The sequence below is a fragment of the Rattus rattus genome, chromosome 6, assembly GCF_011064425.1.
Source record: "Rattus rattus isolate New Zealand chromosome 6, Rrattus_CSIRO_v1, whole genome shotgun sequence".
NCBI classification, from domain to species: domain Eukaryota; kingdom Metazoa; phylum Chordata; class Mammalia; order Rodentia; family Muridae; genus Rattus; species Rattus rattus.
Genome location: NC_046159.1, coordinates 92,424,537 through 92,548,747, shown reverse-complemented (window position 1 = coordinate 92,548,747; position 124,211 = coordinate 92,424,537). Strand labels below are relative to the sequence as shown.

At 51.0% G+C, this 124,211-nt stretch overlaps 4 protein-coding genes across 6 annotated transcripts; 3 read left to right on the top strand and 1 right to left on the bottom strand.

Moving 5' to 3' along the window:
- Positions 1 to 17,008: 17,008 nt before the first annotated feature.
- On the bottom strand, positions 17,009 to 25,606 carry Znf467 (zinc finger protein 467). Of its 3 annotated transcripts, none has more exons than XM_032906604.1 (5): positions 25,184 to 25,606; positions 23,250 to 23,325; positions 22,516 to 22,629; positions 21,670 to 21,783; positions 17,009 to 19,503 (listed from the first exon to the last, which is right to left on the bottom strand). In XM_032906604.1, the coding sequence occupies exons 2-5, from the start codon at positions 23,281 to 23,283 to the stop codon at positions 17,981 to 17,983; spliced, it is 1,785 nt and encodes a 594-aa protein (XP_032762495.1). In that variant the 5' UTR covers positions 23,284 to 23,325; positions 25,184 to 25,606; the 3' UTR covers positions 17,009 to 17,980. The 3 variants fall into 3 exon arrangements, with proteins under 3 accessions (XP_032762495.1, XP_032762496.1, XP_032762497.1); XM_032906605.1 differs by lacking the exon at positions 25,184 to 25,606 and adding an exon at positions 24,800 to 25,003; XM_032906606.1 differs by lacking the exon at positions 23,250 to 23,325.
- A 2,540-nt stretch (positions 25,607 to 28,146) lies between these two features.
- LOC116903860 (SCO-spondin-like) lies at positions 28,147 to 81,150 on the top strand. The gene is given in 106 exon segments (XM_032906603.1): positions 28,147 to 28,196; positions 28,423 to 28,605; positions 29,026 to 29,108; positions 29,285 to 29,464; positions 29,672 to 29,916; positions 30,030 to 30,129; positions 30,805 to 30,963; positions 31,107 to 31,186; positions 31,502 to 31,654; positions 31,939 to 32,110; positions 32,232 to 32,472; positions 32,705 to 32,849; positions 34,015 to 34,102; positions 34,105 to 34,131; positions 34,794 to 34,969; positions 35,048 to 35,275; positions 35,421 to 35,586; positions 35,793 to 36,030; positions 37,124 to 37,170; positions 37,173 to 37,312; positions 37,418 to 37,512; positions 37,712 to 37,968; positions 38,269 to 38,403; positions 39,151 to 39,347; positions 39,468 to 39,595; positions 39,683 to 39,792; positions 40,101 to 40,250; positions 40,352 to 40,445; positions 40,529 to 40,698; positions 40,920 to 41,153; positions 41,566 to 41,787; positions 42,133 to 42,369; positions 43,334 to 43,425; positions 43,503 to 43,734; positions 43,957 to 44,109; positions 44,359 to 44,499; positions 44,570 to 44,752; positions 44,832 to 44,982; positions 45,485 to 45,638; positions 45,758 to 45,812; positions 46,267 to 46,371; positions 46,633 to 46,827; positions 46,918 to 47,045; positions 47,574 to 47,724; positions 47,813 to 47,966; positions 48,388 to 48,460; positions 49,125 to 49,186; positions 50,489 to 50,562; positions 50,565 to 50,654; positions 50,922 to 51,065; positions 52,447 to 52,617; positions 52,702 to 52,866; positions 53,643 to 53,822; positions 53,922 to 54,044; positions 54,127 to 54,256; positions 54,390 to 54,515; positions 54,672 to 54,763; positions 55,670 to 55,843; positions 56,102 to 56,266; positions 56,784 to 57,033; positions 57,978 to 58,024; positions 58,176 to 58,346; positions 58,699 to 58,830; positions 59,043 to 59,188; positions 59,914 to 60,008; positions 60,978 to 61,030; positions 61,184 to 61,390; positions 61,514 to 61,684; positions 61,790 to 61,869; positions 63,296 to 63,465; positions 63,970 to 64,016; positions 64,117 to 64,308; positions 64,429 to 64,599; positions 64,815 to 65,015; positions 65,318 to 65,414; positions 65,504 to 65,703; positions 65,999 to 66,159; positions 66,923 to 67,083; positions 67,242 to 67,465; positions 67,707 to 67,748; positions 67,895 to 68,050; positions 68,487 to 68,696; positions 68,926 to 69,093; positions 70,291 to 70,422; positions 70,509 to 70,755; positions 71,008 to 71,160; positions 71,235 to 71,281; positions 71,483 to 71,827; positions 72,093 to 72,260; positions 72,801 to 72,931; positions 73,165 to 73,289; positions 73,499 to 73,545; positions 73,755 to 74,015; positions 74,328 to 74,486; positions 74,655 to 74,771; positions 75,390 to 75,528; positions 75,671 to 75,873; positions 76,517 to 76,644; positions 76,751 to 76,893; positions 76,987 to 77,033; positions 77,771 to 77,979; positions 78,478 to 78,573; positions 78,706 to 78,775; positions 79,029 to 79,159; positions 80,320 to 80,470; positions 80,989 to 81,150. Coding segments are annotated over 106 exon segments (15,417 nt in total). The 3' UTR covers positions 81,012 to 81,150.
- A 2,467-nt stretch (positions 81,151 to 83,617) lies between these two features.
- Znf862 (zinc finger protein 862) lies at positions 83,618 to 104,813 on the top strand. The gene is made up of 6 exons (XM_032906602.1): positions 83,618 to 83,836; positions 86,241 to 86,352; positions 89,552 to 90,231; positions 91,912 to 92,086; positions 103,080 to 103,187; positions 103,971 to 104,813. Exons 1-6 carry the CDS (start codon positions 83,813 to 83,815, stop codon positions 104,708 to 104,710), a joined length of 1,839 nt encoding a protein of 612 aa, XP_032762493.1. The 5' UTR covers positions 83,618 to 83,812; the 3' UTR covers positions 104,711 to 104,813.
- A 6,848-nt stretch (positions 104,814 to 111,661) lies between these two features.
- Atp6v0e2 (ATPase H+ transporting V0 subunit e2) lies at positions 111,662 to 116,181 on the top strand. Its single transcript, XM_032906601.1, has 4 exons — positions 111,662 to 112,568; positions 113,793 to 113,840; positions 114,383 to 114,510; positions 114,900 to 116,181. Exons 1-3 carry the CDS (start codon positions 112,465 to 112,467, stop codon positions 114,474 to 114,476), a joined length of 246 nt encoding a protein of 81 aa, XP_032762492.1. The 5' UTR covers positions 111,662 to 112,464; the 3' UTR covers positions 114,477 to 114,510; positions 114,900 to 116,181.
- The last annotated feature ends 8,030 nt before the right edge of the window (positions 116,182 to 124,211 follow it).

Here is a 124,211-nt window from a genome sequence, read left to right as displayed (position 1 = left end):
TCTTTAGTCATAAGGGAAATGCAAATGAAAACAACCCTGAGATTTCACCTCACACCAGTGAGAATGGCTAAGATCAAAAACTCAGGTGACAGCAGATGCTGGCGAGGATGTGGAGAAAGAGGAACACTCCTCCATAGTTGGTGGGATTGCAGACTGGTACAACCATTCTGGAAATCAGTCTGGAGGTTCCTCAGAAAATTGGACATTGAACTACCTGAGGACCCAGCTATAGCTCTCTTGGGCATATACCCAAAAGATGTCCCAACATATAACAAAGACATGTGCTCCACTATGTTCATAGCAGCCTTATTTATAATAGCCAGAAGTTGGAAAGAACCCAGAGGCCCTTCAACAGAGGAATGGATACAGAAAATGTGGTACATCTACACAATGGAATATTACTCAGCTATCAAAACAATGACTTTATAAAATTCATAGGCAAATGGATGGAACTGGAAAATATCATCCTGAGTGAGGTAACCCAATCACAGAAAAACACACAGGTATGCACTCATTGATAAGTGGATATTAGCCCAAATGCTCAAATTACCCTAGATGCACAGAACACATGAAACTCAAGAAGGATGACCAAAATGTGAATGCTTCACTCCTTCTTTAAAAGGGGAACAAGAATACACTTGGAGGGAATAGGGAGACAAAGTTTAGAACAGAGGCAGAAGGAACACCCATTTAGAACCTGCCCCACATGTGGCCCATACATATACAGCCACCCAATTAGATAAGAAGGATAAAGCAAAGAAGTGCAGGCCGACAGGAACCGGATGTAGATCTCTCCTGAGAGATACAGCCAGAATACAGCAAATACAGAGGCGAATGCCAGCAGCAAACCACTGAACTGAGAATGGGACCCCCGTTGAAGGAATCAGAGAAGGGAATGGAAGAGCTTGAAGGGGCTTGAGACCCCATATGTACAACAATGCCAACCAACCAGAGCTTCCAGGGACTAAGCCACTACCCAAAGACTATACATGGACTGACCCTGGGCTCCAACCTCATAGGTAGTAATGAATAGCCTAATAAGAGCACCAGTGGAAGGGGAAGCCCTTGGTCCTGCCAAGACTGAACCCTCAGTGAACATGATTGTTGGGGGGAGGGCGGTAATGGGGGGAGGATGGGGAGGGGAACACCCATAGAGAAGGGGAGGGGAAGGGGCTAGGGGAATGTTGGCCTGGAAACCGGGAAAGGGAATAACAATTGAAATGTAAATAAGAAATACCCAAGTTAATAAAGATGGAGGGGGAAAAAAAAGGAAAAAAACCTAAATGTCTGTCTTCAGACAGGGTTCTCACTTTATAGCTTCAATTGGCCTCAAACTTACTATTCTCCTGCCTCAGATTCTTGAAAGTTAGGATTACAGACATGCAGTGTTACACTTGGTTGTAACTTAAGATGTTTAATGTTCTACAGCATCTTAGGAATCCTTTAGCTCAGCACAATGTGGGTAGCTCTCTGGGAAAATGGAGTGTCCTACACCATGCCCTGGGCTAGGTCCCTTGAGTCTATAGGCTCCCAAGGCGGGGCCTTTCCATGGTCTCTTCATCCGTGTCCTCATCTTCTATGTTGGCTGCCCTCCCAGTAAGTCTGCTTTCGGTCTCCGGTTGAAGTCCTCTCTCTGAGAGCTTCTCAGGCTTGATTACATCTGACATATAAAAGTGGATCTCCTCTGGGAGTCAGACTTCATGCTCTTGCTGCTTCCTGTGAACAGAGACAGGCCTAATCAACGTTCTATTCTATTCCTGATGCCTAAGCTGCTCCAAGACTCGAGAACTGCCTATCAGGCTGCTCTCGATTAGCCCCACCCAAAAGTGAAGTCACCGAAACACAGGCACGCCTCCCACAAAACACGGGCTTGCATCTAATGGCAGTTTTCCTCCTGCCTCTTGATTCTCTCAGCACAGTGCTTCATTAATTGGGTCTATCCATCTTTACTGTGTTTTTTGTTTTGTTTTGTTTTGTTTTGTTTTGTTTTTGGATAGAATAGAATAGGATATTACTCTGTAGACTTGCCCTGGAACTGGAACTCCCCATGCAAACCAGATGGCCTCAAACCACAGAGATAATTTGCCAAGTGCTGGAATTAGAAGCCTGCCCCACCATGCCCATCTGCAGTGATCTTTTTCTATTCAGAAGTTCCAGTAAGTACAAGAGCATGGTCGTAGGGAAAGCATTTCCTCTGCTCTGCTCAACAACATTGAAGGAGATGCCTGCGAACTAGTATTTAAGACAAACAGGCAGACTGATGCTAAAGTCCACACACATGACAAGTTAGTTTTGTATCCATCTGATCTTTGGTTAGTCGTGTGGACATGTCCTTAACATACGAACACATGCGTGCATGCACACACACACACACACACACACGCACACACGCACGCACGCACGCACGCACGCACGCACGCATGCACGCATACATACACATCCTGTTACACTCATTCATCTCCCCAGGTGCATTAGTTACTTTCCCGTTGGTGTGATAAAATACCACCAAGACCAATACCAGTAAAATTGACTGCCCAGGCTAAGTAAATGACTTACCCATCCCATCTTCAATTTACAATGACCAAGGTTATCTATAAAACAGAATTTACTGAGCTTACAATTTCAGAAAAGCAAGAATTCTTGTCATAACAGGGAGGCCGGGCACCAAGCAACAGCAGGGAGCTGAGAGCTCACGTCTTCAATGGTAAGCATGAAACAGAGAGGGCAAACTGGAAGTGGCAAGAGGCTTTGAACTCTCAAAGTCAGCCTTCCGTGACTTACTCCAATAAGACCGCACCTCCAAAACCTCCCCAAACAGTGCCACCAGCTGGAGACCACATGTTCAAACATCAGAGCGATGAGAAACATTCTCATCCAAACCACTACACAATGCATACATACACTAACATGTGCACGCTTGTAGTGATTAGAAGGATCAGCTAGTGTTGTTTTACGAATGGGTTGTGGACTCTTACTGAGTCAGGTAAGAGATCAGTCACTACAAAGCAGAGGTGCAACTGATATTCGAAAAGTTATGTGAGGGTCGAGGAGATGCTGCTGAAAATACAAGACTTTTAGAATGTAGTGTTATCTGAAAGCCGTTCTTTTTATGTTGTGACACAAAAAGGAAAGGACATCAAATAAACAGCTGGTAGCAGCTTCCTGGGTGTGCTGAGACATATTTCAAGTGTAATTGTAATTATGCTTAGCTTCTCCAGACTCACATAACATTATTTCAAACCATAAAACCTCTTGCAGTACACTGACAAAGTCTGCCTGGAAGGATACCTCGAACTCAAAGAAGATGAGGCCTTGTGACCTAGGGCATGTGAGTCCTGACAAGCCCTGAGCATTTAAAGCCTTGGTCACTTTACTAGCCTGCGGGGATAGGTAAGCGTGCAAAAGTGCACTGTACGGAGAAAGCACGTGACAAACACTTAATTGTGAGAGGCATACTAAGACGTTTTAATTTTCTTCTTTATCCTTTTCTTTCCCACATTTTTTCCAAGTAGTATGTGTGTGTGTGTGTGTGTGTGTGTGTGTCTGTCTGTCTGTCTGTCTGTCTGTCAATGCATGTGCCCTTGGAGGACAGAAGAGGGCATCAGATCTCCTGGAGTAAGAGTTACAGGCATTTAATGCAAAATGGTGAAAATATAGCCAAGACCATAAAACATTCTGGGTGTGTGTTGGCAGATTTCAGTTCTTTGGGGCTGCAGGACTGAGGGGAGAGGTCCCAGCTTTTTAATAGCTCAGCTTAAAAGCCATTCTCAGACCCTAGCTAGGAGGGTACCCAAGATTCTCTGCCATGGGCTTCCAAGTACAGCATTTGCTTATCAGGCCTACAGAGAGAAGCTTTGCTGACAAATTATCCCTGTATTACACAGTGTGCAGTGATCTTCATCCTCACTGTCATAACTGTCTTAGAGGCCAAGTCGCAGACATGCTCACACTCAAAAGGGGCGTGTGCTTTGTATATGTGTGCGCAAGGGTGCACTTGCCTGTGTATACACATGTGGAAGGCCAGAGGCCAACAACAAGAGGCCTGTTTTTTACTGTTTTCTACTTTATTTTTTGAGGCATGGTCTCTCCCTAAATCCAGAGCTCAGCATTTTGGATAGTCTGGCTGGCCAGCAAGTTCCTGGGATCAGTGTACTTCTGACTCACCCCAGCCCTGGAGTCACAAATGCACACTGCTGCAACCTGGCTTTTACATGAGCACTGCAGATCTGAACTCTGGTCTGCATGCTTCCACAGCAAGCATTTACCCACAAGTCATCTCACCAGTCCTACTGAGGCTTACCATGTGCCAGTCTCAGCGGGTGTTTAATGAGGACTTGCACTGAAGACCTGGGACTAGCTCTTATCAGTGTGATGAAATAAGATATTTAGTGGTTTTATTGTCCATTTTTTAAATTTAATATTTACATCCAGAACACGTCCAGAATGTTCTAAGCCCTCCGTTATATTATCTCATCATTTTGCTTTTTTATTTTTGCATTCTAATGCCAACCCAATAAAGTGTTGTTTTATCCTTATTTTTCAGAGAAGGAAATGGAAGCTGCTTAGCCTGAGGTCAGTCAGATTTACTAATCATGAAACCATAGGTTGTTACTTCAGAGGTTGCTTCCATAGGAGAGCAAGAGCAGGGGCTTAGACTGTAAGTGGTTTAGTGGCAAACGGAAATAAGGAAGTGGAGACAAGATGCGTTGACTATTTAGAATAGATATGTAATTTTTTATTTCTGCTTTTATTTCTGTATCACTGTGTGTCCCTGGCTGGCCTGGAACTCACTCTAGAGACCAGGCTGGTTTCAAACTCACAAAGATTTACCTGCCGTTGCTTCTGAAGTGCAGGGATTAGAGGTGTGTACCACCATGCCTCAACTAGATAGGGATTTTTTTTTAAAGATTTATATATTTTATGTATATGAGTACTCTGTCACTGTCTACACTGGAAGAGGGCATCAGATCCCATTACAGATGGCTGTGAGCCACCATGTGGTTGCTGGGAAATGAACTCAGGACCTCTGGAAGAGCAGTCAGTGCTCTTAACTGCTGAGCCATCTCTCCAGCCCTAGATATGGAATTTTTATTTGCCCAGTGGCACCCTTCTTCAGGAAAACGAAGCTCTTTATTCTTCCTGCTTTGTCAGCATGGCCAATAGCTATCATGTTCCTATGTGACTCTGTCCCTGGCGTCTGCTGACTGGTCCAAAAGGGAATATGGGAGCCAGAGGTTGGTAGAACACACCTTTAACTGCAGCCCTCAGGAGACAGAAGTAGGTGGATGTTTGTGAATTTGAGGCCACTGAGGTCTACAGAGTGAGTTCCAGTACAGCCAGGGCTACAGACAGAGACCCGAGAAAAAGAGAGAGAGAGAGAGAGAGAGAGAGAGAGAGAGAGAGAGAGAGAGAGAGAGAGAGAGAGAGTGTCTTGCCAAGCTGAACCATCTGAAACACCTTCTTCAAGGTCAGTAACTTTAAATCATGGAGCTTGTGCATTATTTTCTTAGTTAGCAAAAGCCATAAACAGCAAATCCTGAGAATTCTTGGTATTCCCAAGGCTGAGTCAGAGCCCTACTCTCCTGTAGGAATTGGAGATGCCACTCTTGAATGTCTCATCTAAACCCAGTCCTGCTCTGTTCAAGAAAGCAATGGCTGATTGTCTGCAGGCACTGGTCTTCATTCAGGATTCACCTCAGCTCATCAGCCTAGGCCATGCTTTTCCTAGGAAGTACCAGCCCTATCTGAGCATGACAGAGTACCAGGTTTTGCAGGACGCCTGCAATAGTGCAGGAGACTCATCTGACAAGTCATCTTTGCCTCAGAATTCCCTGCTGAGACTTTATGCATAGTGGTGTGAGGCCCCACCTACATGAGTCTACTCCTCTGATTCCTGGCTTACTTTTCAGAGTCACTGTAGGGCTCAAATGCCTTTTCTCACTTAGCTTCTTGCTTGCTTATTCTCCCATGGGAACTACCCCATAAACCTCGCATTCTGCCCAGCTTTGCCAAACAAGCCTTCCCATGGATTTATTGAATCAACATTTGCCTTTTTGTCTTCACTAGTTAAGTTGAGCTGCTTTGACAATCAACATTTTATGTAAATTTAACTGGGCTAAGGGATATTCAGTCTACAGAACCATGAGCCAAATGCGTTTGCATTTATTATAAATTACTCAGACCCAGGCATGATTTTATAGCAATTCAAAACGAAGAAAGCAATCCTTTGTAGTATCTCAGCTAGGCAGAAAGTGAAGGGCAGGCATCAGAAGACATGTTTCCTCATCAGAGAACAGTGGAACTTCGTGTGGTCTCATGCCAGGACAGAGACAGAGCTCATCAGAGCCTCTGAACATAAAAGTTTAGTATTCCAACAGCATCCAGACACACCAAGGTCCCTTACCAGATGGAAAATGAATGAATCATTTCTTTCTCCTTTCATAACCCCTGTCCTTTTATAAGGGAGTCCATGTGTATTGGTAGAGAAGAAGCAGAAAACAAGAGCGAGACCATGGAGATATGGCCCTCTTCTCCTGTCATTGAGCAGCCTCGGGGATATCAGGCAGAAAGTCAGTAAGCTGGTGAGAGAGTGAAGTTTTAGGTTAGATAAGACTGAAGCTTGCAATAGCTGAAAGAGGAGCTACCCAAGCACACACGCTTTATTAGGACCCATCTAACATATGTTCCAGTAGTGGGTACAGGAGACTGCCAACCAAGATGGCTGACAACTTGATGTGAACAAGAGAATATGGCAGAAGTGACATTGCATGAGATCTGGGGTTGAGGCTGCTTTTGCTCTCTCTGTTTCAGAGTTGTCATGTTGGGGAACACAGACTTGATTCCTGGAGGCTAACAGTGGGGACATCTTGGATCACCCAGCTCTGGAGTTCCAGGAGCTTTGATATATGTGATTATAGCTATATGTGGCCTTCAGGCATATTCAGGGTAGTGTGGCTATGAGGCCTCCAATAAGACTAGCCAAAGCCACTCAGCAGAGCCCACCCCTAACTGCTGCCCATGTGTGGTAATTATTCATTAACTGGGTTTAAAATAACATTGGAGCCACATCTTTGGGTACCACTGTGTATTTGCAGTGATGTTTAACTGAGGAGGGAAAGTCTACCTTAAATATGGGCATTCCGTGAGCTGGGGTCCTAGACTGAATAAAAAGGGGAAAGGAAAATCGTTTGAACATCAGCATTCAACTCTCTGCTTCCTGACTGACAATACAATGTCACTAGCCTCAGGCTCCCACTCCCATGACTTAGTAGACTGTATCTTGAGCCAAAACTATCATAAAACGTGGTTTTTTGTTCTAATCCCAGATGTGAGATATAGGGCTGCTTCAGACTGTCCTCAGCAGCTGACTATGATTTGCCTCATGCTCTAGCAGAGGCAAGGTTTTGCCAGTTGCAGATAGTTTTTGCAATTGTATGAGGTTTGGAATTCTGGGAACTTTTCAGAAGGTGTATAAATGCTAAGGCCCTGAGAGGTGTGGTAGGCTGTTAGTGAGTTGTTGTTTCTTGTTTCTTGTTTTTGGTTGCAGTTTATTAAGTAGCTGTGTACAAAGAAGAAACAAGAAGAAGAAATTAGATATCCTGATGATGAAGATCAAACTTGCCCCAAGGAGCTTGACACCCCTAATCAACAGGCAGTAGTCTAACAATAATGTTGCCTCCTTTCTCACCCCTGACTTTATTCAGGGATTTCTCTATCCTTTTTTTCTATCTTATAGAGACAGAGGGTTGAAAGGGCAGAAGAAAAGGGATGGAGAAGGGTGGAACAAAGAACCCACAAAGGAGCAAAAAACTGGCTACAGGTTCTTGTTTTCCCACTTAATTTGGGATTGGTGTGTTGTCCAGCTACAGAAAACTGATAAGGTTGAAAAGAGAGATACAACAGTGAAAGTAGTAATGACAGAAATGTTTACCTCCTGTTTGCTACCTACCAAGTCTATTTATTTAACTAGTTACATGACCAAAAGGCAGCTAGTGCAGAGATGCTGTATAGAGTCTAGACTCACCCTTCCCAGTATTCTCTGGTGCTTAAATATTACCTGATTGTTGTAGTGACTATTCTTCACCAAGTCAGCACTGCTTCCTTCGGGAGATTACCCACAAAACCTGTACAGCTCCCACCTGTGACCTTGGCTAGGAAATAGGTGTGGAGTTGAGGATGAGACTTAAAAAGCTCAGGAACAGAACAAAACTCAAAAACTCCTGAAACTTACAAGATTTACAAGCTTCCCTTCTCAAGGTTATATAAATAGTCCCAATTTCTGGGCGGAGGAGACAGAATGATCTGCTGATAGTTTAAAGAGCTCATGGGATGTACCTTTCCTCAGTTGGCACTCTATCTGGGTCGGTTTCTCAGTGACACAGCTGCCTTTGAGTCACGTGTGCTCCTTGTAAGTAACCCCTCACATATTCTCATGCCATGGCATCACTGTGGGGATCAATGGACCACTCACAGGAGACATCCCTCTCCTTCCAAAATCTAACTTCCAACGATCTAAGTCTGGTCATCAGGCTTGGCAGCAAGCCCCAAGAACCCATGAGGGCCCACAAACACGATAAAGAGTGGATCATGGGCTCTGAATTTATATGCAATCTTATTTCAACACATGTTATTTTGATGGAAGAATACATGTTTATCATGAATAAGGAACATGTAGTCTGTGTACACAGGGAATATTATTCAGCCCTAAGGAGAAGTGAAGTGCTGCCATTTGCAACTGGAAGGCGTTGAGTCAAACAGAAGGGCAATGCTGCACGTTTCCTCTCATGTGAGGAAGCTAAGCTCCATGGAACTGAATGCAGAGCAGCGAACCACAAAGCTGGGAGGAGCATGGGTGTGTGTAGATAAAAGTGTACAGTGTACTCATGTGTGAAAGTCTCACACCTACACCAACAGTATATATAAATAATATGCATTAATTGTAATTAATGCATAATTAATAAATATTTTAAAATTTTAGCCTTTAGGGACTCATGTTCTAGAACATTCCCAGGCCTCTATAACACAAGCCTGACTGAGGTGACAGCATTGAAAGTACAAGTGTGGGGGTTGGGAGGGGGAGGGAGGCATCTGAGTGGGCCTGGGGGTGTTCTGCAGAGGAAAGATCCCAGGGATCCTCAGGATGGAGTTAGCCTCATCTGTCTAAAATCCACATCTTGTGGGAAGACCCTGAAGAACAATGGAAGTGAGTCCTGGATAGAAAGCCTAGTAGAGGAAGAGAGCTCAGACCCCCCCAGGGCCTGTCTTGCAGCGTTGGAAGGGATCCCTGGTCCGGCTTCTGCAGAGCGTCAAGTAGAATACAATCTGCGATGCCTCTAATGACATTACATAACAGTATTACATAAACCGGTTACATAAACCAGTGTCCTGTAGCTGACCAGGAAGGTCCCCTGCCCCGAGGCTGACCTAATCCCAAGCCTGTAGGCTCTGTCTTCAGTTGGGTGGTTGGTTTAATCTGTTCCCCCTGTCTCCTGTGCAGCCTGTACAGATCTAGCAACTCAAATCTTCAGCATCTTAGGACCTCCACCTCCTAGATCTGGCCACTATTCCATCCCTCTAGCTCTTGTCATGTACTCCTACCTCTCCCCAGGGAGGGTCCCACATCCCTTCCCTAGAGACACTCTTCCAGCCCCTCCCACAATGGCTGCTCCAGAAAGCACAGATGCTGTTCATTCATAGAAATGCGTGAATGGTTTCCAACCCTGCTTTGTCTCCAGCTAAGTCCCAAGGGTCAATAGGTAAGTAAAACAGTGAGTTCCTCTAAAGAACAGAGGAAGTGTCTGTCTGAGGCCCCTGGGGTTCATAAAATTATCAGCAAGGGCTAGATATAGTGTCACACACCTTTGGTTCCACCCAGCAATTGGTGGAATGAATTGGTTTGATTACCTTTGAAAAGACAAAATCTCCAGATACAATGACCTCAGAGCTATAGGAAAGCCTGCAATGAAGGCTCTCATAGATGAGGGCAGAGGCAGGTGGATCTTTCTGAGATGGAAGACAGCCTGGACTACATAGTGAGTTCTGGGCTACATAGGGAAACCCTGTCTCGAAAACAACGCAAGTGAAATCACTTGTGTAGGCAAAAATGATGTTCTGTCCTGCAGCAGTGGTTTCGAGTGATATCATTCCAGAGTCAGCTCCCAGCCTCCGGGCACCTGGAGCCTTCATTTCAGGCCCTCCTGCAGCTCTGAGGCCATGTATCTGGAAACTGTGCCTCTGCAAAGGTAATCGAATTAAGATGAAGTCATTAGATTGGGTCTAATCCAATAGGATCTGTGTTCTTAAGAAGAGAAGACACAGATACCCACAGAATGATGGCTTGGGAAGTCATATGAGGTCAGAAGGGGAGATGGAGAAGCGTTCGCCAGGGAAGGGGCAGATAGGATAGAGGCGGAGACCAGTATCTCCATCCTTCACTCCAAGCAGTGGGCTCGAGGTCCTGCTAACACTCAGGCCTTAGTCTCACAACCTCTATCCAACCACAAGACAGAAGCTGCTTGTCATTTGGAGCCTCCCAGACCCTGTCCTCTAGTAAGAAGATTCCAGAAAAGGAATATGGTGCTGTTGGTGAAAGGTCCTGGGCACAGACTATCCCCCACTTCGTGTGTGAAGGTGGGTGTGGATGGTAGGAGTGGAAGCAAGCAACATTAAAAGATAGGGAAATTCCCAAGCAGCTCAGATACCCAGGCTAGGTGTGAGGCCCGGCCTGGATGATGTCACCTGTCTGTGATGCAAAGCATCCTGGGGGGCTTCCCCATCCTCCCGCATTCTTGCCTGTCACACAGCTGGCCTCCCTTGGGTCATCTGCTGAGACACTTGTTTCCTCTCCAAAGTGCCTTTATTCAGCATGTCCTACAATCTCTTCCCATGAAAACTGGGTTTGACCCAGCCTGTTCATTTCTAGATGTTGTAAATTGTGTCTCCCACACCTCGCTGTAGACTGCAATAGCGTTGTCTCTGAAAAGGACAGTGGTTCCTGGGATGTTTGTAACTGAGACCCAGATGCAGTCTACATTCCTTGCCATGGCAGTGTTCACAGTCTTGGGCATGGGGGAAGATGCTTTCCTCTTCTTTCCCAGGAGACAGACAGTGAATGCCCTGGGTGTGTAGAACCATGCTGCCTGGATGGCCGGAGGCCCAGATCACAACACTGATATTCCTGTCAATTCGATTCATCTTCTCAGAGATGCCTCCTGACCGTGCAGGCAGAATCCATCCCTTTTTATTCTTTCCCCCAGACACCTCGCACATAGTTGTCTTACGTATTCAGCTGCTGGGTCCACCTATGAATCCAAGTTTACAGAGCTCAGGAATGAGAGGATGCTCTCTGCAGCGGAGTACAGCATCACTCACATGAAACAACCTGTATCACTGAGATGACTAGAGAAACAAAAAACTGTAGACACACAGTGGAATATTATTCAGCCTTTAAAAGGAAGAAAACTGTGTTCCAACTCAAAAGACTAAAATAAAAATAAAGCAATGTTGTGCCCAAGATGGCCCAGTGGGTGAAGGTATTTGCTATGTGATACCCAAGACCCACAGGGTGGAAGGAGAGAACAGACTCCCTCAGGTGTCCTCTGATCTCCACGTGTGTCTTTCTCTGTCTCACCACTGGGATGCCAGAGTGCCACCAGCATGTCATTCAGGGAAAGCAAACAGCAGTCCAAGATAGAGGCTTCCAACCTGTGTTTCCCTGGGTGAGAAACTGCAGGGGTTGGGATGGATGCTGTGGTTCCCAGCCTCCTAAGAATGCAGACACCTCTGGGAGTGAGGGTCTGGGGGTCTGTGCTTCCCTGATGCACCAGACAGGAAAGGGATGGCTGAGCCCAGGATGGGGCAGAAACCAGTCTGGCTTCAAGTGACTGCTGAGAAAGTAGGAAGGGGCTAGAAGAGAGGCCTTCTCCAGGAGATTTACGTGTGACTCTTTACAAGGAAGACCCCCCATTGGAGATCCCTGATGAAGAAGAGGGTCCTTGCTTGTCCAAACTGCTTTATTGTTATGGAGGCCGTGAATGCATAGTCTTCCTCAGGATGAACCGGGGATTAAATACCTTTTCCAAGAAGGGATGCCCAGGAAGGGAAGAAGCTCATTGGCTAAACACTCGAGACCTATCTAGATATCTCATTAGCGTGGAGAACTCTAGGTTCTTATGTGACATGACCGAGACTGGTTGTCATGCCCTCTCAATGGGGTGTGTGGTCATATATTCCAGGTCAGATAGACCCTGGTCCGGAGCTGATTCTAATGCCTGTCATTTTCAATTGTGAGACTTCCCATGGTTTTGAACCTGTTTCAACCTTGCCAGGTCTTCTGTCTGGTGGCATGGTCCACTTACCCCACACTGATACACATACAATGCATTTAACTTTTAAGAAAAGGAATTTATGGGGTTGGGGATTTAGCTCAGTGGTAGAGTGGTTGCCAAGCAAGCGCAAGGCCCTGGGTTCGGGCCCCAGCTCTGAAAAAAAAAAAAAAAAAAAAAAAAAAAGAAAGGAAAAAAAGAAAAGGAATTTATAAAGGAAATTCTAGTATATACTACCATATATATGATGAACCTTGAAGATTTTTTACTAAGTGAAAAAAGTCAGACAAATATTATACAATCCAACTTATGGAAGAGTTCTAATAGTCAAATTAATAGAGAAAGTAGAATGTTAGTTGTCAGAGGCTGCCAGATGGGGAGACTATGAAGTCATTGTTCTATAGCAGAGTGTCAGTTTTCTCAGTTGACACTAGTGATCACATGTATGTGGGTATGGTATGACGTTTATATAATGATGAATAGTTAGTAATTACGAACTGTACTATCTAGTTTTATGTCAACTTGACACAGAGAGAAGGGAGCTCCAGTTGAGAAAAGCCCTCTATAAGATCCAGCAGTGAGACATTTTCTTAATTAGTGATCAATGGGGGAGGACCCAGCCCATTGTGGGTGCCAGGCCTGCACAGGTGGTCCTGGGTTCTATAAGAAAGCAGGTTGAACAAGCCATGGAGAGCAAGCCAGTAAGCAGCATCCCTCCATGGCCTCTGCATCAGCCCCTACCTCTGGGTTCCTGCCCTGTCCTGGCTTCCTCTGATGATAAACAGTGATATGAAAGCATACACCAAATAAACCCTTTCCTTCCCGAACTCGCTGTGGTCACGGTGTTCCACCACAGCCAGGGAAACCTAAGGCCATATCCATCAGCTAGAACATCAATCATTTCAGCAGAGGGATTTCCCTGAACCTACCCTTAGAAGAACAGGTTCTCATCACTGCCTTCCTTACACAGAACTGGTTCCCTGTGACCCAACCCCCACACCTTCAGGTTATCCTAAATCTTCTCTCTGCCTCCTGCTTACCATCCTAGCCCCCTTCTTGAGCCAGGACACACTCCTCTCCAGCTCACACCCGGCCCTTTCTCTGCCCGTTGGTCACGAATAGGTCGCAATACCTGTGCCTGCCCAGCCGCGAGTGATGGGAATGTTGTGAAGTTCCAGCTTTGCTTTGGCTCAGGTTCACGTTTGTGAGTCTAGGACTGTGATTCTTATTTCTTTACCATCTCCCAGAACACTCAGCATTAAGGGCCATCCACAGGAAAGAGCTCGCCTTACATCGGAGGAATCAAATTCCCGAGATCAAGGGCTTGTGCTCTGTTTCCTACAATGTTTGCACAGGGCTGGGTGGATTTGCAAGCTCAGAGGATTAAAATGCCAGTCTCTACCTGCTTGTCTGAGCTGGTCAGAGACACACCTAGACTCTCTGACTTGAGACTTGCAGCGTGTTTGACAGGTCCCTCTGGCCAGCAGCTCTGAATGTCCGTCCACCCCTACAGACAGAGGGAGAAGACACCAGAGGCTCCGCCACAAGCAGATTCCTGTGTCATGGGCTCACATGATTGGCAGATTTCACTAGAGCCTGGATCAGCTGCTGCTAAAGTCCACTCGCTTTGCTCTGCCCTTGCCAAGTAGTCTCTTGATCATTGATTGTTCCCCAAGCAAGGCAACGTGTAGAAGAAAATGAGAAAAGAGAGGGTGGGGAGCAGCGTTCTGGGCATCTGAACAGCTGTCAAGGGTAAGCAACACAGGGGCTGCACGTTCTGTTGGAAACTCACCAGATCCCCCCGACTCCTCCCCCTCCAGATGAGAGGCAGCAGCAGAGCACAGCAAGCCTTTCTCCTCTGTCTGTGGACACTCATGCTTCATCTCTAGCCAGACTATAGGTTCCTCACAGGCAGGCAGCATGAGCTATACATGTCTGTACTATGTACTGGGGCTGCAGACTGCCTGCTTCATACCTGTTTACTACAGTCTTCCTGTTCCCAAGATTTGGAGGAAAACTGAAGACATTTTGGCCAATTGATGAAACAAACATCCATACGTAAATACATACATATAATTTGCGTTTTACTTCTCAGAGTATTTTTTTGGCATACCAGTACTGGGCTGGCTCACAACTCAGGTCCCACCTGAAGAAACACAGGAATGTGTATGAATTTTAATAAGAACACCTCTGACTGAATCTAGAGCTCCTCCTTGTAGCAGTCTTCAAAAGCCCCCGCCTTTCACTCAGATCACGAGCAGAGGAGGGATAGGAGGTGAACACAAAGCCTCGCATATGCCAGACAAGTGCCTGCCTCCAAGCTACGAACTACAAACCCAGAACTTTCCCTTTCAAACGTCTTTGTATTTATTCAGTGTGTGTACACACATACACATACCACAACAAATGTGTGGAGGTCAGGGGACAACTCGTAGGAGTCAGTTCACTCCTTCCACCGCATGGGTCCCTGGGATGGAATGTAGCCTCAGAGCAGGCGTGCTGAGTCATCCTGCCAGTACACACCCCCCACCCCCACCTCGCCCCCACCCCCCCCCCCCCCCCCCCCATATACACACACCTGCCCTCAATGTCTCACTAGGTTCTCCAGGCTAGCCTTGAACTCACTCTGTAGTCCAGATTAGTATTGCCCTTCAGATTCTCTGGTCTCAGTCTCCAAAGTGGCTGGGAGACAGCCCTGCCCCACTTGGTTTTGAGCACTTGTCATTTGTTTTGACCACCAGGCTTGACACTAAGTGACTTTCAACTATTTGCAAACAAGCTCAAAGGACAAAGAGTTTCGGGCTAGTGAATCTTCAAGAGAATGTGAAATCCCAGAAATGCTGGCACATGGTCATGTGCCAGGATCCAAAAGCTGTCGTTATGCAAGAATTCCAGAATGTTTGGAGAAGGGAAGCAGTGGGAGAATGTCATGTGTGTGAGCCAAACAGTCCATGCAATAGCCTTTCAGCAGATCCTTCAAGCTCAGTGCCCCAGAGGCCAGGTGGGCAGCTCCCCAGAGAAGCAGGGTTTTAGAGCAGCAGAGTGGGGATCCCAATAGCCAGGCAGTAGTCAACAGTCAGCGACTAGTTCTTAGCCAGAAAACAAAACCTCAAACACATTCCTGCCCTTGGCCTTACAGTGATAGTGGCTTCCCACAGTCTCTCACCTGTGTCCAGGTCTCACTCTCTGAGTCCTGCTCCAGGACTTTGTTTTTCTGATTCACCTTTGCCATTGGAACTCACCCAACCACTCAAATGCTTGGCACAAGACCCTGGGTTCATGTACTCTCCTCCCCCCACCCCCCCAGCCTTCAGCTGCTTCTTCCTTCCTGAAGTGTTTTCCAGGCATCCCTATCTCTCCTCTCAGGGTCTTCCTCTATTCTCTGGTGCTCTTAGTCTTTGCAGCTTCCTCTCAGGGCCCTTTCCTCATTGCTTGCACTCCACGCCAGTGTTTTAGTCCAAGGCCTCTTGTTTTCACTCCATGCTCGCTTCTTTGGAGAGTGGGCACCTAATATCTAATAGCTCCCAGAATGCAGAGAGTTTCAGACCACCCATCTCCAGCTTGCCTTATCCTGAGCTCTGAACCAATATGGGCTACTTTCTCCCAGTCAACCTCAGCAGGTACAAAAAACTACTCTCCCAGCATAAATATGTTCCCCACCCTGTGGACCGTTCTCAGGGGGAGGCTGCTGTTAGCTAGCCAACTAAGCAGAAGTCAAGCCCCAGTGGTCCCACCATGCTTCTTAGCAGGTCCTGCACAATCTGACTAGTGTTTTCTGAATTCAACACTTCTCCATCTCCCCTGACATCTCCACAGGCCAAGGTCCCCACCACGTGACTGATGCACAAGTCTCCAGTCAGTCTGTCTAAAGTGTTGGGATATAAACACTGCATGTTTCCACGCTGCCTAAACCCTTCTGCCCCGACTCTTTAGATGCAACGGGAACTACTGTACAGTGGAATGCCAACAGCCTTTCTTGTGTTGAGGCCTGCAGCTCTCTGGATCTTGGATTGGACCTAATCTGGGTCTTCTACTTCCATCCATCCTCCCGCCATGCTTCCCATGCACTCTTCAGGCATGGCTTCAGAAGTGTAGCCTGTCATCCTCCCTTGACTATTCTTGGACTTTTGGGTCCCTATTCTGCCCTCATGGAGGCACTGTGTTGGCTACAATTTGGTTTTATTTGTTTTGTTGCCAACTTGACACAGTTAAGAGACATCTGGGAAGAAGGAACCTCAATTGACAGAATCCATCAGACTGGCCTGTGCAGCCCTTTTTTTTTTTTTTTTTTTTTTTTTTTAGTGGTTGATGTGGGAGGGGACTCCTCTGAGAGCAGTGCCACCCCCAGGCATGTGGTCTCAGTTTTTTACGGAAGCAGACTGAATGAGTCATAAGATAGGCAGTATCCCTCCCTCCTTGGTCTCTGCTTCAGTTCCTGCCCTGACTTCCATGATTGACAGATTGTTTTAGACTTGAAAGAATTAAACAAATAACCCTCTGCTGCTCAAGGTCAGTATTTAATCACAGCAACAGTAAGCACAAACCAGGAAACCCACTTAAGCTGTGATGGAAGGATCCTTGCTAGCTGGCTCCTGACCTTTCCCAGTGCTTAGCACCCAGGAGACGGTTGCCTTGGGTATTTTTGTAGTTAGTAATCTAGTAATAAGATAGAAAGGAGTCTCCGCTTTCATCAACACCAGCTCTCGTTTTAATGAGAAATTGAAGTTCCAGGAGAGTAAAGGCTTCCCTCCAAGTTCTCTAAGAGGTCGAATCCAAAATAGTTCTCTCTAAACTCAGACCCCATCCCCCCACTGCTCCCTCCGGTCAGGCAGCCCCTCTGCTGCTGTCAGCCCAGGTGGGTGTACAGTTGTAGTGCCTTCAGGCTCCAGCACTCCTCACAAGGAGACAACTGGTCGAAAAGGCAACATAGAAACAACTTTTAATGGCCTGTTCAAGCGCTGCCTCCTCATTACCTCCTAGGCAGGTGCAGGTAAGGATGCTTCTGGGAAGTCTCTCGAAGGGCTGCAAACAGGTGGTATGGAGCTGCAGCACCTACAGTAACAATGCTGGGCCCCTGGAAGCAGCCTTTGGTCCTTTGGTCCTCACCTCCCCCTCCAAGCCAAACTTGTGTGACACAGACACACGAGCGCGCAAGGAACCATGGTAGTTGTTTGGCATCTGTGAATAATACACTTTGGTTAGGAAGAACCAGCTAGCTAAGTTTACTTCCCTGAACTGACAGGAAAGGTCTTTTCCTGTGGTCGGAGGTGGCAGTGAGTACAAGAGTCAGGCTTTCCTCCCCTGGCTCAGTGAACAGCCCCAGGACTTCAGATCTGAACGTTAATGACCTTCAAGTACATAAATAACTATTCTTTCCTTCTATTTAGAGGTTTCCTGCTCAGTCAGTCTCCCCTTGACCTGGTTGATCCCCAGAAATGTCTGGTTCTCAGTGTGGTATCTGCAAGGGTAGTCTCTCTGTGTTCTTTGTCGTAACTGTCAAGAGCTAAGTATGTTTTTCGGACTTCTTAACTAACATTCAAGAAAGGACAAAGACTCAAGTGTCCTGGTGCTTTGGCAGCAACCTAGGTGTGAATATTGAAAACCCACTTAGTCTCCCAAATCTGTCGGGAAAGGCAGGGTGCGGGTCAGAATTCGGCTTAGAAGAAGATTGGAGGCGGTACCACCTCGGAGGGATTGGACCAGGCTGGAGCAGAGAGGTTTGAGGCTGAGGCTGGGAGGGCCGCTTCCCCATGGATGCGTTGGTGCCGCACCAGGTGGGTCTTGCGGCTGAAGCTCTTGGCGCACTGAGGGCAGGAAAAGGGACGGGAGCCCGTATGGATCGCCTGGTGGCGGACCAGGTTGGTTTTGGAGCTGAAGCAGCGGGCGCAGACGGCGCAAGCGTGGGGGCGGCTGCCAGTGTGCACTGCCTGGTGGCGGCCCAGGTGAGATTTGCGACTGAAGCGGCGGCCACACTGTGCACAGGCAAAAGGTCTGGCGCCGCTGTGAGCCCGGGAGTGGGCGACTAGATTGGGTCGTGAGCCGAAGCGGCGGCCACACTGAGCACAGGCAAATGGCCTTTCACCCGTGTGCACGCGCCGGTGCCGGGCCAGGTGCTGCCCGTGGGCGAAGCCGCGCCCGCAGTCGGGGCAGAAGAAGGAGCGCTCGCTAGAGGTCGTGCGCTGGGGTGCCACGGGCCCCGAACCCGGGCCACAGTCAGGCGCGTGGGGAGTGCAGGCGGAGGGCTCGGCAGCGGGGTCCACGTTGGTGCCGAGTGCACATTCATCGCACCCAAAAGGACGACCCTCGGTGAGGTGCAGGCTCTGGTGCGTAGCGAGGTTCTTTTTCCAGCCAAAGCTCTGCCCGCAATGGGAGCAGGCGAAAGGCTTGGGCCCAGTAGGGGACGGAGCAAGAGACGCGGTCGGGGAGTGGGGAGTAGCAGGAATGTCGGGAGAGGACCGGGTGCGGCTAGCAGCATCGTGCACCCTCTGGTGTCTCACCAGATGTTGCTTGTGGGTGAAGCTGCGTGTACACTGGGTGCACTGGTAGGGCCTCTCACCCGTGTGGATACGCTGGTGGCGGATCAGGTGCGTCTTCTTCCGGAAACGCTTCTCGCATTCCGTGCAGGGGAAGGGCCGCTCGCCAGTGTGGGTCTTCTGGTGCGAGCCTAGGTGAATCTTCTGGCTGAAGCGTTTGCCGCATTCGGCGCACGGGTAGGGACGCTCGCCAGTGTGAGTGCGCAGGTGGCGGGTCAGGTGGGCTTTCTTGCTGAAACGCTTATCGCACTCTGAGCACGGGAAGGGACGCTCTCCGCGGTGGCTGCGTTGGTGCAGAAGCATATGAGCACGCTGCGTGAAGCTGCGGCCACAGTCCGGGCAGGCACAAGGACCCTCACCTCGGTGCAACCTCTGATGCAGCCGCAGAGTTAGCTGGTCCCGGAATCGCCGCTCGCATTCCTCGCAGCCATAAGGCTTCTCAGGGATCGGCGCCCACCCGGACAGCGCGATTCCACCTAGTGTCCCCGGAGTCCCTGGCTCCAGTTTGTATGCAACAGCCAACTGACCCAAGTCAGGAGTAGGAAAAGGACTGGGAAGGAAGGAGAGATGCTGGGGCCATTCCACCTCCTCCTCTGCCTCCTGGTCCTCATCCTCTACCTTCACTTTCCGAATCATCCATTCCTCCCCTGAGCAGTCAAAAGGAAAAAAAAAAAAAAAAAAGGAATTGTGTGAAAGCCCATCCTCAAATGGGCACATCCATTTGCCAGTAGGCTACTCACTGGCAGTCTGGCAGGTAAGCACGTCCCTCCTAGGGCTTTTCTCCCAGCCTGGCCAGCCCCTCCTCCCAGGAACCCTCCCTTGAATCCTTAGTAGGCACCCTTCCCCTGTTCCCTGGAGAACAGAACTGCAGCCTACTTCTGAGCTTCCATCCTTATGGAGGATGCCCACTACCATCTTGGCCCTTTTTGGGTGTCCTTCAAACTGGCTATAGTGTCAACAAACGCCTGGCCTTCATAGGAGGCAGGATAGCCTTGGAACTCTGGTGCCTCTCCCCTTGCTTCCTTCCTAAGCACCAGGGCACCCCCTGTGCTCCATCCTGCCTTCCTCTACTGCTCCTTCCCCTTTGGAACCACTATTCAGCTCCCTTCTTCCCGCTCTACAGGACCCGGAAGTCCCATTAAGAAGCTGCACCTGGAAGGCAGAGGCGGGTGGATCTGTGAGTTTGAGGCCAGCCTTGTCTACAGAACAAGTTCCAGGACAGCTAAGGCTATACAGAGACACCTCCCCCCACCGCCATCCCCCAAAAGAAAGAAGCTGGAGTTGACAGGATTTACAAAGAAAGAGTTAAGGGACAGAGAGCAAGACTGGAGTTTACAGGCTGGGGGCAGGGAGACTGCTGAGTGTTCAGCCACTGGAAGAAGTAAGGTGAAGCTTTAACCCAGGGGCAGATTCAATCCCCCAGGGAATCCCCACAAAATGCATCCATGCATGCAGAAGGATCTGTTCTCTTCCTTTAAAGCTGTCCGTCGTCCCCCCCACCCCCCATCCCCAGTGAATCGTGTCTGAGTGCTGCCTGGCCCTGAAAGCCAGTCATAGCCCGGGCATTGATCATATTACACAGATTACATTCACTCCCAGTTTCTAACTCACTGGTTCCATATCACTGTCTGCTCAGCTTCTGATGTCACTTCCCCCTTCTGCACGCCACGCCTCTGCTCAAGAATCAGCAATAGCTTCTGGTTTCTCACAGCCCCCCACATTCCTGGTCCAGCCTCCTTTTCATCCAGGTGTGAAGCTTTGTCCTTCACTCTGCTGCTCTTCAATCTGTCACATATCACCTTTCCTGCTTCCTGCCTGGAAGTCCCTTCTCCGCCAAGAACACCTTCCCCTCCTCCACCCCACTTACAACAGCTGAAATCTATGTTTCTCTCACAAGGCAGTACACCAAACAACATTTTGACATGTCTAGCACATAAAGATCTTTTACCATAAACTCCTATAGCAATCACCATTGATATTCTGTGAACTTGTGACTATATATTACTGGTTTAATTATTTGTCCTGCCTCATAGTAACAGCAGCCTAGCTCTGATTTAGCTTCTGGATGGGAGACATCTTGAATTCTAAAATCAGTTCTATGACCATTTATTTGAGGCCAACTAGGGATTAGACAGTGTGCATGTAGCATCACGAAGCTTCACACTAACCATGATGTTACTATCACCCTGATGACAGGTAAACAAACCACCCCTGGAGTGAACACAGCATCCCACCCCAAGAACATTCAGTAGGTCAGTGCAGAACAAGGGTTCAACCCAGGTCTGTGTTTTTCCCTGCCACACTCAGCACCTCTGTGCAGTATACACTAAACCCTTGTTGAATTAGTGATGCCATTCAAGCAAGTGGTGATGAATGAAAGAAGTATGTGTTTGTGTTTGCACACACATATGTGTGCAGGTGCATGTGTGTGCACTACAGACTGGGGGCCCTTGGTATCCCGAAGATCAGCAGAGATTTGGGAAAAGGAGCATGCAGGGTAGAGGCAGTGAACGCACTGATGAACACCCTGTATCGTTGTGGCAATTATAATCCAAGAGAACAACAGCATGTATGAATGGGGTGAGAGGGGATGATGGGGGAAGCTGGGACTTCCAAAAGTGAGCCGCACTTCTCTGGTACCTTCCTCTCCCATGCCACTGCCCACAGATGTGAAACTCCTTTGGAGCTCTGAAGTACTACAGAGGAAAAGGGAGAGGGCCTGCAGCACAGCTCTCTCCTCAGAGAGAAGCCCTGGAATTTGCTTGGTCCCTGTTCCCTTTGCCTGATCCTCCTGGAGCATCAAGAAGACTCACCTGGGACAGAGCTTGCAGGCTCGGCCTTCTGTGGGATACAGGCCTGGCTGCCCATACAAGGAGCTTCAGCTTGTTCTGTGTGGATACCTTCTTTCTGGCCAGGGGTCTCAGGCCCTAAAAGAGAAGAGGATGCCCCAAGGACTCCAAAAACATCACAGATGGAAGGCAAACCCCATTGGTACTAGGAAGCAAGTCTGAACTCCCCAAAGATCTCTGTCCTACATCATACCTGAAAAGGCACTTCCCAGTGGCAGAAGCAGGTGCTAAGGGGGGACAGGAGCCACAACTATGAGGAATTTCTGGGCTATGTGTTTTTTAAGGAGGTGGAAGGAAGGAAGGGAAGAACTTTGGCTTTCTTTCTTTTTTTTTTTTTGGAGCTGGGGACCGAACCCAGGGCCTTGCGCTTGCTAGGCAAGCGCTCTACCACTGAGCTAAATCCTCAACCCCCAAGGGAAGAACTTTGACCTGAGCAGTTAGACTTCTCAGTTCCAAGGAAGGCAAAACATGTGAGGAAAAGAATGGGAAGAAGCCAGGCTAGATCTTGCCTTAGGCATTCCTGCATCGTCCCACCAGCAGCCACGCAGGCCCCTCTCTCTACGATATATCACCCCTATAGCACTTTCATTCTTCTAAGGTGGCTTACAGCTTTTATCATGCTTACACTTCTTGTTGGCTGACAGCTGCCCATTCTAAAATTAAGTTCCAGGAAGGGAGGGACCTAGGTCTATTCAGTGCCTAAGGTATTCTAATTGTCCAGACTAGCATCCAGCAGAGTAGATGCTTAATCAACGGCTTGTGGAAGGAGGAATATCCTTTCTGGAGCCACCCTCCAAGCTACCCACTTACCTGAGCACGAGTGCAGTGTGCTCTCATCTCTAGATGACATCTTCTCCTGGGCATTACTGAACCCATCCCTGGGCTCACTTTGGGGTGCCATCTCTGGCTGTCCCACTGAGAATCCTGTTAGAGGCAGAGGGATGAGTTCAAATGAAGATTCTAGTATTGGACTGGTATCAGAGATGGGGCATTTTCCCAGCTGGTTTGGGAAGAAAGGTATCTCTTGTTTGCATGGATAAGAGACAGAGCTTCCCAGCAGTCTGGCCAGGCGTTAAGCTCAGCCCTTTTAATTGAGGGAAGAAAAAAGAAAGAAAAGAAATTGAATAATTTGAAATAGAAAAAAAAAATGAATTCCAGGGGAGATGGCTCAGTGGTAAAGGTACTTGCCTTCACACCTGGTGATCTGCATTTGGTTTCCAAAACCCACATGGTAGGAGATAACTCAGAAAATTGTTCTCTCACCTCCACATATGAGGCACACATAATAAACACAGTAAATATGTAAGTGCAATAAGTTTGCTTGTTTTTAGCTTCCATTTCTCTGTGACTCCCATACACACATACAATCTAGTATTATCATCTTGGTCTGGTCACTGAGACATAAAATGGTGACCTAAAAAGATGTCTGCCATGTCTCCGGCTGCCATGGTTTGGGGTCAAGGTTGTAAACTCCTGTGGACAATACTACTACACTTCGGATGCCTAGGAACTCCCACCCTCCTGGTTCCTTTGTCCCCACTCACCCAAAGAGTTCAGGGCCTCCAGGGTCTCTCTCATGGCCACCAGGAGTGGCTCTCCTAGGTGATCAGGCCACAGACCCTAAAAAGATAGCCCTGTTCAGATTCTTCCTCTCAGCTATCCCCAAGAACACCAAAGTGATGTCCTAGGCACAGGTGAGGGAAACTGGATTTGGAACAGAGGCCTCTGAAGATAGGTACCCAATCACATGGAATCTTCTGCAAACTCTGGTTGGCTATGAATATCAGCGCCAGTCGCCACCTGTCAAGTCTTTAAAACCATCCCCAGGCCAGCAGCAGTCACTCACCACCCACTGTGTCTTTGCCAGGGGAAGTACAAGGACCACTTAATTCTCTGGACCAAGATGGGGAGTGGAAAAACTACGTGTGGACCCTTCAGCGCCCCCCCACCCCCCGCAGGAGCTAGTGAAATAAGAACCAGCCTTGGAGGAGCAGTAACTCTTTAGGGATATGGGGGTGGGGGAGGTGAACATGGGCTCTTCCAGAGGTAGTAAATGACTCTGACTTCCTTCCCCTAAACCCCTACCTCAAAGACTCACAACCCCCATAGGACTAAGCCGGCGAGGACAACCCCCAAGCCAGGCCAGGACACTCCCCTATTTTTGCACTTCCCTGCTCCTCTTCCAACCGGTTCTCTGCCCCTCCTTTAGCAGACTCCCCTCCCCCCTCCCTGGCAGCCTTCCCTCTGCCCCTCCCCTCTCTCGCAGTCTTCCGCCCTCTCTCCCCACCAAATCTGGCTGCCTTTTGGGGCTCCTCCTCTTGCCCCGCCCCTTTGGCTCCTCCCTTACGCGCACCCGTCGGGTCAACCCCCAGGGGCCCCCTTGGAGTCGGCCCTCAGCAGCCACGGCCTCTCCCGACCCTCCTCTCCCAGCAGTCTTGGGCAGCGCTCCCCTCCCCCTTCCTCCGGTGCCCGCCCGCCTAGTTCTCCGCACGCCACCCCCTCCCGGGGCTGCTCCTCCTCCCTTCCTTCCCCTCCTCTTTCCTTCCTCCCCCAACTCCCGCCCTCCCTTCTCAGCTGCTCTCCCCATCCGCTTGCCCCTCCCCTCCTCCCCCCCACTCGGGTTTCTTTCCTTCTTTCCTCTCCTCGGTTCCCTCCCCCTCCCCCACACCATCCTCCCCTCTGCTTCTCTCCCTCCCGCAGCTCTCCTTCCCCCCTCAGCGGCCCCCGCCTCCCTTCCCCCTCTGCCTACCCTGCAAGCTCGGGCTCCGCTTCTCTCCCCTCCCGGTCCCCAGCCTTGTTCTTCCCCTCCCCCTCCTAGTCCGCTCCCTAGCTTCCAGGTCTCACGCCCCCCACCTCGGGGGAATCCAGGCTAACCCCGCAGTCTCAGGACCTACTCCCAGGTTCTGCCCCTCCCCATCCCCCTTTCTTCCCAGCACACCTCCCTCTCAGCAGCCCCCTTACCCATTTCTGCTCCCCACTGACTTCACGCCCTCTCCGGAGTTTTCCTTCCGACTAGATTCCCCCCAATCCCCGCCCCTGTTAGCGCTCCAGAGTCACTCCGGGGTCCCGGCCCCTTGCCCTGCTCTAGACTCACCTGTCAGCGTCCTTCGCTCCCGACCAGTCCCATCCCTGAGCCCGTTTCCTGCCCCTTCGCACTGGACCCTTCCCCTATCCCGAGGAACCCTACTCCCGCTCCTTGGGATCCTCCCCGCAGGCCCCTCCCGCCCTCTTCCCACCTGCTCCCACCGGGCCTCTTCTAGTCCTTGCCATCCCCTCCAGTTTCCTAGTCTCCCCCTCTGCGCCTAGACCCTCCCTCCTGACTCCCTTCCCTCCCTCTTCTGACCCCCGCCCCTCCCCCACACTCGCGTCTGCGCGCCCCTTCCCTCGGGGTTGTCACCTGCCGTGAGCCGGCAGGGCTTGTAAAGCTCCGTTTGGGTGGCGGGCGGAGATGCCTGCTCCGGAGCCTCGGTGTCCTTACCTGGCGGGCTCCTGCGGCTACGTGCCGCGGCCCGCTTTGGGGACCCAGGCGCTCGGGCCTCCGGTCCCGGGCGGCCGTTTGCACAATGGCGCCGGCTGCCTGCAGCTTGGGTGCGGGCTGCCCGAAAGACTCCCGGACTGACAGCCCTGAAACTTCGCGGGGAGGGGAAGGAAAGATGTGGAGGGAGAGGGTGCGGGGTAGCGTTGCGGGTGATGGGGGAGGAACCCGGAAAGCGGGAACAGTGCTTCGGGGCACCAGGAGGCGGAGGGTCTTCGAGAGACCCGTCGCGGGAGGGTGCACTAATGGGTTTCAGTGCAGGTGACGGTCTGCAGGCAAGATGCCCGGAGTGTGGAGATGGAAAGTGGGAGCTTAGGACCGAGGAAGGGCAGAGGGGAGAGGAAGGAGAAGAGGCTAGGGAGGAAGGGCACTCGGGCTAGAAGGGAGGGTGCTCACAGCCTAGGAGGGAGGAGCTGGGGAAAGGTGGAGCGCGGAACGGGGTGGTGGTGGTAGTAGTGAAGAGTTGGGGGGAGCAGGGAAAGGAGGGGGCGTGTTTGGGGAGGAGAGCAGTGTGTATGTACATGGCTGTCTTTAAAATCGCCAGTGGCAGCCGAGTATGTGGTAGCGCCGCGGTCCCGTGGGAGACTGTCTGACCAGCAGAGATTGGGAGAATCGGTTAAAAAAAAAAAAAAAAAAAAACCTCCACCAGGATCCACCCAGACCGGAGGAAGCGATCCAAGTCCCACTGTGGGGGCTGAGGATTAAGAACCAAGCTGAGAGGGCAAGGAGAGGGCTCTCAAAGTAGAAAATGGGAGAAATAGAACCAAGTGCCTGGCTGAGACGGCTGGACAGGCTTGGACGCTGCAGGGGGTGGGGCGGAGCGGGGCGGGGCTGGGGGGCGTTGCGGGGGAGTGTTGTCCATGGGTAAGAAAACCTCCTGGCGTGAGGTTTGGACCTCTCTCCAGACTTCCACTGTTTCTGCTTATGGGTGCAGGTACTCCTGCGCCTTACCTCTGCTCCTCAGACACCCTATCCCAGACCTGGAACTAAAATCTAGGCTGGATATTCCATGCCCTGTGATCTTTCTTCAAACTCCCATGGGCTCCCATTTCCGCCTGCCTGCCCCCTGTAGGGGAAAGGGCAGATCCAAGTTACATTTCTCCCCAATCCAAGCGTCCCTTCTCAGTCAAGTTGCAGAACAGAACAGGGATAGTCTGGGAAGAGGAGGCCAGTAAATGACCCTCCTGGATAAGAAAAGGCCCCTGGCTATGGCACAAGGATAGTGACACCTGTAGAGTCAGTGCAGTGACCCAAGGCTGGCCTTTTAAGATGGAGCAGGGTAGCCCTCAACATTTGCAGAGAGTTAGAGTGAGGTCTGGAGCAATGGAGACCTGAAGGACTAGGAGGTCCTGTGACTCAAGATGCTCTTCTAATACCTGGATGCTTCACTGACTGAAGGTGGCCTAGAAGCAAAGTGCGTGTCCCTCTGTGTACAGGAATGGGCTTTGGGAACTGCAGTCCACATGTGTAGAATATACAGGAACACTGGCCACGTGAGAGTGTGAGAGACAGTAGAAAGACATTGTGCTCACAACAGATGCTGACCCTTTCCCAGGATTCTGCTCAACTCCCAGGCGCCAACCCTAGCTATCTGGAAGCAACTGGGGAGACTCATACTGGCCCTATTTTGTTTTCAGGCCCAATAGTAGGCCCAGAAGAAGGAACTCCCAGGCCAACTGTGGTGTGCCAGGTGAGGTGACCATACAGGATGCCCAATGGGACTTCATTTCATTATGAAATGAAAGGGTTCAGAGTTTCAGGTACAGCTGCATTCCAGCCCAGTGGCCTTGGAGGTCAACTGTTGACCAGGATGTAACCAGGATTTGCCTGTGGAGCCTGCAGCTGCCTCCTCTAAACCGGACACTGGGATTATTCTATCCGGCTCAGTTCAGCCCCATCCAGGATGGGGCAGGGGGAACAAATTTCCTCCCAGTCTTATTCCACCCCTCTCTCCTTCCCATCTTCCTGGGTCCTTTCAGTGTTTGGATGGATCCTTTGGGACCCTCAGAAACACCACAGGTGACCAAACGGCCACAACCAAATACAAATATCCTCAAAAGACTGACCTCAACTGGGGAAAAGATTTACTTTTTCAAGTTGTCTCCACATACCTGGGTGCTCTCTCTTCCTGTGCTCCTGGCCTGAGGGAACAGGGAGAGGAAAGAACACAGAGAGAACATCATAATAAAGTCAATGCTTTTTTTTATGTACTTTTTGCTTGTATATATGTATGTTTGCTATATGTGTGCCTGGTGTGCTGAGATCAGAAGGCCTTGGATCCCCTGAAACTGGAGTTATGGGTGGTTGTGAGCTAAAGTGTGGGTGCCGAGAACCAAATCTGGGAGTACTGAGTGTTCTAAACCACTAAGCCACCTTCTCTCCAGCCATGCAGGTTTTGGAGGGTGGGGAGACCCTCCCACACCTGAAATTTCAAAAAGCATATTGAGTCCCATCTGTGCAGCCTTGGGAAGTCCCTGGAGTTTTTACTGGTAAGGAAACAGACACCCAGAAAGGCAAGGTGTCCTGACCACACTCATATATGAGCTTGTGGTAGTGCTTGAAAGTATAGAAAAGCCAGGGGCTCAAAGTGTTCAGCTGTAGTCCCATCACACACACACACACACACACACACACACACACACACACACTCTGGGAGGGGTGTGATGGAGCCTGTTTCCAGGGAGAATTGGCCTCTGAAAGGATGCTGGAGGTAGGTCCAATCTGGTTCTGAGCAGCTGGTACTCGGGGGCTGGGATAAAATCTACCATCGTGAAGAGCCTCGGACAGACTGACCTCCAGGTTAATTCAGACCACAGTGTGGGACCGTGCTATCCTCTCTGGTCTCCAGTAGCATTGCCCAAGTCCAAGCCTCAGTTCCTCCTGAAGGCGACCTGCAGCGAGGCACTATGCTGCTTCCCGCCCTTCTCTTTGGGATGCTGTGGGCTCCAGCTAATGGGTAAGCAGCTCCTGGGGATTTTCCAATAAGATCCTCCTGCCTGTGTATACCTAGGCTCCCTCAGAGATGGCAGGATTTTCTTTTAGCACTTTTCTATTGACCTGTAACCTCTCCCTTCTTTCAAGTACTTCTCCCAGCAGTCTTTGGGGGCTTGGATTCATAGTACAGAGCTTCTTGGTGACAGAGAGAACAATACTGGTATCTGTGATCTCCTATCCCTGGACAGGCATTGGTGTGAGCAGACAGAGACTGTCCATGTGGAAGAGGAAGTAACTCCTCGTCGGGAGGACATGGTACCCTGTACCAGTTTGTATCATTATAGCCGGCTAGGCTGGCAGCTGGACCTGTCCTGGGGCGGCCATGTGGGGCTCACCAGGCCCCCAGCACTTGGGCTTTGTGCCATCTACAAGTGAGTGAGGGTCAGAACCTGTGTTGTCTGCCAGACAGGAAAGGAAAGAGTGACCGCAGGATATCCTGAGAGTGGGGGAGGACTGGGGAGGAACTAGTGCAGCAGACATTTGGGAAACACGTTTTTGTCTGGATTCAAGGAAGGGTGGAGAGAGATGATGTAGGTGGATGAGAGGGCACCATGGTGGGAACAGTATGGCAGGGGAAGAAAGGTGTGACACTTCTCCCTTCTGCCCCAGGCTACTTCCTATCATCCATTCTTGCTTTGAATTTGAAAGGAAGGCCAAGAGGTGACCCTTACTTGATAAGACCAGAACTAATCCACCAAGTAATAGATCAGACCAAGACCCACCTTGCCTTATGATGGGACTTGGCTAAATATTAACATCTCTCCCTGCTTCTTCCTGTGTGGTGGGTGCAGACCCCCGGAAACCAGGCCTGCTACTTGGAACCGAACAGTGAGGGCTTGTTGTCCAGGATGGGGGGGTACTCACTGTACTGAAGGTAAGTACCCAAGAGGGATGGGTAGGTAGTACCTTTTGGGGTAGTGACTGTGAAAGGGAGCCCATCTGTGATGTAGCAGAAGTGACAGACTGCCTGAGGACACAATAGGTCTGCTTGGCTCTCCAAGCCTTCCAAACAATGACAAGCTGGGTGTGCCCCATTCTTTTCTACCACAGCCCTTGCCGAAGCCAGCCCTAAAGGTCATTGCTTTGTCACATGGCATTGCCAACCTCTAGCAGGTTCAGCTAATTCTTCAGCAGGAAGCCTGGAGGAATGCTGTGCCCAGCCCTGGGGACATAGCTGGTGGAACAGCAGCTCCCAAATGTGTCTCAGCTGTTCTGGTCAGCACCGCCCAGGTGGGTCTGTTGTCTCCAATTCTGGAGACAGGGTTATCTAGATCCCTATCCTCACCCTAAGAGTTCTAGGTCTTTCTACCAGGCCCTGCCTACTCTTACGGTCTCTCTGAGGGACCATGCCCTGCCCTCACACCTCCTGCTGTGCCAGGAACTGTGTTCTCACCTCTGTTCCCACGTTTAGAGGCTCACGCATGATGTCTTGCTCAGGCAATGCTTCCTCTGAAGGCCTCCTGCAGCCTCTGGCAGGGGCTGTAGGCCAGCTCTGGAGCCAGCGCCAGCGTCCCTCTGCCACCTGTGCCACCTGGTCTGGCTTCCACTACCAAACCTTTGATGGACATCACTACCACTTCCTGGGCCAGTGTACCTACTTACTAGCTGGTGCTATGGATTCCACCTGGGCTGTCCACCTCAGGCCTAGTGTCCACTGTCCCCAGCCTAGGCACTGCTGGCTGGTAAGAGAGAGAGGGGAGAGAGAGAGAGAGAGAGAGATATCGATTCCCAGGAAAAGTCTGGACATGGGGGGTGGGGAGGAGAGTTGCACATCTGGTCCACTGCTCTCTCTCAGGTTCAAGTGATAATGGGGCCTGAGGAGGTTTTGATCCAAGATGGAGAGGTCTCTGTGAAGGGCCAGCCAGTGCCTGTTGGGGAGTCTCAGCTGCTCCATGGTGAGGGCCTCTTCACTCCTCTGGGATGGTCTGCCTACTCCTGAGGGCAGGGTGGCAGGCTAGGGCAGAGCTGCTGCACCCCTCTGAGTGCTGTTGGGAAGCCTTTGAAAGTTAGGGGTCAGGAAGACATAAGCCTGGCTTACCCACTCCCTACTGTCTCCAACTTTGACTTGGGCGAGCTATCTACCTGTCATGAGCCTCATGAAAATATCATCGTGGCTCAGACAGGAGGTTGGGGCGAAGTGTGTGTGTCTCTATATGGTATGGGTGGGTGGGTGGAGTGTGTCTGTACTGTGTATGTATTGCCTGTGTAGAATGCTGTGTAGAGTGTGATTGATATCACATTCCATGATGTATCAATGCTGTGACATATGCGATTTATGTTGTGTGTTGTGGTACATGGAATGTATATATAGTCTGTGTGTTATATGTGTATATGTAGTGAGTGGAATATGTATATAATGTATGTGTGGTGTGTATAGAGTGTATGTGTGGTGTGTGTAGGGTGTATGTATGGTATGGATATAGTGTATGTGTGTCATACTTTACTCTCTCAAGAGAGCAGCCACAGCAGGAAAGCCACAGTGCAGAGCTTGGAAACATGTGTGAATTCTTTCCCTGATGATGAGATGGGAGTGTGGCCCTTGAGACTGAATGACCCTATCCTCTTTCCAGGGATGAGCCTGCAGTGGCAGGGAGATTGGCTGGTGCTCTCTGGGGGCCTGGGGGTTGTTGTGAGACTGGACAGGTCCAGTTCAATCATCATCTCCGTGGACCATGAGTTCTGGGGACGGACACAGGGCCTCTGTGGGCTTTATAATGGCAGGCCAGAGGGTATGTGAAGTGTAGCTTGGTGTGTCTGGAGGGAGAGAGGGAGGAAGGGAAGGAGGGAGGGAGGGAAGGAGGGAAGGAGGGAGAGAGGGAGGAAGGGAAGGAGGGAAGAAGGAAAGAGACTCCAGGTCTTCAACTTTCCTCAGATGACTTTGTGGAGCCAGGAGGGGGATTGGCTATGCTGGCTGCTACCTTTGGGAATTCATGGAGGCTCCCTGGTTATGAGGTGAGACTGCCTCCTACTATTTTCCTGGGGTCTTCATAGACACACAGGTTCTAGGTCCCATGGTAGCCTGGCAACTGCTGTGTAATGACAATCCTGGGTCCTCCCCGTTATGGCCCCTGAGCAGCTCTGTATGGGCTGACTGTGGCCCTGGCTCTTCTTTCTCTGAGCTGGGCTCATCACATTGCTACCATCTACAGCCCTGGTCTAGTGGGCACGACAGTTGAGGCTGGAGGCAACTGTGAGGACGATAACCACTTTCCTGTTTTCCTGGCAAATGTCCCTCATCACTGCTTCCTGGTTTGTCTCTGTCCTCAGCCTGGGTGTCTGGATGCAGTGGAGGTAGCCCGGGGCTGTGAGGGCCTCCTAGAAGGTACATTAACTGGCTTGGAAGCTGGCAAGCTTCAAGCTCAAGCCCAGGACTTGTGCCACCAACTGCTGGAGGATCCATTCTGGCAATGTCATGGACAGGTATGGGTGGAATGGAGGTGGTGACCAGCTCTAGAGGGGAGAGGTTTCGTAGAAACTAGTGGATGCTTAGGGGATGCCAGCTGGGTGGTCTGGTCCTGCCACTGGGTGCCATTTCCCTGTCTTTGTTTTTACCTTTGAGAACAAGATGGCTGTGTTCTTGTGACTCTTGGGGACCCTTCTAGCACTTGCCATGTTTGGTTTCAAGCTGAGATGTTAAGGCAGAGGGGACAGGAGATCTTGGTGAGGGAAGGCATTTGCTGACTGAGGATGTCCCTTCCCTACAGGTTCCCCCGGATGAGTACCATGAGACCTGCCTCTTTGCTTACTGTGTTGGAGCCACAGCAGGCAGTGGCCCGGAGGAGCAAGTGGAGGCTGTGTGTGCCACCTTTGCCAACTATGCCCAGGCCTGTGCCAGGCAGCACATCTATGTGCACTGGAGGAAGCCTGGCTTCTGTGGTACACTGGGTCTGCCTATCCCAAACCAGATCCTTGTGGCCTAAGGGCTCCCTGGCTGTCTCCCATAGCCTATTGGATTTGCAAAACCAACCCCTCATGGGCCAATTTTTTGCTCCCACAGAACGTTTGTGCCCAGGGGGGCAGCTCTACTCTGACTGCATCTCATCCTGTCCACCCAGCTGTTCCGCAGTAGCCCAGGGCGAGGAGGGGTCTTGTGGGAAAGAGTGTGTGAGTGGCTGTGAGTGCCCGACCGGCCTCTTCTGGGATGGTGCTCTCTGTGTGCCTGCTGCCCATTGCCCTTGCTACTACCGGCGCCGGCGCTACGCTCCTGGTGACACTGTGAAACAGCAGTGCAACCCTTGGTGGGTCTTTGGGCCAAGCCCTGATACTTTTCTTTGTGCTGTCTCTGAGATCTGCCCCTCCTGATAACCAGCCCATTCTGGGGTCTCCCACCCAGCGACCTGTGACATTTTCTGGAATTGACTGATGACTATCCACTTCTACTGGTGGTGGGCGTGCCAGGGGAGAGAAAGGATCAATGCCCTGGGATGGAGTTGATGCCACAGTGCACTGTCTTACCCTCCATGCCTTTAGTGTGTGCCAGGATGGCCGCTGGCACTGTGCCCAGGCCCCGTGCCCTGCTGAGTGTGCAGTGGGTGGCGACGGGCATTACTGCACCTTTGATGGGCGGAGCTTCTCCTTCAGGGGCAATCCCGGCTGCCAGTATAGCCTGGTGCAGGTGAGCAGACAGCCTATTTCAGGAGTGGGGGTTTTGTTAGAGTGGGGGCCTCACAAGGGAGTCCTGCGGGGAGATGACTGTAAACAAGTAAGTCATTTAAGTAATAGGTGTAACATATAGCTCCTTCCAAGAAGAGCTGAATAGTCATGCTGGCGGGAGAATGGCTGCCAGTACCCAACACACACACACACACACACACACACACACACACACAACACAACACACACACCCACACATGCACACAACACACACACACACACACACACACACACACACACACACACACACACACACACAAACACACACACCCCACCCCCACACCCCCCCCACCAACACCACACACACACACCCACACACACACACACACACACACACACACACACACACACACACACACACACACACACACACACACACACACACACACACAATCCTTTCTAGTCTCTACCTCTCCTAACTGGCCATCCTAGTCTAGAGCCACAGATCTAAACCCATCTTCATAGACCTTTTTACAGATGTAACACACTGGACTTGTCACAGGCAGGAGAAAGAAGGGACCCTCCTCAATAACGCTGAAGCACACATCATTTTTTCCCATCCTTCTGAAGACTGATCTGTGATTTCTCAACTTTAGTGTTGGACCATTGTAGTTTCTTTACTTGTCCTTCCTTTCCTGGGTGACAGTGGGGTGAGGAAATCAGGGGAGAATAGGGTCAACAAGCTGGTGTGGTATGTAGGACAACTGTCTCCCCAGTCACTTGGCCAAAGATACATGAGATATACACACATAGGTGGAGGCTACATGCCAGCACACATGTGGGTGTGAGCACATACACAAAAACACACCACACGCCACATACAGTCACGTGTATGTAAACTCAACAAAAGTGTACACACACATATATATAAGAACACTCATGGAGTGCAAGAGGAGTATGGGCACACACACACACACACACACACACACACACACACCCACACACCCCACACACAAATCTGCTCCCCATATACACTCACGTCCATTCACCTATGGCAGTCCCTGGTGAGGTAAGCACATCTCGCCTCTCAGAATCTGTCTGGCTAGCACATGTGTAGGGTAGAAGCTGAAGTTACCTGAGCGTCTCCATGGATCCTTCACACACCCCTACCATCCTGTCTACACCAGGACTCTGTGAAAGGCCAGCTGCTGGTTGTGTTGGAACATGGGGCCTGTGAGACTGGGAGCTGCCTCCATGCCCTCTCTGCCTTCCTGGGGAAACCCACATTCAGCTCAGATACTCAGGTAGCTTCCGCTCTTGTCTGGTGTGGGACCTTTATTCTCTGGAGAGTAGACAACCCTGCAGTCTACTTCTTTGGGGTACCAACTGGGCCTCTTGTCCATTGTCCTTGCTCTGCACACTCAGGCCTACCCAGTGCCTGCCCTCCACACCCCTCTTTGGATTCCAACAACTGTCCCTTCTAGATTCCCGCACCTGAACTTACTACCCAGATGGCCTCATGCTCCCATCCCAGAGGGAGACACACTATCCTAAGGATATTTTCTAAGACATCTTCTGCTGGTCTTCAAAGATAAATAATAGTCACACAATTATAAGAGTTGGAAAGGCCTTGGGCATGAGCAGAAGGCTAACCCTTCTGAAGGCTAACCACTCTCAGCAACTATCTCTCCAACTCTGCCAGGCCCAGGCCTGCTGCTGTCTCTCTTTAACCAACTCCTCACACATATTATCCACACAAGCAAAGGGATATAAAAAAATGCATGATGATACGATTCTTGAGCTATGGAAGGGTGGTCTCTGGTAGGACAGGTGCCCTCCAGGGATCACACTAGTTGCTCCCTCATCCCACACTGACACACATCCCCCCCCCCATTTTCTGCCAAGTCCTTCTTGCAGCCCCTTCCTTCCACAGACTTCCTATTACATGGTCAGGCTTCTCTTCCAGGAGCTGTGCTGGTAGACGGACAAGAGGTAGACTTGCCCTGGATTGGTGCTGAGGGCTTCAATGTTTCCCATGCCTCTTCAACATTCTTGCTATTGCGCTGGCCTGGGGCCTGGGTTCTCTGGGGAGTGGCTGACCCTGCAGTGTACATCACCTTGGACCCCCGTCATGCCTACCAGGTATGCTAAGAGGCCAGTGAGTGTCTGGGCTAGGCTCGGTAAGATTGTATTTCACTTTTGTGTGTCTTCATGGCTCAGGTGCAGGGTCTGTGTGGCACTTTTACCTGGAAGCAACAGGATGACTTTCTGACACCGGCCGGAGACATAGAGACTAGTGTCACTGCCTTTGCTAGCAAGTTCCAAGTGTCAGGTGATGGGAGGTGCCCCTTGGTGGACAACACCCCACTGTCCTCCTGCAGTACTTACTCTCAGCGCCTCGCTTTCGCAGAGGCAGCCTGCGCTGCCCTGCATGGCCACGCCTTTCAGGTACTAAGGTGTCTTTCTCTTCTGCCTATAAGATCAAGTTTCCAAAATGCACGAAAGAGTTCAAGGGCACAGGGAGGCAGCCGTGGGATCCCAAGGGAATGAGATCCATGAAGAGAGAACTGTTCCCTTTTCTTTTTGTCCCAAGGAGTGTCATGGGCTAGTAGAAAGGGAACCATTTCGATTGCGATGCTTGGAGGCCGTGTGTAGCTGTGCCCCTGGCAGGGACTGCCTGTGCTCTGTGCTCTCTGCCTATGCACGCCACTGTGCCCAGGAGGGTGTCCTGCTGCAATGGAGGAATGAAACCCTGTGCTGTGAGTTTCTCCACACTGTCAACCCTCACCTAGGCCCCTCACCTCTCCCTTCCCAGTGACCCACGACCATCATTACAGGAGCTGGAGGGGACAGGAACTCTTTCCTTACCAGACCCTTGCTAGACTCTTTCTCCTGTAGAGGTACAGGGACTTGAGGTTCAGACAAGATGGCTGGGCTTCTGATTTGCACATATTCCTGTGTCCAGCTGTCCCATGTCCTGGTGGCCAGGTGTACCAGGAATGTGCCCCAGCATGTGGTCACCATTGTGGGGAGCTGGAAGATTGTAAAGAGCTTGGCAGCTGTGTGGCTGGTTGTAATTGTCCCCCGGGACTACTGTGGGACCTTGAGGGACAGTGTGTGCCTCCCAGCATGTGCCCCTGTCAACTTGGAGGTCATCGTTACGCTTTTAACACCACCACTACTCTGAAAGACTGCAGCCACTGGTAGGACCTGCCACCCTTGGGCAAAGAGTAGGGGCACGGCGGGAGGCGGGGGGAGACAAAGACACAAGACACAGAGACAGAGAGACAGAGAGACAGAGAGAATGAGAATGAATGGCTGCTGCATGGTCACAGTGGTTGCCAGGGATGGCAGGATGCTGATACTGTCTCCCTGCTACAGCACTCAGCTTCAGGAAGCTCTTTCATGCCCACTACATATTGTGTTGGTTTTATGCCCTAACTATAGCCTAATAAAGTGTGGGAGGTGAAAAACCATTCCTACTTTTGGTAGATGAGGAAAGAGAGGCTCAGCTGGGCAGACCATTTGTTACTGAGAAGACAAGATGAGGTCTGTACCTCGGGAGGCAGGGGCAGGCTCTAGGGCACTTCAGTGGGTCCCCTCTCCTGCTTTGGAGACGTGGTAAGTGTACTAGTCACTTTTCTTGTTTCTGTAATCAAATCCCTGATAAGAAGCAGCTCCAGAGAGGAAGTGATTATTTTAGCTCATTGCGCAAGGCAATATATCCCATCGGGGTGGGGAGGTCATGGTGGCAGGAGGTAGCTGGTCATACCACATCCTTAGGAAGCAGGGAGGGATGAGTGCTGGGATTCGGCTCACTTTCCTTTCATCCCAGGACCTCAGCCAGTGGAATGGTGCTGCCCACATCAGGGTGGATCTTCCCACCCTAACTAACCCAATTTAGAAAATCCTTCATGAACAGGCCCAGAGATTAGTCTCCTAGGTGACTCTAGATCCCATCCAGTTGACATTCAAGATTAGTCATCAGTTAAGGGGATCCGCTCCACTGTAGAGTTCCAAGAGTAGCCTCATTGGAGCCAGACAGAAGAAGGACTGTGGATCCCAGGCATGTGGGCTTCCCGAACAGCTTGCCCTCCTACACTGGGGGCTGGGAAGTTGGAAGTAGAGCTGTTTGGGTCTCTAGCATTGGGGCTGGGTTCCTACTAGGCCTTAGTGGTGTGGATGTCTGCAGGAGTCCTCAGTATCTTGGTTCCCGAGATTCACTGTGGCAGACTAGGGGATAGGTTAGCCAGATGAACCCACGCTGGGCCTGGCCTGTTCATCTCCCCTCTACAGCATCTGCCAAGAGAGGGGCCTCTGGAACTGCACAGCCCACCACTGCCCCGGCAGTGGGCACTCTGTCCCCAGGAGCTCATCTACGCCCCTGGTGCCTGCCTTCTCACCTGTGACAGCCTCAGTGCCAACCATTCCTGTCTGGCTGGAAGTAGTGATGGCTGTGTCTGTCCCCCTGGCACTGTATTGCTGGTGAGGGTGGAAAGGAGACCCATGGAGAAACAAAGTGCCTCTCCCTACACAAGGATCCCGCTCTGCTCCCTAGATATCCAAAACAGCTTTTTACCCTTCACGCAGGACAAGCACTGTGTGTCTCCTGATCTCTGTCCCTGTCGTCACAATGGGCAATGGTACCCGCCCAATGCCACCATCCAGGAAGACTGCAACATTTGGTATGCTCAGTCCCCGTCACCTGTTACCGTATGTGACCCCTGACTCCCAGGCATCGTGACTCTTTTCACAAAGAGGGTGAAAATGGTAGAAGGGGCAGCATATCCAGAGTGGCCTGGACCCTGGGAACCCTCCAGAATCCTTCACACGCAGGCAGGGCATCCCTATTGTTGATGGCTCTGTCCTGTGTTTTGCCCACAGTGTGTGTCAGAACCAGCGCTGGCACTGCACAGGTCAGCGGTGCAGTGGATGGTGCCAGGCATCTGGTGCCCCCCACTATGTGACATTCGATGGGCTGGTCTTTACCTTTCCCGGGGCCTGCGAGTACCTGCTGGTGAGAGAGGCTGGTGGCCGCTTCAGTGTCTCCATCCAGAACTTGCCTTGTGGGGCCAGTGGCCTCACGTGTACCAAGGCATTGGCCGTGCGTCTGGACAGCACTGTTGTGCACATGCTTAGAGGTGGCTGGGACCTATCAGTAATGGCTGGATACTGCGGGGGGGGGGGGCAAAGCAATGTAGCATAACAGCTCCTCAGCATGGCCAGGGCCCAGGTTCCCTCCCAGCTCCTTTCTGGGTTTGGTTGTCCTGTGGTGGGGTTGGTTGGAGCCAGAACTCTGGAAAGCTGTGAAATCAAGGCCCAGAGAAGACTAAAGACCCACCCAAGGTCACCTAGGAGATTAAGCAACAGAAAGTTTGGAAGAGTGGTGGGGGGATCTCTCGGGGGCCAGGCTAAGTTTAACACCTTCCCTTCTTCTTCAGGCCAGGCAGTAACAGTGAACGGCGTGAGCATAAAGCTCCCCAAAGTCTATACAGGCCCCGGCCTGAGCCTGCACCATGCTGGCCTCTTCCTGCTGTTGACCACACGCCTGGGTCTCACTCTGCTCTGGGATGGAGGTCAGGCTCTGTCCTTATGCCCTTAGCCCACACCAGGCCTTCACGCTGACAGCTGCATCCCCCCACCCCTAAAACTTCTTCCTAGTGCCTGCCAAGCTCTGAGATAGAGGCAGACCCCTGACAGCCCACTCAGGACCGATTTCCAGCATGACAGCCAGGGCTAGATATCTGCTGTTTTCCACCTTCCCACCCTCTGCCCAGTGCCCCTCGGCCAGTGGCTACTCATGTCTTACAGCCCTTGAAAGTGGTTGGAGCTTCCATATTGTATTCTCCTAACCACGTTTTTCTTCATTTTACAACCATGACCGCCCCCACTAAGAAACATTTAGAACATACCAAGTTTTAGGAAGAAACGAAAGTAGACCAGATGATCTCTCACTACCCAAACATAAGCAGTTGGTGTTTTAGAAATACAACTGTTAGTGAGCAATTGGGAGGAACCAAAATAACCCTGTGTGAATTTGGTCCTCTCAGCTGGGCTAGCCTAGAGTTTCTTGTCACAGAAGAGTCTCTCAGTCCATCCTGAAGCCTGCTCCCACCTGAATCTGGCCTGGTGGGGAGATTTTGCTGTCTTTCAACCTAAAATTAGTTAGGAAACTAGCTTCTCAGTTGGCTTCTAGATGTTGCTCTTCAGTTACCTCCTGTTGAGTGGGGTCACCTGTGCAGGAGGCTGCTGTATCCATGTGTCTTTCTGCCCCAACCTGCTGAGCGCCTTGAAATTCACTTTTATTATTTTAATGCCACCAGGCACTCGGGTCCTGGTACAACTGTCCCCTCACTTCCATGGTCGTGTGACTGGGCTGTGTGGAAACTTCGATGATGATGTCAGTAATGACCTGCGGAGCCGGCAAGGAGTCCTGGAGCCCACGGCAGAGCTGACTGCCCACTCCTGGCGTCTCAATCCCCTGTGCCCTGAGCCAGGGGACCTGCCACATCCCTGTACAGTGAGCAGAGCAGGGTAGCCAGAAGGGAGGATGGGTGTACTAGTTCTGTGGGGCGGGGGAGGGAGAGATAGATAGATTGAGGGGAGGTGGGAGGGTCCACAAAAGTACCCTGTGTTGCAGGTGAATGCCCATCGGGTGAACTGGGCCCGGGCACGCTGTGAGGTGATATTGCAGCCAATCTTTGCTCCATGCCACACAGAGGTGCCCCCGCAGCAGTACTATGAGTGGTGTGTGTATGATGCTTGTGGGTAAGAAGGCTGTGTGGTAGATGCAGTGGGCATGCTGAGGTGGGGGTGGGGTGGGGTATATGACAGGCTAATGGCTCTACCTCACAGCTGTGACACAGGGGGTGACTGTGAGTGCCTCTGCTCAGCCATTGCCACATATGCTGATGAGTGTGCCCGGCACAGACACCACGTGCGTTGGCGCAGCCAGGAACTCTGCCGTGAGTGTGTCCTACTCAATCCTGCCTACGTTCAGCCCCTTGAAAAGTGCTTCTCCTATCCCATCAGCTGGCTATTTAGTCACTCAAGTTCAAATGTGACCTGGGTGCTCACTCTGTTCTGGACACTTTTCTTAATGGGCCAAACATGAGAATGGCATCTTGATAGATGTCTCTAGCATGCATCTTGTGTGTCCCTTGGGTGTCAACTGAAGCTGTGATTCAGTTTACCTGTGTCACAGTATTACCTGTGACATTGCTTCCTCGTGCTCTTGGGCCTCGTGAGCAGAGCCTGTCCTCTCCCCATTCAGCCCTCCAGTGTGAAGGAGGTCAGGTGTATGAACCCTGTGGCTCTACATGTCCACCCACCTGCCATGACCATCACCCTGAGCTCAGATGGCACTGCCAGGCCATCACTTGTGTGGAGGGCTGCTTCTGCCCTGAGGGAACACTACTGCATGGTATGTCGTTGGGGAGAAGACACTAAGACTGGGTAAAGGCCGCAAGTGTTAGCCGGGTCTCCTTTGTTCTGAATCCTGTGCTCTGTGTTCTGCGCTCTCAGGAGGAACCTGTGTGGAACTGACTGACTGTCCTTGTGAGTGGCAGGGCAGTTTCTTCCCACCAGGGGCTGTGCTGCAAAAGGACTGTGGAAACTGGTGAGTGGGAGAGCCAGGAAAAGCCTGTGCTCCTGGGCTGAACAGGCTGATCTGTGTCTAATGCCAGACCTCCATGTGCTCAGCACGTGTCAGGAGAGCCAGTGGCATTGTGACCCCAGTGGTGCCCCATGTGAGGAGATGGAGCCTGGCTGTGCAGAAGGAGAGGCTCTGTGCAGAGAGAGTGGGCACTGCGTGCCACTTGAATGGCTTTGTGACAACCAGGATGACTGTGGTGATGGCTCAGATGAGGAGGGTGAGTGTAACCCGTGTGGTGGTTACGGGGACAGATGACTGAGTTTACTGAAGCTTCAGCATCTGGCCCCAGGGTGGCATCCTAAACCATTGCTTCCCCTGCCAGGAGCTGTGACTTGAGTGATGGGCAGGAACTGAGGGACAGGAGGCTATTCTGGTCCTTTTTGGGCCAGGATCTTCAGCAGCACAACATCCTGAACCTGTTTGCTTGTCTCATGCCAGGCTGTGACACCTCAGTCTGTGGGGAGGGACAGATGTCTTGCCAGTCTGGCCGCTGCCTGCCCCTGTCCCTGATCTGTGATGGGCAGGATGACTGTGGAGATGGCACGGATGAGCAAGGGTGCCTGTGTCCCCAAGGCTTTTTGGCCTGTGCTGATGGTCGCTGCCTGCCACCCGCCCTGCTGTGTGATGGCCATCCTGACTGTCTGGACGCTGCGGATGAAGAGTCCTGCCTGGGTGAGGAGCCTCTGCCCTGCCTCCAGCCTCCTAGGAAGTTCCTCTCAAGATCCAGCTCCTGAAGTCCCCTGAGATCCACCCTGTTCTATGTCAGGCCTCCACTCGTGAAGGTGGTACCTGTGAATGGTTAAGTGGAGTTACCCCAAAAGAGATAGAATAGGGGACAATCCTAGGGGCTGGATTGCTCAATGGTTAAGAATACATGTTGCTCTTCAAGAAAACCTGAAATTAGCTCCCAGCACCCACACTGAACCTCACAACAACCTCTAACTCCAGGTCTAGGGGTTCTGACATATCCTTCTGGCCTCCGCAGGCCCCTGCACACATGTGGCAATACATTCACAGACACATACATCTTTTAAGTCTTAAAAGGGGGTAAATCTCAGGATCACCTCCTCCCCTCTGACTGCAGGGCAGGTGAGCTGCACCTCTGGAGAGGTATCTTGTGTTGATGGCCCTTGCATTAGGACCATCCAGCTGTGCGATGGAGTTTGGGACTGCCCAGATGGAGCCGATGAGGGGCCTAGCCACTGTTCCTCGCCTTCTCTGCCTACACCCGCTGCGGGCATTGGGCAGAACCCTTCTACCAGCTCCCCTGATACATCACCGAGTCCTGTGGGTAGTGCCAGCCCTGGTGAGTCTTTGGGAATAAATAGGGTGAGAAAGTTAGAAGCCAGATGAGCTGCCCAGGAAGGGGATGGGTGAGTACCTTAGAAGGACTGGGAGCTCTGGCATGAAGTGGCTAGTGTTTGAAAAAGATGGGACATCCGGGCCTCCTCTGAACAAGTGAAGGAGAAGCTAATGGATGCGAGGGACCAGGGAAAAGCTTGTGGAAAGCGAAACAGCAGCTGAATGCAAGAGAAGGTGGGACTAGGTTAGGACCGGGCACATTCAGGGAAGAGTCAGGGAGATGTGAGGTGAGCTGGGCCTGCAGAGTCATGAGTCCATTCTTGCTGTCTAAGCAACACATCCTCTGCAGCGTCCCCCTGCAGCCTCTCTGAGTTCCAGTGCAACAGTGGAGAATGCACCCCTCGGGGCTGGCGCTGTGACGGGGAGGAAGACTGCACAGACGGCAGTGACGAGCTTGATTGTGGTGGGCCCTGCAAGCTGTACCAGATGCCCTGTGCCCACGGCCCACACTGCCTGTCCCCAGGACAGCTATGTGATGGAGTGGCACAGTGCCCAGACGGTTCAGATGAGGACCCCGATGTTTGCGGTAAGAGTCACATCCCTGACTCTGGACAGGCCCCTTCTGCTGGTGGCCTAGCAGGCTGGGGCCTGGCTCTTCCCAAGTGCATGCCACCATTGGCCCATGCTGTAGCACATTGGCGACAACTGGGAAATATCAGAGGCTGGGTGATTGGGTGATTGCTTTTGTTTTGTTTCTTTGATTTTTTTTTTTAAATTTTTTCTGTAGACTCATGGAAGAGTAGAAAGGTACCTCTTATATGCTCACATTGGGGCAAGAAGAAACGAGAGAGTGGGTGGTGGCAAAGGCCATGGGGGAGGGTCTGTTGGGAGACTCCCCCATCTACAGCTTTTCCCCACCTCACCTGAGTGGAATTCTTTGTGCCTGTACAAATCAACACTTCATGCCCTGGGTACCTCACCAGAGAGACTGTTAAGCTGTCCACAGCCCCTTTCTTTTCTCCAGGACCACTCTTCAACCCCTTATTCTAAAGGTCCCTTTGATCCAGGACAGGACAATGCTTCCCACCCATGTCCTCCTCTAATAGCCTGGCTTTCTCTGTTCGTACTGCTGTGAGGATAGGGGTGGAGCATGTAGGATACTTCTTTTTGTTTGTTTGTTTGTTTGTTTGTTTTTTGAGGCAGGCTTTCTCTGTGTAGCCTTGGCTATCCTGGGACTCACTCTGCAGACCAGGCTGGCCTCAAACTTAGAGATCTGCTTGGCTCTTCCTTCCAAGTGCTGGGATTAGAGGTTCCAGCCACCACTGTTCCTCTCATAGGACACTTCTCATCCATAGGTTCCACCCAGTTGCCCTCATGCCAAGGCCTCTTCTCCTGTGGTTTGGCTCCCTGGCTGTGCCTGAGTAACAAGCTGCTCTGTGATGGGATCCTTGACTGTCCCCAGGGCGAGGATGAGCTGGGCTGTGGTATGGATACTGTTTTCTTGTTTTCTAGAAAATGGCTTTCATTCCTAACTGTTCTTTCTTCCCCAGAGGAGCGATCAGCCTCAGGAGGCCCCAATGGGACAGCAGTTCCCTGTCCAGAGTTCTCCTGCCCAAATGGAACTTGCATCGATTTCTTGCTGGTAAGAGTCTCAAGCAGGGATGGGTAGGCTCGGATTTTATACACTTAACTAGAAGCCTGAGCTTGTTGCTTTTCCAGGTTTGTGACGGGAGCCCAGACTGTGAATTGGCAGATGAAACAGAGCCCTCCTTGGATGAGCAGGGTTGTGGGGCCTGGGGCTCCTGGGGTCCATGGGAGCCATGCAGTCAGACCTGTGGGCCTGGCATACAGAGTCGGAACCGAAACTGCTCCATATCCAGTCTCCATGTGCTACAGAACTGCCCAGGCCTGCAGCACCAGTCACAGGCCTGCTTCACAGAAGCCTGCCCAGGTGAGGGAAGGGACATCTGACAGAGGGAGTGGGGCAGTAGGCACTAGAGACAGAGGTGACAGTAGAGGCTCTTAAGCCCTAAGCCTGCCTCAAAGCCTGCACCCCAACACACACACATGCTCGCGCGCGCGCACGCACGCACGCACGCACACACTCACACACACACACACACACACACACACACACACACACACACACACGTGCCCTGGCTCTCCCTTGCAGTGGATGGTGAATGGAGCTCCTGGTCTCTGTGGTCTCCATGTTCTGAACCCTGTGGGGGCACCATGACACGGCATCGGCAATGCCGGCCACCCCAGAATGGGGGCCAGGACTGTGCCCTGTTGCCTGGAAGCACTCATAGCACCCACCAGACCAGTGAGTAAAGGGGGAGAGGGCACACACATTAGGGCATTGGATGCTGATGATTGGATGTTGAGTGAGCAGGTGGACACTGGGGGAGGGCACCTCTGGGTAGATACTAGGGGAGGGAGAAGGTGGCAGGGGCAGAGGGTTGCTGGACGGTTGCATGAGGGGACTTGTGGTGGATGCAGAATATAATGGACACTGGGACTTTGCTGCAGATGCCTCTCTCTAAGCTCTGACTTTGTCCTTGTCCTCTTTCAGGTCCCTGCCCTCAGGAGGGCTGCCTCAATGTCACTTGCTTTGGGGAGTTGGTATTCCGGCCTTGTGCCCCCTGCCCTCTGACTTGTGATGACATTTCTGGTGAGGCCGTATGCTCTCCTGACAGGCCCTGCATCAGCCCAGGTGAGGAGGTACTGGACTGGGTCTATTGAAGCCTTGCTTTGTACGATGCCTAACGCTGGGCTTTACCTAGGTTGCTGGTGCCCAGAAGGGAAGGTGCTGGGCACTGAGGGGCGGTGCGTGAGGCCCAGGCAGTGTCCCTGCTTAGTGGATGGTATCCGTTACTGGCCTGGACAACGCATCAAAATGGACTGCCAGCTTTGCTTCTGCCAGAATGGGCAGCCACATCGCTGTCGGCCCAATCCAGAATGTGCTGGTAAGCCTCTTCAGGCCCATCCCTGGGGGGTCCTCCTTCCACTCTGGACCACCAAGCCTTGACTTATGTCATCTCTCAGTGGATTGTGGCTGGTCTTCCTGGTCCCCTTGGGCAGAGTGCCTGGGCCCCTGCAGCAGCCAGAGCCTCCAGTGGTCTTTCCGGAGCCCTAATAACCCACGCCTCTCTGGCCGCGGTCGCCAATGCCGTGGCATCCACCGCAAAGCCCGCAGGTACAGGGGCCTCTGCTTAAGCAGTAGACTCCAACTCCCTCTTTGAAATAAGTATTTCACATCTGCCAGAGACCCCAGACCAGCAACCCGTTCTCTGACCCCCAGTTGACCTCTCAGCTGTCTTTTCCTACTTCAGTTTTGTACCTGCTCCATCCAGGAGCCAGTAGACAGAACCTACAAACAGGGCTTGAGCAACTTAATGGCAAGCATGGGTCTGTGTCTCAGTGGGTGGGGAGTGCAGCTGGTAGGCTTGTAGGGGCATAGTTATTTCAGCTCTTCTGGGACAGACTGTGTTTACCGACAGCGTTGGCTCAAAGTGCTTCCCTCCCCTATGGAACGGGGTAGAGTGGGATTATAGCACGATCAAACATTTACCCAGGACTTTCTTGGCTTTATTACTGACAGTCCCAAGCCTAGGAATGCCCTTTGTCCAGCAAGTAGGGTGGGGGTAGCTTTGAATGAGGTCCCTCCTCCAGGAGCCGTCACCATGTCTCCATCCCAGGTGTCAGACAGAGCCTTGTGAGGGCTGTGAACAGTGGGGCCTCACGTACCATGTCGGGGAACGCTGGCGTGGGGGCCCCTGCACGGTGTGTGAGTGTCTGCACAGGAGTATCACACGCTGTTCTCCTTATTGCCCGATAGGCAGCTGTCCCCAGGTGAGGACCCTGGGAGTGTGCAGAGGGCGGAGCCTGGAGAGGTGAAATGGACTGGCCAGGCTTGGGGAAACTGTGTGGGTCTGTGATAGACAAGTGACTTGACTTCTGTGTTCCCACAGGGCTGGGTCCTGGTGGAAGGAATGGGAGAATTGTGTTGCCACTGTGCGTTGCCTGGTGAGTGGGACTCGAGGGCGGCAGAAAAGCCTCAGGAAGAGCCAAATCCACTGAAGGCTGTGGCAGGGAGCTGTGTGGGTTTCCATACCCTAAAGGTGTATTTACAAAGTGTTGACACTAGCGCTCACCTAGGGTGTACAGTTACGTAGCTTGTTCCCTGCGCGATGAGTCTCTGCCCAACGCCTACATAGGTTAGAAACTGTACCTGTTCTGCACTCCTCATCCAGAAGATGTTTTAGCCTGGGGGTTTTATTCTTTCCTCTAAATAGTGAGTGGAGGCCAAAAGCCCCCATTCACACACAGAGAAGGAGGGGCCCTTCCTAGCTGGAGTTTGTCCCTGAGAAGCCACGAGAGGGAACGTGGTTCCAGGAAGCGTGAGGGGGCCTGAGCTCTGGGTTGGTGGCTGTTGGCAGCCTCTCCTACTTTTTCTCCTGATCCCTGGGTCTCTGCACAGGAAAGAACCAGACAATGATCCCAGTGACCACTCCTGCCCCTGCCCCCACCCCCAGCCCTCAGATTGGAGCCTCTCTGGTCACCTACGTTCTGCCTCCCCTGTCGGGTAAGTCATGGGCTATTTTGGATGCTGAGAGGGAGTGCCCTAGTGATTGCCAGACCTTTAGAGAAACAGGATCTCTGGCACAGTCCCCTGCCTTGCACACATTGCAGGTGGTGAAGTCACCCATCCCAAGTTGCATACCCTAGCTCCTTGTTCCATTTTTCTGTCCTTTGTTCCCCAGGTCTCCTTGTGGCTCCCTGATTGTCCCTGCCACTCTCTTTTTTGCCTTACTAGAGCCTACCTCTCTTTCTCTCCTGTATCCAGATGCCTGCTATTCTCCCCTTGGCCTGGCTGGACTGCCCACGTGGGCACCATCCCAGCCTCTGGAGCATAGCACCAGGGCTGCCCCAATGGAAGCTCCCACGGCAGGGCCTGGCCCCAGAGAGGATGCTTATGCTGAGTGGCACACCCAGCCACTCTATCTGCAGCTGGACCTGCTTTGGCCTCGGAACCTAACTGGTCAGTGAGGAGAAGGGGACAGGATAGGGGATGGAGAGAGGTGGCTGTCTCATTGCTGACCTTTGCCCTGCTCCCCCCAACCCCCACCAGGCATCATGGTGCAGAGGGCTGGCCCCTCTGCTGCGTATATCTCCAACTTGTCGCTCCAGTTCAGCAGTGACGGTCTACAGTGGCACAGTGTTCTCAACTCTCTGTCTAGTACCCTGCCTCCACCCAAGGTACTGAGCCCTCCGCTGCCCTGGGGCAGGTGGCCAAACGAACTCCTTTGTGGATACCACAGCCTTTGTCCCCAAGGCACTTCCATTCCCCTGGCGGGCAGTCCTTGCTTTAGACATCTGTGGGACACCTCCTAACTAGCAGAGACTATGCTCTGTAGAGTTGAGAGTCCAGGGACATCTGAAAACCCCAGAGTGGCTTACAGTCTGCATACATGCCCCTCTATACCAGCCTGTGAAGGAGCAGGGTGGGAACACAGCCAGTCACAGAGGCCCTTGAAGCACAGGCCTCTGCAGCAGCCTTGGCGTGCACTATTTCTTTAGGAGTGGGCACTCTCCCCAGGACGACAGGCCCCTGCAGCCATAGGAATCAGCTCACTCATGTCTGCTCTCCTTAAAGAGCATCTGCTCTATGTGGGAGTGACATCCATGTCATGAGGGTTGGGGGACTCAGAAGGGACATCAGGGCAGAGTTACAATGGCAGCTTGAGCAAGAGGTAGGACTTGGGCAGTGAGTAATATCTTCCACAGCCTTCTCCGGAGAGCTCGAACCACATGGTCCCTGAGGTATGGACATTCGACCAGATGGTACAAGCAAGGTACATCAGGGTGTGGCCACATGGCAGCCACCTCGGAGACAACAACCACCAGGATATCTTCCTGTGGGTGGAGCTACTGGGCTGTAAGCCAGGTACAGGTCAGCTTGGGAGCTGGAGGGGCAAGGGTGGGCTGTGTGATGTCAGCAGTCCTTAGTAGTGTATTTTCCACAGTGCCCCCATTGGCACCCCTATGTCCAGGGACCAGGCACCGCTGTGCCAGTGGTGATTGTGCCCTAAAGGGTGGGCCATGTGATGGTGCTGTGGACTGTGAGGATGGCTCAGATGAGGAGGGCTGTGGGCCCCTTCGTGCAAGCACTGCTAGCAGGTAGGGCCTGGCTGTGGGCTGAACGAAATGGGAAGGTGGATGGGAGGAGCCCTGTCTTGCCTTCACAAACCGTGAGTGCTGAGGAGCCATTGCTGGGTGCCCTGAGCCCTTTGGGCCGTAAGAGTCTCTTACTCTGATATCTGGAGTCGAGTGACTTTCAAGACCACCCAGCCTGATAGATGGGAGTTGCTCAGTTTCTACCTGGTCCTGAGGGTGGCAGGAGGAGTGCTTTACCCATCCTCTGGTGGTCATGAAGTGATCAAGCTGAGGCCACCGTTAGAGGTCACCCTTGCCTGGCCTTGGTGGGCAGTGCCCCTCCTGAATGCCCTACCCTGGTCCGAAAACCCCTGCTCCCTTTAGGATGATTGGGCTCCAGGGCCAGGAGACTCCCTGGAGCCCTCTTGGTGGTTTTTCTTCCTAGAGTCCATTCCACAGCCAGGACCCCAGCCCTCTCCCCCACTCGGCCTGGAAAGTTTCCGTTCCATCCCAGGGAGGTGAGTGGAAATTTGAATTCCACTGCCTCAGCAGTGCACTTCCTGCGTCTGCATCGTCCTCCCTCTGTATGCATTCAGTGGCTTTTCCTCCAACTTGTGTTTCCTGATGCTATTCTGTCAGGCCTTCGTCCTGAACTGTCTGGGAGCTAGCTTGGCTTGAGGTAGGGTGCTGAGCACTGGAGGGACAGGGCAGGGCATCCATGTGGTACAGTCTGAGTGGCAAGAGCTCTGTCATGGGTGAGGAGACACCAGGGCATCTACTTTTGGAATCTATGCCTGGGGTCCCCAGAGGCATCTGGGACAAAGCTTGAAGTATGGGGATATCTGTGACACAAGGAGAGACAGGGCATTTCCATTGACAAACAGCTTGCTTAGGACATTGGGAAGGCCCAGGACTTTGGAGGAAAGAGGTGGAGTGGTTGCACAGATGGGCCAGTGTCTTCCTCTCAGGGGGAGGTTAGCTTGGTCATGAATTCTGCGGGCCAGCACCTTGAGATAGTCAGCCTACTTACCTTGCAGGGAAATCACCTCTGTCCTCAGCTCTGAGCTTCTGGAAACAGACAGAGGTGGGAAGGAGGCAGCTGTGTCCTGCTGGAAAAGAGATGGGCCAGGGGGAGCTTCCCTGGAGGCCTGAGCAGAGTGGCTAAGCTCTCTCCCTCTGCAGGGTCTGGAGGACATGGAGCACCAGCAACCCAAGCAGGAATCACCCATGCCTAGTGCAGGTGTGTACACAGACTCCAAACCACTCCCCAACCCCCCGCCCCCATCATCCCTTGCCCTTCTAGAGCAATGGCACTAGTATGTCAGAGGCCGAATCCCCTGTCCTTCAAATTCTCCCAAGACCAGAGAGCTAAAGGGTAACAAGACACCACTCACCAGGTGCATGGCCAGGTCCTGACCTGATGAGCCTACTAGACCTAGGGTATGAGGTCTGAGGGGACAAGGACAGTTTGTATGGCCATGCAATTGTCCCTATGGCTGCAGCCCCTATCCCCTATCCTGGACCAGCCTCCTTGAGAAAGTTGAGATACCAGCTGGCCCCATCTTTGTCTTTCTGCTCACCTAACTGTGATGTTAGGTGTTTTTCTAAAGTGTTTGATGGCAACAAATGCCGTAAGTGGGCATGAGAGTAGGGTAGGCAGGGCGCCCATCTTAGGATACTTCTAAGCAGTGAAGGGGCTCCCTGCTCAGCATGTACCAGCTCCCATGGCTACTCATCAGCCTCCTGCACCATGGTCCCCATGGTCTCAGTGTGGGTTGGGATGGGCATGGATCACTAAGGGAGCACGCTGTACTGACTGCCCTGCGAGATACTGGACAAACCATTCCAACCCTGTGCCTCAGTTTGCTCACTATGAGAACAGGAGGCTCTTCCCCGTAAATTGGTAGAAATTGTTCAGCAGCCTGGCTGCACCATGTCTTTGTGTCTTTTTATTTAAAAAGAAATCACATCTACAACACGTGGGCTCGTGGGCTGAATCCGAGTCTCATTCTAAGTCTGGTTCCAAAAAAGGCTGTCTTCGAAGATGAATGTTTTGGCAGAAAATGCATGTCTGGCTCTCCTTTTACTACAGCTGTCAGGAAGCCCAAAATCAAGTTTGTGTCTTCACATCAGTAGCAATGCCCTCATCACAAGTCTCAGTCACGTTTGTTCCTTCTGCTGTTAGTTTAAATGACTCCAGTTCTTTCTCACTTAACGCCTTGCTTCACAGTGAACTCATACTGGGAAGTTGCTGTGTCTTCTTGTGACTAGAGTACAGCATTAGATCAAGTCTGGATTTTTTTTTCCTTCTTTCCTTTAACCCTCTTCTCATGCTCCTTGGGTGATAGAAACCTTTTCTTTGTTTGTTCCTTTCTTTCTTCCTTCCTTCCTTCCTTTTTTTTTATCTGAGGGGTTCTGTGATCGCTGTGATTATCCTGCACACATGGGAACCAGGGGTGCCTTCTTCAGAGTCTGTCTCACCACTTCTCATAGGTCAGAGAGCTGAGGCAGTGCCGTCTCACTCCCCTTTCATCCTCACGGGGGAGAGCAGGTCTCACCAGTGCCTCTGAGGGCCTTCTGCCTGTTTCAGGGCAGTCAATGCAGACACTGACCACCACCTCCCCTTCCCTCCTGGGCTCAAGAGCCTACACCCAGGAATGGCAGCTGTGTCGGTGCATTCCCCACACTCAATCATGCCAGGAACTCCTGTTGGTTAAGACTCTCCTGCCTGAAAAAACTTGTGAACCCAGCTTCTTTGGGAGCCACAAGGCAATAGTCACTTAGATCAAGGTCACATGTCATTTTTGTTAGAGTGGGCCTTTCTGACTCAACTTACTCCTTTTTCATTACCCCAAGAAAGGCAGGAAGTGATGTATCCTAGATGCTAAGAGGAGAGAAGTTGGGGAACTGCTAGGAGGAAGGGTAAGGGTGACCGGTTCCCAAGTCAGCTAGCATCCTGTGGTGATGTCCCATCTGCAGGCCAAAGTGTCAGCCCCAGGCCCTTCCCACTCATGCGGTGTGGCCCTGGGCAGGTGCCCTGTGATGTATTGGACTGTGTGGAGCAGGAGCAGCTATGTGACGGGAGGGAGGACTGTCTTGATGGCTCCGATGAGCAGCATTGTGGTAAGCTGGAGGGACTGTATCACACGCTGGAGATGGCAAGAGAATTTTGGGTCTGGGTAGCTCCTAAGGGAAGTATATGGGAGGGTCTGGAGCAGCAGGGAATGGAGAGAAATTGTAAAGATGACTAGGAGCGCCAGTGTCTTTGAAGGTGATGAAGAGAACGGGCTAGGCATTGGGTCCCAGCCTGTTTTGTTAAACGTATTTGGCTGCTGAGGATACTCAACTGTCTATCAGTCAGTTATCTGACTGACTGCATCCGTACCTGATGATGCATCCACCCATCCATACCTCCACACCCACCCATCCACCCACCCACTTATCCATTACTCCATCCACCTCTTTATGTATCAATCATCCACCTGTTCTTTATAAAAATATTTTTATTGTTTTTATTTGTGTGTGTGTATGTGTGTGTGTGTGTGTGTGTGTGTGTGTGTGTGTGTGCATGAATGCTGTAACATGCGTATGCTTATGGAGACCAGATAAAGATACTGGATCTTTGGAATTGAAATTAAAATAGTTGTGAACCACCATGTGGGTGCTAGGAATCAAACATGGGTCCTTTGGAAAAGCAAGCAGTGCTATTAACCACTGAGGTATCTCTAACCCCCACCCATATACTCTTAAATCTACCCATCCATACACACACCCATCTTTTCATCCACACATTTATACATCTGATCATTTATTCAATCTGTCCATTCTTCTCTCCAAATATATATTCATTAATCTATTGACCCATCTACCTACCCATCTTCCCACATATCCATTTGCTTTTTTATTATCTATCCATTGTCTGTCTGCTTATATTCATTTATTTACTCTTACCTACCCATCTACCTGTCTGTATTTACTTACCATATATTTAGCTATCCTATTCATATACTCATCTCTCCATCCATCCATCCATCTGTCCATGTACCCCCATATTCATCCATCTATCCATATAGTCTACTCATCTGTCTGTCCATCCATCCATCCATCCATCCATCCATCCATCCATCCATCCATCCAAGGTAGATAATTTTTATCAAAATTTGGTTTTGCAATCCAAAGAAAAATGTTAACTAATTATAGTAACCATCACTCCTGGGAGAACCCATTCTGAGAGAGGATAACCAAGGGAAGGACTGTTCTGCATGTCTGACTTCTTTCTGAACACTTACAAGTAGAGAAACTGTGAGACTGTGTAGTGCAAAGACCTTATGTGGGCTCATCCTGGGTGGGGGATTCCAGAAGCACTGAGAGGAGTGGAAAGGCCAGAGCCTCTGCTCAGCAAACTGTCCTGATCTTGGCCTCAAGTTCAAAGGACTCAGTTTCTCAACCAGCCAGAAATCATTTATGTGGCTCCTTTCTCTCTCCTCAAATTACCAATTGGCAGCAAGTACTGAGCCCATCACTGTGCCTACTACTGCTCTCCCTGGGTTGCCAGCCTCAAGGGCCCTCTGCTCCCCAAGTCAGCTGAGCTGTGGCAGTGGGGAGTGCCTAGCCCTTGAGCATCGATGTGACCTTCAGGTGAACTGCCAGGATGGCTCTGATGAGGATGACTGTGGTACGTGCTGGCCTGAGGCACAGTCCCGAGGGCCCTGTTCCTGCTTGAGCCCCCTTCTAAGCCCTGGTGTGCTGTGCCCTGCAGTCGACTGTGTGTTGGCACCTTGGTCTGGCTGGAGTGACTGCAGCCGCAGCTGTGGCCTGGGCCTCATCTTCCAGCACCGAGAGCTGCTGAGACCTCCCCTGCCTGGAGGCAGCTGTCTGTTGGACCAGCTCCGTAGCCAGCCCTGCTTTGTGCAAGCCTGCCCAGGTAGCCTAGCACCCCAGAAGGAAGTAGGGATTGGCTGCTTGCTGTGGAGGCCTGATTGGTTCATCTCAAGTGGTTCACCCTCAACAAGTGCCCTGCCCTCCTTGTGTCCAGGCTTTTGGGACTCTAGCACAAAGATGTCCATGTGATCATGTGATCATGTGATCATGTGATCACAGCTTTCAGAGTTGTCAGGATACACACTCCACCCACCCTTCCTTGCCTTTGTAGCTAGCCTGAGAGAACCACTTCACTTAGGGTTCTCATGCTGTAAACTACTATTCCTACATAGTCGTTTCTGCCTTCATCTATCCATGATTCCATGTGTGAGAGTGTTTTAAGTGAGCTACCACTCACTGGCTCCATACCTGAAGGCTTTATAGACCTTTTTGTTCAGTCACTCGAATACAGTGGCTCCCAGCTTGCTCTATGTACTGCTAAGAGGGTACCCCCCCCACACACACACATACCAGGCTCTCCATAGCTCCTATATCAGGTTCCCTATCCCTGGCTTTGGTAGCTTCCTGTATCACTGCTACCAGATGTGTGCCACTGTAGGGTTTGGTCATTGTAACCTTGCCAGGGGCTGGAATTCTATCCCTGGCATTACTGGGTTGCTTTCACTGGTTTTCTCACTCACAGGCAGTTAGGGTGCTGCCCTTGGCTGCCAGGCCACCATCCCCTAAGCGGCTGGGAGAGGCTTCCTGGCCTGGTTCTCCCCTCTCTACACAGCCTATCTCCTTGGAGTCTTCCTGATAGACCCCCTTCTTCCACTACAGTGGCTGGGGCATGGGCAGAATGGGGGCCCTGGGAGCCCTGCAGTGTCTCCTGTGGAGGTGGCCACCAGAGTCGCCAGAGGAGCTGTGTGGACCCTCCCCCCAAGAACGGTGGGGCCCTATGTCCTGGGCCTTCTCATGAGAATGTGCTCTGCAACTTGCAGCTCTGCCCGGGTGACACAGGTAAAGGGAAGTTGTCTGGGAGGGACCTCTGACAGTGGAGTCCCAGGGTTTGTCTCAGGACCTTCTGGTGCCCACCCTCCTTGAGCTCTTCTCCCTTAGACTGTGAGCCAGGCCGTGTGCATGTGAATGCTGAGTTGTGCCAGAAGGGACTAGTACCCCCATGTCCACCCTCCTGCCTGGACCCCGAAGCCAACAGAAGCTGCAGTGGGCACTGTGTGGAAGGTGAGGTAGAGCCAGAAAGAGGAAGTAAGAGGAGCCCTCCCAAACTCAGCACTGTCCCTAAGGGACCTTTCCCTGCACCCAGGATGCCGCTGTCCTCCTGGGCTCTTCCTCCAGGACTCTCACTGTCTGCCCCTCTCTGAATGCCCCTGTCTGGTGGGCCAAAAGCTGATGCAGCCCGGGCTGGCCTTCCTGTTGGACAACTGCAGCCAATGGTGAGCACCTACACTAAGGGGCAGTGCTAGTCCAGGATTGAGGACTGAGGAGTGGGAGAGGGTTGCTGGGCCAGGGGAGGGCTCTGAACAAGAGATGGTGCTGAATGGATCCTTCCCCTTCTGTTCTCTGCAGCATATGTGAGAATGGGATACTGCTGTGTAAGCCAGCGGCCTGCTCCCAGTCCTGTGGCTGGTCTGCCTGGTCCCCATGGACCGCTTGTGATCACTCCTGTGGCTCTGGAGTGAGGGCCAGGTTCAGGTGTGGAGCTGTGACAAGATTGGAAGAGATGGGGAGAGAGGACCAGAGCGGGCTACCCTAGTGGGAAGGGCAGTGAATGGATGGGGAAAGGATAAGGAGGCAGGAGTAGTGGGTGGCAAAGGAGGAAGACGGATGCCCAGGCAAGTCTCTCTTCAGGTCCCCCACCAACCCTCCCGCGGCATTTGGAGGTTCCCCATGTGAAGGTGACAGGCAGGAACTGCAGGCCTGCTACACAGACTGTGGGACAGGTACTGTAAAACAGGAGACTGCCTTCCTCTTCCCAATTCCTTGACCTGGCTGGTACTTCCAATAGCTAGTGAGTGAAGCTGTGCTGGAGGAGGCTGGTGTCTCCATGTCTCCTTTCCTGCCTGAACTCCAATGCCAACGGAAACTGCAGTGGGTACCGTGGAAAGTGAGGCATAGCCAGAAAGTGGAAGCAAGAGTTGTGCCCACCCAACCAAGCTATGCTCCTGGAACCAGGCTAGGTTGGTGTGTTTTGGGGTGGGACAGATAGGCTCTCCTGCAGACTTCCTGGATACCCGGGCAGGCTGGTTGCAGGGACAGCTGTCTGCAGAGGCTGGAAGAATGAAGCACACAGAAGGCTGCTGTGTGCTTCAGGGACCCAGGGCAGATAGGACTCTTAGAGGCAGGATAAAGGTACCAGTTTGCCCCTTTTTCCTCAGGCTATGGAGGGTGGGGGGCAAGGGAGGACACTGAAGTATTTGTTGGTCTGTGAGGCAGAGTGAGTGGTTGGTGACAGGGAATGAGGGCAGGAGACTCAGCAGTGGGGTCCTGGAATCAGAGGAGAGTGACTGGTGCTCTCAGACGGGTGGTCATATGTCACAGGAAACTGACATTTCCTATATAGAGAAATCTAGAAGAGTTGGGCTGAGCGACTGAGGATGGGGATTGTATTGTGGGCTGTTGGCTGAACCATGAGGAGGCTGAACCATGGAGAAGTGTGGACATGAGCTCAGGCAGGATCCATGGAAGGCTGTGCCCTAGGGAAGGGTGAAACGTGAGCTGCAGAATGGGGTCCTAATACAGAGCCATGGAGTAATCCCAACCTTTCATAGCCTCTTGGTTTTTGGGACCTGACCCAGACTCCCAACCCTTTGGCCAGCCTGTCTCTCTACAACTGCCTTACCTTTCAGAGATACCAGGTTGGACACCCTGGACATCCTGGTCCTCCTGCTCCCAGAGCTGCCTTGTCCCTGGCGAGGACCCTGGCCGGCGGCAGCGTTCTCGGCTGTGCCCCAGCTCCAGGGACATATTCTGTCCCGGAGAGGCCACCCAGGAGGAACCCTGCAGCCCCTCTCTGTGCCCAGGTACAGCCCCGGCTTCCTGGTGTGGGTGGGAACCTTAGTGGAAAAAGGAACAAAAGAGAATCACCCCTTGACCTAGTCTGACCCCCGGGAAGGAGGAGAAATGGCCAACCTGGTGGAAATCTTTAAACCACCCCATCTCAACCCCATCCAAAGTCCCCTTAAAAGTGGGAAACTTTGATTGACATTATTTGGAATTTTTCAAAATCCCTTCCTCCCCTGCCCGTGTTTTGCCACTATGACCGCTGTTCTTCCTGGCAGTGCCGAGTGCCTGGGGTTTGTGGGCTTCCTGGTCTGCCTGCTCAGCCTCCTGCAATGGCGGTATTCAGACTCGTGGACGGAGCTGCTCTGGGTCTGCTCCTGGGAACCCTGGGTGCCTAGGACCCCACACTCAAACCAGAGACTGCAACGTGCATCCATGCACAGGTGCCACATTCCTTCTACACTTTCCAGGTGGCCCCGTCCACCTGGGCTTTGACCTTTCCAGCCTTCTCTATTCCCTTATCTGACCTCTGACTTCAGAACATGCCACAGAGAGCTAGGGAGTCTTCAGGGATTCCAGTGTCTCTCCAAGTCCCCTGCTCCCCCTCACCTGCTGGGAACCAGATACTGGGCCAGACACTTTACTTGTCCCTGATAAGGGTATGAGACTTTGAAGGCAGAGACCACTCAAAGGCAAAATTCGGGGGGATAGCCTCAGGCATGAAGTCTGTTTTCTTTGCTCCCTGATCCTTTGGGCATTACTCCTGGACCAGACACTGGTGTCCTCCTGTTCTCAAGAGCATTCATATCCAGTGGAGCCAAGCTCTGGAACAAGGGGAGAAAACAGGAGAGGACTGATGGGGAGGGACTTCCTCACCTCTGCCTTGTCAATCACTACATCCAGTCTTTCGTCCTTGTCAGCATCTCTCCTGGCTCAGACCCTCTCTGTCTTCTCATCTAGCTCAGTGCCCGGGGAACATGGTATTCCACTCAGCAGAGAAGTGTCTCGAGGAAGGGGGTCCGTGCCCTCAGCTGTGCCTGGCACAGGACCCTGGGGTGGAGTGCACTGGCTCCTGTGCCCCTGGCTGCAGCTGTCCCCCTGGCCTCTTCCTGCATAATGCTAGCTGCCTGCCCCGCAGTCAGTGCCCCTGCCAGCTGCACGGGCAGCTCTATGCACCAGGAGCAGTGGCTCACCTAGACTGCAACAACTGGTAGGTTACCAGTAGAGGATGGGGTGGGGACAGGACAGGACAGGACAGGACAGGACAGGACAGGGGAGAGGCGGTACAAAGGGAAGGGCTATGTTCCAGAGTCAGGCAGAAATGGACTCATTCATGTACTCTCTCACTGGTGCATGTTGGGGGCAGGGGTGGGGTAGGAGGGCAGTGGGCTGAATACACTGATCACACACCAGACATGGTTCCTGAGAAGACAGCAATGAGGGAGAATGAGAGAGACACTGTCTGGCTACAACCTAGGTGTCTACAGGAAGTGTTCATCCAATCTGACTGTGGGAAGACTGGGTTTCTGATAGGTGGGAGTGCTGTGGAACTACAAACTAAAGAGGGGCTTCCTTTTTAAAATATAATTTCATTCCTTGACAAACCCATATGTGACTGTAATTATTTTGATCCTATTCATCCTCACTCCTGCCCTTAACTACTTCCAGATCCACCCCAACCCCTTCTAACGCAAGGTTGTTTTCTAGATACTCATGAGTAGGGAACCATCCACCAGAGAATGGTCCACCTACTGGGGCCCATGTCCTTAAAGAAAATAGGCTGTCCTTCCACCAGCACCCATCAGTTGTCATAGCTACCCATAGCTCACGAGTCCCTCTGGCAGGGGTTTTTCTTTCTTGAATGTAATTCTTTACAAAGCATCCCTTGGAACCTGCTCTTTAAAGTACTGATTCTCAGAATTGACACCAGGTTTCGACAGCAGAGGGCGCTCTAGCACCCTACCCTCCCACCCCCAGCATCACTGAGCCCACTGGATATGGGAGGGAGGTCTGAGAGTCCAAGTCACAGCATTTACTTCATATTATTTATATATTTGGTGCCCCACCTCCCTGGTCCTCGAGGCAGATATCCAGTGCTTCAAGGGCAAGGGCTGGGTGGACTGGATTAGAGCTCACTGGATCATCTCTTGGCAGCACCTGCAGCTCTGGAGAAATGGTGTGCACCTCAGAGCGCTGTCCAGGTACTCCCTTCATGTGGTGGTCGGTGCTGAGACTATGGGAGACTTTAGACCCTTCAGAGATAGCCTCCTAGGGTGTGGGTAATGTCTCTGGAAAGTCAGGGTCCAGGACAGTCCAGCCTGGTCTCAGACATCTGCCCCTTCACCCTGGCAGTGGCCTGTGGCTGGAGCCCCTGGACTCCATGGAGTCCTTGCAGCCAAAGCTGTAATGTGGGCATTCGACGGCGCTTCAGAGCAGGCACTGCACCGCCCGCTGCCTTTGGGGGTGCCGAATGCCGAGGTCCCAACCTAGATGCTGAATTCTGCACTTTGAGGCCATGCCAAGGTGAGAGTGGGAACCTAGGGTCCAAGACTTCCTTGAAGAACCTATCTAGGGTTCCTTCCAGAGAGAAACCAAGAGTAGCTCTCAGGATCCACGAGTTATAAAAGGGACTTCCCTAAGGGTTCTAAGCAGTGGGTCCCCAAAGGCCTTGCTAGTCTATTTCCTGAGAAAGACCCTCTCTAGAGGCCAGTCCACTTCCTCTCTGAAGGCACCAGGTCTCCTAGGACAGAGGTAATACTGCAGGTGAAGTTATACGAGATGAGAAGAAAGAGGTGCCTTTGGACATCTGAGTTTGGGAAGAATGTGTGCTGAGTATGGAAGGTGAGACCCTTAGTGACCTGAATGTTAACCATAGGCCCTGGTGCAGCATGGGGTTCCTGGACTCCATGCTCAGTGCCCTGTGGTGGTGGCTACCGAAACCGCACTCAAGGCAGTGGCCGGCACAGCCCCGTTGAGTTCTCCACCTGCAGCCTGCAGCCCTGTGCAGGTGAGGGATGCTTTCGGGAGACTCTAGTTCTCATTCCCACCAAGTTAGGACACTTTTAACACCCTGCCCACTGCAGCCCTGTCCCTTAAAACAGTATGAGCTCTGTGGCAACCTCAGCAATACCCAGAACTGGCGCCTCTCTCATGCTAGGATCCTAGAAGGAAGTAGGGTGGGCAGGCTCTGTGCTGCCCTTTTGTCACATGTGTCTACAGGACCAGTGCCGGGTGTGTGTCCCAAGGACCAGCAATGGCTGGACTGTGCCCAGGGTCCAGCCTCCTGTGCCCATCTCAGCACCCCTAGAGAAGCTAATCAGACCTGCCACCCTGGCTGCTACTGCCTCTCTGGAATGCTCCTGCTAGTAAGTATCTCACTGCCTGGCTACGACTGGAACTGCTTCATGGTTTAGCAGGGAAGGGATAGCCGGGGGCCTGAGCAAGGGTGCCAAAGGTTTCCGACTGGCGACAGCCTGCTGAGTTAAAGACACCCTCGATAGCTGGTCTCTTGTTTATCAAAGTGGTGGTGGATCAGAGAAGTGTTTCGTACATTTTACTCCTTCAAATGTGTGTCCTCTTACCCACCACCAACTATGTGCTGAGCACCTACTGAGCGCTCAGGTGAGTGGTGCTGAGCACCTACTGAGCGCTCAGGTGAGTGGTGCTGAGCACCTACTGAGCGCTCAGGTGAGTGGAATGGATAAGTAAGGCATACTCAGGGTTGCCTACTGGTGCTAGCGAGAGACACAGCCACAGTCCGTAAAGAAAATGGTTGCAGTAGCTGCTGGAGAGTGTTCTGCTGTTGTTTAAGTTACATGGTTTATACGACAAATATGTATCTCACACAGTTGGTTTCATTTAATAGCTCAGCCTCACGCCTTGCCATAGAAGGTGTGGTTTTCTTCTGAAGGAGAGGATGCATGTGTCCAGGTGATCCTCAGCTGAGGCTCTGCTCTGCCCATTGAGGGAGGGACCTGTGTGGAGCTCTGTGGAAGGCGTCTGGGTGACGCTTGAGATGGACTAGGAAACTGAGTTCTGGTTTTGACTGGAGCAGGCTGGAGCCAGGATAACAAAGGGCTTTCTATTCCAGAACAATGTATGTGTGCCTGCCCAGGACTGCCCCTGTGCCCACAGGGGGCGCCTTTATTCCCCAGGCAGTGCTGTGATTCTTCCGTGTGAGAATTGGTAAGACCCTCCCACCTCCTAGTTCTGCAGTAGCCCTGTGGTTCCTGAGGACCCAAGGATACCCATCTGTCTCTCCTCAGTAGCAGGGGATATTGGCTCCAGTTGGCCAAGTAGATGCCCAATCTTCCCCTAGCCACAACCAACCAGCCATCTGAACCTGCCTGAAACTCTCAGTCACACATCCTTATCTGTCTTCTCTCAGGGGCTGGAAACACACTCAATGGTAGAGGGCTTGCCTGGCACGTGTAAGACCGTCAATTAAATCTCCAATAATGAAAGAAAAATCACCTGTCTTCTTTTTCCTATTTGTGTTAATATCTACGGTTGTTCTAACAAAATATACCATATCTATATACATGCACATACATATGCACATGCACATAAATGCCTGCATACACACATGCACATCAAGCCCATGCACATACACAGGCACAAACATATACACATGCACACAAACATGCACATGTTCTGGAGGTTGGGCCCTTGAAAAGCAGCCTTTGATGGCCACACATGTCCTAGATCAAGGTGTTGGCAGACCTAGTGCTTTTTTTTTTTTCAGAGCTGAGGACCACACCCAGGGCCTTGTGCTTGCTAGGCAAGCGCTCTACCACTGAGCTAAATCCCCAACCTGACCTGGTGCTTCTTGAGGGCTGAGGGAGCATTTGTTCTAACTCTCCTTTTGGCACCAATCTGGCATTTTTCTGCCTTGCAGATTGCTGTCTTCTCCATCTTTCCACCATCTCCCCACTGTGTATGTCAGCATCCAGAAACCCTTTTCTTACAAGAACACAGGTCACACTGGATTGGCCACCCCACCCCCAACAACCTTACTAACTTGGTTACCTCTGGAAGGATCTTATCTCCAAGTAAAGGTCACATTTGCAAGTTCCAGGGGCCAGAGTCTGAGCATAATCTCTGTGGGTACCAAGTAGCCCTGGGGTGCACCCAAGCCTCTGCTTTTCCTTTTAGCTCCTGTGTCTCTGGGCTCATCACCAACTGCAGCTCCTGGCCTTGTGAGGAAGGTGAGGAAGGCTTCTCACTCCTCATCCTTGGCAGCCATGGGTCTGCGTTGGGGTAGGAGACAAGCTGAGGCAGAGCCAAGGCAGAGTCGTGGTAACTCCCCACGTTGCACATCATCCTCTTCTCTTGTTCTCTCCATCCCCATACACCCCAAGGCCAGCCTGCATGGTCATCTTGGACTCCATGGAGTGTGTGTTCAGCCTCTTGCAGCCCTGCCCGACGCCACCGACGCCGCTTCTGTGTCAGGCCCTCTACTACAGCTCCCTTCAGCTTGGATCTGCTGACCACAGTGGCTGCCCCCACAATGCTCTGCCCAGGCCCTGAGGCTGAGGAAGAGCCATGCCTCCTGCCAGGATGTAATCGTAAGTGGCCCTTTAAGCTGATGCTTGCCTGGGTGGGGCCATCTCTGGGGTACCTCATCCTTGTACCAGCAGCTTCCAGTAGCCTCAAATCTTTTCACATTCCTTCCTCTTCTGCTCTCTCAGAAGCAGGGGGCTGGGGTCCTTGGAGTCCCTGGTCTGGCTGTAGTCGGAGCTGTGGAGGAGGCCTGCGGAGCCGGACCCGGGCTTGTGATGAGCCACCACCCCAGGGCCTGGGGGATTTCTGTGAGGGACCTCAGGCCCAGGGGGAGGCCTGCCAGGCCCAACCGTGCCCAGGTACCTGCTGAGGATGGGGTGGTCCCAGGAATGAAGAGTAAGAAGCTGGGAAACAGTCTTGGGTGGTAGGCCAAGATCTCCTCTCAGTTCATTCTGTCCTCCCAGTGGCCAACTGCAGTACCATTGAAGGGGCGGAGTACAGCCCCTGTGGCCCTCCCTGTCCCCGTTCCTGTGATGACCTTGTGGTGAGTCTGGTCCCTCTTGATACTCCCACCTGACCTTTGGCTGTCCAGAGAAACATCTTGTGGGAAACGTGTGTGTTTGTGGGAGTATGGGCTGGGCTCATGGTCTCTTGCAGAGAGAAATGGGGCAGAGATCCTGGTGACGATGGTTGAGACCCTGGATTTTAGTTTACTACAGTGTGAGTTTGCTCCGCCATCTTGCTGATGAGAGAGTCAGCCTTATCTAGCAGCCCTTGGCTTCGGTTCAGCCAATGTTTCTAAATTAAAATGCCATTGCAAACACAGCACAAACATGTAGGAGGGAGAAATCATCTCACTATATCATCTTAAGTGCCATAAACATTTTGGTGTACAAAGTGTGCGTGTGTGTGTGTGTGTGTGTGTGTGTGTGTGTGTGTGTGTGTGTGTATGTGTGCATTTCTGAACACCTACGCAGACACTAGACACAGATGGAGACAACACAGACAGGGTCTCTGAATCTGTGATCCCATACTCTGTGGGGAGGAAGACAGCCATGGATTAAAGATCCGACAGAATAAGAGCTCAGGAGATGAAGATGGTGCTTTGGGGCCCGAGCCATATATATACTGGGGGCCAGGGATGGCTCCAGAGAGGTGATGGGGAAGAAGGGGTGTAAGAGAATTCACCTAGAATGTACAGTCGCTGCAGGCCATCATGCACAAGGCCTGTTCCCAGCTCTTTGCCCACAGCTTCCCTTGCCATTGATCCGGCTTTCCAGGGCACCTGCTCCCTGAGTGTTAGGGAGGCCTCAGGTCCTAGGCAATCAATGCACACCACACTGAGTCCGCAACCCCTAAGAGTTGGGGTTTCACATTTGCAGGGCCCCAGCTTTCAGATACATTCCTTGGGAGCTGAGGGGTTAATCTGTAGGCCTGTTCCCCACCTTCCCCTTCTCAGTGGCAGGGAACTCAGTGCATGCTGGTTCCTTTCCTGCCCTTCATCAGTTCTTGAAAGAGGAAGTAGTTGTCATGCTTTTCTCCCTCTCTGAGGGCCCTTCATCCTCACAGTGCTCCTTACTCTTGCAGGGACAAGAGACAGACAAAAGTCAGTTCAGAAAGGAAGGGCTTTTTTTCAAGCCCATTCTTAGAAGGGGGAGCCCATCACTTTGCTGAAAGCACAGAGACAAGAGCCTGAGGGCAGTGGTCATATCACATCTGTAGTCTGGAGGCAGAGGAATGAGGCTGCTCCTCTCTGACACAGTCCAGGACCTCCTCACACAGAATGCTACCTCTCACATTCACAGTGTGCTTTTGCTTCCATGGTGATTCTAAATCAAGTTAGCAATCAAGATTAACCATCACACCCACCCACCACCCTTTCTAACTTGGTCTGGGATTCTTCCTAACTCTCCAAGGCAGGCTGTTTCCTGCTGACTAACCCTCTGCTTGCTCTCTGTTCACCCCTCCAGCACTGCATGTGGCACTGCCAGCCAGGCTGCTATTGTCCTCCGGGCAAGGTGCTGAGTGCTGATGGGGCCATCTGCGTGCAGCCCCGTCACTGCAGCTGCCTGGACCTGCTGACCGGGAAGCGCCACCACCCAGGCAGTCAGCTGATGAGGCCTGATGGCTGTAACCACTGGTGAGAGGCTTGCTGTGTTCCTGGGACAGGAGGCAGCATGCTGACAAGAGTGGCTTGCCTGGTATCTGTGTGTCTAAGCCCCCGGGGCTCAGACAGTGGTACACTAGATACCCCCTCCCCGCAGAGAAGATGTAGAGCAGGCCCACAACACCTGTCTAATAGGAGGGGAAACTGAGGCAGCCAGCTCCATGTGTCTGCTGAGGGCTGAGTATTCATTCCCAAAAGGGAGAGAACAAGCAACAGGTAGGGTGTTTATTCCTATTGCCTGCCTTCAGTCACCTGCAAGTCACCTACAGTCATTACCAAATACAGCATACCTGTTATGCTGTCCCAAAAGGCCAGCTGATGGGACAGGCAGGCTTCTGAGGCATAAGAGAATAGGAAGAAGGGAATGGACTATAGCATGGAGATGCAAAGGTGCAAAGGAAGGAAGCGGAAGCCAGATGAGTGTGTAGTGGCCATTCTAAACCGCCATCTTTTCCTCTTGACTCTGCTTTGGCCTAGCACCTGCATGGAGGGGAGACTTAACTGCACAGACCTGCCCTGCCAAGGTACATACTAGCTTGCAGGGTGGGGAGGGCAGTTGGAGTGTAAGGAGAGTAATCTCAGGATTCTATCAACTATATCCAATGCCTACCCCACCATTCACAGTGTCTGGAGACTGGTGTCCATGGTCAGAGTGGACAGAGTGCTCCCAGCCCTGCAGGGGCCAAACAAGGACCCGCTCCAGGGCCTGTGTCTGCCCTGCTCCCCAGCATGGGGGTGCCCCATGCCCTGAGGAGGCAGGGGAAACAGGAGTGCAGCATCAAATGGAGGCCTGCCCTAACCCCACTGCATGCCCAGGTGTGATATTCCCATGAGGCCTGTGACCTTGTCCCAGAAGCCCCAAAAATATGTTCTGACCCTGATGACCTAAGGCCTCCTGGGTCTTCCAAGACAGATGACTCTGTCTCCTTGGTGCAGTGGATGGGGCCTGGAGCCCTTGGGGGCCATGGTCTCCCTGTGATGCATGCCTGGGGCAGTCCTATCGGAGCCGGATGTGCAGCCACCCTCCTCCCTCTGATGGAGGCACACCTTGTCTTGGGGGCCATCAGCAGAGTCGTCCTTGTCGGAACAGCTCCACCCCTTGTACAGGTGAAGGCTTTGGGGGTGGGGGAAGGGAGAGTGTAGGTCTAGAGACATGCTGCCTCTGCCTCTGACCACCACTATACATAGGGCTGTTCAAAGGGCAGCCTCAAGGTATTTGCCCATGGTTGTCGGGGAGGTGTCAGGGCAGGGCCAGTGTAGGTATAACAGGAGGCTCTTACCTCTTGTGATGGCTCCTTATCACTAACTCGCTTTCTTCCTAGACTGTGGAGGCGGCCAGGATCTCTTACCCTGTGGGCAGCCATGTCCTCATTCCTGTCAGGATCTGTCCCTTGGCAGTACATGCCAGCCAGGCTCCTCAGGCTGCCAGTCTGGCTGTGGGTGTCCCCCAGGCCAGCTTTCCCAGGATGGGCTCTGTGTGTTCCCAGCGGACTGTCACTGCCACTTCCAGCCTAAAGCCATGGGTCAGTAGTACCTCCCTTCCCCTCATCCCTGCCACTCCTTCCTTTGGCCAGCAGCCCATTGAGCTGAGGATCACTCTGCCTGGTTCTGCATCTCTGTCCATGGGTCCCAGGCCCAGGCTGTAGGCTGGGAACTGGAAACCCTGCATTCCCCTACCCTGGGCTAATCCAGGTTAGAGTTTGCATCTCCTTCCTTCAGGACATGTGTAATGTTGGGAGGGGTCTAAAATGCAGGAGTGTCAGATGAGGGGCAAGGCGAGGCTATTGTGCTGTCTAGTTTTCCTTCTTATGCCTGTGGTCTTCAGGGATCCCTGAGAACCAGAGCCGGTCGGTAGGGTCTGCACTCAGCTCCTGGGAGAGTCTAGAACCTGGAGAGGTGGTGACTGGGCCCTGTGATAACTGGTAAGTGGGTTGGGAGTGAGCGGTGAAGTTGGACAGTGGTGCCTTCAGGGACCAGGCACTGTCGCTGAAGCCCCTTTTCTTGTCCCCAGCACCTGTGTGGCAGGTGTCCTGCAGTGTCATGAGGTGCCCAGCTGCCCTGGTCCTGGAATATGGAGCTCCTGGGGACCCTGGGAGAAATGTAGTGTCCCTTGTGGGGGAGGTGAGCAGCTACGGTCCAGGCAATGTGCTCGACCTCCCTGCTCTGGCCTGGCTCAGCAGAGCCGAACTTGCCATATCCATGTCTGCAGAGGTGAGCCCAGCCATCCTCTACCCAATGATCCTTTAGCCTTGAGTCCTGTCAGCTCCCTTGAGAGCCTGACTCTGAGTGCCTGTAGAATCCCTGTTCTGTCCCCCACCATCCGCCTCCTTTGTTAGTTAGGAACAAGTAAAGGAGGAGACAGACAGACCATGGGGGGAGCCTTTGGGAAGGGACCAGCCAAGAGGGTGGACATTATGACTTTCAGGCTATAGAAGTGGTGGGTACAGAGGTAGGTAGTAAGGCTGGATCTGACTGGGCACTGACTCCTGTGTTGTCTCAGAGACAGGCTGCCCAGCGGGCCGACTCTACCGGGAATGCCAGCCCAGCGAGGGGTGCCCCTTCTCTTGTGCTCATGTCACCGGACAGGTGGCCTGCTTCTCTGAGAGCTGTGAGGAGGGGTGTCACTGTCCAGAGGGCACCTTTCAGCACCACTCGGCCTGTGTCCAGGTGAGAACTCAGCTGGCCAGGAGCCCGAGGCTGTGCCCACTGTCCCCGGCATCCGGCAGCTCCCTAGCCACAAGGAATCTATGGCCTCTTAGACAGCCCCACCCCTTTGTCATGGGACCTTAAGTAGCACTCAAACCTGAGGGGCCTTTCCTGCTGGGCTCCCATAACTGCACATGGCACATGGACCAAGACCGCCACACCTTCACCCTACCTGGCCCCAGGTCCCTGACTCCAGCTGTGGAGACAGATGGCAGGCAGGTGCTCTCTCGGCTCTGTTGAGTCCAACAGATAGATGCTCGGGGATTCCACACCTAATCCTGGTGGCCTCCTCTGCCAGCCAGAACCTGAGTGTTTTCTGGCCCCATTTCCTCGACTGAGAGACTATGACACTGAGCCTAAGGGAGGAAGGGCTTCTCCAAGGTCAGGAGGACATTGAACTCCAGTGCTGGTCTCTCACTGAGCTATCGAGTCCTTCGATTACTGGCAGGATTCTTTCAGTCTTACCTTGTCTTGGACCCTTGGGTACTCTGCCAGTGCCTGCCTGTGTTACTCTAGCTGTTCTGTAGAGAAAGATGGCTGACTCTTAGCTGGCTCACAGCCAAGAGGCCCTCGGTCCTGTGTGTACTGGGAAATGTCTCCTGAGGCCGAGGTCCTCAGCTCCTGCTACCATTCCCTCTTTCCCCGAGTCTCATCTGAGGCTGTTACACAGACATGCAGTGGGAAGCCTCTGGGAGATGTCACTGTCTTCTGTTCCCCCACCCAGGAGTGCCCCTGTGTGTTGACGGTCTCGCTGCTGCAGGAGCTGGGGGTGGCTAGCACTGCCCTCAGATCCTATCCAGTCCTTCTGGGAGATGAGGGCAAGCCCCTTGGACCTGGAGATGAGCTGCACCCAGGCCAGATGCTTCAAACAGTCTGTGGAAACTGGTAGGGAAACCAGCAAGGTGGGGACGGGGTAGAGTGTAGGGGGAGGGGCTAAAGGAGGGATTAGAGGGTGAGCTTAGGGAACCCTGAGCTCTGTCCTCTAGCCTGGCTGGGCCTCCTTGGCCACTTTGTCCTGTCCCCCATGCCTGTGCTTTCCCTAGCTCCTGTGTTCATGGGAAGCTGTCTTGCTCTATGGAGGAATGCTCCAGAGTCCATGGCTACTTTGGTCCCTGGGGCATGTGGAGCCTTTGTTCCCACTCCTGTGGTGGGCTGGGCACCCGCACCCGCACCCGCCAGTGTGTGCTTCCCACACTTGTTCCTGCTGGACTGAGCTGCCGTGGGCCCCTTCAGGATCTGGAATATTGCTTCAGCCCGGAATGCCCTGGTAAGGGAAACAGGAAGGAGCTAGGCAGACACCTTCCTGGCCAGGTATGGCTCAGCCAGTCTTCATCCTCTCCTGTATCTGTTTATTCTTCCTGGTATCTCTGGATTTTCCTTCCTTTTGTTTGGGTCTCCAACCAGCACCTCCTCCGGAGATCTTAGCAGATGCTCTACAGTGTATGTGTGCTGTTGGGAGGGTACATTGCAGGCCTGAAAGACCACTGAGCAAGGTTTCCTTTACACAGGGACTGCGGGGTCCACCGTGGAGCCGGTGACAGGCCTCGCAGGTAACCTGAGTCTCCCTGCCCCTCTCCAGGATGGCTTGACCTTGTGCCTCTTCCCTCCCCATCCTACTTCCTGGAAGGATTGGAGAGCCTTGGCTGACTACTTGGAAAGTATATTTACTCTTTCTTCCATCCCCTCCTTCCCACAGGTGGCTGGGGCCCATGGTCTCCATGGTCTCCCTGTTCCCACAGTTGCACAGACCCCGCTCACCCGGCATGGCGCAGCCGCACGCGCCTCTGTTTGGCTAACTGTACAGTGGGGGACTCTTCACAGGAACGTCCGTGCAACCTACCCTCATGCACAAGTAGGACTCTGAGGCTAGACTCTGGGGCCCTAAACAGCCTTTAAACAACTGATCTAAACCCACACCTAGAGCTCAACATCCAATTCCCCTAGAACAATCTAATGATCTACTCTAATCTCAGATCAGTGTCTGTCTCTTGTTCACTTTACTAGCCCTAGCAGCTGCTCTGAGCTCTGCCAAGTCTAGCAGACTCCTCGGTTCGTGTGTGTGTGTGTGTGTGTGTGTGTGTGTGTGTGTGTGTGTGTGTGTGTGTTCAGCAACCCCATGAGTCAGGAATTTCTGTCCCCTATGAGAACAAGGCCCATAGGCCAAAACCACACGCCCATCAGTATCAGATACAGAACAGGAGCCCAGGGGAGGAAAGCTGAACCTCAGGGGGGCAGGTAGGAGAGCCTGGGACAGGTTCTGCTAGCTCCAGATCTTTCTTATCATGCAGCGCTGCCCCTGTGCCCCGGCCCTGGCTGTGGGTCAGAGAACTGTTTCTGGACATCCTGGGCCCCATGGGAGCCTTGCTCCCGCAGCTGTGGGGTGGGGCAGCAGCGTCGGCTACGAGCATATCATCCTCCTGGGGCTGGTGGACACTGGTGCCCTGACATTCTGACTGCGTACCTGGAGCGTCGCTTCTGCAACCTTCGTGCTTGTCCAGGTGCGGGGAGCTAAGGACAAAGAGTAGCCTGCTTCAAGCTCCTTCCTGCCCCTGCTCCCACCCCTGTGCCTGCTCTCCCCCTGCAACAACCCCCCCCCATCCCTGCAAAGCTCCAATGCCTTGCATTAGCTTTTGTGATCATGTCTCAGTCATCCCCCGGCTCATGCATGGGATATGTGGGGCCCTATATCTGAGCCAAGCCCTGCTAGAACTATTCTCTTTTCAACAGTGCCTGGGGGCTGGTCCCACTGGAGTCCCTGGTCCTGGTGTGATCGCAGCTGTGGAGGAGGTCGATCCTTGAGGAGCAGAAGCTGCTCAAGCCCACCACCCAAGAACGGGGGAGCATCCTGTGTTGGGGAGAGGCACCATGTCCGGTCCTGCAATCCCATGCCCTGTGGTACTGCAGTGGTGACAGCTACTTCCTGCCTACTGAGCTGAATTCCACAAAGCCCTCTCCACCCCCACCTCTAACTTCATTTCCATTGTACCCATGGGATGCAGAAGGAAGCAGGCTGTTACTTTGCAGGCTACCGAGGGAAACAGAGATGCTCGGGGAGGGATGACTGGATCTGGGTACTGGGCTGGGACAGACTATGTGTATCTGGATCCTTTGTGGCTGAGGGTGGGATACAAAGATCGACTACCTACCTGGCTCCTCCCTAGAACATTCCCCAGTCTTGTCTGCCCTCTTAACTGCTGGAGAACCAGGCAGTTTCTGAGAGCTTGCAGTGTGCTGTCAAGGGTATATATGGTGCTCCCCAGTGTCAACTGAACCAGAGACTGTAATCGAGCCCTCCTTCCCCACTCCTCTCTTAGCTTGGTTACTCCAAGACCCCTTTGTCAGGAGATCCCCATTCATACTGCACCCTGCCTCACACTTCAGACCAGGGCCATAACCATTAGGTGAGAGTGTTAGCTTCTGAGAGGTACAAATGTAGTCTGGCTTCACAAACACGAATTGGATGACCAGCTAGGTTCTGAGAACTTACTGGAAGTGAGAGGAGCTCTCTGTGCACTTACAGTAACTTAACTCCAGGACTCTGCCGAGCCCCTAATGTTTCAGTTCATACAATATGGGGTGGGGATGCCGGGGGAATGGACTCTGGAGCCTCTAGGAGTCATTGACAGGAAAGAAAGAGGGGTTATCTTAGTTTGGGTTTTATAGCTGACCACAGCTACTCCTATATAAGAAAACATTGGGGCTGGCTTACAATTTTAGAGGTTTAATTCATTATCATCATGGTGGAAAACATGGAAGCTACAGGCAGATTTGGTGCCAGAGGAGCTGAGAGTTCTGTGTCTTGATCCACAGGCAGCCGAAGGGGACTGGATTTAACACTGAGAGGAGCTTGAGCATAGGAGATCTCAAAGCCCACCCCCCAACACCCACCCCTATCCCCACCCCCACCCCTGCAGTGATTCACTTCCTTCAACAAGGCCACACCTACTCCACCAAGGCCACACCTCCTAATAGTGCCACTCTCCGTGGGCCAAGCATTCAAACACATGCGTCTATGGGGGCCATTCCTAGTCAAACCACCACAGGGGTCTTGGAGCACCCATGTATCCTTGACACTGGGCTTATCCCCAACAGAGAAAGACTGCCCAGCGGGCATGGAAATGGTGAGCTGTGCCAACCGCTGCCCCTACAGCTGCTCAGACCTGCAGGAGGCAGTCATGTGTCAGGAGGACCAGGCCTGCCAGTTGGGCTGTCGCTGCTCTGAAGGTATATGCTAGGGATCTTTCTGGCATCTCAGTGGGAAGGCAGGTGTGTGGTCTAGATGCCAACATCAATCTGCTGCCTCCCCACAGGGTTTCTGGAGCAGGATGGAGGGTGTGTACCAGTTGGGCACTGTGAATGCACAGATGCCCAGGGCCGCAGCTGGGCCCCAGGGAGCCAGCATCAGGATGCCTGCAACAACTGTTCCTGTCAGGCTGGGCAACTCTCCTGTACTGCTCAGCCCTGCCCATCTCCTGCCCACTGTGCCTGGAGCCACTGGTCTGCCTGGAGTGCCTGCAGTCATTCATGTGGACCTCATGGGCAGCAGAGTCGCTTTAGGTATGGGACTGGATAATAAGGTTCTCCAGCCTAACATGTCCTCTCTGACAGAATTCCTGCATGCTTCCTGGTTTCATCAGTGACTTTGCTCCATCCCATGCCCTGGCCCGGTTTGAGTTGGTCACCTAGGCCTTTTCTTAGCCACCATGATGCTCACCCTGGACTTCCCCCACACCTTGCTGCCAGAAGGATTATGTAGAGCATGCATTTCTGCCACCCCCTCCCACTGCCTTTGCCCCTGGCCCTGCCCAGGTCCTCCACATCAGGCTCATGGGCCCTGGAGTGTCAGAAGGAGCAGTCACAGAGCCAGCCGTGCCCTGAGGACCCCTGCCCACCCCTGTGCCTACATGAAGCCCACCTTCATGTTCTGGGGGACAACTGGCTGCACGGAGAATGCCAGCAATGGTAAGTACAGTCCAGGAAAGGGTGACCCACTGTCCTGCTCGACAGCAAGACCCTGAATCGAAGCTCTTTTCTAGTTCCTGCACCCCAGAGGGAGTCATCTGCAAAGACGCTGACTGTGCAGGTGTGTGTTTCATTCTGTCCCCCACCCCCTCAGCATCCCTTCACTGGCCTTGTGTTTTGTAGCTCATCTCTTCTATGTCCTCTGTTCCCCTCATACACACATACACAGTGCCACCCTCTGTGCTACAAGGATTCCCAACTAACCTCTGAGTCTTCACTAACCCTCACCTCACCACTCTAACCTCTCCTGGCCCTTTCACAGTGCCCGGAGGCTGGACATTGTGGTCCTCCTGGTCCTACTGCTCTGTCTCATGTGGAGGCGGAAGCCAGGTTCGCACTCGATCCTGCATGGTGTCAGCCGCTCAGCATGGGAGCCCGTCTTGCCAGGGCCCAGACACCCAGACCCAGCACTGTGGGCAGCAGCTGTGCCTGCAGCTGCTAGAGATCTGCTCCTGGGGACCATGGGGACCCTGTTCCCGCAGCTGTGGCACAGGTCTGGCCTCCCGCTCTGGATCCTGTCCCTGTCTACTGACCAAAGAGGACTCAGAGTGTAATGACACATTCTCAGGCCTGGATACCCAGGCCTGCTACCCAGGGCCCTGCCAGGGTGAGTTGTTCCTCTGCTTTTCTTCCCTGGAAAATTCAGGGAATAAATGTTTGCTTGTGCCAGATTCTCTCTCTAAATGTCCCTAATCTACTCCACAGCAACTACTTTATTCCCTTCAGAGCCCTTTGTTGTGTGCTCTCTTTGCTTACTTTGAGAGACCCCACCCAGCAGGGCCTTTCTCTTCCCTTTCCCAGCTAAGGAGGAGAGGGATATGGGCACAGGGAATGGTGTAGGATCCCCAGCCTACATCCCTGCCCCTCTCTAGAGGACTGCATGTGGAGTGACTGGAGCAGCTGGACACGATGCTCCTGTAAGATCTTGGTGCAGCAGCGTTATCGACATCAGGTACCAACACCTGGCCAGGCTGGAGAGGGCACCCTTTGCACCGGTCTGGATGGCCACTTCCGACCTTGCGCCATTGGCAACTGCTCAGGTAAGGTCCAGGAATGAGAGGTCAAGAAGCTGAGTGGGAAGAGGGTCAGTACAAACGCCCAGGGTTTGCACTGACCCTTGCCCTGAGAATACAGTCATGCTTGCTCTGTCCCACCCACTCGTTCCTTCCTTATGATGTCTCACTGTGATTTCCCACTTACCAGCTGTGCCTTATCCCCTTGTAGGTGCCCGGGCAGGTTATGTTACCTGGCTTCTGTTGAAGCTGTCCCTCATCTTGTCCCTTTGTGCCCCACCTGCCAATCCCTAGAGTACCCACCACAATTCTGACTCTCACAGTCCCTCCTCTTGCAGCTTCTTGGATCTTGGGGCCCAACCATTCTAACCTTTTCTGAGGCACATGAGCTAAGCGGGAAAAGTTGGGGACAATAGTCTTGACAGGCAGCAGAAGAACCGTCTTGTATTGTCTGTTACCAAGTGACCTCTCAAAGGTGTCGCTGGAACCATGTAGCATGAGCTCTGTTTTGTGGTAGACGGTGCCCATGGGCTGTCTCTCCACCAGCATCCCTCCCTCTCCCTTCAGAGGACAGTTGTCTACCTCCCTTTGAGTTCCAGTCTTGTGGGTCCCCCTGTGCTGGGCTCTGTGCCACACATCTGAGCAATCGGCTCTGCCAGGACCTGCCACCTTGCCAGCCTGGATGCTACTGCCCCAAGGTGAGTTCTAGAAGATGGTGAGGCACTCAAGAGGGGAGTGCTCTGCCCAAGCCCCCCACCCCAGCTCCCCTCTCTAGGGTGCCCATAGGGAGTATATCACTTCCATACTGGAACCTCTCCCCACCTCATCATCACACACATGTGCACTGCAAGAGGCCAGCATGGTGCAGGGCACGTAGGTGACAGTGGGCCCTTTGCAGTCCCAAGTTGTCCTGGTTTTTCCTTCTGCACAGGGACTGCTGGAGCAGGATGGAGGTTGTATTCTCCCAGAGCAGTGTAACTGTTGGCATACCTCAGGAGAGGGAGCTAGGGTGACCCTGGCCCCTGGGCACCGCCTGCAGCTGGGTTGTAAGGAATGGTGAGTAACAGGGGAAAGAAGGGCAGAAGTGGGGAGGGCAAGGGTACCCTGATCCAGCAGATGCCAAACTGAGAGCAAGTGACCCCAAGATGGCCAACTTTAAAGGTCTTTCACCTTGCACCAGAGGGCCCAGCTCTCAGGTTGTTGAGCCATTCAGGGCTCAGCAGATCCCTGTTTCCAAAGCCCACCCTGCTGTGTCCCTCCTACAGTGTATGCCAGAGCGGAGAGCTGCAGTGTTCCAGCCAAGGGTGCGAAGGTAATTCTGACCTTAGGAGACTTGTCCCTGTTAGCCCAGGGCTGAGGGCCCTCAGCACATGGAGCTTGCATTGCTAAGGCCAGGCCAGTCCTAGACAAATAGTACCTGCCCTGCCCTGACACCTTTCCTATTGGTCACTTCCTGCCTGCCTACCGGGCTATCTGGGCTGTAAATTTCCTGAGATCAACACAAACCCTTTCTCCTTCTAGGTCTTCTGCCTTTGACTGGATGGTCAGAGTGGTCACCTTGTGGGCCCTGCCTGCCCCAAAGTGCCCTAGCCCCTGACTCCAGAACTGCCCTGGAGGTGCACTGGCTTCTGAACACATCGGTCACTCTGCTGGCTTCAGAGCAGTACCGGCACCGGCTCTGCTTGGACCCTGAGACGGGGCGGCCCTGGGCAGGAGATCCTGCCCTTTGCACTGTGCCTCTCAGTCAGCAGCGCCTGTGCTCTGACCCCGGAGCCTGCCATGGTAAAGGAGGGATACCGCCAGCAGGCGGGATGGATTTGGCGAGCTAGCAACAGGGAGCTGTCCAGATGGGGCCAGTCACAGGTTCATTTCAGTATGGAGTGGGGCAACCTGTTAAGCCTCCTGGCAGCTTACTTGCCACAGGGCAGGCTGGATTTGAGACTTGATGGAATAACCATAGCAGTTGGAAAAACCACAAAGGGACTGTGAAGGGCCTTGGGGCATTTTTCCAGGGGGAGGAGGCAAAGTCTGAGGTGAATGCCTGAGGCAGGTGGGGCCTGAGCCACTGATTTCCATTTAATTTTTCCTTCTCAGACACATGCCAGTGGGGACCTTGGGGACCTTGGAGCCCCTGCCAAGTGCCCTGCAGTGGAGGATTCAAGCTACGCTGGAGAGAGGCAAGCAACAACTCTGTGGGAGACTGCCGTGGACCATGGGCTCAAACAGAAAGCTGCAATATGGGATCTTGCCCAGGTAATCAGTATCCCAGCATCCCAAGGGTATGGAGACTGGAACATTGGAAATGGCCCCTGAGGGGAGATTGGTGCCTCTGCCCTGGTGGTTTATAGTGGAAGAGAGGGTCTGCTGGGGATGGGGTGGGCAAGAGTGCCCCCAGTATACACTTTTACTTCTGGATCCCAGGTGAGAGCTGTGAGACCAGGGACACTGTGTTTACCCTGGACTGTGCCAACCAATGTCCTCGCAGCTGTGCTGACCTCTGGGAAGGTGTTCAGTGTCTACAGGGACCCTGCAGCCCAGGTATCTGGCCTGGGGAATCTGGGTTGCCCAGACTCTCTTCACTACAGGAGCAGGGGTAAAGGAAACCGTCAGGCTATTGATCATGGCAGGGCAAGAAAGTAAGTCCTCGAGTCACTTCCAGCAATCACGTTGAGTCCCTCCTAGTGACTCCATCAAAACCTGCTGGGTTGCCAGCTGTGGTGACACACATCAATAAATGTGTGTCATTTGAGAGCCTGAAGCATAAGGTTTGCTATGAGTTTAAGGCCAGCCTAGGTTATGTAGCAAGATCCTGTCTTAAAACAATGTGCTGTATAGAGGAGCACAGAGGTGTCTCCTACACATGGCCAGCAGGTAAGACCAGCTTTGGATCCAGTTGAGTTGCTGAAGGGATCCATTATGTAAACCTTGTCCCAGTGTAGGATTTTATAACCTTTTTATTAGCATATATTAATTTTGTACAAGATAATGGGTCACAGCTTCATAACGCACACATGATACTTTCCCCACTTTCTCACCATTCCTTTTCTTCATTCTCCCAGCTCTTCTTCCTCCTGACCCCTTTTCTCCTTAACAGTAAATCATCCTTCCACAATTTCACGTCTTTTTAAAGCATTGAATCTTGCTTGCCTCTCTCAGGTTGCCGATGCCCCCCTGGTCAGCTGGTGCAGGATGGACACTGCGTGCCTATCTCCTCTTGCCGCTGTGGCCTGCCCAGTGCCAATGCCTCATGGGAGCTGGCCCCCACACAGGTGGTCCAGCTGGACTGCCATAATTGGTATGTTGCCATGCTGCCAAACCAGGCTACGGGCTTTGGGTGGGTGACATGGGGCAGGTCAAGGCCATGGGCAATGCTGGGGAATGAAAGCTGTTTGTCACAACGTGGGGCCTGAGCCCTTGGGTGTGCACACTGTCCACAGCACATGCATCAATGGGACCCTGATGTGTCCATACCCTGAGTGTCCAGTCCTGGGACCTTGGTCACCCTGGAGTGAGTGCTCTACTGTCTGTGGTGGGGGCACCATGGTGCGCTACAGGAGTTGTGAGGAGCATCCTGATGGTGCACCATGCCAGGCCCTGGATATGGAGCAACGACTAGAGTGTAACCTGCAAACCTGCCCTGGTGAGTGCCCTGGGCCTGGGGTTGCTCAGCCCTGGAGGCAGAATGTTTTATCTGCTGTGTGAAGTTTACCCTTGGGTTATTCAAATGTTGATTCTCTGTCCTCACATCAGTTTCAATCCAGATACTTTGAAATGCTTATACCAAGAATCTCCTGTCTCAAGGTTGTGTAAACAGTTCATGCTGTATATTCTTGTCAGTAAATGCTGATCACTCAGTGGCTGGGCAGAATAGTGAATAGGGCAGGGTATCCACTGGCAGAGGAGTGAGAGAGGGAGATGGCGGGGAGCAGGAGGATGGGAGAATTGAAATCATGAAGAAGGGGTCTGAAGGGCCAGGTCAATAATAATATATAGGATTCATGGGATGGGGCCAGGAGGGAGTCAGATTAGCATAGGAGGTAAAGGTAGATCATTTAATTGTTTGACTACTGAGGTGCAGTTTTGAATAAATCTTACATCTTTTGAGTGGATATTGGGGAATAGCATAAGGTAAAGAAATACAGCCTCTTTATTAATTCATCTTTATATTTATATAAGGATAATTCATGTACCCAGTCCTCGTCTTTGCTGGCCGTGTGCAGTAGGTAGAAGAGATCCTCTGTAACCTGCAAGTCCCCTTCTCACTGCATATGTGTGTTTCTCAGAGTGCCCGCCTGGGCAGGTGCTCAGTACCTGTGCCACTTTGTGCCCCAGCTTCTGCTCCCACTTGTGGCCCAGCACCATCTGTGTGCGGGAGCCCTGCCAGCTTGGCTGTGGCTGCCCTGGGGGACAGGTGAGTCTGGCCTCTGGTTCTGGTTTCTGTTGGGGAGGGAATGGAAGGAGGTGCAGTTGGAGAGGCATGTGGCCAGGTTGAGTGTAACTGAACCTATCTGCCTCAGCTGCTACACAATGGCACATGCATTCCCCCTGAGGCCTGTCCCTGCACCCGGCTTTCCCTGCCCTGGGGCCTCACCCTACCCTTGGAAGAGCAGGCCCAGGAGCTGCCCTCAGGGACTGTGCTCACCTGGAACTGCACACACTGGTGAGGTGCTGGAGCCTGGGTGGAGGGCAGAGTTGTTGAGAATGGGGTGAGGAGGGACAGGGGTCGTCTGAGCAGTCGCTTCTGTCTTCTTAGCACCTGTCAAGGTGGAGTCTTCATCTGCTCCCATACGGACTGTCAGGGTAAGACATGGCTATCCTTGTCCCTCCAAAGCCAAGACTCTGCTTAGGGAAAGAGGGGCCCTATCTACAATCCAGGCTAAGCAACTTGCTTTGGGAAATGACCTGCTCCTTGTCCCATGGCCCAATTCCCTGCCCTGAGGCCCAACACTTCCCATCCACAATCCCAGAGCACCCTGTGTGTCTTTTCTACTGATGGAGGTATTTGCCAATACAGTACGTGTACCCTGAGTCAGGCTGTATGAATGAGGCCAGGAAGTAAACCATGCTTCCTGCCGAGGTCCAGGGGGTGAATGGAGAAGAGGAATCTGGCTTGGGAAACCCCAGATCTTCAGCATTCAACTTCTGGGCTGCCCACCTTTGCCATGCTGCTATCTGTAGATCCAGACATAGGGTTTGCAGGTTCTGAAGCACCAAACCTGACTGCCGAATGAAGGAGGGCCAGCCGCCAGAACACCTAAAGACAGGAGAGTGTCTCTGAGTTTCTAGGCCGCAGGGAGCACCCTTGGGATGTGACAGGGAACTGGAAGTGCAGAGGTGAGGTGGGCAGAATTGGTTATAGAGTGAGAGCTGCCTGGCCAAGTGTTTGATGAATGGGTCAGAGGGAGAGGCACAGCTATAGATGGCAGCTGGAGCCAGGAGGCGGCATAGGGAGAGGTCAGGTGGCGTTCCCAAGGCATGTCTAGTGGGGCGGGTGGTCTAGGTTGGAGCCAGAGCTGACAGATACACTCTTCCTGCAGAGTGCCCTCCTGGGGAAATATGGCAGCTTGGGGAGCTGAGGCCTTGCGAGAAGACATGCCGCGAAATGAACAAGACACAGGCTTGGAGCAACTGCACGGAGGTGCAGGTTCCAGGCTGTGTGTGTCAGCTGGGGCACTTCCGCAGCCACACAGGTCTCTGTGTTCCCGAAGACCACTGTGAATGTTGGCACCATGGGAGTCCCCATCTGGTGAGACAACAGTCACTTTTCTTGGCCAAGGACTTCCCACCTACTGATCTGTAGCTGTACTGACTCCCTACTTCCAGCCCTGCAGTAGCAGGCAGACTCTGCCTTCTCAGGACCCAGCTAGCCCTAGGTTGAAATCCCCCCTGCTCCTAGCCAGCCTCCAGTCCTGGGCTGTTGCTCTGGCTGAAACTCCCAGGCTGGATTTAGAACTGAGATGGTACCATGGAAATCCCAGGGGACAGCTCAACGAGTAAGGCATGTATTGCTCTTGCAGAGGATCTGAGTTTAGTTCCCAGCACCCACATCTGGTGGCTCACCACCATCTATAACTTCAGCTCCAGGGGATCTGAGCCCTTTCTGGTCTCCACAAGCACTTACACACACGCACGCACACACGCACTCGCACATGTATATACACACGTTTAAAAATAAGAATAAAATCTTTAAAAAGAAGAAGAGAAAATCTGAGAGTGACCAACTAGAGCGTTTCCCCTCCTGCAGCCTGGATCTCAATGGCAGGAGGCCTGTGAGAGCTGCCGCTGCCTCCACGGGAAGAGTGTTTGCACTCAACACTGCCCAGAACTCAGCTGTGCTCAGGTACTCCGTGGCCCTGTAGCCCTCTTGGCAGCCTCCTACTACCTTCCATATGTGGCTGGTCATGGGGTCTCTAGGCAGGCAGTGTGGGGTGATGCATGTCCTCCTGTGTGAATTATGGGTGGCTCTCTGTAGGGTGAAGTGGTCGTGCAGGAGCCAGGGAGCTGTTGTCCCATTTGTCAGCAGGACACTCTGGGTACAGAGGGTAGGAGAACCTGTATAATGCCTTCTCCTGGTCTGCACCTTTCTGCCTCACAATCTCATGCCCCGCCTGCTATGTTCCCGCATTTTCCAGGCTTGCCTGCATGGGGATCATAGTGGCTCCCTCATCCCAGGCCCTGCCCTAAAGTACTCCCCCCAACCCGCAACCCCTGCCCTGCTGCCCACACCTCTCAAGCACACCTCATCACTCAGTCATAGCCTCTTCCTCTGTCTTGGTGCTACTCTCTTACCTCCAGAGGAGGAGCCAGTCTCCTGCAGGCACCTCACAGAACTCAGAAACCTCACCAAGGGTCCCTGTCACCTGGATCAGGTAGAAGTGAGCTACTGCAGTGGACACTGCAGGTCCAGCACCAATGTCATGACTGAGGTGAGCTGGGGGCTGTCATAAAATTCCATGGGACAGGTCAGTCAGTGACTCTGTGGGGTTTGGCACTATCTGAGGACCTGGGAAAGACCCAGAGAACATGAGGAACATTGGCCATTCTCATAGAGCTGACAGAACTGGAGCTATGGAGGGTCAGAGCCCTTATCCAAGGTCATGGTATACACACATCCCCAGAGAATGCCTCTCAGACATACTATGTTCCTCTAAGCCAATAAGCTGAGATCTCCACAAAGAAAGGCTTGAGGAGGGAAAGTGGCTGTCATGCTCCCATTGTGCTCACGCAGGAGGGTACCCAGAGTTGGCCTTTTATAGTTAGGCTCTCCTGGGCTTTCTCTGTAATGTCTACACCTGAGCAAGCCCAGAATCAATTCTCTCTGCTCACTCCCCTTTGACCCAGCTCCAACCCCTGACTTCCTTAACTTCCAAACTGGAAATTGTAACTTAGGCCACTGGCATCCCTTTGAATGGAGACCAGATCCTGACCCCCAGCAGCTCACATCCATTCTTAAGTCTGTTCCCTTCTGCTTCCACCAAACTGGGTTAGCTAGTGCTGGAAGACAGTGGTGATTTCTCTCTGGTTCCCAGAGATGCTGCCTCTCAGTCCTGTGCTGTGGTGTTGCTGGCCTGAGTGCCCCTGCCCTCCTGGGGACACTTTCTCCAAACACACTTGAAACTTTTAAATGACAGAGTAAAGAAAGAAAAAAGGAATAGTTAGGAGATGATAACCTTTGTCATTTTGAACTTGATAGTGTATGGATGTCTGGAAAAGTTATTAGCTATACAAAGATTACAGGAAAAAAATTAAGCCACTATTGAGTTGGGCAGGAGGGTCTGCTCTGGAAGGATCCCAACTGTGCACTTAGGACTTGCTAGCAGTTTCGTGCATGACTAGCCCGTTTCCTTCTAGACACCCTTAGAGTGGAATCCACATCCTTACCCTGATGCAGCCATTCACTGGGTGTTCCGATGTGCTGGGGCTGAGTGAAGAAAATGGGCTTCCTGAAAAGGGAGCTTGGGAGGCCACGCTACCTTGGGGGTCCAGGACCATTGGAACTTGGCCCTTCCTTTGAAGGGAAAGGCCAGGGGAAGGGAGGAAGACTCCATTTGGTTCCCTACAGACCAAACCAGCCTCTCTTGCCCAGGAACCCTACCTGCAGAGCCAGTGCGACTGCTGTAGCTACAGACTGGATCCGGACAGCCCCGTGCGGATCCTGAACCTCCTTTGCCCTGATGGCCGCACGGAGCCAGTGGTGTTGCCAGTGATTCACAGCTGCCACTGCAGTGCCTGTCAGGGTGGGTCTGGCCTGGGAGGAGAGGGCAGGGCTCCTGGTGGGCAGGGCTCCACAAGACCGGCTGGGACCAAGCCAGACTTCTCCTTAAGGAGGCCTTAGGAATGTGCACAGTGCACCATCCCATTCTTCCTCGGGTTTTGCCAGTCCTCTCTGATCCTTTCCCCTCCTCGACATTCTGCTTTTTTCTTTTCCAATTACACGTACACTTGGCTCAAATCTCAGTCTTCCACTGAGGTCAGTACTCATAATGCCATCCCTTAAATGGGCCCGGCATCTACACATGCTTGCAGGAAGGACTCTGGAAGGGCAGACCTGGGAGGTAGCTGGCAGATTAAGTTACGTATGTGATGTGTACTAACTGAAGGACAGCTCAACCTAGGAGGGGGCCAGAGCTGGCTGCAGTTCCTTCAGCTTCCTTCAGGCAGCCCTGTCTCAGCCCCCACTGCTGCTGCCCTGCCCCATCCTGTCTCACTTGACCGTGCTGCCTCTCATTGCACCATCTCAAAATTCTGTTTGCAGGTGGTGAGTTCTCAAAGCACTGACAGGCTCTGCTGGATGCTGCCACTGTTGTCTCCCCTGTGAGCACAGGGCTCGGTGGCACCCTCTACTTCCTTCTGTGCCCAGTTAACGCCTCTGACCTGTGAACCATGCTGTGGTGTTAGCACATTCCAAATAAAGTAGTGCTGACAAGCTATCATGTGGTCTCTGTTCCTGTACCAACAGGGGTTGGAGGGAGAGTTCAGCCTGGGGCTGGGCAGCAGCTCCAATGGGCCCACCATATGTTCATCATGGTACTCACTGTGACTTGAACCTGTCACTCTCCATCTCTGCCCCAGTTTCTTCAGCTGTAGTAGGACAGGGTTGACTCTAAAGTCTGAAGGGCTCCTGTATTAGACACGAGTGTCCCTGGTCATATCCTCCAACCCAGTGTGGTTCCATCACAACACAGAATTCTGGAACATTCAAGCAATTCTCCTCTTAACAGCAGTTTTAGTGAACTTATATGGAAAGAAACTCCTTCTGCCTCCCCGTGTGTGTGTGTGTGTGTGTGTGTGTGTGTGTGTGTGTGTGTTGTGTATGTACACAAATGTGTGATTTTCAAGACATGGTCTCCCTGTGTAACCCTGGCTGACCTGGAATTCACTACATAGACCAGGATGGCCTTAAACTCAACAGAAATCCACCTCCTGTGCCTCCCGAGTACTTGGATCACTGGTGTAAGGTACCACCCTCACCCCCTAGCCTGAAATTCTTGCAACTTAATTTTAAACTTCGATGACTTTAGAAGGAAGTAATCAGAGCTATACAAACATCACCTCCATCCAGGTTTAGAACATTTCCATTGTTCCCTGGCCACTGACAATCAACCTCTCCTACTTCTAGCTCCAGGTAAGCACTATGTGCTTTTCATTTCAACAGAATTGCCCTTTCTGGACATTTCATGTAAAGGCCTGGCCTCTTTCCATCAACCCGGAAATTCCGAGGTTCCTGACATTATATCATGTAACAGTGGCTCATTCCCTTTTACGGCTAATTAGTAACCACTGCATGGATCATCTGCAGAATGCCTGTGATCTGCTCGCTGATAGACATTGCTCATGGCTTGCCTATTTGCCAGTTGATAGACATTCCCGTTGCTGCTGATTTTTCTGTTATGCATAAAGTTATTATGATCATTTTGCACAAGTCTTGTGTGGGCTTTTATATCTTTTATATCCCCAGCACCTTTAGAGAAAGTGGGCTGGACAGTCCTCATCTATGACCCCAGCACTGGAGGTAGAGAGATACCTCCAGTGTGTCTATTGTTGGCCAGTCAGCCTTGCAGAAAAGCCAGTTCTAGGTTCAGTGAGAGACCCTGTTTAGTTAGGGTTTCACTGCTGTGAACAGACACCATGACCAAGACAACTCTTATAAGGACAACATTTAGTTGGGGCTGGCTTACACATTCAGAGGTTCAGTCCATTATCATCAAGGTGGGCAGCATCCAGGCAGGCATGGTGCAGGAGGAGCTGAGAGTTCTACATCTTCATCTGAAGGTACTAGGAGAAGACTGGCTCCCATGTGGTTAGGAGGAGGGTCTCATTGCCCACCCTCAGTGACACACTTCCTTCAACAAGGCCACACCTCCTAATAGTGCCACTCCCTGGGCCAAGCATATTCAAACCACCATAGACTTTTTTCAAAATCCAAGGTATAGGCTGTATAAAGACAGCCTATAAAGAGATAGGCTCCTGCACATATGTGTAACACACACACACACACACACACACACACACACACACACACACACCACACAGTAAACCCAGCATGATGGCCCAGACTGTAAACAACAGCATGTAGGTTCAGTGAGGAACCCTGTCTCAAAATTCAAAGTATAGGGTGTGTTTTTTAAAAAAAAAAAAACCACACAGAAATATTGTTAAGAATGTGTTTTCATTTTAATCCCAGATGTGGGGAGAAGGGACTTCGTCAGACTGCCCACAGAGGCTATGGTTTACCACATGCTCTCACAGAGCCATGGTTTTGCCAGCTGCAGATAGTTTCTGCAATTGTGTGACTTTTAGAATTCTGGGAACTTTTCAGAGGGGATATAAATACTAGAGCCCCGATGGGTTGGTGGGCGGTCTTTGGGGGAGGGAGTTGGTTGTGATTTGTTAGTAGTAGAGCTCAGAGAAGAAACAAGAAGAAATTAGATTCAAGTATCTTTCTCGCCCCTATTCTTTCTCAACTATCTAGTGTTAGGGGGTGAAACTGGGGGGATAAAGGGTGGGAAAAAGAAGAACTCACAAAGTAGCAAAGACCAGCTTCAGAGGCACCTGCATAGATGTGCACCTCCATTACCCACCTCCTCCACCAACCAGCATAATAGCCCAGCCTGTGACCAACAGCACACAAGAGGCTAGGCAGAGGAAAAGGAGTTCCAGACCAGCCTGGGCTAACAGGTGACATGCTGTTTTTCTGTTCTGTTTTGTTTGTAAGAAACAAAGAAAGATATGTACGGAAAGAGCATTGCTCTTCTTGATTAACCTTATTGACCTGCTGACCTGTGTGCCGGCTGGAGTGGACCACAAGTCCTAGCAGAACTCTCCAGGCTGGACTACATTTCCCGTGAGCCTCTCTGCCTCTGAGAAGCGGCAGCTGTAAAAGGTTGCTTAGTACGACACTAGTCCAGCTCACCACTACCTGAGCCAACTACTGCAATACTGCCTCCCGCTGTAGGAGAGATTAGTTTGCTGCCGCGTGTCTCCTCGCCCAGACGTCTCTGCTCCGGGAGCCCAAGTCCGAAGTGGGCCGCGGTGGACTCGGAACAGGCCTGGAGGCTGGGGGTCTCTAGAGCCAAGCCATGGAGCTCGGGGACTCGGGGAAGGTAGGACGGGAAAGGCACTGAGCTAGCCTTGCAGGGAAGTGCTCACTCGCCTGCCTCATCTGGAGGCACTTACTCCTCCAGGTCTAAGCATCCCACCCTACTCCCCTCCCTTGGGTCATCCATCCCCTGCTTGTGGCCGCTTTGCTGGTGGACCCCGGGTGGGGTCGCCAAACATAGTGATGCCAAAGTGCTTCTGGTCTCCCTTCCTTGCTTTTTGGAGTTTTGAAGAAGTCTTGCTTATAAGACTTAGAGGCTGGAGATAGGACGTCAGTGGGTGCCAAAGGGTGGGCAACTGAGAAATGAAGTAATTGCTTGGTGCTGCATAATTCCTTCCCAGGATAGGACTGAGAAGGGAAAAAAGGCTTCTAGCATTTTTTTTTTCATACTTCTATTTCTAGTTTATCTTACTTCATGCAGAATGTGGACATGGTTTTGAAACACACTTTACAAACTTGCTTCAAGGCTTTGGGCAAGAAGAGGCTTTGAGATGAGAGATGAGGTAGGATAGGGAGTGGTCTGGAGTAGAGGAGAGAGCCTTGCTTGACAGGGTTGCTAGCTTGTGGGACTCTGGCAGAGAGACAGGCAGCCTCTTGGGATTAAGGTCTCTGACAGTGTCCTTGGTAGCTAATTCTTTAGTATAGAGCTAGGAGTGCTGAGGCCCAGAATCTGTCTTAGATGGCACAGACAAGGGCTCTACCCAGTGAGCTACATCCTCAGCATTGCAGCCTTTATAGAGGGTTTTTTTTTGGGGGGGGGTGGAAGGAATTTTCTCAACAAACTTTTTCAGGTGCTATGAGATTTTTTCCTCTCTCCGCCTTTGTCCCTCTCCACCCCTTCAGTGTCCATTTAACAGCCATTTGTGTTATGAGATTTGCACTGAGTAAGGTGTTGGAAGTACAAAAACACATAGGCAGGAAGCTTATTCCACAGAGAGCTCTCCTGTTACTCTTCCCACGTAAGTAACTTGGATGAGCCTGGGAAGGTTGGCTCACAAAAGAGGAAAGGCCAGGAGTAGGTCAGGAGCCTGCCTGGAGCTGTGGTTTTATCTGGAAAGGTTTCTGCCTTAGGAAAAAACAGTTGTTTTGAAGGAATGAAATTTAAAAACCTAAAATTAAATGACACAAATCTGTAACCAGGCAGAAGGGAACAGGAAAAGGGAGGCCTGTACATGTCCCGACAAGCCTAAAATAAAGCTGCCAAGTCATCAGGAAGATAGCTGACCATGAAGGATAAACCACCTCCACAAGGCCACCGACCATCTGGAGCCGTCCATTCCCCCCCTTCCTCCCAACCCTCTGAGGTTAACGTGACCACCTACTAACCAAAAATAAAATGGCCCACTGGAATGTTAAATAACACGTAGCACTTGCTGATGTAAATGCGCGCCGCAATTAGACCGCCACTGTTGGAACTAGCCAATTGTGTGTAACCCCCGCCAAACCCTTAGCTTTCCCTATATAATAAGCCCATGATTTCTGAGTTTCGGGGTCGACTCCTCTGTCTCCTGCATGAGACACGTGTCGGCCCGGAGCTCCGTTACTATTAAACTGCTTCTTGCTTTTACATCAAGACGGTCTCTCATGTTTCCTGGGGCGCGTCATCCCGAGACTCGAGTAAGGTTCTTTCAGTTTTTGTTTGGTTGGTTTAAGCATCCCTTCCACTCTCCCTCTCCTTCAGTTCACTAGCTACAGAGATTTTTCAGATCTAGCAGCCTACAGAACATCTGGGTGAAGGCAAGCTCAACTGGATTCCTACGGGATGAAAGCTGTCTGGCCAGGCAGTGTTAACACACAGGCACTCACTAAAAGGAACGTCCATTTGTTTCTCTTGGGTAACATCTTCAGATTGATTTGGATTGAACCTGAATTCAGATGAGGAGATGGGGCAAGGAATATTTAAATTAGTGGTTTAAGGTTAATTTCCAAGCTCTGCTCAGTAGTAGTCTTCCTTAACCTTTAACAAGAAAAGAGAGGAATATAGATATCTTAGGGGAATCAAGAGAATTTGATTTTCTTTTTTTTCAGGTCCAACCACTAATTGAAAACTCTCAAATCTCAGAAATTTCTCCCTTGATTCCAGTCTGGGCCTGGCATGAGCATCTCAAACCTCAAAGCTCACTCCCAGTGACACACTTCCTCTAGCAAGGCCACACCTACCCCAACAAGGCCACACCTCCTAATAGTGCCACTTCTGTGAGCCTATGGGGGCCATTTTCATTCAAACCACGGGAGAAAGGAGCCTTGCAAAAGTGTGTAAAGATACATTGCAAAGCAGTAAAGAGACAAAGGCCTGGGTAGAATGTGAATGCTGGGGGGGGGGGGCAGGAATGACTCCTGTGGGGTAAGGTAGAGAGAATGTGGGGTTGGGGGATTTTGATGTTGAATAGAGGGTTTTTTCCTTTCAGGTTCCTGTGACCTTTGATGACATCACCATGTACTTGCTGCAGGAAGAATGGATGCTCCTGGGTCAGCCACAGAAGGACTTCTCTACTTCTGACAAGCTGACAGCATCTCTAGGTATGGATTCTGCCATCTCTACTACCTCTGCCGGTCTAGATCAGTGTCCCCTGCCTCATCTGGGCCAGGACATCCTGGAGAGGTTTTTGCAATTCTTTGGCTGCTCTGGGCAACTTTGCCATCTGTTCAATCCCAGTCCTTTTCTTCTCTTTCTAAGTCGGCCAGGACAAACAGGGAATACCTGACTGCCTAGTGCTTTGTGCTGTTTCCCTGTGCAGGGTGGGAAACAGCCTGTGGATCTGTGGCGTCCCCAGGACTCAGGGAGGCCAGAGCATCGGTCTTGCAAATACTTAAAAATCTGAAAAATTCCAAAATCTAATAGCCTCATATAGCCAGGCTGGCCTCAGATTCCCTATATGGCCAAGAATGACCTTGAATTTCTGATCTTCCTGGATCTACCTCCTCAAGTACTGGGATTGAACTCAGAGCCCTGTCCTTTCTAAGCAAGCACCCTATCAACTGAACTATATCCCTGGTCCCATGGCCCTGAGCCTTTTGGTGAGGGTCACTGCCTTGTGTTTCTTGAGTGCAGCCTAATGACTGTTGCTCATGCCTTTCTCATTCCACAGAGGGTGGGTGAAGGTGTGAGAGCTGTGACCTCAGTGTTGTGTGGGTGGTGGGGTTGTAGCTAGCCTGGGTCCTGTCTCCATGCCTGGATGGAGACCACCAAGATGAAAACCACCAGGTCCCTGAGGCTTCAGGCTGTGAAAGGTAGTAACTCGCAGGCTGGCTTTGGCTCACAGTGGGAGTTCTGTTCCACTTCGCCGTGCTGTTTCAGCTTTTACCGTTTTAGTTTGGACTCTTTAACATGTTCAAGTTGCCAACAGTGAGCTTCGTGTATATGTATACCTCTGGCATCTCTTGGCAGATGGACCTGTGTGCCAGCGCTGGGTCTGGGTCTCACATAGTTGCCTCTTACTTATTTATATATTTTATTACATGTGCACGTTTGTCTGTTCATCACATGTGTGCCAGGTACCCACTGAGGGCAGAAGAGGGTGTCAGATCCCCTGGAACTGGAGGTATAGATGGTTGTGAACTGCCGTGGAGTGCCAGGAGCTGGGTCAGGGTCCTTTGACTCAGCCAGTGATCGTAACTACAGAGCCATCTCTCTAGCCCTGCGAACTGACGATCTAATGTCATTTTAGCTTTGCCTGTGCCCCTCCTTGGTTTTGTCTGCTTCCCATTCTCTTAGGGGGTCTCACAGCAGGGTTTCTAAACCACTAAGCTGAGACCACTTGGTTCTCCTTTTTTTTTTTTTTTTTTTTTTTTTTTTTTTTTTGGTTCTTTTTTTTCAGAGCTGGGGACCGAACCCAGGGCCTTGTGCTTCCTAGGCAAGCGCTCTACCACTGAGCTAAATCCCCAACCCCTGGTTCTCACTTTCTTACACCACCCACAGTCTCAACACTGAGGACATCCCAGGCAGAACTCCTCCCTCTCTGTGTTAGGACTTGGAGCCAAGCCTTCATGGCTTTTCTGTGTTCCCAACTTAGGACCAACTGCTGCCAATCTTGAGCTCTTCTGTGGTTTTTGGCTAGGCAGCACGCAGGGCCAGAGGAGTCTTCTGAACCGTCATCCTGGCGAGTGTGCCGTGTGCACAGAGGCCATGGGCATCTACTGACAAGGAGCAGGGTGGGACCAGTAAAGGCCAAGTTCCCCGTCTGCCTGTTCTCCACCACGCACAGTAGGAACACTGCCCTTCCCACAGACGTTGTTACCTCATCTGATGCTTCCCTCGCCTGCCCTTTTACTCTGCCCTCTCAACCCCTTCCTGTGGTTTTTGTCTGTTAGCATATTTGTTTATACTGGAAATTCCAAGGAGGTGTGACTGTCTCACCTCCTGCTTTATTTTCAGTGCCCATAACAGTGCCTGGGACACAGTAGTAGTGAAATTGTTACAAAGTGAAGGAAGAAATGAGTGAGAGCTGTTCGCTAAGTCCTAGGGCTGGCAGCTATGTTTTAGGAGATGACAGAGTTAACACAGATACTCTTGTGGGAACATAGGGAGTAGGGCTCATGCCCTTGTTAGTCAGATCCACAGAGTTTGCTCTCTCTTGTGGTTTCCCCAGGCATCTTTCGGCTGCTGCGATTGCAAAGAAACACAGAGGCCCATTTGTCCCCCCTTTCGTGGCGCTTCATTTTGGTCATAACGGCTGTAAATAGCTTTGTGTTCAGTTTTGTAGACTGAACAAAAACACTGAGGCCTTGGCCACTGACCACTGACATGCAGGCCGGTGCCTAAGAAGTGGTGTCAGGGAGTTATAATTGTCTATTTCATTTCCGTCTTAGTGTGAAGAAGAAGAGTCTTCATGAGGGCATGAGAGTTTTGAACTTCAAAAGGTTAGGGTGTAAAAGAGGGAGCTGAGCCCTGAGCTTGCCTGCATCACCAGATAGAACTGCAGTAGCCCCATTTATTTGCAGTGTGTAACCCCCCCCTTTTTTCCATGATGTCTCTCCATAGTTTCAGATAACTGACTGTCAACTATAGTTAAAATAATACAGTAAGGTTATTTTTACGTTATGTTTTGTTATTGTTATAAATGAAATGTTATCACTTTTATGTACAGATGGGACAAACACAGTATATAGAGTCTGGGACCCTCCATGACAGGCATCTGCCAGGGTCCTGGAACAGTCCCTGAAGACAAGGGGTACTGTTGTACTCAGTGCATTGCAGTTACCAAATGCTGTCCATCGTAGGGTTGTACGTATGCCCAGGGGATGAATGGCTGTCTTGCCTTACAGTTCCTAGGCAGAATGCTGGGGCCTCTATGTCAGGCCCAACCCAGAGGGAAGTTCCTACAGAGTGACACTGTGGTCCGGTTCTGTGATCTCTCTAAACCCTGTGTTTCCATGCTCTCGGGGTTTTATCCTAAGTAACCTCTGAACTAGGACAGGGCTACTATCCTAGGTGGCCTTGATCAGAGCTCGGCGATGGCCATTTGGTCCAGTGTATCTACCCTTTACATTTTATTTGAAGGAAAACAATTTCTTTAAAAGTACACCTGTTTGATTTCTTTTTGGGTTAGGCAAGATGTGTATGAGGCATCTGAGACAAGTGAAAGTCGAGATTAGAATATTATATTTTTTGTAGAAAGGAAGTGGTGTGCTATTTTACACTGTGTCCTTCTACCTTCTGTATACCTGATGACTCTCAGACCATAGAATTTCTAACTTCATTTTCCTCTTTCCTCAAAAGGAGAAACCCATGTGAACTATATGGAAGAGAGAGAGAAAGGACAGTACCTGCCACCTCAAAAGAAAACTTGCCATGCTCCATACTTCAGTACTGAGAGCAGCACAATGGAGGAAGACTCGACAGGAGGAAACAAGAAACCCCCAAAGCCCCGCTCTATCCAGAAGTCGTGGTTTACAAAGTTTCCATGGTTGATCATGAATGAGGAACAAACAGCCCTGTTTTGTGCTATCTGCAGAGAATACCCATCTGTCAGGGACAAAAGGTCACGGTTAATAGAAGGCTACACGGGACCATTCAAGGTGGAAACTCTCAAATACCATGCCAAGAGCAAGGCCCACATATTCTGTGTCAATGCCCTGGCCGCCAAGGACCCCGTCTGGGCAGCCCACCTTCAGAATCTCAGGGAGAGTCCTGCAGATCTCCTGGCCAGCCCTGAACACCTCCTCACTGCAGACAATCCCACATTCTACCTGCCAGGGCCTCTGGGAAACTTTGATGGCATAGATGAGCTCCTGTCCAGCCCAAGAGCTGAACCAGAGGACGCCTCAGGGAGTGGAGCCATCCCTGCATTGAGTTTAGACTGCGAGTCAGATCTGAGGCAAAAAGAAATTGGCAGTGACATCCTCAGTCCCTCAAATAGCAGCACATTATTCAAGGACAGTACTGATTTCTGCAGCCAGGTAAGACGTTCACTGATTGTTGTGCCATGGAGAGGGCTCCGTACTGAAAGTCACATAAAATGCAAGATGGCGATGGGAAAAAGAAGAGTAGCAGTACTCAGCACTGACCTCACAGTCACCAGAGCTCTCGTGCTTTTACATGTTTTGATCTTTTATCTATTTTTATTTTATGTATGAGTGTCTGCCTACGTGTGTTTGTGCATCACATGGGTGCAGTACCTGTGGAAGCCGGAGGAGGGTATCAGATGCCCTGGAACTGGAGTCGTAAACGTTAGGAGCTGCCATGTGTGCTGGGAACTGAACCAGATCCTCTGAGGAGCAGCAAGTGCTCTTAGCCAGGGAGCGTGCGTCCAGCCCCAGCTCACATTACTTTAATGCACTAGGTGTTGCTTTAAACGCTTTACAGGCATGAAGTCATTTAACTAGGACAACAGCTGGGGTATCTTCTGTTTTACAGACAGAGAGGCCCAATCCTAACTTCTGATAGAAGGAATGGTGATCGTCATGCGAGAACTCAAAAAACAGTTCACTGTCACAAACTGAGCATAGGCTATGCTGAGATAGTCCACATCTTTAACCTTTTTTCCTTCCTTCCTCCCTCCCTCCCTCCCTCCTCCCTCCTCCCTCCCTCCCCTCCCTCTCTCTCCTCTCTCTCTCTCTCTCTGTATAACTGCATTGGCTGTCCAGGAACTTTCCCAGTAGACCAGGCTAGCCTCCAGCTCATAGAGATCTGCCTGCCTCTGCCTCCCAAGTGCTGGGATTAAAGGTGTACGTCACCCAACTGGCTTAATATTGCAGAGTTTTCACAAGTGATTAGCAGTAGCTAAGATTTGGTGAATTCACCATGTTTGGTGAAAATTAGCTCAGGAAGAAATGACTTCCAGGAGTCCAGCACCCACAAGCCCTGCCCAGAGCCCTTGTTCTTTCCTTCCATTTAGTACAGGACTGCCGGACCCCAGTGGATGATGCTTCCCTTGCATTTATTCCATGTTTACCTAATTTCCCGGAGAGTCGGCGGCTAAGGAAACTGTTCTTTGGAATTTTTGAGTGACCCAAATCCTCTCCAGCTCTCAACTATTGCAAGCAAGTAGGCTTTAACAGTGGACGATCAGGGGTCAGTGGGTAGTTCAGCTGTTCCTCACAGCTATCACCGTAGGGAGCCTTCCACCGTGGTCGAGTTTTTCCAGAATCCAGAGGAAGAGCAAAGCGTCTCTTCACATTCTTGTTTCTCAGTGTTAGGAGGTAACAATAACAGGTCTGCTCTTCAGAGCCTCAGGACTCTGGGAGTGTGGTGTGGGTAAAGCCCTCCTCAGTTATAAGCATCTCTCGTTCTTTTAACTGCTGCTTCCTTCACATCTAATTGGGGGATCATGGAGACAGGGTCCCCTCTGTAGCTACAGTGGGTATAAGGTGACCTTGGGACCCCAGGTGTCAGTGTACAATCAGAGATGCTGTTCTGTGAGTTTTTCTCTCTCTTGAAGATCCTTAGTCTGACTGAGCCAGGCTGGTTTAGTTAAACCATCTGGAGTTGTAGATTCGGTGACTCTCAGCAGGGAATTCGTTCCTGAGTCTCTTGCTGTGCTTCCCAGGGGAAAGGTGTCTTCAGAACTGCAGGCATCCTGCAGACATGCCTCCTGTCTCACTCAACAGTGGGTGGAGTAATGCTGCTCTTTGTTACAGGAGCCTCCTGACCAGGAGTGGCCGGAGGGTCTCAGGGTGTCCAGGGAGCCCCCTGCCACATTTGAGGACTTGGCCGTGTATTTCACTCAGGAGGAGTGGAGCCTGCTAGGCAAGCAGCAGAAGGAGCTCTACAGCGATGTGATGCGGATGAACTATGAGCTGCTGGCTTCCCTGGGTAAGGCTTTTACACTCTACTGTCATTGGCTGGGGGTTCTCGGGGACTTCAGCTGTGGCCTTCTCCCATTTATGCCTTTTCCCTATGAGTGGAGAATGAGCCCCTGTTCTGTCCCTCAGAACACTGCCTGCTTTGGGTCACTATACTGTATCACCTCTCCATTCATCTTCCTGTCCCTGCATTCCCCAGTTTTCTACTCCCACTCATTGGCTATCAGCCATATGCTGGGGGTTCAGGGCTCTTAGGGACCAGTGGACCAGTGGCATCCACAGCCCTTCGAGTGAATCCATAAGAGGTCTGGCAGTACCTGGGGCTACTGTCTACTGGTGACAAGTCTGGTGTGGGAGAGGAGTCTAGAAGCCTTCAGAGAAGTGTTACAAGGGACATAAATCCAGGTTCCCCTGGATGGAGGAAGGGCACCTAGACAGGACAGAGGATGTGAATGGCATAGCAGAGCCTGAAGACAAAAGGGTCTCTCAGGATTCCCACCCCACCTCAATAGCCTGAGGCTCTTCCATTTTTCCCTGCCAGCACCGGGGCCTGGGCATTAATGTCAGGAGGCCTGGGCCTTGGAGAGTTATGAGGGTAGCAGAGCTGTACAGACTTCTCCTGCATCTGTTCCTCCTCTTCCACTTTGCATCTTCGTGGCAGACACCTCAGCTTGTCATGCAACAGCAGATGGGGAGAGAGCTGTTGTGTTCTAGAACTGCTGTTTCCTAATTCCACTCGCACTGGTTGGAAGCTGGCGGGCAGGCCACTATGTACACACAGGAACTGCAACAGCACCTCTTGTAACTTCTGCTGCGGAATGACTTCTTGATTGGCATTGTCCCTTTGTTTATGCTATAGCTATAATCTGGATTACTTCCTAACACTTTTTCCTTTGTTCTTTTTTTCAGTGTATGAGTGTTTTGTCTGCATGTGTATCTGTGTCATGTGTTTGCAGTGCTGATGGAGACCAGAAGAGGGCGCCACATCCCCTGGAACTGGAATTACAGATGGTTGTGAGCTTCCATGTGAGTGCTGGGAATTGAACTTGGGTCCTCTGGAAGAACAGGCAGTGCTCGTAACCACTGAGCCATCCCTCTAGCTCTACTTTTTAACATTCTTCTTCTATATACTTGTTTTTATCATCATTCATGACTCTATAATTATTCTTATGTGTGTGTGGTCCAGGGCTTGTGTGTACGAGGTCAATGCTCTGCTACTGCAGTGCGCCCACCCACAGTGGGTGCTACTGCACTGCATAGAAGGTTCCCCGGACATTTCAGAAGTTACTTAGGTAATCGTTCTCTCATGGTGACAGAGGACTTGTCTTTGTCCCCCAGGCCTGGGTACCTGTGAATGTGGCTTACTTTCAGAACACCAGCACCACAATGGTACAGCTAGGCAGCAAGACATTTTTGTTCCTTGTATATCTCAAAGCAATACAATCTACGTCCGTCTCAGTGCTTCATAGTTCTCTTTTGGTAGTTATTTCCCCTCAATTCTCATGTCTGGAAGCGGAGGCAGTGGCTTTGCTGTGGCCTGAATGTCTGCCAAGGACTGGTCTGACGTTGAAAGCTTTGTGTATGTTTGATGTGATACTTAAGCCCATTCTGCAAGTAGGCAGTAATGTTTTCCATATGAGAATAACCCCCAGATTGTAGTCATTTGTATGGTAAATGTCCAAAGTGAATCCTACGCTTCTGACTGGACTACACTGGACTCGGGTAAGGTCCTTAGTTTGTATGTTTGTTACTAGCTGGACTCCCTCTCTTGGAATGGGCACGTTTGTGTCCATCATGTTGGTATTTAAATGATGGTGCCACGTGAACATAAGGTCATTTAAAAGGCCGGCAATGTGAGATTCCAGTCTTTAGTCTTTCTTCCCTCCCAGCTGGTGGATGGTCTGCCCTTTCTCACCTTCCCCTGTGGGTCTCTGTTGATCTTGTCACCTTAGAGAGAAGTGGACAGACATTTGGGCCACACACTTCCTTTGTTCTCACTTTAGTTTATCTCCCACCCCCACCTTCACCCCCTTCTGCTTCTGAGAGTTTATAATGGGAAAGACAATTAGAGAATTAAAATGGGGAAAATGTTATTTCAGAGTTTGGCATTCTTGAATATGGCTTTTATTTTGGTGTGTGGTGCTAAGGATGGAACTGTAGGCCACACCTACTCTAGGCAATTGCTTTACCACTATGGTGGTTTGACTGAAAATGGCCCCCATATAGGGAGTAGCACTGTTTATTAGGAGGCGTGGCTTTGTTGGAGTAGGTGTGGCTTTGTTGGAGGAGGTGTGGCCTTGTTGGAGGAAGTGTATCACTGGGGGCAGGCTTTGAGGTTTCAGATGCTCAAGCCAGGGCCATCATCACTCTTCCTGCTGCCTGTCCCCTCGAATATAGAACTCTCAGCCACCTTTCTAGCACCATGTCTGTCTGTGTGCCGACATACTGCCCACCATGACATCTGAACTGTAAGCCAGCCCTAATTATAAGACTTACAGTGATATGGTTTCTCTTAACAGCAAAAACCCTAAGACAATCACTGTGTTAGGGTTTCTCTTGCTGTGAGCTGTCTTAGTTAGGATTTCTTGCGCTGTGACAAAACACCGTGACCGAAGCAACTTGGGCAAGAAGGGGTCCATTTGGCTTACACTTCTGTATTACACTTCTTCAAAGGAAGTCAGGACAGGAACTCAAACAGGGCAGGAACCTGAAGGCCAGAGCTAATGCAGAGGCCATGGAGGGGTGTTACTTACTGGCTTGCTTGGCCTGCTTTCTTATAGAATCCAGGCTCCTCAGCCTAGGGGTGGCACCACCCGCTATAGACTGGGCTCTCCCATCAATCATTAATTAAGAAAAGCCTTGCAGGCTTGCCTATAGCTCAGGCTTCCAGAGGCTCCCCGTCTCTGATGACTCTAGCTTCTGTCCAGTTGACATAAGACTGTCCAGCACAGTTACTAAGCTACATCTCCAGCCCTGGACCTGTTTTCAAACAGACATTTCAGTTTGGTGCAATTTAATATTAATTAAATTACTTGTACTAGTTTGGTAAATTTAATATTAATTTCTATCCGTCTAGCTGTTGTATGGCTCAGAGATTTTCAGCCGACACAGACTTCTAGTTATAACCGCTCCCCTGTCAGTCACGAGCACCTGACTGTTCCAACAGTGCTGAACCTACAGAGGATAGTCATCGTCTCAGAGAGAAGAGGCCTTGGCTCTGTCTGATTTTTCATGGTGTCTGTGCTGGCACCCAGTGCCTGGTGCATGCTGGGCAAGTGCTCTCCCTCTGCATTCCATCCACTACCTATCCCGCTCTCAGTGTTAACTGTGCCTGTCCTGCCCTCAGTGTCAACTGTGCCCGTCTCGCTCTCAGTGTTAACTGTGTCTGTCCTGCTCTCAGTGTTAACTGTGCCTGTCCTCTCAGTGTTAACTGTGTCTGTCCCACTCTCAGTGTTAACTGTGCCTGTCCCGCTCTCAGTGTTAACTGTGTCTGTCCTGCCCTCAGTGTTAACTGTGCCTCTTTCATTTTTTTGGATTCATTCACTTAGAACTGTCTCGTTTGTCACTTTGCAAAATATCTGACTGCTCCTTTATTTCCATGCTTTATATTCTGTTTTCACACTTTGATCGTTTTTGACGAGGTCTCTTGCTTCCTGCCAGAAAACATCTAGAAACCTAATTTACATTTAATTGGTAAGAAACTAAAATAGTCATTGGGCGTGGTGGTGCATGCCTGTAATCCTAATCCCAGGACTCAGGGGGCCAAGGCAGAAGGATCAAGGGTTTGAGAGGCCAGCCTGAGACTGTGTGAAAAAAAGGAAAGGAGAGAGGGAGAGGGAGGAGCAGGACGGATATTTGTCAGTGACAGAAATATCCAGGCTGACCTAGGCTTTGTTTTTTGTTTTTTTTTGGGGGGGGTCTGGTTTGGTGGTTTGAGACAGGGTCTCATGTGTAATTAGGCTGGCCTCAAACTCACTGTGTAGTTGAAGATGGCACTGAAGTTCCAATCCTCCTGCCTCACCTCCTAGGTGCTAAGACTCCAAGCGTGCGCACCGCAGCAGGTTTACAGTGTGCTAGGGAGTGTGGTGGTTTGTATCTGCTTAGCCCAGGGAGTGGCACTACTAGGAGGGGTGGCCTTGTTGGAGTAGGTGTGTCACTGTGGGCGTGGGCTTTAATACCCTCGTCCTAGCTGCCTGGAAGCCAGTCTTCTGCTAAGCAGCCTTCAGTACAAGAGGTGGAACTCTCAGCTCCTCCAGCCCCACATCTGCCTGGACACTGCCGTGTTCCTGCCCTGATGATAATGGACTGAATCTCAGGACCTGGAAGCCAGCTCCAATTCAGTGTCATCCTTCTAAGAGTTGTCTTGGTCATGGTTTCTGTTCACAGCAGTAAAACCCTAAGACAGGATTGAACTCAGCACATTGCGCATACTGGGCAAGCATTCCACTGGCACCCCCAGCCCCTTAAACTGGGATTTGCTAGTCAAGAAGGCATCATATACTAGGTAGTCAGGTCATTTACTTCAGGTTAGCAGTGCCTGCCTCTGAAAGAGTGTCTGTCTGTCTGTCTGTCTGTCTGTTTGTTTAAGACAGGGTTGCTTTATGTACTGCTGGCTGTCCTAAAACTCACTCTTTAGACAGGCCAGCCTTGAACTCAGAGATCCTTTTTTTTCCCCTTCCTTATTTGGAGACAGGGTTCCTTTGTGTAGTCCTGGCTGTCCTGGAACACACTCTGTAGACCAGGCTGGCCTTGGTCTCACAGAGATCCACTGGCCTCTGCCTCTGGAGTGCTGGGATTAAATGGGAAGAAGGTACATCACAAAATGGAAACCAAAACTAAGAGAGAAGCTCACCCTAGAGATAAGTAGGAATGTTAGAATCACCAAGGGGAAGCCAGAGGGCAACTTCTCTAAAGCTGGTCACAGGAGCATGCCTTCAGGTTAGGGCGGCCTGGAGCTAGAGGGTGGAGAACAAACTAGTGCCACAGTGATTCTTTTACATCTGAGTTTTGGGGTGGACCCTGCCACCCCTGGGGAGAGAGTAGCTAGGAAGGATCAGGAAAGGATCTTGAAGTTCTCCAGGTCAGGCCAAGTGAGCTCAGCTGGGCTCCCTACTGTGGTTCTCATAGGCCCAGAATCAAGGTCCTGGCCAGGAGGCTCTGCCTGAGAGCACCTGTGGAGGAAGGGCTGCACGCTCATTCCCCATAGTGGTAGAATCCTCTGTGTGGTTGAGGAACTGAGGGCTTGGTTTTCTTGCTGGCCATTAACCAAGCTCCACAGCCAGCCTCACAGCCACAGGGGGAGGGCAGTGTCAGTCCCCACCTTCCCTAAGGCAGAGGGAGGTGTTCACAATCCATTTGACAGCTTTCCCCCACATCCCTCCACACCTTGCTTTCTGAGCTCTTGAGTGTCAGCTCTTTGACGCCCTTTGCAGGAGAGAGCAGCGCTTTGCTTTCTGTGTTTGTGCTATGACCCTGCTTTAGAGTGGTAGGTGGCAGGTGCATCATTAAAAAATTAGCTATTTGATAATTTTTGTACAAAATATCTTGATTGTATTCACCCTTCTTCCCCACTCTTCCCAGATCCACATCTCCCTTCCTTACCCACCTAACTTTGTATCATTTTAAAAAACAATGGTCATTGAGTCCATTTTGTGCTTTTGGGTGTATGGCCCTTCATTTGAGCATGGTCAACTTACCAGGGACTACACCTCTCCCTCTCCCATCAAATGCCAAAAGGGGTAGAGCTATGGTGCCTGCCTCCCCTCCCAGTGCTTGGATTTTTGTCTGACCTGAGCTTCCTCAGTCTTGAGCATGTTGTCACAGTTCCCTTGTTCATATTTGCAGCTGCACGGTTGTGTCCGGGAAAACAGTGGCTCTTACAATCTCTCTGTCCCCTCTTCTGCAATGATCCCTGAGCCTTGGGAAGTGGGTATGAGATACAGCTGTGTGGAGCTGAGCACTCCACAGTCTTTAGGGCCTGCACATTGACCACTTGTGGGTGTCTGTTAATGGCTTTCTACTGAATGAAGAAAAAAACTTTTCTGATGAGAGTTGAGAATGCTCTAATCTGTAAGTATTTTGATAAGCCACTAGCAGGTTGTTAAATACTATTCACTTAGTAGAATGGTAATAATCCTTCTGCCCTAGGGCCTATGACCTGTCTGTCTAGCCACGGGTTCTTGGCATCAGGAATGGTGTCAGGTGTAGAGTCTATCTCAAGGAACTACTATTAAAAGTAATCAGAAAGCGATTGATTACTCTCGTGACATTTACCTTACTATTGTACCAGTGGGCGTGTCTTGCCAGGCCAGTGGTTATTGTAGCTTGCAGGGTTCATAAGCGGATAAAATGGGTGGTTACTCCCCCTTTCCCTGCCCCAGCAGCATGCACAGCACCTTCTCATCCTGGGAGTGCTAATCATTAATCAATAGGTCAAAGCTTCCGAGTCATGACCAGCTTGATTGCTCTGTGTTGTGTGAGTCAAGTGTGTGCTGTCCACAGCAATAGGGTCTCGCTGTCAAGTTCTGGAGGATAATCACTGAACTTGACACGTCCTGTGACGGTTAGGGGTCTGAGGGACCTCACTGGCCAGCTCCAAAAGAAGAAACCCATTTTTGGCTCTGGCTTTTTATTTGTTAGCCTGAGTGTCTAGTAGGAGCCTTGTTAGAGGCAACAAGTCCACTTTAACTCTTTTAGAATTATATTTTATTTATTTAGAATTTATTGTATACATATGCATGTATGTGGGTGCAGGCCTGCCAGTCGTCAGAGGACAACTTATGGGAATTTGGTTTTCTCATTCCACTGTGTAGGTCTCAGGAATTGAACCCAGGTTATCACACCTGGCGAGCCGTCTCCCTGGCCTGGTGCCTCCCATTGATGTCTTCAGCCCAGATAGGCAGACGGAGCCATACATTAAGCACCGTGTTGCAAGCGCTCATTGCTCTTCCTGGTTTGATTTTAGATGTTACCTAGTGACTCCTACTGTGGAGGATGAAGACATGGCCCTTACGCCCCCCAGGCCCACTTCTCTTCTCCTCCACCCTCTCAGAACAGGAGCAGCACACGGTTATGGCTGCATCCATGTAAGTTATTTGCCTGATTGTGTTTGTGTGTTATTTACTACCGAGTGCTATGATGTGCTTTGTCCTTCCTTGTAGAATCTTTTCATATTTTCTATTTAGCTAATTTTTTTTTTTTTTGTACTTGCTCCGTTCCCAAACTCCCTGTAGCAGGGTTGCTAAGACACCCCTCTGCTGTCTTTCCCTGTGGACACACATCCTGAGGACTGTTGACTTCACTGGTCGCCTGGGCATTTTCCTCTTGGACCCTCTAAACAAGTTACCAAACCAGTTACTTGGCCTTCTACACAGCGGTGGCTTAGCATCCCTTTGTCACTTGCCTGCTTCCTGGATCTGTCCTCATGTGGACATTTCAGTGGCACTCTTCAAGCTTCCTTACAAGCAGTAGATGCAAAAGCTTCTTTCTAAGACACCGCAGATTTGCAGGTGCCTCCCTGACGCCCACATAACCAAGGGATGATGTGATGGGCATGGAATTCCAGAGGAAAACATGTCCTCAGCATGATTTGAAAGCCTTGCTCTGCTGTGTTTTTACTGATACTGCTGAGAAATTGAATAGTCTTCTTGCTCCTAAATCCTTGAGCACAACGTATTACTTCTCCTCTGAGAGCCTTTAATCTCTATCCCAGCAGTCAGAGCATGACCTGCTCTTGCAGAGGACTCTGCTCTCGTCATGCCTTACCCACGGATGACTCCCTGGCACTCCACCCAGGGGCACCCACATCCGGCACTCACAGCTGGCAGGAACTCCAGCCTAGGGGCACCGCCCACCTCTGGTCACTCGTGTACACTTACCCACCACAGACAGTTGCAGAATTAAAAGTAATAATTACTGTAGAAATTCTAGTCCGTTGTACATCTGTCTGCAGCTGGTGTTGTCACGATTTGCTTTGCGGCTCCTTCCCCAGAGTCACAGCTGGGAGAGTGTCGTTGTGTGATTTCCTCAGTGATTTCTTTTATCTTTTATCTGTTTTTCTCTTTTTCTCAAAACTCTTCTGTTAGTCAGATACTTCCTAGACAAGACTGTGCTTTGTTTCTTTTTCTCTATTTTCTGCTTTTTTTTCTTAATATTTTAGTTTTGGCTGTTTTGGTTTTGGGGGGGTGGATATTTTCTGTTTTTCGTTTTCAAATATGCTAACAGCTCTTCTGTAGATCTTTCTGTAGATTTTTTATAAAAATGTTCTTTTTTTATTAAGTTACTATTTACTTTATATCCCACTCAAAGCTTCCCCTCCCTCTTCCTCCCAGTTCCTCCCTCCCCTCCCCTCTTCTCTTCCCATCCCTCCTCCCCTTTCTCTTTGGGGGAGAGGAGGCTTCCCTTGGCACATCAAGTTGCAGTAAGACTAGGTGCATCTTCTTCTTTTAAGCCTAGACAAGGCTGTTTTGTTCCTTTTTTATATTTCCTGCTTTTTATCGTCCGATGATTCTGTGTTCTTTAAATGTTCTGTTTCCGCTGTTGTTCCTGAGCCCCCTTCTTGCCTGCAGCGCCATCATGGCTTTGTTACCGTTGGCATTCATTCTTCTTCTCGAAGTCCTTTATTTTTAAAAATATTAATTTGGGGGCTGAAGAGAGGGCTCAGGGTTAAGAACTTTGGCTGCTCTTCCAGAGGACTTGGGTTTGCTTCCTGGTACCCACATGGTGGCCCACACTTCCGTAACTCCAATCCTAAGGTTTCACCAGGTACACACATGGTGCACAGACATACACGCAGACAGGACAGCCATACACATAAGTAAGTGCTTGATTTATTCTTTTTTATGTTATGTTTGTGCATGTCTGCTGTGTGTGGGGTGCCCACAGAGATCAGAAGACGGTCATATCTCCTGGAGCTGCACTTAGGAGCAGCTGTGAGCCACCAGTGTGGGTGCTGGAAACTGAACTCGGTCCTCTAGAAGACCAGGAAGTGATCTTAACTGCTGAGCCCTATAATGGCCTCAGGATTAATTCTTAGCTCCTGTTTTAAGGTTCTGTGTTGGTCCCTGTAGTATCTAGACCTTTTAGTACTTTCCCCTGCTGGTTTTTATATAGGAGGTTTTTCTCAAGCTGTTAGTTTCTAAGTTCATTCCTATTTAAAAACAAAACCTCACTGGGTGTGGTAGCACACTTCTTTAATCCGAGCGCTCTGAGAGGCAGAGGCAGGCTGGTCTGTGTGAGTCCAGGACAGCCTGGTTTACATAGTAAATTCCAGGACATCCAGGACCATGTAGAAACCCTATTTCAAAATAATAATAATAATAATAATAATAATAATAATAATAACAATAATAATAATAATAAATAGTTACTAATTTAAAAATTCTTAGAAACCAACAGGAAGCTTTGTAAATGGCTGGAATCATTAAGGTATGTGACACCGTGAGGACCAGCTTTAACTTGAATGTGTCACAGAAGAAATAAAAACATCAGTATACATTGGTGTTTGGAGGGAAAGGAAGTCACACACACACACACACACACACACATACACATACACACACACACACACACACACACACACCTTTCTGTTACTGGTGCAGAAGGTACATAGCCCATACCCCTGAGCCTAGGAACTAAAAATGTTGTTTTCAACAACACTGTCTTTCATTTTTCAGTGTCCTGGGGTCTGAAATTTCTCTTGGAAGTTTTTCCTGTATACTCCATCTCAATTTTCCTTCCCCCAAGATGGTGCTGTTTCCTGTGGCCCTCTAGGTGCCTGAGCAAGTGTTGGCTGTGTCTCTGCTCTGCTCATCTGTGCACTACTTACCCACTGATGGCTCCTCGCAGCCCACCCCAGTCCTGCCCTCCAGCGCCTGTTTCTGAGTTGGTCCGGGGCTCCGTGCTGCAGCTCCACTGCACCTCCGTCTCCTGGTCTAGCACAGTGTTTCTCTGGGTTTGTGCTTTTAGTTGTTCCTTCAGGCTTTCTTCAAAGCCATTTTAAGAAGGACACCAGTTCAGTCTGCCACGCTGTAATCATTTACCTACTTAGTTTTTATTAAAAGTAAACAAGTAAACACACAAATACCCGTGTTGTGCACACAGATATTCAATGATCCAGAAGATAAACACTCCTTCAGTTCCTCCCAGAAACAATCAAAACTGCTAGTTATTTGTGTGTGCATGCATGTGTGTCTCTGTATGGCAGGGCACATGTGTGCTATGGTGTGTGTGCTCATGCGCAAGAGAGGACAGAGAGAGAGAGAGAGAGAGAGAGAGAGAGAGAGAGAGAGAGAGAGAAGGGGAGAGGGAGAGGGAGAGGGAGAGAACGAATGAACAAGAGCACAACTTTGGGAGTGACTTCTTTCCTCTCACCATATGGCTCCAGGGGAATTGAACTCAGGTCCTCAAGCTCAGTGGCAAGCAGCATCCCCGCTGAGCCACCTTGCAGATCCTTGTTTGCACACCCTCACAGACATACGGACTGGGTTTTCCCATTAAATAAGGAAGCAGCTTACTGAGCTAAGTAAAGAGTAGTGCCTAACTGCTAATCTCACTGCAGATGTAGATATCTTGAAAAGCCTTCCACTCAAAGCCACGCAGCTAGCCGCCTGTACAAAAGCCAGCTGAGGCTATATGGGGCAAGCACAGATGGCTGTTGATGGCAACCTCAGCCTCCTGCATAGGGCTTGCATTGCATCTGGGCATCTTTCTCCTGTTTTCTCTCTCTTCTGTCCCCCAAACCCCACCCCAGGCACTTTTCTGGAAGCATCTCACTGTCTCTTGCTTCCCATGGCTGGCCATAAGGGTAGTCCATCCTGTGTAAGAATTAGTCTTGCCTGGCCCCTACTTTGGCATTCAGATGAGTATGTTTTAAGTCTGCCCCACTAATTGGCCTTTACCAAGGACAGAACCCAGTCATCCCTGCATACCACCAGCCAGGTCTAGCTTGCGGTGGGCTATGTGCTCTGCCAGCCCAGTGATAGTGTGGCTCTTTATTTCTCCAGCAGAGCCTCCTGCTGCCACGCCGGACTTGATCACAAAACTGGAACAGAGAGCTGCACCCTGGATCGAGGACCCTAATGGGTTAAAGTCAGGGAAAAGTCGCTCCCTAGGTGAGTCTGGCTCCATCGAGTCCTAAAAGGCACAGACTGGACATAACGTAGCCATGGGAAGCCACACAACCCGAGTTCAGCCACGCTTATCCTGGACCTCTTGTGTTACCAGGCCATAGACAGGCAAAGATAAATAAAGAACTAACCCTACCTGAGATGGTAGAACAGTCTAGGCCACTGGGACAGGGAAGATGGCCTGATGGGAAGAGGCAGATGGGAGACACTGGGCGAGAGCACTGGGCTGGCCCTGACTCTGAGGGCTCCTCCCCTCTCCTTTCCTCCTGGGGAACAGTGACAGCGCTGTGGCCTGTGCGAGCTACATGTTTTACACCCCAGTGTGTCATTCGCTGGCCAGTAGCCACCCTGTGTGAGTCTTAACATGCTTTCGGAGACCACGAGAAGATGAAGGTGCCTGACTTTAACCTCGCTCGTTTGAGAAGCTTCACGAGAAGATTAAAGTTGCCTGTTTAGTCTGATGCTGTCAGTGGCCAGGGACGGTTGATCAAGTCATCAGCTTCTGGTGGCTCACTGTCCTGTGGTATTGGGGTGAGAAGGTGGGGAAGCTAGCGAAAGAGCAAACAAGGGTCTTCTGCTGGGAAGCCAGGTCGGCCTTCACTGGTAATGCGGGGGAGGGCTCGCAGAGGCTAGCAGCCATCTCTAGGAAGGGGGATGGTGTTCAGTTTCTTTTCTTTATATAGGGGGTGCTTATTCAACGCAGGTGTCTTAGCCAGTAGACCACAGGGCTCAGAACAACTAATCAACGGTAATTTAATTTCTTCAAAGGGAGAGAGAAGATGGAGGCAACGAGAGAAGCCAACAGCCAGACCCAGGCCTCGGCTCTAGAGTTCGTCTCTCAGCCGGCCTCTGTGGAGACATGCAGTGTGCACCGCTCTCCCGGCATGTGCGAAGGAGAAGTGGACGGACCCAGGAATGTCAAGGGCACATACAGGCCCCGTTCCATTCAGAGGTCATGGTTTGGGCAGTTTCCCTGGTTAGTAATGGATTCCAAAGAGACTAAGCTGTTCTGCTCTGTTTGCAAAGAAAGGCCAACTCTCCACGACAAGTCATCCCGCTTGGTCCAAGGTTACACTGGACCTTTTAAAGTGGAAACTTTAAAATACCACGAGGTCAGTAAGGCGCACAAATTGTGCGTCAACACTTTGGAGATCAGAGATGACAGCCCTCAGCCTACTCTCATCCCAGAGATCTCCGGTGCCCTCATGGCCAACATGGAGCACTTCTTCAATGCTGCCTACTCCATTGCCTACCACTCCAGGCCTCTGAATGACTTCGAGAAGGTCTTGCAACAGCTCCAGAACACCGGCACCACACTACTAGGCAAGTACCGGAACCGCACCGCATGTACCCAGTTCATCAAGTATATCTCGGAGACTCTGAAGAAGGAGATCCTGAGGGACATCCGGAACTCTCCGTGTGTGAGCCTGCTATTGGACAGCTGCGTGGACTCCTCCAGCCAGGCCTGCGTGGGGATCTTCATGCGTTACTTGAAGCAGACGAGGTGAAGGAGTCGTACATCACCCTGGCCCCCCTCTCCAGTGAGACAGTAGACGGGTACTTCGAAACCATCATTGCCGCCCTGGATGAGCTGGATATCCCTTTCCGGAAGCCTGGCTGGGTGGTGGGTCTGGGGACCGATGGGTCTGCCATGCTGAGCTGCAAGGGAGGCCTCACAGAGAAGTTCCGGGAGATCATCCCTCAGCTGCTGCCTGTGCACAGTGTGGCCCATCGGCTGCACGTGGCTGTGGTGGATGCTTGCGGTGACATTGATCTGGTGAGGAAATGTGACCGGCACATCCGGACTGTCTTCAAGTTCTATCAGTCCTCAAACAAGAGGCTCAGTGAGCTGCAGGTTGTTGCAGCCGCACTAGAGCAGGAAATCATTCGTCTGAAGGACTTGAACGCTGTCAGGTGGGTGGCCAGCAGAAGGCGCACTCTGAATGCGTTCGTCATGAACTGGCCTGCCCTGGTGAGGCACCTCCAGAGTGTGGTGGAGGCTGGGGGCCAGGTTGGTCAGAGGGCCAAGGGCATGCTGAAGCTGATGAAGAGCTTCCATTTCATCAAGTTCTGCCACTTCATTTTGGATTTCCTGAGCATCTATAAGCCTCTCTCTGAGGTATGCCAGAAGGATCTTGTGCTGGTCACAGAACTGAATTCGACCCTGGGGCGAGCCTATGTGGCACTGGAGAGTCTCCGCCAACAGGCAGGGCCCAAAGAAGAAGCGTTCAATGCTGGCTTCCAGGACGGGCTACTCCATGGCATCTTCCTGAACAGAGTAGAGATGGCTGAGCAGCGATTCCAGGCAGACAGGGAGAGAACGGTTCTGACGGGGGCTGAGTTCCTCCAGCAGAGGTTCGGCGCAGATCGGCCTGCACAGCTCAGGAGCATGGCGGTGTTTGACACCACGGCCTGGCCTAGGGGGGCCGAACTGGCCTGCTTTGGGAACGATGACATTCTCAGCCTTGCCAGGTACTTTGCACTTTCCCTCCCAGTGGGATACCGCGAGGAAGCACTGCTGAAGGAGTGGCTCAGCTTGAAAGCAGCTACCCAGAACCTTCCATTCTCCACGCTGTGTAAGAGTGCCCTGACTCAGCCGGGCCAATTCCCTCTGCTGAGCAGACTTGTGGCCGTGGTGGTCAGTGTGCCCATCTCCACGGCCTGCTGTGCACGGGGGTTCAAGGCCATGAGCAGGATCAGGACCGATGAGAGGACCAAACTTTCCAATGAGGTGCTCAACACACTCATGATGACAGCAGTGAATGGCGTGGCAGTTACAGAGTATGACCCTCAGCCAGCCATCCAGCACTGGTACCTGACCTCTTCAGGACGCCGCTTCAGCCACCTCTATGCCTGTGCCCAGGCGCCTACCCGCTCCCATGCCAGTGAGTATTCAAAATCATTAGTGTGGTAAACAGAGGAGTTCCTGTGCTCCCAGTCCCACACTGAGCCGGTCCGAGCAGGTCAGCCCACAAAGGAAGGGCCCGGGGAGTACTGCAAAGTGCTTGGGCAGAGACTTGACTCCTACTTCCTGTCCATTTGTGGTGCCAGGCTTCCCACAGAGCCTTGGTCACCCCGATACTCAAGCCCATTATCAATAACCACAGGCTCAGAGGTTAAATAACAGTGGGAACAATAGGAAGGTGACCGGCTAGAAAAGGGCCAGGAGACAAACCCTGTGTTCCCGCTGAGCAGTGTGGAGAGCCCTCACCTGAATGCTGCCTTGATTTCCGTGAGGGCAGAGGAGTCAACCGGAAGGAGCTTTGTCACCTCTGCTCTTCCCTGCAGAGTCACTTGCAGGAAGGAGCCGAAGACAGAAGAACTATCCTGGAGGAGTACAGAACCCAGCTAGAGAGACCTACCTGGTGTACAGCCTCAGGACAATGTGAGGAATACATTTTGGGGTCATCTTCCCCAGTTCTGGTCTAGCTGCTGCAGGCCTGTCCTGACGCTGTGATTTTCATCTCGGAGTGAGTCAACACACAGCAGTCTGACCAGTAGAGCTTATCCTACTAAGATAAAGCCCACCGCTGGAAATTAAATCCAGGGGCTGGGTAGGGTTGACATTGAGCCAGGCCCCAGGTTTTAGGGAGAAAAGAGGGTGGTGTGGGCCAGGATGGCTGTGAAGAAAGTGGGGTGTAGAGCTAAACTATCTAGGGCTGTGGGAATCCCTGGGAGCCAGGGAACCCCGAAAACATATAGGGAGCCTTCAGTTAGCCATCAGCCTGAGGGTGGGGTTGTATCTGTCAGAGGGCTGAGTGTTATCAGCTGAATGGGAAATTGCCCTCTCCTCCGCCCTCATGGAGACCAAGGCCGCACCCCTGTGAGGCTCTCCACACTGCTCAGCGGGAACAGTTATTTCACCTCCGAGCCTGGGTCATTGGTGTTGGGCTTGAGTATCAGGGTAGCCAAGGCTCTGCAGGAAGATTGATGGCCCTGGAACCACAAATGGACAGGAAGTGGATGTCGTTTCCTCTGTGATAGCAAAGAGGTGTCTCTTTGACTCTGCCTCCTGCACAGGGGTGAGGGAAGAGAAGCTGGAAGCTATGTCTTGGGGAAGGCTGTCCTCTCCATGGTACCCACAAGGAAGCAAAGGGAGACACTCAAGTGTATGTGATGCTGCCACCACCCTAGCAGGCCTCATGGACATTTGGGACTCAATAGCTCCTTGCAGTGGTCCCCTGTGCACTGGATGCTGGCAGGTCCCTGACCTCTAACCCATTAATTTCTAACTGTAATACGAGTACCTGCATCCCAGTTATGACAACCAAAAGGACCTCCAGACATTTCCAGTTGTCCCCTGAGATCAAAGCCCCACAACCCAATCCTTTGCCTCAGGGAAAGGACCAGGCAGAGCAGGCAGGTGAGTTGTGCGGGATGCAGGGCTGGCCTGTCTGGTTGGTTTTGATGTGACCTTTAGCACACTTAGATGTGGGCTGGGGAAAGCACTCATCTGTGCTCTGTGTGCTTACACAGTCTCCTCCACAGATACAGGGCTCAGGAAGGAGGGGATGGCGGCAGCACTTAGTAAGGAGGACTCCATGACCCAGAAGACATCCAGCACACCATCTGGGGAGCCATGAGGTTTGGAAAAGTCACGTGGTCAAGGTTCCTACACCTCTATACCATCTCAAAGATGCCATGGGCCTGAAGAATAGTGGCCTAGACAAGGCTTTGGGGCCTCCTTGATTATGGAGAAGGCTTTCTGAAGATTCTAGGCTGTCCTGGTGTGATATCTTATGGGCCCAGAATGTGGGCAGTGACAAAGGGTTGAAGCACACATCCCAACGGGACAAGGCCCTCGAGGTGCAGCAGTGCCTCCCAGTGCAAAAGCATTCCAGACAAGCACTTACCTCAAGTCCATGTTGTCCAAAGATTCGTGCCATGAGGGAGTTCATCCCACATACTCTGTTGGCAGAGGACTTTCCTGAAGTGGGAGAGTGGGTTGGCGGGTGAAAGGAGCACCCTAGTTCTCTACATCCATGGCACAAATGGGAGGTGACCTATGAGGAAGGCCATCTGATGGTGGAAATGATTGTGCGGCAGGGACCTTGGCCTGCTGCAGAAGCTCCCAGGATGGCCATTCTGGACCGCTGCCGAGGCTCATGCAGTAGAATCAAGGAGACCCTACCCCTCAAGGCCTGCCTTTAGCATGAAACGGAACAACATCCTTTGCACGGAGCATGAGAAAGGTGGTCTCACCACATCTCCCACATAGTAAAGCACGCTTCCTCTGAAGGGAGCCTAGTATTCCCTCCACACCTCTCAACCCTTGGGTTGGCTGCTGTGGTTCCAGACAGATTCCTGAGGAATTCACAAAAGGTAGGAGCTGGAAGGTGTTGGATCCAGGCCAGCTCTTCTGCAGACAGTGTGCCTATGATTAATCCCTTCCTCCTTTCTGTTCCTCATTTTCACTCCTCATGTGGTTGCCACAGAGAATCCAAGTGCCTGTTGGCTCCCTGTAGCCATAGCAGTAGTCAGTGGGAACCTCAAAGTTCTGGAGAGGAGGGCTTGTCTAGAGCACTTAGCTGCTCCTACCCTGCACTTGTCCTTAGTGGCAATGGTATCAGCTTTGCCACTCGAGTTGTACTGAGGCAGAGGTGCTGTCCTCACCTACTGTCCACAGGACAGATGCACCCGTCCTGCAGAAGGCCCTGCAGCCTGCTCAGAAGCACCAGAGCCTGGCAAAGTTCCGCGTCCTGGATGTGTAGACTCACACTCCCCAATCCAGCTCAGCAGCTACAGTCTCTCCCCAGCTTCCCCAGGACCTTTGTGGGCATCATCTAGGTTAATCACCGTTTTCACTCGCATAGAAGGGCCTTCAGGAAAACTAGGTCTTTGAGCCCTCTCCCATTTTCCCCTTTATGGTTAATTGAAGCATCTTCCTTCCTGGGCAACCTGACCCTGCAGGCTCAGTGTCTGCCTATTTGGTTAGGATGAACTTTTCTAGGCTCTGCCTATTTGGCTTCGGGTTGGAGGATTGCCCAATGGAAGGACTCCTTGCCTCTGTGACCTCATTTTAAATGTGCAGGAGCCTTACTTGCTGCCCGTCTGCTGTGGACCGCTGGTCTGTGCCGTAAGCACGCAGCCTCCGACCGAGCTACCTACCCACTCCAGCAGGTGCTGAAAGCCCCAGTGGTTGTGCACCCAGGAGCCTCAGCACTACACAGACCTTATGCTCTCTGCCCCAGCACAGCCTTGGTGTGCAGTGCAGTTTTCCTGCTCAAGAAGATCCCCCGTCCAGCCTAGGAACGTGCAGGAAAGGGGCAGACAGGCCTTTGACTCCAAACCTCGGAGTGACCCAGGCAAAACCTCAGAGTTCAGGGATTTTCCAGGTCAGAGTTGAGCCATCTGCATGGCTCCAGAAGTGCCTCTCCTACAATGTCTTTCCTTTAAAAAATACCAAAAGCAAGATACCCGTCCTGTGTAAGGTAGCCATGGTTTCTGGAATGAGGTTTGGGGAGCTGAGGTGGCTACCGGGTGAAGTAGCGCCTTGTCTTCTCCACACCAGCACCCTGAGGTCACTTCCTCGTATGGAGCAGGCTGTTTCTAGGCTAAGTCTACCCAGAAACACAGGGTGGCCAGCATGCATAGAGCAGCTTTCTTAGCCTAGGCGTCTTAACTCAGGTTTTCCTGACCCTTTGCCAGCTCAAGACAGAGAAGCGATGTTCATGTTTAGCCCGTGATGGGGGTGCATGGTGAGCACCCTCACCTTGTAGCCTTTGTGCTCAGGCTGGTCCTGTTTGACATGAAAGGCATGGCTGCATTTCACTGGGTGCGTCTGGTTTCATCTCGGGAAAACAAGCCGGGGGCACTGTAAGGAGGAGGAGGCACTATCCCTTTGGCCTCAGGCCCCTGGCCTCCCCCTCCTTTCCTGCCTTTTAACATGCTTGATGCCCCTACCCAATCTAGCTGTCTGTCTATGTAGCCTCGGCTGCCCTGAAACTTCCTATGTAGATGAGACTAGCCTTGAACTCACAGAGACCCATGTGCCTTTGCCTCCCAGGTGCTGTGGTGCTGTGATTAAAGGCTTGTACCACACCCCCTGGGTCCTGCCTGTTCTCATCTTGTGTATCTCCTGGCACACATCCCTCCCCTTGTCTGGTAACTTGTGCCCACTGGGCTGTCCAAGTAGCCAACACTGGACTCTGCACTTTGACTTCAGTAGCCATAGAAACTTGGGGAAGTGAGGAAACTCAACTTCTGACTTTCTGAACACAGTAGAGGGTAGCCACCTCCAGACCTGGTACCACAAAGGGCAAGTCCCTAGAGTGCTAAGTGTGGTCAGAACAATATGGGGGGTGGGGGTGGGGTCGCCATTCCACTCAGAATGGCATCTGTGTAGCCAGAAACAAAGATGACTGCTCGGGAATGCTCTGGACTCCTGGTTTTAAGGTTGTACAAATTAGGTTTAAAAACCATGTTCAAGTCTTTACTTTTGCTATTTGAATAAAGCAGAACTTGACTTTATTGTTGTCTTTGTACTTCCTTCCTCTCTGACTCCCGAGTGAGCCGATTTTACCCGTGGGTGTGAGAAGATGGAGGGCACACCCTGAGAACTGGAATCACGTGTTCCATGCTCACCGCTGTTCTGCACATATAGCCAGGCTTTCAAGGGAAAGCCACCCATTGTCCCCAGCAGTGCCAAAGCCATGACCCCCCTCAAAAGATTTCCCAGTGGACTGCTTCAGGATGCCCTCTGCAGCTCTGCTTGGGTCAGGTGTCCTCCACTAGCTCTGGCAGCACAGAGCAAAGTGGCACAGATGCTGGGAGACTACCAAACCTCTGGCCAGGAGACCTACATATCGTATCCGCATGTGTGTGGTGTCCGGGATACTAAAGCACCACTGGAGGCAACAGCATGCCTGGCTGTTTCTGGGCTACAGCTGTGCAGCTGCTAAGTCAGGAGAGGCAGCCCACCGCAGCGCTGGAGAATCCGCCCTGGCCTTCCAAGGAGGTAGGTGGGGGTAGTTTAGAAACAGGTAGCCAGAGGCAGTCTCCACTGGGTTGGGCCTTGCATTTTCTTAGGAAAGCTATGTGGCTATCTAGCTCTGTGAGAAGGCGAGGTAGCAAAGCAGTAACTTTCCTTCAGCGTCTTCCTCCTGTAGTCCCAGCAAAACCTCTTTGGGCAGCACAGAAGTGACCTCACGTGGGGTGAAGAACACTGAAATCCTGCAGCTCTGGTAAGGGCAGTGAGATGACGCTGCCTACAGAGCGTGACACAACTGTTAGCTTGATCCAGACTCACCTAGGAAGCCTCTGTGCATGCCTCTGCTGGGTTCACTGAGGTGGAAGGCACAGCCTAACGTGGGTAGCAGAGTCTATGGGCTGGGATTCTAAACTGATCTAACTATTTGCCTGGGTCACCCTGTGGTGGAATTTTCCTGAGAGGCCTTCCACAATGTCTTTCCAATCTGGACTTGATGTAAGGTAAGCCTTTATGTGTCTTCTTTAAACAGATAATCAGAAATGTGGCGTGTAAGTTTGCACAGGTAGGCTGGGTGTATAGGGACTTAGAGATGGTTCTCTGTGAAGATCTGTCCCCAGCTGCTGCACACCTCCTTTCAAGAATGACTGCTGTGCTGACTTGGTTTCCCCATCCAGCTCTCACCTGGACTGTGGCCCTTCAGGAGTGGCTGGCCTCAAGTGTCCCAAGTCTTGCTGTGTTTCACCCAGATCGCCTGAACTCCTATCAAAGAGGAAGAATACTCTATCAGTGGCCTGATCCAGAGGCTGGGCATCCCCAAGGTTCAGTGTAGCAATGAGTTCTGCACAGGACTGCTAGGGGGTGCAAGGTTCACTTCGCTGAGGGGAGGCTTTAGCTCAGGCCAAGTTTGTGGCCTCTCAGCTTCACGAAGTCCGCTGGTCGAAGCCCTTGTGGTGCCCACGCAGACCTCCGCTCTGGCTAGGGTCTCTCCCAACGCTGGCCCCAGGCACTTGTGCTGTCCAAGCACTGCAAGTGACCAAGAAAAGCCACAAACCCAATCCTGGAACCACCTGCGACGGAGTAAACCCTACTCAGCCAATCAAGGGAAAGGGTTCCCGGAAGTCCCGCCCTTGTTTCTGAGTGACAGCTGGTGAATAGGCTGCGTTCCCAGCGGACAGGGTTCAGAGACGCGCGAGCGCAGCTGATTCTCTTGGTCCAGGGCCTCCCCGACTGGGATCCCGTTGCGCATGCTCACCGCCCTCTGCCCGGACGTGCACCTGCTTAGAGAGTCCTCCGTTCGATCCGGTACCCCATCTGAGCATCGTGCACCCAGCCATGACAGCCCATTCCTTTGCCCTTCCTGTCATCATCTTCACCACATTCTGGGGCCTCATCGGCATCGCTGGGCCCTGGTTCGTGCCCAAAGGACCCAACCGCGGGTAAGAAAGGCAAACAGGCCTCGATTCCCTGCAGACGCTTCCCTGTCCCCTAGCTGGGTTCGCCCATTCACCCTGGGCACCCCTGCTTGCTACACTGCAATTCATGCCCTCACAGAAAACGCCCCTACATGACTTCTTCCAGATCTCTGCACCTGGGCTGGGGTAGCCAGGAAACAGGCTAGGACTGGGTGAACGGATAGATTCAAAAGTCAGGGCAAGCAGATGGTTAAAGGTCACCCACACCCGTGCAGTCGGTAAAGGCTGCATATGGGCACTAATCTTGCCATTCTTGTGTGACATTGGGCAAATGCCAGGCCTCAGTTTTTTCACTGAGGAAAATAGGGGAGATGGCAACACCTGCTTTGTAAGACTGGTGTGAGGATTGCTCTAAGCAATGTTCTGGGCATGTTGTGTATACTGGAGGATTTTAGCTGCCTTCATTTTTTGAAGGCTCCTAGCAGATTTCTGCACCGTTTACCAGTCCTTCTGTTAGTCTTTCAAGTCATGAAGCCCTCACACTTTGCCTTTGCCCATTGTCTCGGCACTGACCACTGCACAGCCTTGTGATGTTAAAGGCCTTTGGCCACTAATCTGTTCAGCACCACCTTGAAGTGCTTAGGCTCTGCCATGGATTAGATTTAGCCTACACTGGAGGCATAGACAGGTGGGCATTGCCTTTATTCGTACAAATCGGAAGGTGGCTGGAGAGATCGCTGGACAAAGCACGTTCTGGTTCTGCTTCTAGAGGACCAGAATCTGGTGCCCACATGGAGGAACTCACAACAGTTTTAACTATGGCTCCAGGAGATCTGAGGCCCGTTCTGGCCTTTGGGCAAGTGAGCTCCTTCTTGTCTCTTCAGCTGTATTGTAGGCCTCTCTCTTTGATCTCCTGAGTGGGTTGCATTTTCTATAACAACCCAGCCTCTGTCAACAGTACTGTGGTCTGTTGCTTTCTTTGATGTTGCTGGGTGAATTTTGAGGCTATCTTCTGGTGGGCTGACACAAATGGAGTGTGGACAAAGCCTTCTCCAGCATGCAGATGGAGAGGTGTTAGCTGATGGAGAAGGGAGAGATTTGCAATGTAGTTGGGATGTAGATGACCTTGTGATTCTTACTCAGAGTGAACCTCAGCATGGTCCCCAGGTAGCGCCAGGAGGGCCGACACAGGGAACTGTTTCTCTGGCCCTGTGGTCCAAGGCTGCTTTTCCTTTTTTGCTGTTCCAGGGTGATCATCACCATGCTGGTAGCTACTGCTGTCTGCTGTTACCTCTTGTGAGTATTGCCTTCCTCAGGAACTGGGTCTGATTCTGCCTCTCAGTTGACAGTTGCGGTTTTGTGGTGCCCAGAGCTGAGCTGTGAGATACATGAGTTGTGGACCAGCTCAGTAGTATCTGCTCCTGACTGAGCACCAGAATCCTCCAGATTGGTTGTTCAAACACGGCTTTCATGCTCCACTCTAGACTCAGTCACACAGAAATCAGTGCTTGGTACTGCTAGCAAATGCTGGGTCTTTGTAAGACAGCCAATGTAACCACTAGGGGGCAGCAGAGTGCACGACAGAGCTGGAGTGCCCAAGGACAGACACCCTCACCCTGAATCCAGCCCCAGTTCAGGGACATTATATATTTAGAGAAAATCAAATAAACTCAAAATCAAAAATCAAAATCCACGAATCCTAAACCAAGTCCCTGTGCCAACCAGGACAGACCCTGCCATGCTCTTTGAAAGATGGAGTAGCCAAGTCCTCCCTTGGTATGTTGTGTATGATGGGTCCCTTCTGTGTCCAGTACCCCTCACTCTGCTATCCCTGGCAGCTGGCTCATCGCCATCTTGGCTCAGCTGAACCCCCTATTTGGGCCACAGCTGAAGAATGAGACCATCTGGTACGTGCGCTTCCTGTGGGAGTGACCACTGGGAGTGACCGGCTGGCTTCTGGCCCCAGGTACTGAAGGGAAGGACTGACTTGAGGGTAAAATGAGGGGTGTATGGTGGGATGTAGGGGATCAGGAATTAGTTTATTTAGCAAGGGGAGTGAAAGGCAATGGTAGCTCCTAGGAGGGATGGAGACTGGGCCTGTAGCTCCTGTCCTCGGTCAGCTTCCTGAGTCCCCCCCACACAGCTCAGCTGTAGGACTGCCAGACCACAGGTGGGAGGGAGTAAAATATGTGTAAGACCCAGCATGTAAGTAAGAGGCCAAAATGACAGAGGGAGGTGACAGGTAGGGACAGGAGTAGGCTGAGGGAGTTTTCTAAGGAACGGGGAGGGAGGAGATGGGGTGGGGGTGGTGAAGGGGTGTCTCGGTGGTAACCCTTAATGCTGTGTGCTTTTCAGATGCCCTGCTGTGAAAGATGACCCAGCCTTGATGTCCCTGGAGACCCTGCATTCCCACTGGCCCCACCCATCAGTATGACGTTCTGTGCTCTCCGTGCCAGCGTGCTGTGGGATCCCCAGAGCCAACCTGGTTTCAGTTTCCCCTGTGTTCCCAGCCATTAGGGGGCCTCCATTTTGGGAAAACCCTGTGCTCAGTCAGGACACAGTGGGGGCTAACCTGAGCTCAAATCCCCACACTTGGCACTTCTCTCTCTTCCAAGCAGATCCTGGCTGAGAAGCTGGACCTGCTGGGATCTGTTTTCATCCAGGGAGCAGAAGGCAGGACTCAGCCTGGTCCCAGAAAGGACCCAAGTCTTTGTGGAGAAGGGACATGTGGCCCAGAACACTCCAAGCTTTTCAACTCTTGCCTCCACTGTGTTGATATATTGGGTCAGGGTCACAGGCCTCCTCCAGCCCTGAAGCGGATTACCCATTTAGTTTCTTGCACTTCTAGATGTGACATTCCAGAGATGCTGGTGACCTAAAGAAGCAGTCACACCAAAACCCTGGCACAGTCAGGATTGAAGCCTCCGTGTTTAGCCCTCAGTAGCAGGGAAGTCACTTAGCATGGGAGGGAGGTGGTGCGTCTTTGAAATGTTCTAGTCAGTTTCCTCTCCCTCTGTAGATGAGCTCACTCACTCCCTAGTACTTGTACACTTGGGGTACAACCATTTTTGCCACTCTTCATTGGGTCCCAATACCCTTGAAGAGATCTGGAGTTGAGGTTGGGGGACAGACAAAGGTGATGTTTATGGGGTGCTATGCCTCCCTGGCTTCTGAGACCCTCTGTCCCTAAGCTCATATGGCTCTGTGCCAGGCTCAGTGAGACAGAAAATGTAAACCATGGGGGATCATCCCAGGGGACTCCAGAGAGGGCAAGTAGGGCATTCTTGTCTGAGTCGCCAGGGCTACCTAAGGCACAATCCATGTTTTCTAGTCCGAGGCTGTCTGAGTTCCCAGGGGAAGGAAAGCCAGCCTTGATTATCTATTGACTATTTGTTTGGTCTTCCTCCCCCTGTAGGGGTCGTTTGGGGAGTGGCAGAATACACTCAAGCTCAGATTCCTGGGCATTAGGTGTGCTGGTTGCTCAGATCTTCGGTTGGGACCTCTGTGGGCAACCCATCCCTTCCTCCCCTGACTCCTGAAGCCTTTCTGTGGGGTGGGGCATGGTGAGCATGATGTGTTGAAAAGCTGATTCCTGTCTAATAAATCATGGTGATGCAAGATTGATTTTGCAGCCAAACTCTGGCCTCTGCTCAGTTTGCCAGCTGCCACATGGCTTTGGTTTGTCTGTCCCCTCTGCTCAGATGTTTTTAGTTTACTGGTGGCTCAGGGGACAGGAAAAGGGGCTGCTCTTCTGGGACTTGGTACAGAGGACCCTCACACTTTCTTGAGATCTGGAGGAGAGTTTGGCTTTACTGGCTGTCCTGCACATGGTCTATACCTGCCCAGTAGGAGGAAGACCGAGGTTTATTCAAGTGACACTTCAGCCGCTGACCTTTGCTCCCTGACCTTCGCTGATCCTGGGTGTAAGGGACCATTTCTTTAGCTCTTCCTACTGGAAGCCAGCCCGGCCTAGCCTGCTGCATGCCAGTTGTTAGGGCTTCCGGTCTGGGGTGCCTGAGATCCTCATTGGCTGGGGTGGGGGCAGAGGTGGCTTCTCTGCAAATAGCTGCTTTCTCCTTCCAGTTGTTCTGGATTTGGAACTTCTTGGTGCTGGCTTGACCGCAGTCCTTTGGGTGCTACCAGATGTATGTGTCTGTGACCGAATGTCACTGAGCTCCCTGGCACCAGCCTCTGTTCTGGGAGGGTGGAGACTGAGGAAATACTCCCTGTGTAGCCTTTGGTCTGCTCGGGCCTGGCAGCAGCTCACTTTCTGAGGCTTTCTCCTGCCTAGTTCCCTTTCTGCTGTGCATCCATTGTTTCTATTGAGAGCTGCAGAGACAGAACGCCTGGCCATGTTAGGAGACAGCCACAGAAACAAAGACACTGCTCCTAATGGTTCACACCGTGCGCAGCACGCTCAAGCCCTTCACAGAGAGGTTGGAGAGCTGTGGAGAGAGATGAAGGCTTTGACCCAGGCACTCGGTTTTGCTGGGATGGAGAACATAGGTGCCAGGCACAGGACAAGCTGTTTAGGAGTCCCTCTGGCCTCTAGCTATGTGTGAGCTTGGAGAAAGCTATAAGATCTCAAGCAGAGAATTTATTTAAACTACATGGCTAGCTACACACTAAGGGTAATTCAGGCCCTTACTAGTCATAGACTAACACAGCAGGGCCAGGAGAAGGACTGAGAGTACATACATGCTTACTCGCCCTCTGGTAAGATTAGGTCCCCTACACCTTTGCCAAGATTTATGTTCTCTCAGGGCCGTTCCCTTCTCACTCAAGGTAGGAATATGCGGGAATAGCAGGGGCTTCATCAAAACTACACAAAAGTTGCCCTGTGAAATAAATGGCTTGGTGAATAAAGTCACTTGCTGTGAAGTCTGATCTCCAGAACCTATGCAATGGAAGAACCATGTTTTGCAAGTTGTCCTCTGATCCTCACATGCCCACTATCACACACACACACACACACACACACACACACACACACACACACACACACACACACACACACACGGGTGCACACTCGTGCATGTACCCCTCCCCCACATGCACACAGGCACTAAAAATATAGGGAGAAGACTGGTCGTTAAAGCTACTACATAGATTTAATTTAGCAACCTCTCTAGAGAAGACTGAACTCCAATCACATCTTTAAGGTAGGGAGAGAACATTTCAGAGAGAATAAGGGAGTCAGGAGAGGTGTGATCAGGGGATCAAATCAAATTAGGAAAAAGAACGGTCAGGATTACAGAGGGCGAGGTAAGTGGCAGTACACACCTATAATCCCAGCACTCAGGAGACAGAGTCATAAGGATAATGACTGCATGGCCAGTCTGGACTACTTAAACCCTGTGAAGTGGAAACTTCTAGTTCTTTGGAAAGTCAGTTATGCCAAATGACATTTTGCTGGGGCACACAGGTGAAAGGATATCTTGCTAAAGCAAACTCATGAAAGACTCCCTGAAGCAGACACGGGTGAAAGGGTGTTTGGATAGAGCAGACACGTGAAAGGACGCCTGATGAAGGAGTGTGAATGTGACCCCACAGACAGTGGGAGATGGGCTCTGAGCTTTGCTTTGCTTTGCCTCTCTGTTCTTCACCAAAGACACATGTACTGGTTTGCCTATACATGGAGTTGTTGAGCTCAGCTTGTGATAACTCCGACATTGAGAGAAACTTGCCCAAGAACTGCTTGTGAGGTTCCTGTGGCAGCTTGTTGCTTCTGCGGCCTCACCTCAGGCTGGTTGGTGAGCCTGGTGGATTGAACTACAGCTGCCTGGTGTCTTCTTGCTGAAAGGACTGGGCTGTAGCTGATGGTTCGTGCCTAGTGTCTGCGTGCCAAGATGACTGCTCTGCAGCTGCTAAGTCATGTTTGCTATGGGACTGAACTGCTGCCCAAGATCGAGCTCGCCCTAAAGAACTATCGCTGAACAGGTCCACCTCCCCATATCCTAATACCTTTTCTCTTCCACTACCTCTGCTGGTGGTGGGCTAGAGGAGAGGCTGAGCCCTTATTAAAAGTAGGTTGCAAGTATTTGCGTCTACAGGTGGTGCCCAACATGGCTTAGGCATAATGGGCAGCTGCTTCTAATGTGGTAGAAGAACCCGCAGATTATGAGGGGTTAGCAACGTTTCTTAAGGAAATTGGCAAAAATGGCAGCTACTGCTGCTGGGTGCTCTCCTACTCTTTTCCCAGAGGGGGTTTTCTGGTTTTGCTTTGTAGTGTTCACATCTACTCTTCTGAAAAAGTTTGGAGGGCAAGCTGAAAACTCAGAAAGTTCACTCAGTTCTCTTCTGTTAGAAAGGATTTCAGAGTGGTTATACATGGAGAGAGTTTGTGACTAGAAGTCAAAATGCTTGCAAAGCAAAAAGATCAAGGGGGAAAATAACATTCAGGCTTGGGATGAGCCTGGGAAATGTACCACACAATGAAAATGAGAAAGAAAATTGGCTGGAAGGTAAAGTACCAGGTGCCCAAAGCACCTCAGTTGAGACAAGGAGCCGGGAAGAACAGGAGGTGCCACAGGGTACAAAGGGTTAATGTGCAACCAAGTGAACCACCAGAGGATTTGCCTGGGCCTACACAGGCACCTTCAGCCTTCCCAGTCTTTGTGCAGCATATGCCCGCTAATGATGGCATCCCCCCTATAATGAATTGACCTAGCAACCGGTAGAAATGCTCTGTTTAAAGCATCTTAAAGAATCTATTGTTGGCCTACATTCTTCCTTTGTCAAAGCAATGCTAAATAACTGGTCTACACAGCATAGGGCGATCCCTCAAGATTGGAAGGGATTGGTATCAGCTGTTCTAGAAGCTGCTCAACAATTACAATGGTTGTCATGGAGGTGTGAAGCCACAAAACTAGCACAATATAATTTAGCAAGGGGGGATAAATGTTACTAAAGACCAGCTGCTTGGTGAAGAGTGTTATGTGGACTTACAAGAATAAATCAGATCTGACGATGGCGTAATTGAATAATGTCATGTTCCCACTTAAAGAGCTTGGGATTTGGTTGAGGATCCTGGGGAAAAATCGACCTCATTTACTAAAATAAGACAGGATTTTGGAGAAGCTTTAACATAATTCTTAGAGGTTGAGTTCAGCTGTAAATAGAACTATATCAGAACCCTGAAACCAGTCATTGATAGAAATATTGACCTTTGAGGATGAAAACCCTGACATAAGAGCAATCAGACCACTGAAAGCACACGGAGCCTCCATAGATAAGAGAAACAACTGGTATTGGGTTCCAGGCGAATAATGCAAATATCACAGGGCAAATTGTGGCTAGGAATATCAGAAATAGAAATGCTCGATGTTTTAATTGTGGTCAACTTGGTCATTTCCAAAGAAATTGTAAGGCTAACAGATTCACAGTTCAAAATAAGAAATACATTGATTCAAGGGAATATGGTAATCTTAGAGGAGAACATGCAGGTTCACGTTACTATGGCTACAAAGGCTTCCAGGCTATTGCAGTCATTGTGGAAAGGGCAAACATCAGACAAAGGACTGCCAATCTAAGAGACTCCAAGGGGCCTGTCAACTCAAGGCCCTGCAGCAAATAATACAAGCTGTTTCCTTTGGTCATTCAGGAGGTCCCAAGCAGGCAAGAAAATGAAGTATTTCTGATCTTACACATGCTATAGAAGGAAGTTCAATTTTGGATCTGGTCACAGATACTCCTCTTACATTACCCTGCAAAGTTGAACATTATAAGTTAACCACTGGTGTGTATGGTCCCTTACTTTCAGGGACTGTGGGAATAATCTTGGGAAGAAGTGGATTCACTTCTCAAGGAATTATTGTGCTTCTAGGTGTAGTAGATGGGGATAGCAAGGAAGAAATAAAAATCATGGCAAATGTGAAAAAGGAGATGCACATTGAAGAAGGGGATAGAGTAGCTCAATTGTTATTTCCTTACATCAAGGGCAATGAACAGGGGCTTTTGGGAGCCCTGGGAAGTGTGTGTTCTGGCAAACAATGGTCAGTGATCCAAACTCATGGTACAAATGAATGGTGTGAACACAGATTATAGGTATATTTTCCCAAAAGTCTTAGAATCCAGATTGGTCACTTCAGAAGGTTTACACACAATTGCTTAAATTATCACAAACAAGGCAAAGTGTCCAGTGGATTACCTGTGTGGGACCAGAAGGGCAAACAGGAGAGTTGAGACCTTATGTGGCTGACATACCCATAAATTTATGGGGAAAGGATCATTTACAACAGGGTACTCAAGTTAATATTCCTGCAATTCCAGGGATAGCAAATGAGGAAATGATGTGATATGGTAGTTACACCTGAGGAAGGTGATAGAGCACTATCACAAGCTGTGCCCGTGGTCAAAGAACAGGATGTCACAGGGATTGAACTTCCAAATTTATAAAAGGGGCCTCTGCTGACATACTAACAGCCTTGCCCCTAAAATGGTTATCAGACTAACCTCTGTGGCAAGAGCAGTGGCCCATAACAAAAGAAGAAGTTCAAGCACTTGAACAACGGGTACAAGAACAGCTGGAGGCTCCACGGCCTCGGGTTCCCCTTTGTTGTAATGAGGTCAGGTACACGGAGGGTGACAATGAATTTCAGTAGTTAATGAGGTAATTTAGCCAATGGGTCCTTTACAGCCTGGGCTTCCTTTACCTTCTTTATTACCAAAATCATCGCCTATAATAATAAACTTGAAAGACTGCTTTTTCTCAATATCCTTGCATGAGAAAGATAGGGAAAGGCTTGCTTTCATAGCACCTACTTTGAATAATTGTCGTCCTCTAAAGAGATACCAGTGGAAAGTAATTCTGCAGGGAATATTAAATAGTCCAACTTTATGTCAGTATTTTGAGCAACAACCATTAGAAATTATTTATAAGCAATTCCCTTGCGCTATCATTTGTCATTATATGGATGGCATTCTGTTGGCTGATTCTGATAAAGATGTTTTAGAGTATATGTTTATGGTAACAACAATTTTTTTTACAATATTGGGGGTTACAGATTGCTCCAGAAAAAAATACGAAGAGGAGGTGATTCACTTAGTTATCTGGGGTATAAAATCAATCTACAAACAATTTGACCACAAAAGGTACAGATCTATAGGGACCAATTGCCTACACTTAACAACTTTCAAATATTCATGGGAGATATTAATTGGCTAAGGCCTACAATTGGATTAAGTACATATGAGTTAAGTAACTTGTTTAAAATATTGCAGGGAGATTCCAATTTAAATGGTCCAAGATGTCCAACAGTTGAAGCATTGACTCTTGTAGAACAAAGATTGCAAGAGCATATGTGGATAGAACTGAGCCTAAACTTGAGTGTATTCTGGTCATTTTACCCTCAACTCATTTTCCCACTGGACTCATTATGAAAAGGGAAGATAGTATTATGGAATGCATTTTCTTAGCTCATAAAGTTAAAAAAAATTGAAGACATATATAGACAAGATTTCTGAATTATCAAAGGTAGAATACAACTACATCATTGTCAGGAATATATCCAGCTGAATTTGTAATACCAAATGCTGAAATTATGTCATTTATGGGTGATCCACGAGGATTGGCAAAAACTTGTAGTAACTACTTGGGTGAAATTTAAAAATATCCAAAAAGCAAATGTATACAATTTTTAAAAGACCCAATTGTATTCTTCCATGTAGAGTAAAAAAAACACCAATTCAAGAGGTACCAAATGGGGTTGGGGATTTAGCTCAGTGGTAGAGTGCTTGCCTAGAAAGCGCAAGGCTCTGGGTTCGGTCCCCAGCTCCGGAAAAAAAAAGAACCAAAAAAAAAAAAAAAAAAAAAAAAAGAGGTACCAAATTTTTATACTGATGCAAACAAAATGGGAATGGCAAGTTATAAGCCAGATAAAATTAGCAAAGTGATCAAAAGTCTGTATACATTGGTTCAAAAGTCAGAATTGTATGCTATCCTTATGGTATTATTAGATTTCCCTAACCTCTTAAAGTAATTACTGATTCCCTGTCATTTTGCATATAGAGTATGCTGAATTTGTACCTGATAACTCCAAATTAACCTTGTTATTTATACAATTGCAACAGGCCATAAGAAGTAGAAATTACCCATTATATATTACACATAATTGGTCTCCTACAGGTTTGCCTGGTCCATTAGCTCAAGGAAATGATGAAATTGACAAATTACTAATAGGAAATGTGTTAGAAGCCTCAAAATTTCATGGAAAACACCATGTTAACGGGAAAGGTTTAAAGAAAAAAAATTCCATCATTTGACAACAAGCCAAAGAAATAATAAAATGTCCTACATGTTCTCTGTACAATCAAATTCCATTACCTGTTGATAGTAATCATAGGGGCAACCAAAGAAATGACATCTGACAGACGGATGTTTTCCATTTTGCAGAATTTGGAAAACAAAGACATGTCCACCATACCACTGATACATACTCAGGGTTTCAATGGGCAACTGCCTCAAGTTCTAAAAGGGCTGATTGTATAATTACACACTTATTAGAAGTAATGATGATTATGGGGACACCTGCACAAATTAAAACCTGATAATGCTCCTGCATATGTATCCAATAAGATGCAACAGTTCTTTGAATATTACAATATATGTTACTGGTATACCACATAATCCCACAGAATGAGCAGTTATAGAAAGAGCCAATTGTGCCTTAAAGGAGACGCTTATTAAACAAAAAGGGACAGTAAAACCCCCCAGGGACAGACTAAATAAATGCATTGTTAATTTGCCCATCTAGATAGATCGTTGCCCTGGTCCCTTAGGTGGGGTGGGTAGGTTTGGTCATTTGATGTGTTATTATTGTCATCATCTAGGATGGAAGGTTATTATTGCTTATGATCAGGGACTGATAAAAATTTAAAGTCATTTTGTTTGAATTATTGTATATTAGACATTTCAGGTATTTTGTTTCATTATTGTATAGTGATACAAATTAATGGGTGTGTACAGGATTTTGTGCTATCTAGATGGGCAAATTACATCTTATTAATTGGGTCAAAGGTTATTGTGTGGTACGTTCTTTCATGTGGCAACTTAATTGAGATCAGGGGAAGGTGTGGTGGGACACACCAAGCCTGCCACAGAATTGGGATGTGAATGCCTGGCGTGGTAACAACCCGCCAAGGGGACTGTGAGTGAAAGCAGCATGGCAAGGTGCCACCGTGGAACGGCTGCGGACTGCCCGGGTTAGAGAGTACCTTGGGGGCAGCATGGAATCGCTGAGATAGAGGTGCCCCACAGTGCCATGCGGCCCCACGGGCGACAAGAGAGAGATAAAAGTACCGGGCTGCAGTGCCATGCAGCCCACAGGTGCCGGCTTAGCGCAGGAATAAAAGGTTTAGGAGTTATTTTGTTTTTGTTTTTGTTTTTTAATATTTACTACAGAAATTGTATATTGATGGAAATTTAAGTTTTTGTTTGAATTATTATATATTGACAGAAATTTGAAATTGTTTTGTTTGGAGTATTGAATGGATATTTATTGAAATTTAAGGTTGTTTTGTTAGATTGTACATATGCCATTTATTGAAATGTGATGATTCTTACAAGTATTTCCATTGTGTGCAGATTGTTAAGGACAGAGAAAAGAACAATTCTTAAACAAAAAGGGGATATGAAGTAGAAACTTCTAGTTCTATGGAAAGTTATGC

What these genes read in the sequence shown, in the direction of transcription:
- Znf862 (XM_032906602.1), top strand. Translation starts at nt 83,813, where the DNA reads ATGGAGCTCGGGGACTCGGGGAAG. An exon ending in CAAGCTGACAGCATCTCTAG is followed by an intron (nt 86,353 to 89,551) that starts GTATGGATTCTG and finishes TTTCCTCAAAAG; the next exon opens with GAGAAACCCATGTGAACTAT. An exon ending in TGAGCTGCTGGCTTCCCTGG is followed by an intron (nt 92,087 to 103,079) that starts GTAAGGCTTTTA and finishes TTATTTCTCCAG; the next exon opens with CAGAGCCTCCTGCTGCCACG.
- Znf467 (XM_032906604.1), bottom strand. Translation starts at nt 23,283, where the DNA reads ATGAGAGAGACCCTGGAGGCCCTGAACTCTTTGG. An exon ending in CACACTGCACTCGTGCTCAG is followed by an intron (nt 21,784 to 22,515) that starts GTAAGTGGGTAG and finishes CTTCTCTTTTAG; the next exon opens with GGCCTGAGACCCCTGGCCAG. An exon ending in GCCTGCAAGCTCTGTCCCAG is followed by an intron (nt 19,504 to 21,669) that starts GTGAGTCTTCTT and finishes TTGACTGCTCAG; the next exon opens with GGGAGGAATGGATGATTCGG.
- Atp6v0e2 (XM_032906601.1), top strand. Translation starts at nt 112,465, where the DNA reads ATGACAGCCCATTCCTTTGCCCTTCCTGTCATCATCTTCACCACATTC. An exon ending in CCCAAAGGACCCAACCGCGG is followed by an intron (nt 112,569 to 113,792) that starts GTAAGAAAGGCA and finishes TTGCTGTTCCAG; the next exon opens with GGTGATCATCACCATGCTGG. An exon ending in GCTGTCTGCTGTTACCTCTT is followed by an intron (nt 113,841 to 114,382) that starts GTGAGTATTGCC and finishes TATCCCTGGCAG; the next exon opens with CTGGCTCATCGCCATCTTGG.